Below are 144179 nucleotides of genomic sequence, written 5' to 3' on the forward strand. Positions count from 1 at the left end.
TATCACGTACTTTTAACATTTTCTCCCGCTGTCTTCTCCCACTTTCAAGGAGGTGCGAGGCCCTGTGCGAATTTGACAGGTGCAAGGCACTTTTCACTTACGTGCATGAAATCATGGGATAGCCTACACTACTGTCGGTGCATTTTAATAGTAGGCTAATAGGCTACACCAGCTTGTCTTTAAGAGGGGAAAATTGTAGGATAGCCTATAACATTAACTGAGTCACATATTTGGCCATAAGCCGCTTAGCTACATCACAAAACCAAACTAGTGTAGGCTAACAAAGGCGAACACTTTAACAGGGGTAATAGCAAAGATTCTAGAGTTTCAGCTAGGCTTGTCTTAAAAGGTCATCAAGGCCTGGAGGAGCTGGGATGCATGAAAGGGAATGTATCTGGTGCACAGTTAAAAGGTATCTAGTGGTAAGATCCCAGTTTTCATCTTAGTTCAATTTGTTATTAAGGGTATTGTATAAATGAAAGACATGGATAATCATAACCTCATTGGTTGGCTGAAATGTCCTGGAGATATGTGCTAACAGATTACCCTGTATGGTACTTTCTCTTTCTGCTGTGAAACATCATTTCTGTGATGAGTGTTTTGTACAGTAGTAGTAGAGGTGGTACAGTATGTACAGTCAGAGAATTAACTGGAATATTTTTGGTCCTGAAATAATGATCAGATTATTCTGGCAAATCTAGCCAGCACTTGAGAGGGATAGAATGTGGCCCCGTTTATTTCCAAAGGCATCTGCCAACAGGATTTATGAGTGGCTTGGTTTTAATAAGATGCACAGTGAAAGTGCCTTCATCATACACCATGTTGTGGTGCTCAGAGAGGGATTTTATCCTGAGTAACTGTGACGGGTTAAAATGATAAGGCTCATTACCAGGCATCAGATACAGATACAGTGTATACTCTGTGGTACAGTAGAATGGGACTTTTTTTTTTTTACTTTTCCATTAATAAATTGTCATTTTGTGGCAAGTTCAAGGTTACCTTGTCTGAGGACGATTTCATGAAGTGTGGTATTTTTCTATCACGAATACACATTCACATCAGTGTTTTGTTTTAATTGAATTGCTTCAGATACATCATATCCCTGTGACTATAACTAAGAATGTATGGCGTGAAAAATAAGTGGACTTTGGTGTGTCATATAAAATGAAATGTTTTGTGATGGACAAAGAGTAGTTAGTGAGCCAAGGCTATTGTGTGCTGAGGGAGTACATACAAATCTATGCTCAGCTACGTTCTATTTGACTAGAGTTTAATCTCTCCCTGCTTTCATTTTTATGTGATATTAGAAACCCAGATACCATGGAGATTCTGTTGAACTCGTGAACACTTTTATTTCGTGTTAATGGTTCACAATGGTAATTATCTAGTAGGTTAGAGCTTGCAAGCAACTGATGCAGAAATCCCATGTCAGCATAAAATTAAACGAAATGCTCAAAAGTATTTGTTATAAAATGGCATTGCACATTACTCAAGTGGTAGCACTTTGTTGTTTTGGGATAGGAAGTAATTTATCAGTACAGGCGGATGCATCGTAACCTTTGCTTTGTTCAATTTTGATAGAGGATGAGAAAACATTTCTTTCTACATTTCAAGCCATTCATTTTGAACTGCAGTGCTGACAAACTCTGTACTAACAGGTAATTGCCTATTAAAAATGGTCGATACAGAAAAAGACTACCACAGTTTTTGATTACGGTTGAATAGGAAGTGGGAAATATAAAAAGTCTATTTGGGGATTACATGGAGTATCACACCTAAGGTCCTCTATCATCAGAATTTCAAAAATGCTTTTTTAATGGCTGCAGATATTCTCCCTCACTCTTTCTGTCTCTCTTGCTCCCGGTGCAAGTGTGCACACACAACACACACACACACACACACACACACACAAAATATTAGCCCTTGTTGAATTTTTGTTCAGTTTGAACAAACTCATTTTAAAATGGGAGTGCCCTGTACTTGTAGAATTAATTTTTAAGTTAAATAAAGGCCAGGTGTCATTGTTTGCTATGCCATTTTTTGGTAGAATGTTCTTTCATATAGTCATCCCTAGTTCATGTAAAATACCAAATGCCAAATATAGATCCAGTCTGGCCTTCATTTAAATGCTGGAAAATGCAAAGTGCATTTTGCTGGAAGTTGTATGAAGTCAGACTGATGCAAGTACAGTCAAAGTGTTACATTTAGGAAGGGGCAGTAATTACAGAAATCATATTGCCACATACATGAAATATGCACAGTTTTTGTGTTATCCCCCTCCAAACAAATAATAATCCACCGTGGATTTGAGGTCACAGAGTTCAAATGTTACAAGTGTAGAGTGGTTTGGAAGCCTTGCCATATCTTATAACAGCACAGCATCCCAATGGTGGATGCCTATAGCCTCCTAATAGAGGCAGCTGCTGCGAGCAGTTGTTTACAAACTGACTGACCTTTTGTCTGTAAATGGACTCTTTGAGGGGAGTAAAGGCAGAAGCGAGAGATCCTGCCCGGCAGCCCTTACTTAACTCAGCAGAAAGATGCACATTCCTAGAGAAGGGAATTCAGTTCAAGATGTGCTTTCTGATGTCTTGTCTTCAAAGTGAAAGAAATGTATGAGATGTAATATAGGGAATAGAAATGCAATTGTGTTTGTGTCTGTGTGCACACATCACAGTCTTTATATAAAGCAGACTAGAACATCCATGGAGCAGTTTAACAAAAGAAGCTTTCATTTAGGTTATTCTTTCGACTAAATTGACACGTTACATATTCCATCTGCCCATTTATGTGTTCCTAATAACAATACAACCTTTCAGTCACACATATAACCAAAATGAACTCATTCAAACTCATTCATTCAGTCATTTAAACTCATTCACTCGAGGTCTTAACAGCACTTCAGCTCAGCTCAGGCCAATGAAAGAAACTAAACAGCAAAGTCATAGAGCACTTGAAAAAGTAATGTTATACTGCAAGAGTGCACCTTATCCATTTTACCTCAAATCAGATGAGAAGAAATATGCTGGAATGCTGCCAAAACTACAGCTGTGTGCCACAGAGAGAATAACAAACAGTATAATATTTGGCTCTTTCCAATACGTCAAAGCATTCAGGGACAGATGTACGTACATTTGCGAATGTAGCCTTATTGTATTATGAAATAATACAATACATAATAAGATGTCGTCAACAAGCAGAGACATAATGCAGAGCAGTATTCTACTCCACTTAAGAAAATACTCAAACTACTTGTACATGTAGGCTTTAATAGCCAAATCTAGCAGGTAGGAAAGTTTAAGTTAATGACGTGAAAGTGAAAGTTAGACATTAAAAAGACCGGTGAAAGTTAAGGTTGCTTCTGACATACAGTAGAAGCAGAAAAAAGCAAAAGAAGCAAAGTGCTCTGAATAACGATTCTGTTGTCTTTGAACACTTCGCAATTTGGATTAACACCTGCTTTTACAAGGCGGAAATACGTCCGTGAAAACAGACGTGCACTCTCATGGGTAGGGGAATACCTCAGACGCATTTTACACTTCTCCTCCCATCTTTTTACTCAAAACTCCCACTTTCCCCTGACCTTCCTATGAATGCATATGCATGACTCGGAAAAAGCGCAAATTGCCATTCTCAGCTCCTGCGACTGGCAGTCTGCGCTTTTACCTAAGTGCGGCCTAGTACTGTACATAGCTCGGCGTACACATCTGGCCCTCAGTCTCTACAGTGTGCTCCACCAACCACAGCTATGCCCAAGTGGAACTCCTGCCTTCCTATGTGTTCATTTCTTGCCCAGTTTAGATTTTAAAGGAACATGCCAACATTTTGGGAAATTAGCTTATTCACCATCTCCCCCAGAATTAGACAAGATAATACATACCCTTCTTGTCTCTGTGCATGCAGTAACTTAACCTGAAGCACCCACCATTAGCATAGCTTAGCATAGTTGATTGAGGTGGGCAGTTCCAACTAGCCTATAGCACCCAAAAGTGACAAAAGAACACCAACATGTTCTTACAGGTTGTGACTTGTATAGTTACAACTTATAGGGTACAAATAGGCACTTTTCTAAGCATATACAAACTTGGAACTATGTTCTCACTCAGGAAAAGCACTGCAGCTTCTTGGGCTGTTATTTGCACAGTAGCTGTAGCAGCAGTAGCAGTGCTTTACCAGAATAAGAATGTAGTTCCAAGCATGAATATGTTTACAAAATCGCTTTGTTGCATTTTACATTGAAAGATATACACATTGTAAATATACTGTCACAAAATGTAAACAGAGCAATGTTTGAGTTCTTTTGTTACTTTTGGGAGAAAGGCTAGTTGGAACTGCCCACCTCAATGAGCTATGCTAAGCTATGCTAACGGTGGGTGCTTCAGACTGAGACAAGAAGGGTATGTATCATCTTATCTAACTCTGGGGGAGATGGTGAATAAGCTAATTTCCCAAAATGTTGGAATGTTCCTTTAAATGGAGGCGTAGGCCTATGGATATTTCTAAAACTGATAGTTCCGGTCCTTGATTGTGATTGGCTGAATCGTGTTCGATGCCGTTGTAAAATCCAGCACAAACATACACCTTGACCGCATTCGTTCTATATTACTGTGCTACCATAACTTGATACAAAAGTAGCTGCATCTCGATGTTGCTTGGCAACCATTCAGATAGAGGAAATATATTTCTTGGCGGAATAATGATTATCTATGAATAAATCGTTACATTTCTCGTTGCTTTGCCTTTACTTTATGAAACTTTGCCAGGTATTTATAGCAACAGTTTTAGAAAAGCAATAAGCCACTCGAGTCCATAGGTTACGCTGATTCTAAAACAGCTAAGGGGGGTTTTAGACACTCCGCTAGCGCGTCATGCCTAACAACACCCCTTAGCTGTTGTAGAATCAGCGAACCTATGGCCTCTCGGGGCTTATTGCTTAATTAACATTTCAAATTAATCTCTGACTGGTTGTTGTATCCAAAAAATATTAACTGGAAAATGAATGTTTCATTTAATGAATGATATCAGGAGACATAAATGTTGCCCATTTACAAAATGGACAAATGTTCATAATAAAAGACATGGGTGACTTCATTTCTCAGCCTCCCTAGAGCTATTCTATTAAGATTATAGGACACAAACAGCTGTAGTCTTCTAGAGGGGGGGGGGGGCATTAACATAACTTAACATTACAGTCAACATAGACTCTTTTCCAGCATGTCTACATTAATGACTGGAATAATGATGCCCCCCCACCTCTAGAGGAATGCTTTTAATAATGGCAAATTCTCAACATTAAACCTTTAAAAAGCTGGTTTGTTATTCGGTGTTTATCTCTAAAGGCTTCAGTATGTCTGTCTTTTCTGAGAATTCATGCATGAAATGTAGAGCATATATGTCTCATATGTGAGATTGCTGTTTATAGACTTCAGTTCTGCATTCAACACCATAATACCACAACTCATCTGCAAACTTGACAAACTGGGACTCAGTACCTACCTCTGCAACTGGCTACTGGACTTATATCAGAGGCCTCAAGTAGTACGTGTTGGCAACAATATCTCAAGCAGCATCACACTGAGCACGGGGGCCCCCCAAGGCTGCGTGCTCAGTCCGCTGCTCTTCACCCTGCTGACGCATTCCTGGGGGTGCACATCAGTGAAGACCTCTCCTGGACCACCAACACTGCATCACTGGCGAAGAAAGCTCAGCGCCGCCTCTACTTCCTGCGGAAACTCAGGCGAGCAACTGCTCCACCAGCCATCATGACCACATTCTACCGAAGCACCATTGAGAGCATCCTCTCCAGCTGTATCGCTGTGTGGGGCGGAAGCTGCACTGAAACAGGAAAGCCCTGCAGTGCATAGTGAACACAGCTGGAAGGATTATTGGTGCTTCACTCCCCTCCCTGAAAGACATTTACACCACCCACCTCACCCACACACACTACACACACACACACAGTCACTGCTCCACTCCCCTCCCGTCCACACACACATCTTCACTGTCATCACTCACATACATCACACACACCAAGACCCCTGGCAGTTGGGTTAGCCCCTTGAGCCGTGGATCTGCCCAAGGTTTCTTCCTTGGTATAGGAGCTTTCCTTGCCTCTGTTGCTCTTGGGTGCTCCTTGTTGGTGCCCCCCCCCCCCCCCAATCCCAATCCTCCCCCACCTTTCTTATGCAGCCCTTGCAACTTAATCTACTAAACCCCTCTTCTACTGCGCTTTTTACCCCCCCCCATTAATGCACAAATAGGCTGACACCAGGCATAATTTCACTGCATTTCTTACTTCCAGTAACTATATGCATGTGACAATAAACTTCCTTGTATCCTTGTATCCTTGTACCCGCAAGGCGACCACAATTGTGAGTATTGCAAGTCACCCCGCTCACAATTTGTTTGATCTACTGCCCTCTGGGAAGAGGTACAGAAGCCTGCGCTCACGCACCACCAGATTTACCAACAGCTTCATACACCAGGCTGTTAGGATGCTGATCTCTCACCCCCCTCTCCCCCCTCCACCCTCAGCTACATAACATCCTGGACCTTGGACCCACAATGGCTGCCTTGCACTACTCCACTTGCACTACTCCACTTGCACACTTGCAACTTGTTGTTGTTGTCCTGTTGTCCTGAAAACACAACACACTTCTGCTGCTCTTACATAACTTGCACCACTATGCCACTTGCTTACTTAGGTCAAACAGAACTACCTCAGCCATTTATTGGCCTGACTTTGCACTATTATATTGACTGTCTACTGTATGCACAATTGCACAATTTCAACCCAATTTTGCTGCTCTTATTTCTTCATTGTATGTGCCTTCTTATTTACTTTTTATTGTTTACTTGAATGTTATGTTTGTCTGTGGACTTAATTGGTAAAATATGTCTTGTCTCCACCGAGGGATAGTGAGAAACGTAATTTCGATCTCTTTGTATGTCTTGGCATGTGAAGAAATTGACAATAAAGCAGACTTTGACTTTGATATATTGTTTGTCCACCGACTTTTTTAACCAAACCACCAACAAGAAGAAGCAAACATTTGGCTAACCATCAGAATAACAGTTTAACTGGATTCATGGTATTCCAGTCATGGTCACCCTTGTCATTTTTATGCAATCAATTAAAACATCATCTATTTTTAACCTTAACACAGCATGACAAAATGGCAAAATGACTACACAGGTTGTAAATGTATTAATTCACAAATAAAATTGCTTGATGTTCTTGCTTGAATATGATGGGTAGTTCACATTAATATTTACATTCAAATTACTATTCAAGCATTTTAAAAGAAATCTTCCCTGAACATATTTGCCCAAATAACACACTTAGTCAATATTTGAAGAAGAGTTATCCCAAATGTTCCCTTGTGATGAGGAGTATTTTTGTAAAGCTCAGGGCCTGTTCGATGCACCATTTATATCATCCTTATTCAAACACTGGAGTAAATGAAACAGTGCTCATAGGATCGTGTCCAAGACACCTTTTGAATAACTGGAATGCTCTGATGCTCAGAGCTTTGCATTCAAAAGCAGACTTTTCAAGCAGCAATGAATACAAACAATGCTCCATAAAAGCTGCAATACTCTCCCTGCTGCATCTGCTCCTTTATGCAGCTGTATCGTGTCTCGTGTGCAGTCTGACGGCCAACTGTGTGCACCTGTCAACTCACCCACACTCGCAAGCCCGCACCTTCAGCCATGTTGTCCATTCTAACGTGAAGAATCTATTGAAGCTTTGGCCGCCAGACACAGCGAGGATGTGTTGCCCACAGCCAGTGGCGCTGACCTAAGCCTTAAGCCCGGCAAGACTCCTGATGGGGCTTTGGCGGCGCCTCCTCACTCTGCACGCCGCTGGTCAGGCTCTGAGACAGTGAGGGGAAAATGGACTGGGCTGAAGTAGCCGCTGAGCTGGTCTGTTGGAACCTTAGCTGGACCAACGTCACTCCAGTGATTCTTTCTTCTTTTTTTATTCATGATCTGCTACAGTGTCCTTGCAGTTGTCTGGAGCCCCAGAGCCTTGTGGGAGCTTTTGAAAAGTCTGAATCTGCAAGGTCAGCCCCCGCTAATGTCCATTTGTCACCTAATTAACCAACTGATTCTCATCATTTCAGTGCTTAGATGACACTCTGTTTCGCTCTGCCTTAAGTAAACATAGACTAGTAGACTGATGTGAGTTGGACTGAAAGAAATGACAGAAAAAAAAAATGGTCCAGCAATGCAGTTGAATAACCAGTATTTAGATAAACTATTTACTTGGTAGAACTGCAGCCTTGGATTTGCTTGAGGATGAAAGTGAAGGCAGTGAATGCTATTTTGCTAATTAATATATGAACTGAAGCATGATTGTATCTGAGAGTGGATATGTTTCAGAGGATGGTGCTTAATGGTGTCCTTAAGCTCTTGTCTCTTTTATGTGCACTTTAAATGCGCAAATTATCTCCACAACAAGGCATTTGTGGCCATCTTGTCATTACTGATGCCAATTAATTTCATAGATAGACAAGCTGCAGGGAATTCATCTCTATGTTTAAAGACTTCTAGTAGCCTAAGCTGAGACTGATTTATTTTGAAAAAATACAAAAATAAAACTCCATAAATGCCATTTTATCAAATGTTGTAATGCTTCATAGGTTGAAGGTGATCAATGGCAATATATCTAGATTTATTTTCATGTATTGTAATACATTCATCATTTAATTGAGTTTATCATTGTAATGACCACAGCTGTATTGATAATGTTCTGTCATGTGTTATCAGTTTTGTGGCACATGAAACAAAGTGCAAATGACTGGAGCTCATCCTGTTGTTCTAACCGAGGAGCCCCTTACTGGGACACGCTAACTTCATTATGAGCTCGGAATAGCTAATGTAGCCCCACTGCTGAGAGTGGGCAAGAACCTCTTCAAATGATAATCATCAATTACCAACTCGAGCACATCCACCTGGCGGCTGCACTCCCACCGCATGATGAAAACCTCTCTGAACCGACTCACCGGGCGCTCTGCCTTCCTCAGGCTTGGAGGACTGAGAGAGAAGTGCAAAGTCTGGAGGCGGGTATGTGAGGTCATTCAATATACTAAGGTCTATGGTGTGTGTGTGTGGATGTATTTTTGTTGCCATTTCCCTGTCTCTCCTTGAGCGTGTGAGAGGGTTTTTGTATTTTTGGAGTAACATCATCAACACATTATGTTAAAGAAGACAATTATTTCACTGGACGAGCTAGGATTAGCTGCCACAGTTCTCAGTGCATATCCTTGGCAACCCATTTGGATTTTTTTTGTCATCTTAAGTAGCTTTAGGGAAGAAGCGGGGGACCTGGTCACTGGCGGTCATTAAAGCCTCAAATGAATGCAGGCAAATGGAGTCGCTGAAGCGAGCACCAGTGGAGAGGGCATATCAAACTCTACTCTGGCACTTCTCTGGTTACCCAGCAGGGCTGTGTTATCAGCATTCACCGTATGACCTGCTTCAGGTGTAATGAATCACTGATGTGGCCCATCACATCCCTGAGCTGTCTCCTCTCCACACCTGATATCCGTTCCTTGACCCATATTTAAGGGCCCATCTAAAATGGAGAAGTGGGTTAAAACCCTGGCAAGAATTTTGCGTAGGAGGCAATGAGCAGTCAAGAGGAACAGCGGAGAATGGCACTCTTGCATAACATAATCTCATTTTAATTTAGAGCCTCTGGGACAATAATGCATCAAAACTCGTTTGGCTCCTGTTTAACTCTGTACAGGCTTTGCGTCATTTGCAGAGGCGTATCAAGCTTTTTAAAAGTGGGGGGGTTCTGGGATAGGGAAGTGAAACCATGGATCCAGCCAAAATCCAGCCATATTATAAATAACTCCCTGCAGGAACGTTGGAAGTATTTTCTTAGAGGGGGTGCACACGATATTAGAGGGTGCCCGGGGGTTTCTCCACCTGGGAAATTTTGAAATAATGGCTGCTAAACACACCATTTTAATGCAGTTGTTAGGGACAGAACAGAGCAAGCAGCGTCCCTCTTTTGTGTGACATGTAGGCCTACAGTATCTACCTGCTATCACTTCACTGCTTGACACTACCCTACATGGAGATGTTTTCAATTTAGACAATATTTCAGAAATTATGTTTTGTGCAAATGGGTTAGCACAACCATAGTTCTAGGTTAACAGGGATGCTGATCATCTCACTAATTCATTTATTTGTACAAACCCATGTTCACTTCAGTGAGACAAGTTAAAAGTTGTTACCTCTGTTAAAATAAGATGCGACTTTAGCCTAACAGATTACAGCCTAATTTTAAGGTGTTTCGAGGTATCACCAGGTTATTAATGCATAAGCCTAAGCTATAGCCTAATAAAGCTATAATATTTCTAAAGTAAATGTAAGGGGGTTGCTGAAGTCCAGAAAAAAAAATAAGTAAATGGAAAAGACACAGAATAATGACAGAATTGTAGGATCAAATTCAAAAATGTTTGATGTCTACCCAAAGCATGTTTGCAAAGGTATGCAAAGGGCATATAAATAAATTCTGTTGCATTTACCATCTTAATTAATGTCAATGACCAGTGTTTGGTAACAACGTTATTTTTTCAGTAACGAGGTAATCTAACTAATTACTTTTCCCGTCGTTACAACGCTGTTAATGTTACTGGACGTTAAATGCGGTGCGTTACTATGATTGAATAAACTGTGTAATCCGAACGCACCCCTGGCTCACAGCTAGTGAAGAGGTGACGTAAGCGATTATGATTGGCTAAGGCAGTCATGTTTCATGATAGCCAATCAGAGCCAGTGTTTTTACACATTTGCCAGCACACGCACCACACACACGCAACAGCTAAAAATAGAGATTCGACAAAACAGCAGAGGTCAGGTAGCCTGACGAGCCAGACCCACATTAAAATGTAGGGTCTGGACACTCACCGTTCGCAGAGCTCAGTCCGAGGGGCGGGATAATCAGTTGTCTTTCAAATTCCCTCTGCACGCAATAGGACAGCGGCAGCGCTATGAGTCCCATGCGTTTCCCACCAGCGGAGCTAGTTGGCTAGTTCAAACGTTTGCCTACTTAATAAAAGCTTAACTCGTGTCACACTGTTCGCCAGCAGCAACATTCATCTTATTTGTTTTCAAGTAGCAGGGAATTCAAGCCAAACCGTTGCAACTCTGCCATCAATCATTATGTTAAGCCCACCTAACGACTCTATACACGATTTCATTGGCCTGATTAAGTTTCGATTTCTGGAGCTCACAAGCCAACGGAGAGTTGCTAGACTAGCCCTGGCAGCAAATGTAATTTGCGGCCGCTAGGGGCGCGTCTAGATTTCTAGGCTAGAGGTCAGGAGCAATCCGATAAAAAGTTGGCATTTTCAAGGTGGAGCTATAAGCACTACTTCAAATTCATTGTGGTCAAAGGCAAGAACGTGCATGTAATGTCAAGTCAAGTCAAGTCAGATTTATTTGTATAGCGCATTTAACATGCACAGAGTGCAACCCAAAGCTCCACATATAAGACATTGTCATTGACACAGACTAACAAAGACAATGCCGGTGTTCCAGTTTAGATGGTGAGCAGTTTAACTGGTGATATTTGCATAAAATCAGTGAATATTCAACAAGACCCTGCCTACTTCTTAATCTGCTCTGCCTCCGATAGTGCAGGTTTATATTAGGCTACATTTTCACGAAGTGTTTGCAAGTGAGACAATATAACGGATATCGCTGAAAACATCACCAGTGTATGTCTAATACATGTCCGTTTAAGCATTATCCACAAATATGACACATACTGAATGAATGGAAAAAAATAAAACTAGCGATCTAGCTGGGATTCGAACCACGCATGGACAAGAAAGTTGATTGGATTAGCTTCTACATCGTCTATTCCACTACACTATGAGCCGCTGAAATCAATGCCAGATTTCTATGTATATATTGAACTGTTAGTCAAAGTTAACACAGGTTAACATAAGTGAGAAAATATACGCCCATGTTAACTGGTGCCATCACAATTTAACATGAGCATATGCAAGCCTCAAAACAACAAAATAGGTTCATCTTTGCCTCACATACCAAAACCTAACTGATGTACAACAAACTGGCATGTCCCACTAACACTTTATTCCGTTTTGGGGGTTAATAATATGAAATACGTCAGTCATGTGCAAAAATTATCATAACTTAGTGTCATGTCTAGGTGAAGTTATGCAGTGAGCTGTCTAATGATTTGAAGTGAACACATGAAACTTATTTTCTCCGAGTTAAATATTATTTAATTTGTTGGTCCTAATTTGACGACACAAAATGGTTATCATGGTAGCATATATTACAAAACTTTGATGAGAGAGTTTGATGACAGATGTTGCTGTTTCAGATTCCCACGTAGCCTAAATTAGAAAATAGTTTAGCCTACTTACTGCTCGTTCAGCAGCCTGTTGCAAAACATTCACTTAGCCTAGATGTTTGCTATAATGAATATCTTGATCGATTAACAAATAAGCTGTCACAAGACAACATAGACCTACATTCATTTAATAGGAACACCATGCTATTGCATAGATATAAAATAACCAGTGGTGCAATTGGTTAGCAGGGTGGACTATTGCTGCTAGCTTGCTATTTAAGTGAGCAGTTCGAGGCCTAAGTGATCTTCATAATTTTTGCTTTCTGCACAAAAAACGAGCAACGTCTGATGGGGTAATTTGTTACTGTTTGTGATGCAAAATTACTGAGGCAAAATTAATCTGCATTATTCAAGACATGCATTCGCTGTGTTTGCTCATGTTATAGGCTATCACCAGTTAACATGGACATCAGGATAGCTAGTAAGCTAGTAGACTAGTCTAATACACTAATAACAAGCCTTGCTCTCTGTGGCATAGTGGTGATAGTGCTTATGCCTAGAACATTTTGCCTCAGTGAGACTCATGTTCGAAACCCAACAAAACCTTCGCTGATTTACTTTGACACATTTCCTGTTTGCACAACATTTTGTGTGGATGCTTAAGCAGACATGCATTATACATAGCGATTCCCGCATGTTTTCGGCAAGATCTTGCTTCATATTCTGTCACGCACTGTAGACTTGTGAAAATGTGAATCTCCAGCACTGGAAGGGCGGAGGCAGAGCAAAGCGTTGTTAACAAGTAGGCAGGGTCTTGTTGAATATTCACGGATTTTATGCAAATATCACAAGTTAACCTGCTCACCATCTAAACTGGAACACCGGACGGAGCGGCGTAGTCGCCAGCTACCCGTGACACCAAGACATACATTTAAGAAATAACAAACACAAAAGATGCCGGACGGAGCGGCGTAGTCGCCAGCGTACACGTGACACCAAGACATACAACAAACAAATTAATAAATAAAATAAATAAAAAATAAAAATAAAATTAGTCCAATTTCCAACCGGCTGAAAATGTCCAAGGGCAAAGATGACCCGCGTGAAAACAGCGCACAGCTGTGTCTTCACGATGCAACACCAACAAAGTTCTTTATAACTGACCAACCCGGAGAATTCACTGGCAGTCTGGAGAACACTGGAAGGACTACTAGACAGTCCGAATTTGTGATGGGCGACCCTGCTGATTATCAGCTCGGTGGTCCTAGACAGTGACCGTTTGTTGTTTCATGGTTGACGCCGTCATCAGAGTTTCTTAGCACTCAATCCAGACTCCAGGCACCGGTAGATGCTAGCATGGAAGCTCGCATGTCAGCTGCACATGTGTACATTATGTCCAGGAGCGAAGACTTCCGTTGTAAGCAACTCTAATTTAATGAAGCATCTCAGACACGCATCTAAAGCTAGTGGCCAAAAACAGCGATTCCTCCACCACAGATGATAGCTCGCCATCCACTAGCAAAGAAGGACTCGGAGCAAAGTCCTCCAAACAGCAAAAGCTAAATCTTTCTGCCTCACAACAAAAACCTATGACACAGGCTAAAGTCAACCGTAGGTCTGTTGATGTGCAATATCTTGAATTTCCCCTTGGAGATCAATAAAGTATCTATCTATCTATCTATCTATCTATCTATCTATATATCTAATAAATATCAAAAGTTATGTAGCCTACAAACACCTGTCTGTTCTACCCATTTCAACTGGCTGCTCAAAATATCCAAATTCTTTGACATATAGCAAACAGTAACGCAAATAGTTACTTTCCCTGGTAACGAGTTACTCTTATCATAGAGTAATTCAGTTACTAACTCAGTTACTTTTTGGAACAAGTAGTGAGTAACTATAACTAATTAAAGTAACGTTCCCAACACTGTCAATGACTAGGATTAGGCTTGCAGTCTCTATGCTGTTTCCATGGATAGTTACAGGAATCCAAATCGTTTGTTGTTTTAAATATTGTTGCTTCCAGCCCACGTTATTTTCAGTGTTCATTTACGCAGGGACGCACACACATTGCATGTGCGCTCATATCAATTGTAGCCTATAAGCCTCTATAGTTGATGGCACCAAATTCAGATATATTTTCTGATTGGGGATATTTTTAGTTTCTTTTCTTCTTTCAGTTCGTGGTTCCATAATAACATTCAATCTTGCTGCAAATGATCAGAAGTGCAGAAGCATAGAACAGAACAGAAGCACCGGCATAACTTAACTTTGCTGCTCCGCGGACCAGTAATCCTCTTGTCGAGGAGGCCCATAGTTTTAGAAACGCTGGAGATCATAGAAAGAGAAGGCATATGCTCTGAGAACAGAACGCAGTTGCGTGTCCAGTGTAGCCAATGGCCTGTCTACACAGAAACAAGTGCATGCACCCCCACTTTCAACGTCTATGACTCCCTGCATTTCTACATTCTCGTGTTTCAGCAAAAGTGGGGGTGATATAACACCCATAACCCCCCCCCCCCCCTCGCTAGCAACGCCCCTGGTCACTTGGTGATTTCAGTCCACTTTGTTTGAGAGAGTACTCTGCTCTTTGAGCTGTTCAAGATTAATCGACATCTGCCATGAGGAATTGCGCTTGACAGACCCTAAGAGGAAGGTAAGGGCTGATTAGATCTGAACTCTTGTGACATTTAGCCATGCCAAGTCCATCTTGTCAATTCAGTAAAAGCTCCCTCTCACACACACCCACAGGTCTTTGCGCTTGCATGGGTAATTGCTAGTGTAATGGACTATACTAATTCATGGAAGAATACACTGAAGTTGTCTGAGGGGCTAGAAAAGGAATGGGAGCAGATGATAGAGAGGGTCTCAGAGGCCTTTTCCCGTTTATTCATGAAGTCAAACGATGGCCCATATAGACTGGCCTCATGTACAGTGTGTGCATTACTGCTGTGTCCTCAGCCATGTCTACACTAGTCCTGATTCGTCTGAATCTAAAAATTATTTTGTTGCATTTGCGCCTCTCATCTACAATACTCTGGCGTTTTCGATCTCCTGAAAGAGGAACAATATATAATAGGGCTGTCAAAATAACTGATTAATTTTGATTAATTAATTTGACCAACAATAACTGACTATTAGGTCATATCATAGATTATTAAACCTATATGACCGCCGCGCAGCAAAGCGGCGGTCATATAGGTTTAGTCAGATTTTTTTTTTTTTTTTCTTTTTCGCATGCCCAAATTTCCGTCAATAAGTCCCGGGACACTGAAAGACCGGGGTACACGAAACTTGGTGGGCATGTAACCCCACATGGATAGCATGGAACCATCGTTTTTCGTTTTGATCTGTAACCCCCCCGCTTGACTGGACCCCCCGAAAGGAGGGTAGGGCAGACACAGTTTTCTGTGAATATCTCGAAAACCGTGGGGTTTAGGAGGACCATTTTTTTTTGTATGTTGATCTCAAGGGGCCATGTTAACCCATTTCATGTGCACACATGTGCACAAACAGATACACACACACACACACATACATTCACAGTAATCATACGTATGACACATACTCACACAGTAGACATACAGTATGTACGCTTGCATGCACAGGCACATACGCAGGCACAAACACAAGCACGCACGCACACCCACACACACACACACACACACTCACACACACACATAACATAAACATAACACAAACAATCAAGAATTTCTCAGAATTATAAACAGGCAAGATGGAGGTGGGATTGTATAAAATTAATTTTACATGTGAAATCTATGAACTAATCATGTTTTGGTACTTGTTGTCTAGCAGATACCAGTGAGAATTGAGTGTGGATAATGCAATTTAGTGAGACAGTTAGAATCATATAGGCCTTTCAGCGTGATTTCTTTTTGTGGAAAAAATGTGCTGGACTGGGCGGCGGTCATATATTGTACCGCTCTGCGGTACATCTAGTTATGGCAATTATTTGAACAGTGAAAATAATAATAAAAGAGTTTTTGAACTTTAATGTCACTAATGCTGATTAATCAATGATTCATTTGAATTTAAATATTTAAAATACTTTCACAGCAAAAATTATATATGCGATTAATTTAGATTAATTAATCACAGAGTATGTAATTAATTAGATTAATTTTTTTAATCGATTGACAGCCCTAATATATAAGCGTTGTCGTTGGCCCTGTTTTCATTTGAAAACTTGTGCTTTGTGTTTTATTGTGGACAAGGAAATCCATAAACATCTGAAAACGATGACAGAAACCCATGATGTGCCCATCCTTATTGGAGAGTCCTAATATTCCTATTTATGTACCAGCATGCAAAATTTGAGCCTCCTACATGGTTTAGTTCTTGCGCTGTGGGCTTGTGAACTTTGACAAAAAAAGAGGCCGAACAAAATCGACACCCCCCTCCCCCTGTAAAACTGTCTGTATCTTGGAAAGTATTGATCTTACATAAGAGTAATTTTACAGTGTGTCTCCTGTGTAACATAGGTACAACTGGTAATTTTTTCAGAATTTTTTGAGACCTAAGTGCGTGGGCCTTGGTTGAACTGACAAGGAATGATCCTGGAACATTTGGATGTTTCACTTGTGCTCCTACCACGTGATAATGGTCATGTGCCCCGATTCCGAAAGAATGAAATAAGAAATCGTCTTCAACTCTCCATGACTCTCTTCTAGCCTGTCAGTAGTGATTGCTACATGGAGGATGAAGTACAAGCTTTACTGCCCCTGCTATCTTTGATAGCATCAACATAGCATTAAATTAAATTCAAGAATGGTCATGTGATTCACGTTCCAGGGATCCAGTGTGGACAAAACACTTTTTGCTTCCAGAATTGGAAATCTGCACACAAAGGAAAACGAACGGAAGTGTCTGGACTATGCCCTAGAGCCACCACCCTGTGTCCTCATAAGCATATGGCTCTGGTCATTACACCTCGTCACAAGTTCACACTCATCCCTCCAGGAATGTGTGAGCATCTGTTCTGCTCCCTGATTCACTTAAGCGTTTACTACAATGGGGGCCGGGTACACTCTTTTGTATGGAAGCCCATAAAAAACGCCTGAGGACATTCAGGTCTAGGCTGAGGTAAGTTTACGGCCACACTGTACACAATTTAAAACGGGATGCACCCAAAGGAGTTCATACGATTTCACGGCACATTTTTAGAGGGTGCCCTTGGGAGTACTCTTAGCATCACTTATCTCGACACAAGAGTCTATCAACGGGGAGTGCGGCTCGTTTCATGTGCAATGTTGTCAACATAAACTAGTTTCTTCTCAAGGAGAGGGTTCAGATCAAGCCATCTTGACCTGATTTGGAGTCTGTGAGTCTATAATAATGTCTTCAATGTCAGTCCATTAGTACAAAGGAGAAAGATAGGATTTTCTCAGCTGAGAGTGGGCAAGCGTGATTGACACAGTGTACTGAAAATCATTTGAATTGAATTGCTTATTTGGTTTAGTGTTGGAGTGGAGGGTGCCAGACTACTTGTCAAGAGCAGGCTTGCTGTGCCAAACAGGTTCTCCCAGAGGGTAGCAGTGGAAAGCTCCGATCAGCTCATCCTCCTGAACTGCTGCTGAACCACCTTTACCTTATTTTTCAAAGGGAAACATAGAATATGGCATAGCAGGCTCCTAGTGTACACATCAGAGAGACAGATGAACATGGACAAAAAAAAAGATTCTCCATACAGATGAATTTCCTGAGTGAGTGAGTGTTTTTAAAACTCACTTTTGTTAGTTATGAAAATAGTTTGGGAAATTAATGGTATGACAAACTTTATTTCATAATGTCCCTGGTCAGTGAAAAAGAGGGCAAAAGCCACCTGCAACAATCCAATATGACATGTTCATTAAGCTTCTAACCAATTATTCTTGAAAGTGGCCCAACATAAAAGAATAATTACTCCTACGACAAATGAATGCCATTTCCAGAGAGTGAAAATTATGGGTTTGGGCAGAATTATGGGTTGTACTAAAAAAATTGACGGGCAAACACTATTTCCCTGAGTGGCATTTAATGTAGAAACAATTAATCTGCTATCATTTATCCAAACAGAAAGGTGCCATGCTCTTAGATTAGACACTATTGCATCTGCATGTGGGATTTGGCAGGAGGCCAGCATTTTAATTAAGATTGCACAAAACAGAATCATAACACTATTACCTTCTAAGGTCATCAAAGGTTAAAAATGACAATCATTTGGTTCTCATCAGATAACCCTTCATGGTGTCCTACTTGAGAAATGTTGGATTATTGGCAGGCCCATCTAAACAATGCTAAAATGGATGATTATTGTATTAAAATACCTTGTTCTGTGTTGCATTTGCTCTTTACCATGTTGTTACTTCCATGAGACGGCAACCAAACATAAGGAAGATTTGTTAAATTTCAACTGACAGCCTTCTCTGGGCTAACCTGTTTCCATTTTATACACTTTTTATTAAATAGTTACATATTTTATTTGGATCACTCATTGTAATGTATAAAGTTATACTACTTTCTACTGCCACTAGAACTAATTGCTGAATTTTACATGTAACAACTTGCAGGTGCAATGTCAATAGAACTATCAACTGGAAGGCTGGAATAAGTAATAGTGGCTCTACTTAGCAACCACGCTTCATGCTTTTAGCATTTGACTCCGTATTCCCAATTATGTTGAGGTGAAAAGGGGTGTTTTCAGCTTCCACATCAGCCAATCGGGGGAGCCTATCTAGCAGGAAAACATTCTTTAATTACAATTCCAGATCCATTTTAAAGGCCACCGCCATAGCAGAGCCTGGGGAATAATGTTGAATAGTCAGGGAGACCAAATCCAGAAATATTAAATATCTGACTTCAGGGGATAATTCAACTCCCATGCAATTTCATTTTCACACGCCACAAATGTGTTATCTCTGTGAAGTGATTTGGTAGACGAACATCAGAACTATTCATAAACCTCACAAGTGTTAGGTATAAAGAGCTCTGTAAAATATAAAAAAAATGAATCAATGTGCAGGCACCTGCAGTTATTTGGAAGTAAAAGAAAATAAACTGGTTTAGTTACATGATGTTATTAAAAATTGGATATGCTCAAAATAATTAATATAAAATAAGCTCTTCTACTGTAGACAAATTTATAGTTAGTGACAAGCTTACTGGAAATATTGGGTGCTTCAGTCAGACTAATGCAGACACTTAGCTGAAAAACATGGTGTTGTGTAGGCTACAGGGTCTGACCGTGTTTTGTTTTCAAAAGAACAATAAGTTATTTAATGGTTAGCTTTACTTTAGTAAAACTTTGTTGTGTTAAACAAATGCATCTTATAAGAAGAAGAAAAAAAAGATCAGTTGGGCAAACTTGTGTTGCTAAAAGAAGCATATCCACTCAACAAGTATACACATATACATATGAACCTTGATGTATAGATAAACATATACTGTACATATGAACCTTGATGCCCAATAACTGTGGATAGTTATTATTCACCTGTGCTCAGGCTGGGATAAATATAATCCCACATCATTTACAGACTTGTCTACCTCTGAAGGTTTTTCAGAAAAGGTTTAGTGTGGGAAAATAGTAATTATTTTGTGGTGAACAACACTGATATCTCAGGCATACTGTAGCCTTCACTGTCGAAGTAAGAAGTTCGCCCCTTCCCCCTAGTGGCAAATATTGAAAATATTGTTTAACCAAATAACATGCACGTTTTACTTTTAAGGACAATGCATGGAATCCATTCACACAAATATTTCATTCAAGTTTGACAGTCAAAACTATGACCTAAATGTATTGCTGTATTTCATCTAGGATGTATTCAAAGGCAAGTAATACTGTCACGTAATTTTCTGAAGTTTACACTAAAGGCATTTCACTCTTAGGTAGGCTAAAGCAAAAATGTTCCTGCTCTCTCAGTTCACAGTGAGTAGGGCCCCTGACGCACCAGTGCACTGGTTAGTTACGCACGCGTGGCGTAACAGTTATGCACTAACGCCGAGCTCAAGCCATCCAGACCAGCAGCAGTGGCACGGGCACGTGAGATTGCGCTCCTGTGCAGGTAGGGGCACTTGCATACCTCCTTTAACATCATTCAAAATTACCAAGACAGTGAAGAAGTTTTTTTGTTGTTCTTTCGGTACGAAGAACTGTTAATGAGGTGACAGGCAGAATCTACCGCATTTGTCACTAACGTTTGCTTTACTGGGTGGTGTTATACATCTGGGAGGAGGCTGTAACATAGCGCAAGATAATCTGTGACAGTCAACATATTTGCATGATTTCCACTGAGATCCACTCACAAACGGCAGACTTGGGAGGAAACGACAGCTGCGTTGACGTTTTTCATCGGAGACGTGTGTCCATGGACGGTGCGCTTTTTCTCAGCATACCAGTTCAGAACAATTTCAGAACATTTGTATCGCATCATTGTTGAAATCACTCTTGGATATTGCTACGAACTGTAGCCATCACTATTCTCATTTGAAATCAGGAATACACTTACCCACAATGGATAACTAAAGATCGGTGACATAAGGTGCTCATCAATAATATTTGGGTAAGTTTTACTGAGACAGCTTTTTAATTACATCCAGAATTAGGTTGTTTTCCTCGTGGAGCACATGCTTTTGCGGGTTGCAGTATCTTAAATGTGTTTTCAACTTAAAAAATGGACAAAGAGAGCTTGCCTGTTATCAGCGTGTTTTGACAGCAAGCATATGCTGCAGAGCAGAGGAGAATGAGCCGGGTTTATTTATTAATTTGATATTGATGCCAAATATTTTGGAGCAGATATCCTATTCGTACATTTCCCTGAACATTCTGTTCAAATTAAGCACTTATACAAAAATGAAATTTAAAAATAAAATGAGATTTTTAGTACACAAAATGAAAGTAGTTTAGTTCAGCATTTTAATATTAAAGACTATATTGCAGAATAGCCTGTCTAGCGCGATTTTATACGATATGCAGACATTTAAGAATATGCCGTTCAGATTTTGACATAAGATTGCCTCTTTTGCACAAAATGAATCTCTATATATGCTAGCAGAGTTGATTTACTTATGTCCGTTTTCCCTCTGCTGTTTTCAACACGTGGAATACCATGAAGATATGTGTGGGCATATCTCCCACGTAGTCCGATCTGCTTTTTGATGTATCTCCCATTCTCCCTCAACTCCCATTAAGGACACGGACACAGAGGACTCCGTCGGGTGTAGGATGTAGGGATGATCCCTGTTCCGCGCTTAAAGGGTCAGTCGCAGCTGTGGCAGATGAATGCAGAGCCGCCTCCTTGGGTATGGATGATCCCCAGCGGCTCGGGACTGTGCCGGGTGGGTGCCGCTGTTCCCGCGCCCCTCTTGCTCTCCGCTCGCCCACCTCCGCTGCTGCAGGGGCTCTCTAGCTGGCAGCTGTCCTGTGATCCGCTCATTCCTTTGATACGAATACCCCCAACGACAGAGCCAGCCATCCATCAGTTCCCACTTCAAAATGTCCAGGTATTGCTACTGCCTTATGAAAATGTTACCTATAGCCGACAAAGTTTGTCATCATCTTTAAAGTTATCTACAACATGTGTATCATATCAAATCACGATAAACATTCTCATCCGTAGGCTACATAAGATTACAGACAAGTCTGCTGCCGAAGTGTTTAGTAGTAGCCTACTTTATTCAATAAGGATGCTACAAATTTCATAGCAATGTTATTAACCGAATGATGCTGAAATGACGCTCAGAATAACGCAATTATAGTGCATATTTAATTCGGTGGATGTGGAGATTGGAATGTGTTAACAGATTGCCTGCCGTGCCCCCTGTCCTAATCTTGACTTTGTGTCTTGCACTGAGGGCACATTGATGCGGAGAACAGAGGACTAGGGCCCGGTTTGAGGATAGATTTGTATGCACTGTGTGCCTTGCAGTGTCTTCCGAGGTCCACAAGAGGTGCTTTTTTTTTAGCTCCAAGAGCTGAGAAGCACAATTTCCATGCGAGCACCAGGGCATGCAAAAGGGGCTTGATCAGGACTTCTCAGGCATATTGATAATGATGTAGACCTTGACTTTTCATTGCACTAAGCAACATTTACAGGCCCAGGATTTACGCGACTGTGAGGGTGGGAGGATCGCTTAAGCAGTAGGGAAAATGAAGGGCGATGATGCAGCACTTGTGTTTAAAGAGATTTTTTTTTTTTTGCATCTCAAAAGTTTTCCCCCCGAGTTTTCTGATAGATTTTTAATGTGGCAGCGGCATGACTCAGTAAGCATAGCCAGTATCTCTTGAGTGAGTGTTTTTATTCCAAGCTTTTGGAAATAGACCAGATAGTTGCCATCATCACAATTTCGCAGCCTACTGGTAAATGCTACTAGTGAAACGGATAAAACTGATTCAGAACAGTCTCAACCCAATGAGATCTTTTTACTTCAAATGTTTCTTCCCTAGTCATTGTCTTGCACAGATACAGCTTGTGGTATTTTATTACTTTGGTGTGAGATGTTTCTCCTTTGACATGTGGCATGTGTTCTTACGTTTTAATTTACTGACACAATTTCAGTCTAAGAAGGATGATGCAATGAATAAGCTCCCATGTGGAAAATAAACACACAAACAAATGCAATTGTCTGGAAACGTCCTAAAAGTGCCTGATTTGTCAAAGTAGCCTGAAGCACAATTGACATTATCAACATATGAACAAGTAACCCATGTGTATCATTCCATCATATCCCTTTTGTTATTTGTGTGACATTACAGTTCGATCTACCGTCAAGGCCCCATGTTCTTGGATTCCAGCCATCCGCAAGTGTGGAGCTGGTGCCCGTATTCCCCCGCGTGTACCGAACGGTGCTCCCCCCACATTTTAGGAAGGGCTGGGTTGAGAAGAGGCTCCCGGAGTATAAGGTGAGCAAGCCATCTCAGCACGGCAGCAGATCTTATCAGAAGTGAGCAGTATTGCTTGTGTCTTGTGTGGCGTTTTCTGAGGCATGAGCGACCTGTACATGTCGTCTTGCTGTTGCAGGTGTACCTGAACAACACCCTCGCTCTGGAGACCACCTGGCTTGGTCCCGAAGAAATAGGAATTTTCCAGAGGCAAGAGAAACCACTGCTGGTGACAAATCAAATGGCAATGAGCATATCTAGGCCAGCTTCTGCCTCCAGGAATTTCCACACTCTGCTGGTGTCACCACGCCGCATATCAGGTTTGTGTGGAAATGTATTACCTGCACTCTCTTTACTGGCCTGACCACCGTGATGACAACATTTATAAGGTGTTTTTCAGCATGGTTGATTTCAGTTCCAGCTGATTTGATTATTTATTTGTGTGTTTTATGTTGCTGCTGAGTTTAATCTTTCTTTTCACTCAGTGTCGGTGGTGAAGAGATAATGTCAGTAGACCGTTTACAGTCTCATGTAAACCATAAGAATTGCTGAACCATCTGTATGTGTGTTGTGTGGGAGTTTAGTTAGGGAAAGTTCGGCTGGACTGAATTAAATGTTGATGGAACAGGGCCGAGGACTGAGCTGTTGAAGTGCTGTTTATTGCAATGTGTCTGGAGCAAGGGTCAGAAGCATTTGCATACTTACAGAGTAGGTCATTATTTTTTTTTATATATTATAACACAGGATGGAAATACACCATTTGCTGATTGTAGGACGTCTGTTGTCAAGGAGGACTTTTTGCTTTTCACTCTTTGCATTGTCCTAGCTGTGGCAATGTGTGAATATGTGTGTGTTATTGTCCAATATATTGCTATATATATATATATATTTTTTTTTTTTTTTTTTTTTTTGAGGTTTGTACACAACTCACACCAAGAGGTGAAATAGGAATTCTTTCTTAGCCATAGGTCAAGGGCAGACTGACTGAAAGACTTTGATTGGTTTGCTCTCATTGGCTTGCACCAACAGCCAACAGTTGGTCCATACAATGGTGTACCTTTAGTTGAAATGACTATGGATAATACTTTCCTTAGTGTGTTATGGCTGGCTTTTGTACAGAGCCTGAGAAAAATGTTGTATCATTCAGACTTTGTAGCCATTATATTTAGTTGATGTTTTGGCCAGCAGATAATTTCACCCAGGTGAAGAGTAGCTCATTCCTTGAGTCAAAAACCTTGCTAACTTGACGAGAAACATTATGCCTTACAGTGTGCTGGCAAACCACATGGATTGTGCTAAAGTGATGCCCAGGGCCAAAAACACATTCTCATGCAGCCATGTCAGGGCACATTAGCCTCTCCCTGAAACACTGAAACACTTCCCCTGTTAAGACCTCGGCGCTGAAAGCCTGGGGGCAGGTCCGTGCAGCGGAAGGGAGGCTGATAGCCAGACAGAAGGGGTGGGCATGTATTGCAGTCATGGTCGTAATTAAGCAATCAATCACTTGTCGGCGTGATTGAGCGCTTGTCTGAGTGCGGTGTGGCCCACTTCACATGCCGCAGGGGAGGATCTGTCTGCGTAATGGCCGCATGTGTCTGGCGGGCCGTCCACTGACCGCTCTCAGGCTCCCGCTCCTGTCCTGGTCACTTCAGCATCCACTGAGTCCCTGTCGAAAGGGCTGGTCAGCAAGGACATGGCTCCTGATTGTATCTACTACATGGACAACCATGGCTGCATCCTCAGCTGTATGTCCTTGGGATCATTATAGGCCCAGCTGAACAGTAATCAGTCTCCCTTGCCAGAGCTCATTCATCTACTTTGAAGCTCGACACAGTTGTCTCTGCCCTTCTGTTAGTAGAACTTCAGTGGCTTTACAGATGGATGTGATGTTGTGAGGTAATTGTTGTGTAAGCTTCTGATGTGTTTGTGATTGATGTAGCCCCCCCGCCCCCACCCCTCAGGCTTGTTTACTGTTAGAAGTAAGCCTAGGTAAATAGTGTGCATGCTGTGCACAGGAAAATAAGTGCACATTCAAATTAAGTCATTACAGTGAGGGTCCTAATAATGGCGGCAGCCTGGTCTCATTGAAGTGTGCACTCAATGGAGTATCATGTATTTTTAAACGAGAGACGTATTACTCCCTCTGACAGTCATCTATATAAACGACCAGCAGAGCTTAGGAAGCATTCACACCCTGGCAGGATGGCTAGCCGAGATGGGGGTTCTGATGATTACGAGTGCATTACGCATGGGAAGAGAGTACAAAAGTTATGGCAAGTAAGGCATAATGTAAAGCGTGTAAAAGTAGCAATGAATGTTTCATGCACATCATTCCAAGTCCATATTCTTGTCCATGTGTCTGGGCATAAGCCATCTGGAGCAGAGGAGCAGGAGCAGAGGCGTGTGGGCTCAAACGCAGTGGAAGCTCAAGGTAGTTATGCATTCATGCCAATGAGGATTTACTGAGATGAGCGGAGTGGCCAGACTTTGCATGCCTGCTTTAATATTTCATCAAATGGAAATGTATGTTTTGCTCACTGGTTCACAACATGCAGACACACCAAAACACACAGAGCAGTTTGTTGCCTGTCTATCATGGAAATAGAAAACCACGCAAGCATTTTGAAGACATGCTCTGTCGGAGCATTTCCTATTTCAAACCTGTTTTTTCCGTTCCGGGGCATACAAACATGTCATATTCCAGAGTTTCAGCTACTGCATGACACAGGAAATGCAACTAACTGTAACTTTCCTCTCTGGGAATGGTGTTTGCATTAGAGTCACGCAGAAAAAGGTAATCCTGACTGATTCAAGCTTGAATGATCAGAATATTGTTATTTTAGAGGAGCATGTAGGTCTAAGTCTTTCCTGTCGTTAATGGTATGAATCCTATTACAGATGTGTTTTTCCTTGCAAATATGTTCTGTGCAAGATGCAGCAGAGAATTTGGAAATTATAGTTCATGCCTTTCTACAGGCTGTCTTCTGTTTAGATGTTAAGATATCTCAGTACTCAGTTGAATGTAAAATGTCCACTGCCGTAACGCAGAAACAATGTGGCTATCATCATTGCTGTTGTCATTGCATGTGTATTTTTATATGCCAAACACCCCAGAACAGAACTACAAGAAAATGGTATCTTCAAATAATATCTTTAATATGCTGATAATATTACTGAAAAGAAAATCTATCAAAACCAATACCAGTTCTCTTACTTGATATTCTTCTCATAATTATTCAAATGATGTATTTAGCTCATCACTCTCATTTGGAAGTCTTTGAACTGCAATTGCTAAGGTGACCTCTTATAGTCTTTAGGGGAACACATATTGATCCTGCTTTTGCACCAATGACTCCATCAGTTGAATGCAGAGGACATAACCATAAAATCCTGCGATATATCACACTGAATGAAACAGGTTCAGTCACTGCCTTTTCTGGTGGTGCCATCAATCTGCCATTTAATTAACAATTCTGTAAACAAATGTCTGAGTCTGGGCAGATTGAGTGGTCATTTCCAGCTCTGATAGGCCATTTTGTTTCAAGGCTACTTTCTCTCAAGGGCTGCTCATCTGAGTTTGGCTGTTTTTTAAAGTGTATGATCTCATCAGACACTTATACATGCAGTAGTGGCTTATACAAGCCAAAACATCCCAAACATGTGTTATGCTCACAACATGCCCTTGCTAGTGTGAGATGTTCTATGTTTATCTGGAGTACTTTGAGGTTATATTCAGATCCATTGCCAGCTGATATGCATGATTGTCCCAACTATTCTATGCATGAGGAGCATGCCTTTCTAACACAATATGCAAACAACAACAATCAAACCCTATTGTATAATTTAAATAGAGCATCCTGCCTAAAAGCAAATTCTATGAATAGCAGTATAATGGAATAAATTATTTATGGCACTGTGAATTTGCTGGGTTTTTTTTGCCTCTCCCTCCAACAAAATCAAGAAGACTTTCAGTGGCACTAGGTCCAGTCCAAGGTTGTTGCCATACACTATTGAAACATTTTGACCTCAGGTTACTATGCTGGAAAACCTCATACAAAGGTCTAGGCATTTAATTAAAAAGACAAAGGTCTAGGCATGTTGGTCTTGAATCGTTAGATGTTTCCAAGAAAGGCTATCTTTCTCAGTTTTCTCTTCCTATTAATGCCTTAAAAACAATCAAAGTGTTAAAGTTGTACCCCAACCTTGTGCCGTTAAAAACTCAAAAAATACTGCCCTCTAAAAGGCCAATTACCATAGATGACTGCCCTCTAGAACTGCCCCTAAACTCATATTTCTCATCTCACTGCGTTTGCAACCTCTGGTTATTGACGGAGCCTAATGAAATGTGAAAAGTCACTCTGAACCCTTTGTCATGAAATTGCAGGTGCTGGAAAATTGAGATGAAAGTTGATTGGTCGATTTGGGATGAGGCAGTGAAGCGTTGTGCAGGAATGCCGCAGCATTGCTCTTCAAGAAGGCTTAGGAGACTCCAAGGGACCATCAGCAGGAGTGAGCTCCTGAACGCTCTCTCATGGAGGCTGTTCATGCTCCATTTTTCTCACCGAGAAAACTCAATATCCAAAATGAGAACAAAATATGAGAAAAGATTGACTTTATTGTGGCTAAAAGAATTCAGTAAATTCATCCAGTCTTGAGGAGACATGGGGGAGGTAGACACACAGACGGTTGGCGAGATAGACACACATTTTGACTCCAGGAACATACTGTACGTGAAAAGTGACACCTTAAAAAGTGGGGTATCTGTGTGTTGCACAACACAATGCAACATCATCAATGCAGCCTTTTATTCTGTCTTCACAACAGCACAGTCATAAATATTTCTGTTTACTTTGGCTGATCTGAGAGCGTTCAGCAGAGCGTGTCACCCCTGAAGTGATTTGCCACATCTCATCCAGACTATTGCCTCACATATGGTTAAACATCAGTTCAAACAGAATTTGTTTCCGAATCAGCAGAAAGAAACAGTTAATTAGATGGCAGCTGACTTTGAAGCCCATTGTGTGTGCTAATTGATCGGAACCGGGGTGCTTGCCCTTCAGAGGAAAAGTCATATTTCCTTCAGCCGGAGCAGTGGGCTAAGCGGTGCAGTATGGCCTCCATCTGATGAGCCGCGAGCAGGCAGTGCAATCTGCTCCTTCAGTGAGGTGGTGCATCTTCTCCCCCGCCACCCTGGCCCCCACCCTTCCTTGTCAGGCCAGGCTCTTAGCTCTCTCATAGATTAGTGTGGGAAAGCGCATCCAGGAATAGGTTGAGCTGATCCATTTTTCAGAGCAAACAAAGGCCCTCGGCATTATTATCAGGGCTTTGTTTAGCAAAACATATTTCTTTACTAGTCAAGATGGGGGGGGGGGGGTTGCAGGAGTACATTAGAATATAAAGGCTCTTTGAGAATAAAGATGAAATAAACACAAAGATTTTTTTTCCCACAGGCCATAAGAAAGCATAGGTTCAGTTGCCAGTTCATTATAGAGGCTATGCAAGGGGGATCTGAGCACTGGAACAGCACTGGGGTAGTCTCAGGACCACGCTGATGGATGGAGTATGTGGAGGGAGAGAGGGAGAGAGAGAGAGAGATCCAGTGTGTGCTCTAGCCTGCTGTTTCAGGACCACAGACATAATGGACAGCTCCCTGGCGTCTCAGGCTTCTTCCAGCACTGCTTATTGTCAGCATTAGAGAGGGCAGAACATCATCAGCAGAAATACCACAAAGAGAAGAGAGCACCAGGAATAACATGGAGTGTCCTCACATCTTCTGTGTGCAAACTTTATGGTTATCTGTATGTGAGGGCAGCTTCTATTGAAATATCAGACAGAATCTCAGTTTAAGAAGCTAATGAAGACTTATTTTCCTGGGTTTGCCTGAGACAGGACTGGACATTTAAGTGCTGGGGAGCGGTAATTGCCACCCCAGAGAGAGACAGAGAGAGAGAGAGAGAGAGAGGTGAGAGAGGGACAGAGTAGGTGTCTAGTTTCTCTGCCAGAGTAATTTAGAAGGCACAGACACTGATGCTGTTTGCTTTTTTCTTTCTTCTGTTCTTCTGTGCTTCACTCAGGCAGCACAGATCACCAGACAGAAGAAAGTAGCCCTGAAAGTAAACAAGAAAATGAAAAAGAAATAGGAGTAAATAACGGAGTAAATAAGTACACTCAAAAGACAGTATTCCCAGTGATGTTTTACGATTTGCTTTGTTCACCTTGAGATCTGCCTGGCTGTCTTGTTCATGTTTTCTTTTGGGGTGAGCCACTATCAGATACATAAGTCACAATTCTCATCTCAGGAGCTGCCCACTGAGGGCTTTGTCCAAATAATGGGGTGTCAGGCTGCTTGTCACGCATCTTCAGCACCCACCCGTGGCATGTCCCGTGGTTAGGTGTTAAACTGAAGTTGTTCTGCTTTAAATTTTCATCACTCAGGAGGTGGTGAGCGGTTGCAGTCGCGTTTTTTTTTCTTTCTTTTTTTCATCCCGAGTCCCTAGTCCCAGTTGTGCCTTCATGTGATGACAGGAGGACTTCTCCCCCATCTCTTACTTGTCTTTTTAAAAACATCTGTCTTTGCAGTCACTCTGCAGTGGCTTTGGAGCGGCGCTGTATGAGTTATCCCTAGTGGCCTCATTTTAGTGGCACACTCTTGCATGCTAACCACACTCCCTCAGATCTTCCCACTCGCCCCCATTAGATAAAGTGCTGCTGGTTCTGGGGGGGTTGTGTGCGGGGTTAGTGTGGGGAGGCTGCATTGTGATTCTAATTGTTTTAGGATGTCACCACCACTCTCTCTCTCTCTCTTTCTCTCTCTCTCTTTTATCTATCTCTCTCTCGCTCTCCCTTTTTCTTTCTATCCTTTTGCTTTCTTTCTTTCTCACTTTCTCTCTGACTACGTCGTTTTCAGACTGTTGCCTTTTCCTCTGGCTATGTCAGGCATGCGGGGGAATGGTTGTGATGTGGGGCACATTCTGAGATCTGCCCATTTTGCAGAGGGTTTATGTTGCCAATCGGCATTATCAAAAGTGTATCCTTAGGATTGGATCATTTTATAGGGATATGATAGAATCCACACATACAGACGCAGCACTTCTGCTACAAGCTATGTGAAAATATGCTTGTCAAACAAACCTTTGTTCCAGGCTGGAAATGTTCAAAGTCTTGTTTTATTCCAGTGAGAATGTAGCAAAAACAGCACTTCTGTTGTGAGTTCTACACCAGCTATTTTCCTTTCCTAACTCCACCTATGTCTAATGTCTCAGTGTACTGCTGTAACCTGCAATAAGGGATGATCACAGCAGACATGTCTCCTGCTGCATCCATACACTCTCCAGTGTAATCCACATAGGAAATGGTTTGTACAGCTTCATTCATATGCTCTTGTGAGGGGCCTTTGTTTGGCACATTTGCTTACAGGGATCCCCATTTGTTGAGTCTTGATTATAGTCCCATCCCTGGCTCCTGCAGTAAAGCTCTGTGATAGATGACTTCAGTCTAATAGACCCATCATTGAACTGAGGCAGGGAGATGAACAGGGAGGATAAATTCTATGAAAGCATTGTTGACAGCTATTTAATTGGGAAACAAAAGGGAGGGAACACAGCACTGAGCAGAGAAAAAAGCAAAACAAAATGAAAATGAAAAAAACAAAATATTAGCAGGCATTTGGATGATAAAAGAGCAGTTCTGTTTTACGCGACTCTCATGTTGACTTTAGCCACTTTCATTTTGGGCTGTCGTCATTGGCGGGCCATGGAAGCTAAAAAGGCTCTTTTCACATCAGATGCAGGAGTGGTTTCCTCGTCTGTTTGATATGCAGGTGCTTGCCGGGCTGCTAACTCACCAACTACTGACTCATTATGCCTTTCTCTTTTTTTGTGTGCGGTGCCGTCCGCACCCGTTGCCAAGTTCTGCCTCTCCTCCTTATCAGAAGCTTTGGCTCCTGTTGGTAAAAGCCTCCTCATTACCGTCCCCTATTACAGGCGTCCACTCCATCAGAGGGACAAGCCGGGGGGGGGGGGGGGTTGGGGATAGAGGGGTGGTGGCTGTGTCTGTGTGTGTGTTGGGGTGGGTGCTGTCAGGCTTAATTGGTACTCAAGAGTTTGGGTTTTAAAAGCATTTGCTGCAGCTGTGGACTGATGTCATTACACACTCTTCCCCTTAGAGGCTGGCGCCTGCTCAGTCAATCATCTATGCACCCCAGTCGCAATCCTGAAAGTCATCACCAGTTAGTGTTGAAACAACCCACTGTACAGCTGCATGTAGCCAGAGTGCAGCCGTGATTACATTTAAATGGCGATGTTTATTGATTCCGGTGTCAAAGCAGTTGGGTATGCCTGGAGAGAAATTAAACCGTGATAATGTCCACGGCCATAGAACTCTCCTTTAGAACGCTCCTCTTGTTTGAACACATTATCTCTGTTAATGACTGCACCATTCAAATAGTCTATCCCATGAGCCTTTGCAAAACCATGCAGTCGAGCCCTCGAGCAGTAGTGAGATGGAAGAAGTTTTGTTCTGAGTTGCTGAGCATCACAGCCTGCAGGTAAGCTTTTGGAGCGGTGACTCTGGCCTCTGTGTCATAAGAAGTCAAGAATATGTAAAAGTAATTTCTATCTGTAAAACAAAAGTACTTATTCTCTGACCACAAAAAGTTCTTTACAGTCTCGCGTTTAAGAAACCTGGCGAGCCTCTGGTGAATTGCGTCTGTGTTTCTATCTCCAGGCTGTCCGGTGGCTATCAAGCGAGTGCGCAGCAACAAGAGGATCGCGTTGGCGGCCGCCGCCATGATGGCCATGGAATCGGAGGTGGCCCAGGGGCCGTCGGCCTCCTCTGCGCACCCCCTCCACCTCCTCTCGCTGTCCCCCATAAAGATCCCCTTCCTCTCTCCTCACCGCCCAGGTAAGCGCCTCCTTCGTCTCCTTCCTCTCCTATCCTTCTCCTGCTCCTCTGGCGGTACATCCTGACCTGATTGGGGAGATTGCTGAGACTATAATTAGCATGGGGTTGTTTTTTTCCCCCCTCAAACAAAAAAGGTTCTGATATTCTAATTGGTCGATTGTACTTGCAAATGCTTTTGGTTATGCAGATGATGCATTGAGCAGCTAGTGTTTGTTTTCATTTTTGTTGACGATACCGCTGCATTTTTTACCCTTCCTTGGTTTCAGGTTGAGCTCAGACACCGCGATATGCCAGTTGGTTTAATGAAAACCGATATCTGTAGGCGACTGGTAGATGGTCACCTGTGCACGCACTCTTGTGGCCGACCTTAAGACAGTGATCTACTGTATCTCATGGCTCGTTGACTTGCCTTTTCGCTTCACAAAGCTGAAGGGCCATCTTGTGCTAAGTGAGTGTTCCGGAGCCCGGGACCTTTGACCCTGGTGCTTCTGTCCAGCTGAAAGATAAGAGGTGGGCAATTGTCACATTTAAATCAAGGGGACTGGCGCGTAATGACTGCATGAAGAGAATGGAGGAGTTTGCCGTGGCTGTGCCTCTGTCATTGGCCCCCTTTGTGTCCTTCCCCTCTCCCCTCATCCAGATGGATAGGGGGCTTTCTGTTTTGTAGTCTCACCTCAGCTTTTGTGTGTTCCCAATTTACTGTACAGATAGATGGGCACTGAACCAGGACTGCAGACTGTGCTGAAACAGAAGAAAGGGGAAAAGGGGGGATAGAGAAAGATAGATAGAGCAGGAAAGAGGAAGGGAAGAATGAAAGATTAAGAGGGCTAGAGAGGTAATTACATTTCAGCCTATTCCCTGTCATGCATCTCAGCTCAGAGACATTGATTGCCTTAATGTTACCTTGAGTATGGACAGAAGGCTGACGGAGCGGTCTGCACTTACATTATTTTGACTCGACCTTTAAGATTTTTTCCTCAAGAGACAGCATGCAGAATGTTACACCAACCCTCACAAGCTCCTCTGCAGTTTGTCTGCAGAGCCCCATTCAGGAGAAATGCCTTCTCCATCATTTAGGCCCGTGTTTCGTGCTGTAATTTATTCTAATTGTTGGAGGAGAAGTGACATTACTTTTCGGTTTTCATTCCATCCATTACCTTAAACAGGTCAGGCAGGTCTACACTGAGCTGCATTGCAATGCTGTCTGGTTGCCCTCGCCCCTGACTCAGTTCCAAACTCCCATAGAAGCTCAGCCAGCTTAATGGCTGACGGACACAGACATTCACCCGGAGTCATATTGATTAATTAATGGACTTGATTAATTGATGTTATTGCATCAGAAAAAGTCTGTATTTTAAGACAGTACATGAGAGATAAAGGCTTCGAAATATTTAGACATACTGTATATATATGTATCAACACACTCCATATTCTCTCTTTCTCTCTCTCTATATCTGTTTCTTTTGATGTGATGTTGAGTGTGTGTAGACACGGCATACCCTTTGTGTGCTGTGTTTCATATGCCTGGCATATTGGTTAGTTTGCTTTTCAGTGCTGAGAACAAAGTTGTGAATATTCCAGTGTGAAACACACTCAGGGCCAGATGTACTAACGCTTTTGCGCCCACTTCAGGCGTATTTGTTTCGCAATGTGCGTGTAAAATCATTGCGAGGTATGTACAAACAGCCCGCAATGATGTAAAAGCGCAAACTACCTGTCGCGGGAGCTGAAAGTGGCAGATTGCGATTGTCATGTCATGCATATGCATTCATGGGAGGATCCAGGGGAAAGTGGGAGTTTAGCGTAAAAAGATGGGAGGTGAAGAGTAAAGAGCGCCTAGTTATGTATTTCGCGGTATGTACAAAGACTGCTCCTGAAAGCGCACTTCTATTCTGCGCCTAAATACTTCCGCCTTGTAAAAGCAGGTGTTAATCCAAACTGCAGTTCAATGCGTCAATAAGAGAACCTTTCAAAGACAACAGAATCACTATTTACAGCACCAGTTTTTGTGGTGAAAGTATTTGTACTACCAAAAGCAACCTTAACTTTCGTTGGCCTTTCGAATGTCTTACTTTCACTTTCACGTCATTCACTTAAACTTTCCTACTTGCTAGATTTGACCAATCTTCCATAGCCTACGTGCACAAGTAGTTTGAGTAGAACTACTGATCTTCATTATCTCCCTGCTTGTTTACATCCTATCATGTATGGTATTATTTCATGATCGGTAAACGTTTGATTCTTTTTAATGTTGTCATCCATTAATTTCATTCAACTGCGCTTGTATGTAGGCGCTGCCATTCAGTTGTGGACGTTCGTAAGTTGCGTTTATGGGCGGAGAAAGGCAGAGAAAGGCGCAGTTTACACTAAGGATTGAACGATTGATAAATACGACGGAAACTTGGGTCTGACCGTGTTCGCAATCTGCGCTGTGTCCATGGCGCTGATAACGCTACATTCGCAAATGTACGTCAATCTGGCCCTCAGTGTGAAATCCTAAAGCATGGTGATTTTAGAAGTTTTGATCCAGGACTTGTGTAACGTCCTGGCTTGAGGACGAGACAAAAACAAGGGCACACGCCACACCGCAGAGAAGATTTAACAATAATTTATTGAGAGCGTTTAACATAACCAACCCAAAATAATTAGAAACCCTGAATATGTCAGTAAAGTCAGTGGTATGGATGCACGGAGTAATGTAGTGGTGCTAAATAAATTAAAGAAAAGAAATACCAAAACCTAACAAAACCCAGACTCAGGTCTGCTGCTGCCACCAACAACCCTACGCCCGCTTTCTAACCCGCAATGCATCAGGGTGCCTTTTAAAGATACCCTGGACACCAGGTGTCCTAACAATTAATCAATTAAAGGTGCAGATGAGCAGGCCAAGCTGATGAGGACGCCATGTACACTCCATATTCTCTCTCTCTCTCTCTTTCTCTCTCTCTATATCTGTTTCTTTTGATGTGATGTTGAGTGTGTGTAGACATGGCATACCCTTTGTGTGCTGTGTTTCATATGCCGGGCATATTGGTTAGTTTGCTTTTCAGTCCCTGCTGAAAACAAAGTTGTGAATATTCCAGTATGAAACACACTCAGTGTGAAATCCTAAAGCATGGTGATTTTAGAAGTTTTGATCCAGGACTTGTAAAAGGATGTTTACACGTTTCTGCTGTCATTGTGCAGTTCATCACGCAGACTTCTTCATGTTTGATTCCTTTTCAAGTCCGCCACACACACCACTGTGGGATTGTCTCTTAATGGTTATTTTCAACTGCTTTGTATTTCCATGGATTTCTTGAGAAGCACAAACCTTTGAAAAGAATATAACTTATTTGAAACACGAACGCTGTCAATGGGATGCAAGACAAATTTTGCAGAGAACCACTCGGGCTGTAAAATTGGATAGTGGCAAAGTGTGGCATTTGGCAGACACATCCATCTTTTTGCCTAATGATCCAATGTAATCACACACATGCCAAAGGACAGACTTGTTATTAAGTCGGAAGAAAATCTGATCATGCTCCTTATGAAGGGGGTCTCTGTTTGGGGTGCGGTGAGATTTACGGGGATTATCTGGGACGTGCGTAGCGACTGGGGACGTTGTAAGCGTCTGCCTCTGACTGCGCCGTTTTGTCTCCGCACGGAGAGTCCCTTCTGAAGTCTGATGAGGCCTGTGTAGGACAGACTCGGAGGATGCCTTTGTAGTCTCTCCGAGGTGGAGAGATTCATTAAGGCCAGCTGGTAATAAGGTTGCGGCCCACTCCAACGCCTGAAGAGTGCGAGCGGCACACACACACACACACACACACACACACACACACACACACACACACACACACACACACACACACACACACACACGGGCCGAGGACATAAAGATTGATGAAGCGCCTGGCACTCATCAATTTGTCATCATATCGCTGTGATCACTATGATGAGTATATTTTCATATTGGATCAGGAGATAGAGTTTGACTTCCATTAGTACTCGCTCTGCATGGCCAAACACTAAGACATTATGCAGCGCCGCTACCTTTAGAGGAGGCAGCACTGGAAAGACGCACAGGCTGCCGCTAGTGCGGGAGCTACTGATACCCTTGACATTTCCGAGCCTTGAAAAAGACAGCCAATACAGGGACTGTTAGATAAGCAGCACGGCATTTTTTCCCAAAAGATTACATACATGATTAAAGAGTTGAAAGATTAATGTGATGCAGGGTGCATTTCAAATGCAAATTAATTATGCATTGACTTTGGCCTTTTGCTGTCTGAGCTCAAACATTTAATTGTGTCTATTCAAGGCTCTGTGCATACACTGGTAGGTGCTAAAGCAAATTGGGTTCTCAGTTCTCCTCAATATGTAGTTAAGATATGTAAATCATCCTGGAACACTGGACAGATAACCTCCAAATGGAACAAACAAATTAAAGTTGAAGCTAAAAAAAAAAACAGTGCCATAGGCAGAGTTCCTTTTGGTTTTATAAGAGGTAGTGTTGTTTTGGGGGACACTGCGACTGAAGCTCTGCAGTGTTCCTTTTGGTTCTATAAGAGGTAGTGTTGTTTTGGGGGACACTGCGACTGAAGCTCTGCCCATGTGCTGATAAAACCCAGAGCCTGATTAAAACCTTTAAAGGTTTTTGAACATTCTAACATAAGATTCCGTTCCACAGCAATTGAAGGTTCTAAAATTCTATGTTGAATTCAGAGCCTTGTAGATAGAAGATACCTTTATATGGCTCTGGTTGAATTCAATGAACCCAGATATTCTTTAGAACGTTCATTTCCCAACATTCCCGTCGTACTCCTTTAAGGGTTAAAAAAATTAGCGAATAATGGAGTAATCCGGCTGAAGTGACGGCATCCGAGTGACAGGGCGAAAGACACATGCTGGCGAGTTAACGCTCTCTAACTCAATTTCCCCCGATAGGACCACTTATCGCTGTTCGGGGACCGGGTCAGCAGAGGTGAGCGCTCCCCATTTGGTGTCCTGCATATCATCCGATTATCATTAATCCTCCATTTCCACACTTCATTGTCTCCGTGGAGACGGGAGGCCCGGGCCTCTAATCAGCTTTGGGACCCCCTCGCCACACAGTGGAGCCGCTGCAGTGGCAAACACTTCCTCTGTGCACAGGACCAATTTCAGAGCGAACCCACTCAAGCACTAACTTTCTGAAAGGTCAGTGGGATTCTTCTGGAAAGATCTGAAGTACAGAACAAGGAGACTATGACGAGAGAAGGCATGGGGTGTGTGTGAGGGGGAAGTGTTTGGACCTGAAATATGTCTCTTACTCTGCTGTTCCATTAATCAGGCGGAATTGAGTCTGGCCTTGACCCATCTAAAAGATCTGTGTGATCTGTCAGTTTCAGTGGTGAGATCCAGACTGTGCTGTTTTTCTGAAGGGGCATACGAGATGAGTTCGGCCTGCATTGATGCAAAGTTCTGAGCTGCTCTGCAGAGCAAGTATTGATCTTCATTAAAATGGTTTGACAGATGTTGATGCAGTGGCCTAAAACTGTTTTGCAGGATGCTTCCGCCTATGACTGGACATCATGACTCACACTTCAATTACACATACACGCACAGAAACACCAACACTTTTATCCAAACACACACACACACGCACACACTAAGACTAAGGCTTGAATCTGAAGGTTGCCTACTGTATATCATCAGCATAGCCTACTTTTCTGCTACCTTGGTGCCCTGCAAGTAAGTCAGATAATATAGATATTGCAAGTCTAATTCACTGAGCCATCTTTTGAGCACCCTTTTGACATACAGCACATTACTTTGATTAAGCTTGTAGCATAATTTCACACTTATGGCTTTTAGTGACAAATGACTGATCTGCAGAGAGAGAAAAAGTGTCTGCATCTATGTGTGAGTATCTCTCTTTGTGTGTGTGTGGTGTGTGTGTGTGTGTGTGCTCGCAAGAGAGAAAGAGAGAGAGAGTGCGGAACAGAGAGAGAGAGAGAGAGAGAGAGAGAGAGAAACGGTTGATCTGTCTGAGGCACAGAGGAGAATAGAGTGAGGAAAGCACTTTAAAATTGCTATATGCAATCCAGGGTCAGGGTGTATTTTCAGCTAGAAACAGCCTGACTGCCATTACTATGGCACTGAAAGCCATTAAAGATTTCTGGCAAACAATAGCGTCTGATTGTGTCACAGGTTTTGAAAGTTCTTTTCTTTTAGCCTGACAAGCTCCTCTCTCCTCTCCTCTCCTCTCTCTCCTCTCTTTTCCTGGCAGTCTTTCCCTTCATGTCACACTGTTATCTTTACTCACCTGACAGAGTATTTATATCAACTCAGCACGCAGGGAAGCCATAGTATGACCTCTCTATGGCAGCCCATCTTAGAGAGATGGCTAACAGACTGAATAAAGAGTACGGTGCCAAAAAGACGCCCAAAATAGACCGACTGGCCTCATTATTGTAATTACAGACACTATGAGATTTATAGGACATTAATTATGATGGGAAGAGTGGTGGTGGCTCTAAGTCGTGTTTGGAAGTTGTTTTATGAGAAGTGAGAATGTAGCGCAGGATGGGGGCTTTTCTCGCTGAATTTCATCACTGTATCTTTTGATAAGTTTACAACAGGCTCATTAGTTGAGCATATTTAGACGCATGCGGTGGGTGTTTGTGTGGGGATGAAGTAAGCTGCCTTGAGCCACTGGGGCTACATGTTATCAGTGGATGTTTGCAGTGAATTTTAAAGTCTCTGGAATGGTAGTTTGGAGTTAAATGAATGGGAAAGAATTCTACTTTTTAGAGTAGTAGAACCGAGCAATGAATGATCAATCCGTGGTTGGTAAATAATTATTTTCCCCATCCAATGTTTTCATGCATTCTGCGTAGAAGAGTGTAGCTTCAATGTAAAGCTGATATAAGCTAATAGAGTTGTTGCTTACCTCTGTCAGACCTAGCCTTTAAAACAATCTATCCTCCCCTCAATATGTAATGTGAAACAATTGGCATGCAGGTTTGCCTTGCTTTGAGCTTTTCTGTTACTGCCAGATATTTTAACCAAGCAGAAAATTGTGTTGTTGATCACATCCCTTGAGAGTACTACAGACAAAGTGTTTGTTTGCTTAAATCACATTCTTTGTTTTTTCGTTATGTTTGAGATGAACGATTCCAAAATAGTATTGCCCAGGCCATCTTCAGTGGGTGGGTGTTGCAGTAATGCAGTAGTGGTGTTGGGTTCAGCATGGTGGCATTTGAGCTTACGTCCAGCCGGCCTCTCAGCACTGTGTTCCTCTGTAAAGCTGACCAGACAATGCCCCGCTGTCACAATGGGAACACATCATGATGCAGGCCATCTGCACAGACAGGACCTGTCGCAGGGCTGTTTTCTTTTTTTTCACAGCCCTTTCTCAGGCATCTGAGAGAGCGTGGTGATGAGTGTCCTTAAGGTTACCTGGCCTCTGTTTGCCCCGTCTTTGATTCTTTCTCTTTTTGTCTGCAACCTCATATTAATATTCTCTTTCAAATTTTAATGACGAAAAAAATCTTCCTGTGCCCCGATTCACTGTCACAACAGATAAAGCCATGGTTCTTGTTGGTAAAATATAGTCATCTTTGTTCTGAAATGCTAGCTTTCCATACAAGGTCTCCCTCTCCCCTTTCCTCTGTCTCTCACTCAGTTTCTCTCTAAGCCTCCAGTCCCCCCTCTCTCTCTTTCTCTCTCTCTCTCTTTTGTCTCTCTCTCTAAGCCTCCAGTCCCCCCTCTCTCTTTCTCTCTCTCTCTCTCTTGTCTCTCTCTCTATATCTTGTCTTATCCACACACACACACACACACACACACACCTACATGTTTCAACTTTTTGTACCAAGCTTAGCTGAAAGACATAGTGAAATATTTAGGTGAAATATTGCCTGGCTTATTTAAATGTAAATTATTCGTTTGAAAAATGCCTACTTTCATTTTCCATGTTATGGCAATATTGCTTAGTTGAATTATGGCTGTATTTCATGTCATGTTATGCATGTCAGAAGCCACAGGAAGCAAGGATTGATGTGGTGGTTTGGAGTTATTGCTAATGAAATATGGAAGTGTCCCATTGCTGCATAATCTTTACATTCCCATCGTAACACATCTTTTAAATGGAATAGAAAGGACAGTTTTGATGTGTGTGTGTGTGTGGGGTGGGGGGGGGCAGTTGTATGTGTGCTGCTAATATGTAACTACATGGATAATGCACATACATCATATGTGTGTCATGTTTCAGTGCCTCACAGAAGTATATAATATATGTGTTTATTTGTCCTCATTATTGTAGATGGTTGGAAAAATAGAACAGTAATTATCATCCATCAATATTTTTTTGAATTGATAATCCTAGGGTCTCTCTCTCTCTCTCTCTCTCTCTCTCTCTCTCAGTCTGTCTGTGTAGGTGTGTGGGTATAGTGTGCATGAATCTGTCTGAGTTAATGAATGTCCTTTCTTACCATTTCTTGGCTGCAGACCTTGATCTGTGATCTAGTCTGAGAAACAGTCACCAACACCCCCTTAAAGCATATGACTGTACTAGAACCAGAGATTATATATCCCATCAGACATGGGGTTATCTGCCCACACTGCTGGCTTGAAGCAGAGGCATTCTGATGGCATGAGGCTCTGGTCTCACACGCCAGCATGCCCCTCTGGTCAGTCCTCTTCAAATAGCCACCGCTGATCTAGCACTGCCATTCCGCCTGATACATAATTTAAAGGTGAGTTAAACTGCAGCCCTCAATGCCACTTAGAACCAAGAACTGTATATCTGCTAAGACCTTATTGTGTGTCTAATGCACGCTGTCTCAAATTTACACTTCCAATAAATGGACAGACTGTACAAAGCACTATTTTAGGAGGGCATTGTGGGTACAGAGCAGGTCTTTCAAAGCGGTCTATTGGATTAGGATTTTAGATTAATTGCATTTCCTATGCCAGGATCAACATTTATTGCCTTGGCTTAGTACACAGACACTCAAAACGATGTATAAGCTCCATTGCACAACACAGCATCCATATTGAAAGACATACAGCGTGTCATTTTTTTTACTGCACTTCTTATGTGTTGTTGATGTCTCCACATTGCTTGATTTGTATTGCGACTCGCATACTAGTGTCACTGAATATTTTGAGGAGAACAGCTTGGCAGGTCTGCTTTCGGGCGCCGCAATCTTAACGGCTCAGTGGGCCTTTTTGTTTTTATCCTCGCAGACAGGGAACTGTGAGTCCAGCGAGCGAACCCAGAGAGCCGGTGAGGTATTTCAAGCCAGACACACAAGTAAATCTCCTGACTTTAAGAGAAAAGGGGGTTCAAGTGTGTTTTGCTTTTTTTTTTTCAAAATAAGAGGATATAGGATCACAGACCCACAGAAGAAAAAGTGGTAGATATTAACGGTTGCACACTCGCAAGCACACACTCACACACACTCTCTCTCTCTCTCTCTCTCTCTCACACACACACACACATACAGTACGCACACAAATGTGCGCGCACACACACACGCAACTCTTTTCGTGCCATTTCCTTTCACACTCAGAAAGCTTTCTGATCCTTTTTTTCCACACCTCTCTATCCACCCTGGAGGTCTAAGCCACTTGACGAAAATGAAATCAAGCTGGGCCCTCCTTTCTCCACCATAAGCAAATGTACTGTAGCGCAGGGAGCTGGGGCCAGCGGCCTGGTTTTGATGCTCTCCGCGTGAGTGTCCGTGGGCGTTCATAAGCTGTGTCAACGCTCCGTGCCAGCAGTCCATGTGGTTGGGCTCCAAGGTATGTTCCAGAGATCAGCTTGCAGCTCTGCATCACCACATCAGCATGCCTGTGTCTGAGTGCCTCTATCCTCACTACACATCGCCATTAAGCCCATTGAGTCTTCTTGCTTCACACGGTTCTAATGTGTTGTGTTTTTCTTTACTCTGAATGATCTATCCATTTAGGAACTGGTGTTGTTTTATTCTACACCCTTGTATTTTATGAGATACAAATAACGTCTGAGCTTAATTACTAAGGCAGGTGTAAAGTGTTTCTTTACACCTAATGGTTTGGTTATGCAAAATAGCTGTGAAAGAAAAAGTAAATTTATTTTGTTTCTTTATTAAGCATATGATTGTTATTAGTATTATGGCTGCTTTCAAAAGGCATTATGAAAATGTATGCAAAATGATTTGCTCTTTTAGAACAATATTAGAGATTTGCCTCAGGCAGACTAATCAGGTAAATCAAGAAGACTCCTCATACATCACTTCCCACCCTCAAACTCAAACAATAAAGATACACACACACACACAGACACACACACACACACACAGACATACACACACACACACAGACAATCACACACACACACACACACACACACACACACACACACACACACCTACCTAACTAGCCTCCTTCCATCTCCCCCTGACATATTTTGACATATTTGACACTAAGGGCTGGCAGAAACAAAGTGCCCGGGCATGATGTGGTTTCTCTGGAAAACCTCCCCAATATCTGTCCAGCTGTCATTGATGTAGAGGTAATCGTCTGTGAATTACTTAAAGGTTGGTTTAAGGCCAGACTGAAATGTATCGTCGGGGAAAAGGCTATTTTGCTTACTTTGCATTGTTTTAGGTCTTAAGAAATTAGTCATCTTTCTGATCCATGGCCGTGCTGAGCAGATTAAATTTGTGTGCTCATAATTTAAGCAAAACACACAGGAGAGGGAGATGCAGTTAACGTGTGCTATTGCCTTATGAAATCTTTCAACAGAAAGCTGCCCAGCCAACCTGTCCTAATGTCAGGGGAGCTACAGTAGTTGAAAGACAGCTGATAAAGGTCATTGGATAGTATGACAAATAGATTTAACTTGGATAACATCAGTCCTCATATCCAGCATAAGGGCTTTCTCTGTTCAACACTAGATCCTTCATGCCAACTCTGCTCTGCTATGAATTATTAACGGCTGCAAAGATTGTTTTTTGGAACATATTCCTGGGTGTTTTTGTAATATCATTTTAATGTGGCGTTGAGTCTAAATTGCATTTTGGTTCCCTGTCACCGAGATGTGCAGTAGCAATAACCACAAGCCTCCATTTATATGCCATATTCTTTTTATTCTCCAACAATGCTGGTTGCTCTGCTATCTACTCCACAACATTACATCCTCATACTATTCAAAGCTCAAAAGCAATTTGGGTATGTTTCTGTGCTTCAACAAAGTGGAAATTATGTTTTTGTTCACGGTTATATAAGTTATGATGATAATAGTGTATATATTGTGTCCATAATCATATAATGTCTTTGCCATATATAATCTCAGGCTATCAGTGGGCTGTCAACACCACCATCAGGCAAGTTACCGGAGTACAGTAAGTAATTAGTTACTGTACCTGCAGTTACTAGTTACTTCTTTCAAAAGCTATGAATTACTTTACCAATTACTGTGCAAACATTAGTAACTAGAGAAAGTAACGTTTCAGTTCCTTTTTAAATGCAGCTTGTTACATGTCTGCTCTATGATTTTAGTGTTGTTGTGACAGTGTATCAGGTTATCAGACTCTGTGCCCAAAATAACTATGATGATAAATAGTGGAACAGTAAAACACAATAGATACTGTTTGGCAAAGGACTATACCATAGGACTATTTGCCTTAGGTATATTTATAGGTAGCTGGAAAATCTCTTTCTGCATGTTTGCCCACAGGCTCTTGTTGTCATTGGTATTTTGGTTAGTCTGAACGGATTCAGCTGTTGACAGAGTTGCTTTCGACAGCATAGCTTACAAACAGGAATCAGTCTGTTTAGTCCAACGTACATTATTGTGCAGATGTCTTGTGTTCCAAATCAAGCCTCGGCTGTTTGAAAGGAGTGACTCCTCCATCAGCTTCGCTTACACTGGGGTGTTTTCACATCTGCACATAGATGACTTAACTCATGACTTCAGCCTATTTCTATCTATCGTCTCAAGGAGCAACAATGTCCATATTTTCCTGACCAAAAGCTCACATTTCCCAACTGTCAGCCATCGTGTGTGTTAATGCTGATTGATTGATTCACTTCACCAGCGTAAGGTCGGACAATGTTAAATCATTAACAGCAAGGGAATAAGCTGCAGTAGTCTGTTTGTCTTGTCCATATTTCACACAAGGGAAAGGTTACAAGTAACAAACCTTTTTAAATTTTAGTAATTGAAATTGCGTTGCTGAATTTAAAAAGATAATTAGTTATGCGTTTGTTACCGGCAAAAGTAGTTTGTAGCAAGCATGTTACTCTCAACACTGGTGAATACTGATAATGAGTGGATTACATTGTACACTTTTGTACAAGGATAATGTCAAAAGGGATTTGTAGTACAAAGGCTCACCAAATAGTGATTTGCAAGTTGCAGGGTTTCATTTGTACGTGCTATAACTCAACAAAAATGAAATCTATTTGGAATGATATGCACTGATGCAGGTCTAGAAGAAATGTAATTTGTCTGTCTACTCTGTGTGTCGGGTCACAGTCATTTGGGTGCTTTCCAGGAGAGATCGATCCACAGTTCACAAGCTCGGTGTGTACCTACCGAATGAGATGTTTGCAGAGTGTAAAGCAAGGGAGACCTTTTGAAATGTATCAGTGAGAGCTGACTGAGAGGGAAGCTTATACAGGACATAGCAGACCAGAATGAGATGCCAGATGTGCCAGTTATCTCTTGTGTGTTAGATGATGATTTTGAGATGTCTGGTGAATGTATCTGCCATGTAAGAAGGTAGAGCAAAATTTGACATCAGCACGAGTACAATAGCACAAGGACAATCTGTTCACTCTAAAACCTACAACCTGACTACAATATTTCAATAATCTGTTTCACTTTCATGAGACTATAGACTGGCTTAGAAGTTTAAAAGAAAAAAAAAACAGTTAACCATCTAATTGTTCAGTCACATTTTAAACCAAATGCATATGGAACAGACTACAGCCTGGTTTACTTTTGTGAGACCTATCTAAGACAAGCCTTCATGGCCTTTCCCACACCACTGCTCAGGACCCTCTGTCATGCAAGGCTTTGCAAGCTGGCATTTTGTGCAGCATAAAGTGTTCTTCAGTGTTTGTTGTGGCCCCCCAGAGGCACACTACTGAATTATTAAAGGTCATGTAAGAATGTTTTCAGATGCAGTATAACAACAGTTGGAGTTTTAATGCTCTGTAGAACTGGGGGATGCACCTATTGCTCAGCATAACAATCTACTGGTGTTTGATTTCAGATAAATGTTTAATCATACACAGAGCATGGCTCGTTATCCCCCAGTGATGTGGAGGCTCAGAGGCATGTGGACTGAGTCTTTTTTTTGGATGCTGATAAGGAGTTAATCAGTCACTGTTGTGTCTGGATCCTAGAGTGGGTTGGGTATTAAATAGGGATGCGCCACTTGTGCACACACAGAGAGACTGAATTATCTGGGAGTGCTGTGAATAGGGACGGGTCAGTAAAAGACCTCATTTTTCACCAAGCGCTGATGCCCTAATAGATTGTCGTGACTGAGTAATCTGGCGACATTTATGTTTAGCTGGGGGAAAGCCAATAAGCCCATTCTCACTATTGGTATTTTCATTCTCCCCAAATCTTTAACCATGAGGCTTTCATTGAACAGTCTGTAAGACAAAAGGACAGGGTGGGAAAGATATAGCCTTATTTGTTTTGTATCTGTCTGCTTAAGGACATCTTCCTTTTCCTCTCGCCGCCTATTAAAACTGACAGGAGCTCTGTGCAGAACGCCTACTAAAATTCTAGTCTCATACTAAAGAAATAGTCTTTGTCAAAACACTGACTGATTTGCTTTGAACTCGAAAGCATACATGACTTCACACCTGTGGATGGCAACATCAGAAGGCCAGTGTAGATACTAGCTATGCTGTGCTAATAGCATAGCTGATACTAGCTATGCTCTGCTAAGTTCAGCTCATAGGCTTGGGCCATAAAGCAACCAAATATTGAGACTGCATGATTCTGCAAAATGTCATCTTCACTCTCCCTAAGAAAATGGCGTAAGTTGACAGGTGATTTGAGTTGCAGAAGTTGCACGTCTGTATCTGACTTCTCCACTCACCTCCCATTACCCAGGCCAGATAAAGAGATGACTTCAAATGACAAGCCCTCCCACTCCCCCGGCCTTCTCAAAGGAGAGATTGAGATGTGCATTCGTTTAGTCAGATTTGCGATCAGCTATCTCTGTGACGGATGAAGTCTCTGTGTGGCAGAATGTGAATAGGTTTCGAGAGACTGGCACATTCTTTGAACGGATCTTTCTCCCGGCTCAGGATTGCTGCCAAGAACACAGCAGAAATCCTTCAGGGAGTTAAAGGAATAGAGAAGTGGCTATGAAGAGATGGATTTAAATGATTTTCTACTGAATTCAGAGTCGGAGAGCGACTATAATCGGCACTTGACTCAAGGTATCACAGCATTGTATTATTGAGACCAAAGCATTTTCTTTACTGCTGGGAATTTCAACTGGATTTGACCCAGTTACACCCTACTGTTATGGACCAAATCAGATTTCTTTTTTACTTAAGTGTAATTTGGATGACTAGTTGGAGAGTTTAACCATTTCCATTTACTTACTAAAGAAAATAGCAGGTGACTATAGTCAGTGGAAACACAATGAGAAGCTTAAATGCTACCTTTTCCCCCTGTATATATTATGACACACTATTTATATCCCCCGAGAGCTCTTTTCAGATGCTAATTTAAATAGATCCTCATGTCATCTCTTCCTCTCTTCCTCCCTGAGAGTGACAAAGCAACGCACTGACAGCGAAGGAATTATGCCGTACTCGGAGTGAGACCAAAGATTTAGTTTGACACCTTTGCTGGAAAGGGCGAATGGGTGTGACTGATGCCGTGTTTGCCCCTCTGGAGGCAGGGGAGTGCAGTGACTAACTGAGTGCAACTGTCCAACTGAGCACTGGTAATCACCATGTGGAGAGAGAGAGACACTGTTGGCCAGCTCTTGTTTCCTCTCCTGTCCTCATGCCAATGTGATTCCACCATTATAAAGCCTCCCCCCACCCCCCACCACCACCTCACACACACACACACACTGCCTTGCTTCTTCAGTCCCCCCGGAGATGTGTATCTGAGAGCTGTAAACCATTAATATGCAGTTCGGTGCTTGTCCTGCTCACAGGCTTGGCTACGTGGTGCTTCCTTCTCCACAGAAGATGCTTGGACATGCAGTCCACCTCCTTTAATAAGACTTCCACTTATTAAGGCAACGTCAGGGTACAGCTGTCAGCTTCAACTCTAAGAAGCATTTTGACAAATAAACAGTGCCAGCACAGAGGCTTAGTGTGTTAGAAGTTTGTGTGTGTGTGTGTGTGTGTGTGTGTGTGTGTGTTTGTGTGTGTGTGTGTGTGTGTGTGTCTTCTCTGCACTCAGGCTCTCTTGCCTTCAGTCTGATGCACTGATGGAGTTAGTAGGAGATAGCTGGTTACCTCTGTCAAAGCCAAGGATGGAATCTATCAGCGTACCACAGGGCATTTAGCATGGCTTTTTGCACTGATTAATTCAATGTAAAGTAATGTGTTTATGGGAGCAGTTTAGTTATATGCAAGCTGTAATGCATACTAACCTTGAAAAAATACCACACACATTAGACTTTGCACTGAAATTATGTTTCCTTGAATATCTTGCCATTTTGTGGTGATTGATGCTGCATATTTCAATTTGTGGTTACTCTGTGGTTTTAAAGCTTAATTTGGATTCATATTTTTCACTGCTTTCAATTCATACCACGCAAAACATTAGTACATTTCGTAATTTTGAATACATTTGTGTTAATGCACCTGTAGATGAAGTGCCCTTGTCAGCTTTATGCAGGTGCCATTGGATTCAGAAAGAATTGTACTCTTTTTTTCAAGTGACAGTAATTATTTAGAGGCACCATATTTTGTGACATTTTGGGAGCACCAGCTCCAGAACAAAGGGGTTCACCAGAAAGCTGACCTTAATTAAGCCATGTGTCCTGGTGAGGTAATGGGTTTAATTGCATGTGTATTCCAGACAGTGGGCATTGACGGGCATGTGGTGTTTGTTCACCAGGGAACTAGAGCCCTCCCGCCGGTTTTGGTGCTTGAGATGAATAGATTTGATGTGAGCCCATGTTTCCATATATTTCTTTTCATGCTGTTGTTGACTCATGATAGAGTGGGTTACCTAGTGTTCCCTAGAAAGACAGAATAGCACATTCTTCTTGTCGTTTCCTTTTGAGAGAGCATTGTAAGTGGAACTGTGGTATATCATTATGGCTGACATTTTCTCCCATCCACCTCTGCCTCCTCCTCAGTGCAGTGTGTAAGGGTATGCTTGTGCTTGTGTGTATGTGTGTATGTCTGTGTCCGTGTGTGTGTGTTTCTCCCAGGACTCTGCAACAGACTGGCTGAATGTGGAGTGTGATTTACTGTAATTAGGTTTTGGCGGGAGGAATTTACCGTGTAACGTGTGGCATTGACCAGGTCAGCGATGTTAATAACCTTTGAGTAAATTGGTTGTTAAATTTTACTGTGGATGGGAGTGAGTTGATGGTCTGGGGGCGCCCATTAAAACATGGCACCAGCAGGCCATGCCGACAGGTGACCTGCTGTCCTTACATGTCACAGACTCTATTTTCTGTTCACCCTTTAAAAATGAGCCACTGACGCTTCTGGTCAGCAAAGGGTTACTCTTTATGGCACATTAAGTGAGACGTGTGACTTCTTAAAACTGCTTTCAGTCTTGTAATGGGTGTCTGTTTCTTTAGCTCGGGAAATTACTTGTCAAGGTTATTGCTTTGCCCTGCACTGTTGCAAAAAGGCTCTGCTGTGAGGTACCATTGGGTTGTCATTGTTTTTATGTGTCTGGTTACTTGTGGATATATGAAGCAGTTTTACAATAGGGCTCAGCTCACTAAAATAAATGTTACAAATATTCCACTTGCACAATGTTAGTTAGTTAGTTTATTAGTTGTCCCCTTAGGGAAATTCTTTTTCACATTTTCCATACCGCTTTTCATCCTACTTGGTCACAGGCACAGGATGGCACATACAAGGTCACAGACATAGGAATGACACATGCAGACATACATATTTCATACACCACAATACAAGGATACAAGGATACAAGGAAGTTGTTACTGGAAGTAAGAAATGCAGTGAAATTATGTCTGGTGTCTTATGTATTTGTGCATTTATGGGGGGGGGGGGTAAAAAGTGCAGTAGAAGAGGGGTTTAGTAGATTAAGTGGCAAGGGCTGCATAAGAAAGGTGGGGGAGGATTGGGATTGGGGGGGGGGGCACCAACAAGGAGCACCCAAGAGCAACAGGGGCAAGGAAAAACTCCCTTACCAAGGAAGAAACCTTGGGCAGATCCACGGCTCAAGGGGCTAACCCAACTGCCAGGGGTCTTGGTGTGTGTGTTGGGCAGAAAGGCTTGGCAATCAAGGACATGGGTAGATAGGTGGAGGAGAAAGCAAAAATAATAAATAAAAAGTTCTATGGAGATGTGCAAAAGTTGGAGAAAGTCAGATATGTGTGTGTGTGTGTGTGTGTGTTTTGACGTGTGATGAAATAAGAAAATAAATAAAAGGTCTGTAGCATAGGGAGAGGGATGTAAAAGTGCTAAAAATCATGTAGGTGTGTGTGTGTGTGTGTGTGTGGGGGGGGGGGGTCATGAGTGCTGAGGAGTGAATGAGTGCAAAGTCAGTATAGTGTGAGTTCAGAGTTAGGAAATGTTTGAGAGTGCTGAGGAGTGAATGTGTGCAAAGTCAGTATAGTGTGAGTTCAGAGTTCGGATGGCCTGGGGATAAAAACTTCTCCTGAGTCTCTCAGTTCTGGCTTTGTGACTACATAGGCGTCTTTTTGATTTCAGCGGTAGGAATAATCCATTGTTAGGAGGAGAAGAGTCCTTCAGAATCTTTTGGGCTCTTAGGAGTACTCTTCTGGAATATATATCTTGTAGAGCAGGTAGTTGAGTTCTTATAGTACGTTCAGCTGAGCGCACTACTCTCTGCACAGTACTACAATCTCTAACTGTGGAGTTCCCATACCAGGTGATGATGCTACCAGTTAGAACACTCTCAACCGCTGAAGTGTAGAAGGCCTTCATGATGGATGTAGAAACTTTGAATTTCCTTAGCTGACGAAGGAAGTAGAGTCGTTGTCTGGACTTCTTCAGAACATATAGAGTGTTAACAGTCCATGTTAAGTCTTCAGTAATGTGGACAACAAGGTATTTAAAACTTGTGACTCTCTTTACAGGTTGCCCGCTGATCATTAGTGGGGTGTAACTGTAGTTCTGCTGCTGCCTTCTGTAATCCACTACCATTTCCTTGGTTTTATTGATATTCGGTGTCAAGCTGTTAGATTGACACCACTGTGCCACCTCATCAACCTGATCCAAGTAGAGCTGTTCATTGTTGTTACTAATCAGGCCCAAGATCACTGTGTCATCTGCAAACTTGATTATGGAGGTATGACTACTGTTGGCTTTGCAGTCATGTGTGTAGATGTTGTACAGCAGTGGACTCAAAACACAGCCTGTGGGAGCACCAGTGCTGATGGTTAATGAGTCAGATGTCAGACCCCCCACTCTAACCACTTGTGAACGGTTGGTGAGAAAGTCAAATATCCAGTGACACAGGGTGGTGTTCAGTCCTAAGGCCTTCATCTTTGTGACCAAGGTGAGAGGTACTATTGTGTTGAATGCTGAACTAAAGTCAATGAACAGCATCCTCACATAATTCCCATTCCCCTCCTCCAGGTAAGTTAAGGTGGTGTGCATGAGGTTTGAGATGGCATCCTCTGTAGACCTGTTGGCTCTGTAAGCAAATTGGAGGGGGTCGAAGGAGGCAGGGAGGGATGAGCAGATAATGTTTTTCACAAGCTTCTCAAAACACTTCATCACTGTAGACGTCAGGGCTACTGGGCGGTAGTCATTCAGACATGATGGACTTTTGTTTTTCGGTACTGGAACAACAACAGACTGCTTGAGGCAAGTAGGAACTGTCTCTTGAGCCAATGATGTGTTAAAGATATAAGTGAACACAGGAGCTAACTGAGCAGCGCAGGATTTCAAAACCCTGTTAGAAATTCCATCCGGTCCAGCAGCTTTTCTACAATTAACCCTCCTAAAGGCATTGCTCACATCGACCTCAGAGACACAGAAAGGTGCATCCTCATTTGCTTCACATGCTGCAGCTAGTGCAAGATAGTCTGTGTTTTTCAAGTCAAAGCGAGCATAAAAAGCATTAAGTTCATCAGGGAGGGCTTTACTCACATTCATCATAGGAGGGGACTTTCTTTCAAAGCCAGTGATGGTTCGGAGTCCTTTCCACACTCGTGCTGGATCACCCTCCAAGAAATCAGCTTCAACTTTGTCTCTATAGCGCCGCTTAGCATCTTTAATAGCTCTACGTAAACTATAAGATTCTGCTTTGTAATCCGTCATATCCCCTGAAATAAGCCCAGCATTATAAGGCATGGTGCGTGTCTTTAATGCCGTTCTCACTTCTCTATCCACCCATGGCTTCTGGTTAGGGAAGCTTCGGATCTTTACAGTTGGGATGATGGAATCAGTTAGCATATTGATGTAACTCAATGATACTTCCGTAAACTCATTGATGTCAGCAGAGTTCGTCTTGAACATCTCCCAGTCAACGTTGCTAAGGGCGTCCTGTAGCCGGGCTTCCGATTGGTCAGTACAGCGCTTGACCTCCTTCGTCACTGGGGGGTCCGTCTGACTTCTCTGTCTGTACATAGGCAGTAGGAAAACTGCGGCATGATCTGATTTTCCGAAAGCTGGTAGAGACTTAGCTTTGTAACTGTTCTTGAACTGTGTTTAGCAGTGATCCAGTGTGTTGTCACCACGTGTAGGGAAGTGAATGTGTTGAATAAATTCAGGCATGGACCGGTTCAGATGTACTTGATTGAAATCACCGGCCACAATAAGCGCAGCTTCAGGGTGCGTGTGTTGTTGTCTATTTAACACTTCTTGCAATTCTGAAACCGCAGCATCTGTGTTGGCTTGTGGAGGAATGTAGACAGCGTTGAATATTACCGAAGTAAACTCACTGGGCAGGTAGAAGGGTCGCAGGGGCGTAGCCAGGATTATTTTATAGGGGGGGCCAGCTGGGTCCAGACTTTTTATTGGGGTGGCACTTGGGAATCAAAACTACAATATGAAAACTAATCAAAAAGTGTTGAAGATTAGGATACCCTGTTTTAATAATGGCAATAAATTGTGTAAAGCCAACACTGATACACAGGTCCATTCACAGACAACCTGAACAGTTTGTTGTCCACTCCAACACATTTTCCATAAATAGGCCAATGCTATAAAAAGTACATTATGATAATGCACCTTACTTAATCAGTCATATTCAAATGATGTTAACTCAAAGAACAATAATAAATATAGCTGCAAGCAGCAATGAGGGGGCCAAGCAGAATAGGCTGGAGTAGCCATGGCGATAAGATAGAACTCAGCAGACATCCGCGATCAACACTTTCAACTAGTGTCACATCAAAACATAACTGATTTTGTAGGGCTGAAACAGGGCTGAGTATTGCCACCGCCTCCGCCAGTCAGCCCCCCACCTAATCACCCCTGCCCGTCCCACCCCGTCCTGCCCCTCCCCGCTCTTGCACGCACGCATTAGAATGAACTGGATGGAACATGTAGTCATCAGTTTCACATCAAAAAATAAAGGATCGATGAAACACATCAGCAACTACAGATCAAAATGCAATATTGCAAATTGCAGCAACCTCTACAGGTCAAAGGTCACCAAATGTTTTGTGCGTCCTCCTAATGGGGTCATGAATGTATGTAGTAAGTTTGGTTATGATACATGGCAGGGTTGGTGAGATATGAGCTCACTTCCTGTTTGGCGGCTTTGCCGCAAATTTCGATTGGCTGTTACAGCCGAATGCTTCTGTCAATTGTTCCAGAAAGCAACGCACTGATAAGGCATGGTCTGAAGATGGTCTCTGCCAATTTTGGTGAGGATCCGCTGAAATTTGTGACCTCCGAAAACTTGTACGTGTTTTTGATTAAATCTAATATGGCGGCCAAATCAATTATGATGACATCACAAGTTGGCTTGGGTCGGCCTAAGGACCTTCAACAGTAGTACCAGACACCACTAGTGCATTTTAATTCTAAGCACAACAGCAGCTACAGGCCAAAAGGCATGTTTCTTAATTACAGCGCGCCCTAGAGGTCAAAGGTCACCAGATTTATTGAGCGTCCCCCTGATTGGGTCCTGAGTCCATGGACTAAGTTTGGTTATGATAGGTGAATGGGTTGCTGAGATATGAGCTCACTTCCTGTTTGGCGGCTTCGCCGCAAATTTCAATTGGCTATTACGCGCGAACGGTTTTAGTTCCGGAGACCAAAAGCAATGCATTAATGAGGCATGGTCTGTAGATGATATCTGTGAAGTTTGGTGTCGATACAAAATATGTGACCCCTGATACATTTTAAGTGATTTTGATGAAATCCAAAATGGCGGAAAATCCATCATGGCGGAAAATGACGTCATAGGGTGCGTTGAACTCGGCTTGGTCCAAGGATTCCAACGATACCTCATTTGTGACAATCGGGCATACGGGTCAAAAGTTACGTGCGTGAACGCAAGTCCAACTTTGGCCTGTTGGTGGCGCTAGAGTGGTCAAGGTGCCAACATGAAACTTGGTGAAATTAATCATGGGACTGTCCCCAATGAGTGTGCCAAATTTCACAACTTTTTACCAGACGGTTCTATGGGCTGCCATAGACTCCAATGGCAGAGGAAAGATGTTGAATAATAATAATAAGAAATCCTAGAAACACAATGGGTGCCTTCGCAGCTTCGCTGCTTGGCCCCCAAATACTACAAATATGGTATGCAGATATTTAATCTTATACTGATGGCAAAACTATATTTATTTCTGTTATCCACTCCACAAGTACTTGACTGTAAGTAACATGGCTCTGAATTAAGACATTAACCCTTAGAACCCTAGACTGTTTTCAGGGCTTTTTCACTACCTTTAGTTAGAAGCATTTATCCTGGTCATTGTAAGTGCCATACACAAACAAGAACAATGAGCCATGAACAAAGTGAAGGGAAAAAGGTGTTTCTTTGTCGAATAAATTGGGATGCAATGTGAGTCTTGAATTGGATGCCATGTAGGAATTTGCTAGGATCTCAAAACCGGATTATGAACATGCTATGCCATAGAGAAACACATTATAGCTTTGGATTATGAACATGCTTTGCCACCACAACAACACACAAAAACGGTAAGTAAGTCAAGCTATATGAAGTTATTATTTTGATGTCACTTCGTCTGTTTTATAACCCAGAAGGATGTACTTGGTATCAAATGATAGCTCTGTGTCTCCTCTTTCATCTGACATGCGTGGCATATCTATCCGATCACGGGTTCGTGAGTAGGGCCTAATTCAAACGAGAGTAATGGCTGTGCAGCATTGGTTTTTGTACATGATGTTATTTTGCAGTCACGTTGTCTGTTTTTATAGCTCAGGATTGATATACTTGGTACCAATGGATAGCCCTGTGCCTCCTCTTTCTTCTGATATGCCACATCTATGCAATCACGGGTTCGCGAGTAGCCTAATTCAAACGAGAGTGTGGGTGCGCAGGTGAACTAAATATGATGCAATTTGATTTAATTTCATGATTTTTTTTGTATTTTCATACTTGATCGCACAGACAAGTGTTTAGTCTCGTTGGAAAGCCCCACTTCTGCTCTGTCACGCAGTTAAGGTTTCATCTCGTTGCAATTACCGGAGCAATGTAACAAAGAACTCAGGCAACGCAGCAGCCTGCCTCTGCCTGACCAGCTATGGCAAGAACCACACGCAGTCAGCAAATTATGTTTTTATAAAGTAGCCTAGGCTAGACACTGTTAGCCTACTTTTATTGGAGCCATCCGGAGATATGTGCCTAATATGCTTGCATTTCACCCGAATATTATCAAAATATTTTTGTAACAGCGTTACCGCGGGCATTCGCTTATTTTTGATCAGCCTCACACATCAATGTCAGAGCCTACCTAACAAGAACAGCCCAACGCAGCTCACTTTGCTATGATTTGTGTCACATTTTAACATTTTATTAACATTAATGTTCCAAGTCATCATCAACTCACCAGTTGTCACTGAGGTTAAGTAAGTAGTAGTCTACTGTCACGTGTTTTTAACAGATGACTTGAATTGTCCCCTGCTGCTGCTGCACTAGGCCTACTCACGATTTGATTAGAACCGTAGGCTACACTTCCTTTCAAAGTAGCCTACCGTTGAAAACGGCAGCAATCTTTTTTTTTTACTTTTCACTGAACGGAGCTGGGGGGGCCAGCAGGGTGGCCAAGCTTTGACCAGTGGTGGCCGTGGCCCCCCCTGGCCACCACGTAGCTCCGCCCCTGAAGGGTCGACAGACGATCGCTAGATGTTCTAGATGAGGCGAGCAGGACTTTGAGAGAACGGTGACATTTCTAGGATCACACCACTTGCTGTTCGTCATGATGCAAACACCGCCACCTTTCGATTTTCCAGATTCCTCAGTCCTGTCAGAGCGAGCACCTCAATAGGCTGCAGCACAGCAGGTCTTAGTACTATATTGAGTCACAGAGCCAATCCTCTGGGGCATAGTGTAGCTAGAGCATAATTAGTCAAATAATTAAATGGTGACTGGATTTAAATGAACCGCTGCCTTCCAGCACGCTCACTCAAAGGCTGTGCTTTAATACCAGGTTAAAACAAAGGTATTTGGCTTATAAACATTGCATTCTTCGCAGCAGCACTATGGTGGTTCCCATAACCCTTGAAGCATCAGAGGCCTGACAGGTCCCTGATGGAACATCAAAAGGAAAAAAGTACAAGAGACAGGAGGATGACAGTGGGGATGAACTGAGATAAGACTCAACCATAATTCATCATTTCCAGTCTTCACCATAAGTGTGAATATATAATATATACATTTTCCACTCTTCAAATCAGTTAGTACAAGTTTTAATGCCCAAAGGTTATTGTAAATACTTCATTTACTAGACGTTATCTGAATTCATGGGGCAAAATAGGGATGGCTCAATATTGTTTGATGCCTTTTTCTGAAACAGAATAAATAAATGATGCTGTTGCAATGGAGGAAGCTACACTTTAGAATATGAAAAAGTCTAAAATTGGGGGTTTGGAGTTAAAAGCGGAGCTAGAATACACTCAAGCAGTTTTTTTACCGTTTCACAATCAAAACCTTTTGTGGTTTGCTTACACCAGGAAAATAAGATGTAAAGACACTGTAAACATGCGGGCAATTCCGTGATGTTGTGTTCTGTGAGCTGTAGAGATGGACCGAATGGATCTCTCAGCCCTCAGCCATAAATAACTCTCAGCAGAGATTTGGGAGAGAGTTATCTGTTCCAAGGCAGCCGCAAGGTTGTTGCTTGAACCATGTCCATTAAGTCTTCTTCTCATGCACATTAGTGGTATCGATCAAGCTCCATTGTTCAAATGCAAATACACGTGACCCAGTTCAGCATGCATGGGAAAGGACCATGGATAAACGACTTTAATTAAAACCAGTGGGCAGTCTGGGCACTCCTTTGTTGTCTGTCAAGTGTGGGGCATCGATGCCCAAAAGCCAGAAATTAACTGTTGAGTAATTAGACAATGCACAGGCAACTATAGCACACTGCCATTAAACACATCACAGAAGCTTTTCCTAGGAAAGACTGCGATCATGTAATCACCCTGAAAATACAATATGACAGTACCTATCAACCTCAAAAGAAAGTGATATCACTGATGAAAGAATTAGGTTTGAGTCAACAGATTGCACTGTAACAAAGGAAAGAGAGGTTATCCTGTCATCATAGGGCTTGCAGGGCCTTACATCATCAGCAGTAGTCTGCTTCCCATAATGTTTTCCTTTGTTTTTGAATTCTTCATAAGGGCTACCTACCAGCAGCCGCCCAAACTCACACCCATTTTGTCTTAAATGGTTTCTGTGTGTGATTGTCAGTGAAGGTTTTCATTATGAGCATCCTCTTGATACCCACTGGGACTATGCCATACCAGTGGGAAAAGTATGCAAATGTATGCTGCCACAGAAATATGAACAGAAGCAGAAAGAAATAGAAACACAATGTAACAATGTTCCCTTTGCAAAAATAGCTTTGCTCTGAATGTCAAAAAAAAAGAACTTTCATGAAAATAGATTTAAAAATTTTTGAAATTCCTGACACAACAGAGACGCCCTACGTGAGTCTTGGGGTTCAGATTGAGCTTAATCACATAATTACAGTAGATCAGCCTATTTTCATCAGACATTCCTTGTGGGATTGTGGCTCTTATCTTAAATCTGTGCTGCCCTTTTAAAGAAAGGTGTTCTTCACAGATAGGAAAAGCATTGACATTTAGTGTAATTGACTTTCAGGACCCCTGTCATCTCGTCATTGTGTTTGCATATGATATTAGATGACAGTGCAAAACATATGTTTTCATAATTTGCCATGCTGTGCTCAATTAACGTCACATTTGCTGAGAAATGTTTCGTTTGATGAGCCAAAATACAACACATACCTAGTGGTTGCAGTAAGTGTCAGTATTTTCCTGACATCTAAAATATATTACCTTGAAACGTTGCTCTTTTATGGAACCCAACTATAAATCATTCATGAGAGTTGGTTGGCAGCGAAGCTGTCATTGAGAGGCCTAAGTGCATGAGCTCCCCTCTATCTGAGGCCACCCCTCACAACTCTCATACAAACTTAGCAACAGACACTTCATCTGAGGAGTTCCTGCTGCTCGTGTGCTTCCACTGTTTTCATAGAGCACACACAGGGCACAGGCCAATGGAAGCTAGAGAGTGATAAACAGAAATCAATCTGACAGTTTTCTTTGAATGAAGAGGGTTACATGCGGTCAAATGTTTTCTTGTAGTCACAAAAGGATAGTGTAGGCCTGGAAGGCATCACGCAAACAGCTTAATTAAAAAGCATAAACAGCACATTGCCACACCTAGATTTCCTGTTTACTATTTGCACAAAATCAACACAACAGGAAACATGAGTACTGTAGCTTTTTCGCATCTAAGGTAAATTTCAGTAATTATAACACATTGGGCGAGGGGAGGGGGGGGGGCATCCAGCTAAATGAAAAAAAAAAAAAAAATACATTTCCTGCTAGTCCTGTCTGTGTTTTTCAAATAAGATAATCGCCAGACTGGTCTGTTCAGCTAATTGCTTTTGGATTGAAACAGGTGTGAGCCAAGTCAGTGGAGTCCTCTCTCCCTCTCTGTTGTGGACCATTTACTCTGTCTTCCCACATCACCTCTCCGCCTGTTGCCTGGGCTGCACTGAGGCTGCACTGAGGCTGCACTGAGGCTGCATTGGGGCTGCACTGAGGCACTGAGGCTGCACTGAGGCTGCACTGAGGCACTGAGGCTGCACTGAGGCACTGAGGCTGCACTGATGCACTGGGGCTGCACAGGCACTGATGCTGCACTGATGCACTGGGGCTGCACTGAGGCACTGAGGCTGCACTGATGCACTGGGGCAGCACTGAGGCTGCACTGAGGCACTGAGGCACTGAGGCTGCACTGATGCACTGGGGCTGCACTGAGGCACTGAGGCTGCACTGATGCACTGGGGCAGCACTGAGGCTGCACTGGGGCAGCACTGAGGCACTGAGGCTGCACTGATGCACTGGGGCAGCACTGAGGCTGCACTGGGGCTGCACTGAGTCTGCACTGATGCACTGGGGCAGCACTAAGGCTGCACTGGGGCTGCACTGGGGCAGCACTGATGCACTGGGGCTGCACTGAGGCCCTTTTCTGCTTTATGGCCTTCCAGCTTTCTATGATGTCCGCTCTTTTCTGCTTCCCTCCAGAGAGTACATTTCGGTTGTCTTTGTTTGTTGGTTGTTTGTAGTGCCCACTCTTTTTAGCTTTCAGTATATTTAACTGTGGGAATACAGGCTTAGAATAATTGTCTTTACCCTTAATTGGGTTGTGGTCTAACACTGAGGATAAAACATCTTATTTAACTAATATTATAATTCTGACAGTAACATTATAAACTAACACAATAATTCTAACTTATCTTCAGTTTTAGTTATTTCCTGCAACTTTAAACTTAATTTGAAGATACCACTGTCAAGGCAATGTCAAAAAATAGTTTTGTACACTATTCCTGTAACACTTGACATTCTTTTAATCTTATTTGGAGGCTTAATAAACTGGATTTATGGGTTTTTGGGGTTAATGTTATTACCGAATAGATAGCTTGTAATAATTTGATTATTGCACATACTTAACCAAAGCCAAATTTCAGCGTGCTGCGCACTTAACATAATTGCTATCACATCATTGTCAATTGCTATGTGACTGGACTAAGCGTCCAATAAGTCATCAGTGTAATCACTGCTAATCAACGCCCTGCAGGGGATTGGCTAGGGCTTGGGCCAACTTTAAGCATGGCATCTGTTGGACAAAATACTAAACTGCACTTTTTCAACTTTGTTTCACATTCAAAATATGATTAGACCATCCCACCCACTGGCAGTGTTAAGTGCAGTATATGTACACTAAACTCTCACTGTGTTTTTTAACTTTGCATCTTACCCTAAACATGTTTGAAAATGATTTGACTAACAGCATGATCATGATGTAGTTCAAAATTGTTCATTACTAGTTGCATCTTGCCCTATATATTCAACCAACAGCACAAAAAAGCATCCCTTGGTTTTATTTAATGTTATAGACATCTCTGCTTAGCATTAATTAATGCAAAATGTCAGAGGCAATTAGTGCAAAGAGGTTAATCCATTATTATATGTATGGTGCTAAAGAGAAAGGAGGTGTGATGGATTAAAGGGGCCAAGATGTCAGAGCTGAGGCAGAAGGTTTGCTGGGCCTCCCATTATGTTGTGCTTATGCGTGACATCCCCCAGGAAGCGATGCGTAGCCTCCCAATCTGGATTCAGGAGACACTTGCAGCTGGGCTATCAGCAATTTGTGTGTGTGTGTGTGTGTGTGTGTGTGTGTGTGTGTGTGTAAACAAGACAAGAAAGGTATTTTCACTTAAACTCAATATGTGCATATGCATGTTTTTTTGTATAATTATACTTATGTTCATAAATGAGTATCGATCACTGTGCACCTAGCAGACGGAATGCTGATGTTCAGCACACTGTTAATTGTCCTGTCATCTCTGGACGAGGGCGCCAGTTCAGCCTCAGGCGCTTTATGACTGACACTAAAGGGAAAGCTTTTGAGCTGAGTGTTTCAGGAACACAACCCAGTGATTTTCTTGTGCCACTTAAACACTTTCTTCAGAACACAATGCAATGCCTTTTCATATAAAAATGCATAAGGGATCTCCGTATTGAACTGCATTTTTTTCTCTTGAAAATGACACTACTTTGTTGTCAGCTATATTTTTCTTTGCTCAGTTTATTTCTATATTATGCAACTTCTGAGTAAGAGCCACATTAATGGTGTTTAACTTGAAATGGTTCTCTTTCAAGTAAAGGTAATTTATAATGTTTATTATTATTATTATTATTATTATTATTATACATACCATATCTAATAACTGTGGCATAAGTTCACTTAACTTTTCTGGCTCAGTATACACACACTTGATTTATGCAGTCTATTCGTTGCATCAGTTATGTACTGTATATAACATACCACCCATCGTTGGCCATTAACATGACCAGCATAGTACGGTTCTATAGGTTTTGTCATTTCCTATCTGCATCACTGCCACATTCTTTAGATGCCACATTTCTTGGAATTACTTCCATTGGGGGCACTGCAACTGACATTTTCACTATCTCAAGACACACATGTGCCAATATCTTGTGATGTAAAGGTTCAAACTGCACTGCAACTAACACATTTCAATAACTGCTTAGAAACCTATGATAAGCGATTGTGGATGTGTGCATGTGAATCTGTGCAGTAATTCAGTTTGGGAACGGCATCTGAAGTGCACACACACACACACACACACACACACACACGCACAGGCTCACTTTTTGAGCACACACATTTTTACACATATACACACAGACACACACACAAATGTATGTGTATACTAAGCAAGAATTAGAGTTTCAACAACCATTGAGCAACCAAGGTGAGAGCATGTAAGACTTCTGGTTCACAAGCAGTTACAGGAGTAGGATGATGGAGAGAAGTTATAGAAGCATGCATTATTTTCTTTGGATAGTACATGGCATTACCATGCAGTGGTGAAATGATGTACTGCTATTTGATACATCTAGTTCATGTTAGCTTAGCTAAGAATGCCTAAATGTTGAACTGTTGGAAATGACTGGGAAAATGTTATGCAATCTAAGGGTATTTGCAGACTTTCTGCAGCTCAGAGCTGGTTTTAAAGTTGAGAAATGTTCAATTTCTAGCGAAAAAACACCCTACGTCACGCTGTTTTTTGACAGCTGACCAATCACAAGTAGATACTTTGCATATCTGATAAAGATGTTTCCAGCTGCTTTTTGGAACAGAAATCATGCCAGATTTTTTTTAAACGTAAAGTCGGAATGTACCCTAAGTCATGTAGTTGTTGCATTGTGTAACTGTCAAGTTGCATGGAAATGCAATTAGCAGTCAGCAACTATTATTGTGAAAGTTTTGTCATGCAATTCAAAACCCAAAATTTAAGATGCTCATAGTATACGGTGAGCATATATCTGGTGAATAAGAGGTTTAAAAAGGCAACTCCAACTCACCTCCACAAACTCTGAAATACTGGAAGGGCCTCATGTGAAAGCGGTCCATTTGGTTAGAAACCTTCTACCATACAAAATGGTCAATTTACAGACCTATCCTGATATGTACTGGAATTTTCTGATAAATAATTAGCTTGTGAACTACAGTATGACAAAAAGATCTGGGAGCATTCAAGACATGAAACAATTAAGAAAAAAACTGTACTGATCAAAATACGATGTTTGATCATTTGTCTGGTCTTACTATTCAGTTGACGAGATGAATGACATATTTTGCAACACCTGCATCTGCCATGTGTTTTGACACATGAATGACGAATGTCGAAGGTTAGCCACACTTAGGGTAGGGAGGAGAGAAATAGAAACAGTGCACAGTAACAAGAGCAATGATGGTGTCCAGAGGCTAAACACTTTCTGAGTTAATATAGTCCCTGGAGCTAAGGGACCAGGAGGACCAGTGGGGAATGATTCATGTATGATTCACTTCCAGTGAGTTTAGCATTCCAAATGACAGAGCCAGATATCTAAGCAGATGTCTGTAAACCAGATGGGACCTTTTTTTAAGATCTAAATGCACCCCATGCTAATTTAGCTGGGAGTTATCGGCTTCACATCGCCCTCTGTGCTTCCCTTTTCAAAGAAAAGTATCCTGCCCTAAGGCCACACTCAAATGTTTCTGGTTTGGGAGTCGATGTAGCCTCTCCAAAGACATGAGGGGAAGGGAGGTTTGGGTAAGGCGCTAGGACTTGCGCTCCTCCACAGATTCACAGCACGTCTACCCTCATTGATTCTGATGCGCCGCTCATCTTTTGATGCATCCTGGGACTTAAGTAGGTCACATTTTTATTCCTTTGTTTCTTTGATACCCAACGCTCTGGCAGAAGTTTAAAAAGGAACCGTGTGTGTGTGTGTGTGTGTGTGTGTGTGGACAGGAATGGGCCTGGGTGGGCTGGGGTTGGCCAGTGTTAGGATGCTGTTTTGTCCCTTTGACCAAGCAAGTTGGAAGAGAAAAGCTTAAAGTAAAGTTTGCTGAGGTGGCACACAGTGTTCAGGTCTACCATCTTATTTCCTCTCTGTCCTGAGACCGTGTTAAACATCAATGTTTTCCTATCATGGAGACAGTTGTTATCATGGTTATCACATCATCTCTTAAAGCTATACATTGCAGCTTATTTTTGTCTTGATGTTGTCTTATTAAGTATGTCTTATTAAGTAATTTTCTTTCTTTGTGTGTAGACTGGAGTTTTATGTTGGTATGAATTGTGGTCAGTATAATATGGGGCACGTATAGTATATATACTCTTTCCCATAAGGGAAATTTGGTCTCTGCATTTATCCCAATCCGTGAATTAGTGAAACACACACAGCACACAGTGAACACACAGTGAGGTGAAGCACACACTAATCCTGGTGCAGTGAGCTGCCTGCATTAACAGCGGCACTCGGGAAGCAGTGAGGGGTTAGGTGCCTTGCTCAAGGGCACTTCAGCCATGCCTACTGGTCGGGGTTCGAACCGGCAACCCTCCGATTACAGGTCCGAAGTGCTAACCAGTAGGCCACGGCTGCCTATAACATGTAGTGAGTGACAAGTAAAACTGGTGGTGTAGATATTCATTTATTGCGTTTAGACATGTTTTTGGATTTCATTCAATTACTGGATATCATTTATCATGTGTTCACATAAACATGTTTGTTTTTTGTCAAATATGACAAACCACATGCTGTAATAGCTTAATGCACTTAATGCATTTTAACTGCTATGGAGGTGTTCAATTCACCATGTTCTTTCCCTGGCCTAACTTTATGTTTGTCTCCAAACTGAGTTGAAGTGAGATTGATTGTGTGCTACATCAACACAGTGTCATCATGGGGTGTGCACAGGGTGGATAATGAGAATGTTTACGGCATCTCCTTTCCCCACTTAATTGATGTAGATGGAATTCACAGCAGATAACTCGCTGCTTGATGGTGGGCTGTTGAATCACTGACTTTGCCACCGGCTGTTGCTTCATTGTTTCCTCTTTAAAAAGACAGTTCCTGACAGGAGTTTTGAGGTTTCCTGTGAAAAAAGCATCTCCCTCAAAAACAACTGTATGGGGACACTCGTGAAATTGAATGATGGATCACTCTAACTATTGAATGCGAATTCTTGGGGAAAAAACTGCCAAAAATCTCCATCTTGAGTACTTCTGTGTAATATCAAGTATAGCTTGTGTGTCAAGCTCAGTAGTACAGTAGTAATTATTTTACTTTGTGGCAAGTCTTCATTTGGTGGCATAATGCTGTCAGTTTTAAAGAGATATATTTTATGTAAAGGGGCGCAGGTGATGGTTTCAGTTTGTTGTCCACTGTTTGTTCATAGATCTTCAGAGGATTACCTGTTTGGGAAACGCAAAATTATTTTGGTCTGAACAAGAATCTTACAAAATATAAAGCACACATCTGGGGGCTACTGCAAGCAAAGAAGTCCGCTGAACTTATCAAGATATGGAACTTAAGTTACAGTATGAATTGATTGCTCCATTTTAATTATTCATTGACAGACACTTTTATTCAGATGAGTTTGTGTCAGGGAACATTTGGAATAAGCACATTTGTTTTGTATAGGCTAGTCGTTTCCAGGGAATGAAGCAGAAAGCTTTGGTTTTGTTAGAAATTCAGTTAATGGTTAGTGATCTGCATTCCTCCCATTTGGAAACGGGCTGTTGCTCTCTAACCTGTTCTCCTGGAAATTTCTTTCAGACAGAGATTCATACAATTTTGTTGTGACTGAGAGTTCTGTTCAGAAATATCGAAAGAAACACACACAAAGAGTCTCATCTAAAATTAGTATCCCCAAGAAATCTTCTGAAATGTGGGGTTTCATTTTTGACACTGGAGTCATTGTAGTAACTTCCAATCCATTACTCCCAGTCTGAAGGTGTTGCTCTTACACCATAATATTTCAGTCCTCCTGAATGATCATTTAAGAATATTCTTGTCATGTTTTCTATAGCTGCAGAGCTTTCAGACCATAGGCTTTTGTCACTTTTGTTCAAATCTTTCTCTTTAACATTAAAATACCTTTTAACTCTCCATCAGTCACATCTGTGTGTTCATCCACCCCATGTAACTTGTGTTGTTTTTGTGTTCAAAAGCTGTTCTCCCCCTAGAAACCATTAGGCCCCTAAATTGGATATCTGTCCTTTTAGCTCCCCCTGTGCATGCCACAGTGGCAGGGAAAATGTCAGCGTTTTAGAGATGGTCAGCCACAGGTGACCTTTTCGGTCTAACAGGTGTAATTTCTCAGAGCCTGTAGTCAGGCACAGGACGAGCTCGTGTAGAAACATGGCGCACTGGTAATGTTCTCATTTGATGTCATTTGAACAAATGCTCATCACTTTGTGACAGTCCTCTCCATGGATTACCTGTCAAAAGCACAGATCAACTACACGCTGCTTCAATCAAAGACCATCAGTCAACAACAGGAAAGCCCCTGCCAGTGTGAACAGGGAAATCATCTGCAACCACACCACTCGCAAGAGGTCAAGTTCAGACCAGTCACAAACACACAAATGAGCCATGGACCATACAGTAGTCTACGCATGAAGTAAAGCAACGGTGGGATGAGGAGTGCTGTCAGAATAAGCAGCAACACTCGTTTGTTCTGAGCTGGTGGTGCATCAGCAGGGCATGTCAATGGATCTGATGTGCTTTCCGCGCAGAAACAGGTCCGGTCAATTATTAAGTGATGCTTGGAAGGACAGAGAACTCTGAGTTTGTTGTGGACACGCCGCTGTTAACGGCACTTTGTTGTGATGGTCCATCGCCGGCATTACACAGCCTTCCAGCGCGCAGGGGTGACACGAGTCAGGAGGAGGTGTGGACATCCCGCCGAGTCAGCGGCTCATTTGCACCAGTTAGCCTTGATGAGCTGCTCGTTCACACAAAGAGAATAAGATAGGTAGAGGATGAGGGAGGTAGAGAGAGAGCGAGGGAGAGAGAGAATGTCTGATGTACACATGTGTGTCCAGACCCTTTATCTTTGTTCAACAACAACTCTTTTTTCCCCCCATCTGGCTCTTTCTTCGCACTGTGGGATCTGACACCACTCCAATTAGTTTTGCAGGAACAGATTCACACCAGCCGCTGGAAGAGCAGACGCCGCGTGCATGTGGAAGTGAGCAAAGCTGTAATGAGGCGTGTTTGGTGAAGCGTGTCAGCAAAGTATCAAGTGCCCCCTTACACACACACACACACACACACACACACACACACACACACACACACATTTACACAGTCACACACTCACTGTGTAGCTGTATAGGGTCTACAACAGTAACAGTAAGTCTGTGTTTGTCTGAGTGTGTATTCGTCTGAGTGTGTGTGTAGGACTGGTTGGGATGTTGACGGGGTAGACCAGATGTGAACCACTAGACGCAGAGCCAGAGCGGAAATAGAAAGAAAAGTGAGAGGGGAGGCAGAGGAGAGAGTGAAAGATTGGGGAGTCAGGAAGTGTTCGGGGGAAGCACAGAGATTATTAAAGGGGAGATTGGACAGGCTTTTGGGTGAGGGGAAAACAAACTCCATTTTTTTCCTGGAGTGAGAGTCTGCAGACTGCTTGTTAACGACGCTTCATTTACTGGTGCAATTGTCACGCGTCTTTAACCATGGCCATGGTCTAATGTAACAAAGAACACCCGCTCAGTCACTCAGAGGGATTTGGGAAATGGGAAGACTTCAGAGCACTTTCTAACAACGAGCTGAAGTAGTGAGGAATGGCTTCCAGCACCCCCTTGTCACTCTGCAACACACACACACACACACACACACACACACTCACACACACACACACACACACACACACACACACACACACTCACACTCACACTCACACTCACACACACACACACACACACACACACACTCACACGCACTCAGACAAATACAGTCAGACAAACACAGACTTACTGACATACACACACAGTTTCACCTGTCTATGAGGGTGTTGAGTGTGGAAGTGCGATTGCAAGGTGAGCGCCTGCTCCATCAGTCATGCCTAGTATTTTTTGTCACTCTCTTTCTTTTGTTTTTCTTCCCAAGCTGGGCAGGGGAAAAACTGCAGAGACCCACACAGATCATTTATTTTCCTAGCCAGAGACAAAAAAGGACACATTTGGCCACAATTCTACTTCAATTCTTTTTTTTGTCCATGAGAGGAAGCTATGGTTAAAGTTTCATTAACGTTACCCAATCTGCACATTTGCGATAATGCTGTGAATCTGAGTCTCCTTCCCGGTAGGCATGGGGTATGAATTGTCATGCAGCCACAAGCCTCTGATTAAATGATTGCATCATCTCAGAGCAGTCTGTGGAATGCAAAGAGGGACTCGACTCCGCTAGCGGCTGATCCAGGGTCAGCTCTGGCCCAGCTCTGGTGCAGCCCCAGTGTCTGTTGCTTCCTGAGTCCAACACGCATAATTTAAATGGATGTTCTTGTCCATATGTGATCGGAAAGTCATCGTGAAGCTCAAATCTAGACAGCCGTATGTTCACGTATGATGAGACGCAGTATTAACGTATCTTGCAGTGCTTAATCATTTTTCATTTAAAGTTTGAGTTCCTCCAATAAACCTCCCAAAACAGTGATTTGCATCACAGGACTTTTGCTCTGCACATCTTTGTGCTCCTAGTTCTGTTCTCACTAAGTGCTAAGTGCCATTAACAAGACATCATTTGGTCCATTAATGTTTTCATTCCTGCAAATCATACAGTGCTGGAACCATTTACATGAATTATTGGAAAATATACTGAAGCATTAGCCTAGTCTACAGCAATTTTCCCAGCAGAGGCGAACAATATGCGTCAAGCTAATTGCTATGCGCTTCAAGTCATTGTTTTGGTTACACCACCTTATGATATCCACTGCATAATTGTCATCTAATGACAAGTTCCTTGTTTTGTCATTTTCTTTGGGTAAGCATCCGTTAAAATAAATACATTCTTAAAAAACTTTTAGCAATCAGGTGTACAGATTTCACAAAGCCAAAAATAAGGACGTTTTTGTACTGCAATAACAGTGATATCTCTGAGCAGAGAAGCTGTATCAGGTACATTAAACACACGCCATCATTTCAGCAAAAGAGTGCTTGAGAGAGTGAAGATGATTGTCATGTTCAGGTCCCAGGGGTCTAGCTGACTACACAGCAGACACTTGCAACCCCCACACTCCTTGCTCCTGAGCCTCCTGCCAGAGAATTACTTCCAGCATATGTGCTCAGAGACGCCTGTTATAGGCTTCATCACAAGACTAACACCGCTTGTCGAGGACGACAGAGTTGTTTTCTCTCCTCCGCCCTGTCGTGCCTCTTCTCTCTTCTCTTCTCTCCACTTCACTTATACAGCGCTCCCTTCCTCTCTTTATCTACCCTGCCCCCCCCCCCCGCCCACTCTCTCCTCTCCACTCACCAGTTTATACTTTAATCACTTCACTTTTTATCTCACTTTGGAAGGAGTAAGGGGGTGGGGGGGGGGGTTGGGGGATGAGTGGGATAAGTCAGATTTTGGGGGGAGGAGGGGGGTGGGTGTGTTACTCAAGTCTGCGACATGGCTTGAATTGAAATTTATATTCACCAGATGTGAGAGCAAGACTGGAGGAGAATCAGGTTAATCAGATACCGATCCATTTGGAGCATACTTTCCACTGTTTCAAGAAGGAAGCCACCTTTGGACACCTCGCAAAAAAAGAGTTATTACAGAAAAAAGCCTACTCATGAGGATTTTAGGATGTGAGAGATTTCAGTATGCTGGTTTAAATTTCAGTTCTGATAAACAAGCAGTTCCAAACTGACAGGCTGTGACTAACATAAGCACATGTATTTTCTCTATTTTGGTGGGAGAATTGTTTTGCTTATCCCCATTCTATTTCCTTATGTCTGTAATTTCTATAGTGGTAAAGATCTCATTAAAATGTGTCAGCTGACACCTGCTCAAAAATAATGTACTGTACATCTGATTTAAGTGTGTTGTTAAATATGACATTTTGATGATATTCATAAATGGTAAGAACAGAACCATGAATAAATTATTGCTATCTAACAAACACAGCCCAGGGACTGGTACTGAATTACAAATCCAATCCTAATACTTCAACATCAATGAGTTTTTTAAAAATATGTATTTATATGAGAAGGTACCACATTATCTGAAGTTAAATGATGCTTGGTTCAGAGTTGAACATATTTTGTGACTTACTGCCATATCTACCTTTTAAGCATACATCAAATGTCTACTGAATGGGTTTTTTTTCTGACTGTGCAAACAAGTGAGATTCAAATTCCTTCTGTCAAGCAGCAGAATCCAGAGGTCGGCTTAGAGGTGCCCCCAGCTAATTTCAAATGCAATTAAACTTTCCAAATAAAGCCCACTTATCTGAGGGAATTCAGACAGCCAAAATGAAAATAAAGGTTGAAACATTTTTGCATCCTGGCAAATGAGCTTCAAGCATTGTCAACAATTCCAATGCTGTATCTCATGTGGGCTGTTTGGGTGGGGGGGACGACACTCTCCAATCGATTGTCTGGTTACCATGCCAGTGTGACTGCAGCCTTATTGAGATGCTCTTGATTTGTTCCATTACCTGCCGCTTGCCCAACCAATAGGAGACATGCTGAGAATTTGTGCAATATTTCACACAGGATGTCTGCATGGTTGGGAAGGGGTTTTATAAATGAGACATCTTTGTTGCGTGAAGTTGTACATTTTCAATGCACCGATTCTGTTATGTCAAAAAAAAATTGATATCTTTTTATTGATATTTTTGGACAGATTCAAGGAGGAATTGGCCCAGAATGTGCTGTTACAGATAAACATTTTATGCCACTTCTTATTATTTTGAACTTAAAGGAACATGCTCACATAACAGGAGAGCTTTTTAAAATTTTAGCGTGTGTGAACTACCAACTTTATCATTATTAAGCCTGCACTCTGCTTTTTGTTTTAAGCTCATTATTGTACCAACCATCCTGTTGAATTGCAAATGATTATGCCTATGATTATTCTTTCTGCAATATTTGGAGTTTCTGAAATGTGTTCTTTGTGACTCACTGAATTGGGCTGCAGAGTTATCTTAGTTCTGTGTGGAGAATCAGATGAGCAGAATGTGCATTAGCAAATCAATAACTCAGTTTTAACATTGTGGACAGATATGATAAATCACATTACTCGCCAAATGCTGTGATGTCTGATAGATTTCTTTAGAGGCAATGCATTACCACTCCAATAATTATATTTTGATTTACAGAAAATTGCTGTCACACTGCGGTGTTGGGCAAAATGAAGCACTTTTCCCTTACAAGCAGAATCTCACGTTTACATTTACATTTAGTCATTTACCTGGTGCTTATATTTGAGCTACAGTACAGTGTTACAGAAGACCTTAGAGTAATTAATCAATCAATCAAATTTCCTTTTTTAAAACAACAAAGTTGCATGTTGTCATCACAGACTAAACTTCAGAGTTCAGTGTTTGTTGAGTTAGAGTTTGTTCGTGCCCTTCCCAGCACCTGCGTACAGTACGTATGGTATTTCCATGCCTGGACTCCAGAGTTGTGAACGTGTGAGATTATTACCCAGTGCATTAAGTGTAGGCCTGTGGCCAGCCAGACTCCCGTGGAGAGCGTGTCGGCCCGAGTGATGGCCACTCAGCAGGGGGCTCCCCTGGGTGCGGGTGGAGAGGGCTCCACGTTTGATGTGTCACCGAAGCTTTCATGTCCACAAAGGCCCTTATCCTGCCTCTCTCTCTCTCTCTCTCTCTCTCCCTCTCTCTTCCTTCCACTCAGGGGTGCGCGCCACCTGGGAGGGCCTGCTGGGACCCGTGCTGCCGGCGCAGATCGGCAGGGTGGCCTCGCTGACGGCACCTGGCGTGGCCCTGGTGGCCGGCGACTGGAAGGAGCAGGGCCCGACAGGTGAGCTCTTTGATTTCCCCTCACCAGTCAGGATGTTGAAGGACAGTTTTGGTCTGATCCATTTTTGAAGTGAGCATCATTGTGGGATTGGGTTAGGTGAGGGCTGTGTGCTGAGCCCCCCTGTTATGTTCTCTCTATACCCACGACTGCAAGGCTATCTCAGACCCCAACATCATAGTCAAGTTTGCCGATGACACAGCTGTGGTAAGCCTAATCTCAAACAATGACGATGCAGCCTACCACTCTGAGATCATCCACCTGGAGAACTGGTGTAGAGAGAATAACCTAGAGCTGAACACTTCAAAGACCAAGGAGCTCATAGTGGATTTCTCCAGGAAGCAGCAGAGGAGCTTTCTCCCCCTCAGCATACTGTAAATGGGGCCCAGATAGAGAGGGTAGAAAACTTCAAATACCTCAGCGTCCGCATCTCCCAGGACTTGTGATTGTCCCACCATATCAACACCCTGGTAAAGAAGGCCAACCAGCGTCTTTACCATCTCAGCCATATCAACACCCTGGTAAAGAAGGCCAATCAGCGTCTTTAACATCTCAGACATATTAACACCCTGGTAAAGAAGGCCAACCAGCGTCTTTACCATCTCAGACGGCTGAGTGGGAGCATCATGGCTTGGATGGGGAACACCACCAAGCGGGACCAACTGGCTCTGAGGAGGGTGGTCCGTTCAGCTGAGTGGACTATGAAGACCACCCTTCCCAATCTGCAGGACATCTACATCAAGCACTGCAGAGTAAGAGCCAGAAGGACTGTCCAGGACCCCAGCCACCTTAACAACAGACTGTTTTCCCTGCTTCCCCTAGGGATACTCTGCCATCTGCTCAGGGCCAACACAGAAAGACTGAGGAGGAGTTTCTTTCCTCAGCCCAGGAGACTGCTGAATAAGGTGCCAACACTATGTGGAACACGCTGCCGCCACAGGTGTTCCACATGCACTTTCCTTTTGCTATGTGTGGTATTATTTATTTGGGTTTATGTGAGTATTTTCTCTGTGGGTTATTGTAATAGTCTCTAACTGTGCTTAACTGGACAGGTACCTAAGCATTTCACTACTGGTTATATCTGTATAATTGAGTGAATTGAGTGACAAATACAGTGTATTTGTGGTGGTAGATGAAGGGGGGGGGGGTGAGCAAACATTCTGTGTCAGAGTCAATTAAATGAATAGCCTATAGTTATACTTGCCTTGCACGAGAAGTAGATGTAAGTAGCTGTAATGTTACAGTGTGATAACCTTGACAACCCAACAGTAATCTAAAGTTAGCGTAGGGATACTGCTTCTTATATGCTTGCACATAACTTAATTAGAGAGAGAGAGAGAGAGAGAGATGAAAAGGATTTCATCCCATATAAATTAGTACAACATAGAAAATCATTGTGTGGGGGTACAGTACATGTTGATATTGTGGTGGGCCGCCACAAATAAGTCAATGTATGGGAAGCACTGAAATAAACTTGAAACTTAGTGAGGTTTTCATGGCAGAGATTGGTTTGAGTTAGCTGTAGATGTTTTAAAGTATTCTATGGTGCTCACTCAAATTAATTCACACCAGGTTGTCACAGTGATACTGAAATTAGCGATGGCATTTAAAGTCTGGAAATATTTTGAGCCACTTTGTCACCACATGAATAGGTGTATAAGAATAATTTGCATTCCATCCAAAAATCTGCACCTTCCTTATCAGACACATCTCAGCAGTTGTTTTCACACTCTTTATTTCTGGTCATTTTTATATGCAGTGAGTGTTATGGGAAGATAAGGCCGCGGCGTGTGGTCTTCCATGTCTTTGTGCCGTAGTTAGCTGTCTGCGGCAGGGAGGGAGAATCATTCAGCATTCTCTTTGGCTGTTCGGTGCAGCCCCATGGCTGCAAGCTGTGGTAGTGTTTATTAAGCCCAGAATGGGCTCCCTTGTCCTGTGGTGCTGTGGGCCATATGCTTTTAGGAAATAGATAGGCAAACACGCTTTTCTGATACATTCAGGAACAACCTATTGATCCTATTTGCACAATGATATACAGCATTATTCAATGCTATAAAGCACAGATGAATGGCCTCTGTAGCTGTTCCACTGTTTGTTTTTCACAAAAGACAATGTAGGCACTAGCCTGGCATAGCAAGACACAAATTCTTTTTGAAATTGAGTCTGGTAACACAGCATTTGGGTTTGGTTATTAGGCGCGCATGTTTCAACCTAGCCTAAAAAAGCCAACCCGAATTTACCCAACCCACAAAATTTGAGGATATCAAATGCCTTAATCACTGTTTTTTTGTTTGTCTATTTTGTTGTGAACAGAATCAACTCAAGCACGCTCAGGTGGCGTAGATGACTGCTACACTGTTGCTCATCTGTCCATCATCATATGAAGCCCGCCCAAATGATTTGATTGGCCCGAACACATCTTAGTTGGGCATAGAGACTTCTCAATGGAGCGAATCCAGACTGAAATAGATAGATAGATAGATAGATAGATAGATACAAAGATAGATAGATAGATAGATAGATATACTTTATTGATCCCTAGGGTAAATTCAAGTATAATTCAAATATCTGCCCTTTGATTTTGTGGGTGGGATAAATTCAGGCTGGCTTCCAGGCTATGTTTACACTATGTTTTAATGACCTTAGTAGAGTAACACATAGGGCTCTATTTTAATGATCTGAAACTGAAGTGTCTTTGCGCAAAACGCAAGTGACTTTGTGGGCGGATCTTGGGCGCTGATGCTATTTTATCATCAGATGGTTCCGTCATCTTAACATAAGCTCCGCCTAGCTTCACTCACATCCATCTGGGACCTCTTCCATTGAGAGTGATTTCAGCATGAGATTGTATGGTAGAGCCAATCAGGACGCAGGGCGGGAGTTTCATAGATGTGACATAGAGTAGAAGCGACTGTGAGACTGTTATCAGCGTCACGGGTTGGCTTCGATGTGAGTGGTTGAAGTAGCACGTCAATAGATGACGGACAAGTGGCTTACTCAATCATATGCAAGCATTTTTTGATTAGGCCCAGCCTTCTGAAGTAACACTCCAATGGATTGGTCCCAGATGGATGAGTGGAACTAGGCGGAACGAAATTCATCTGCATGAGTCAGGTTAAACCTGCTACAGAGCAGGTTAGTTCTGTGGCATAAATTCCCATAGTTACCAAGCTGGGATTCACGTTAACCTCATTAATGAAACGGAATTCTCACTAAAATTAGCGAGACTTATCGAAATAAGTCAGGTTTGGCCTTTAGCGAGGTTGATGGAATACCCCCCAGGTTTGGTTGACAGCATAAGATACCATGGTGATATAGCGACACTAAAACAGATCCACTTTCGTGTCACAGTATACCCTGGCTTTGAGCGCAACATACCTTGCTAACCCACTAATCGAGATTCGTAGTATACCCAACAGGGAGTTCCTGGTCTGTGGCGGAATTGTTTTCTGAAACTGCAAAATATCAACAGTGAACGTTTGCGCTGGAACACGCCCCGTCTTTTCGCTGAACTGCCCCTGTGGGCGCAATCGAATTCCCTAATTTACAGGCATGTACCTGTGGAGGGAAAATTCCAATATGCGCTGACTGCAAAATAGGAAAGACAAAAGCGCGAGTATACAAAGTCAATTGCGCTGGGACGCAAGATAGAGCCCATGATGTTAAAAATGAAACTTTACTCAGCCCTTCATAGCGACCTTTTTACATGAGCATTTAAGTGAACCTAGTGAGACTTCACAAGGTGTGGATAACTAGTTTACACTAGATTAGAGTGGAGTGCTCTAGCTATTTTTCTGGCACTCACAAGGAGAGTGCTGTTGCATAATCTCCATAGCTGGCCTCACCCTTATCCTACACTAATGGCAAAATTCACGGGGAAAACCACATCCTTCAAAAAAAGGCTCCCTCATTTTCTTTGGGCACACACGGTGTAGACCTGTTATTTGGATACCATTAGCCGCATGCTTTACCATCTAATCCCTCCTCTTGTCATCTCCTCTATTCTGTAGTCAAGCTTCTCAGAAAAGCCTTTTGAAATCAATGGCACACTCGGGGGATTTCATGGCTGCGCAGAATGGAGTGCTTTTCTCAGACCTCTTAGTTTGTTTCCCAGGCAGCGGAATTTAGATTAGCGTTGCTATTTATTGTACCTTGTTTGATTGGACACAACGAATCAGGGATTTCAGCATTCAAGTGCCATCTTTGCCGTTTGTGCAGCTTTCCTCCTGAAAACATTGTTTATATCATGTAATGTGTCAGATACACTACGGGAAAGAAGTGTTTGTGAAACGATTAATGTATAACGTTGAGACGCAGCTGCCTCATAGGTGTCTGAGTGTGTTTGCTCTCCATTCTGATGTAATGCATGGACACAGGGACATTTACTTCATTAAGAGCCCCTAGGGATGTGGCAACTAACAAGATTTGATATGGGGGGTGGTATTGATTTTCACACTGTTTCCTTTGTCAATATCTCCCTCACAATCATGCAGAAACAAATATTGCTGATTTGTTAGTCCCCGGGCTTCAAATGCAATACGTCTGTTTGTCATTTTACTTTTTCTCCTCTTTCATTTTCGGTCATTTGAGAGTGAAGAGAGGATGCTAACTGAATGCTTATGCATATGCATATGCCCATTCTCAAAGCCATAAAGCGTTGCTTCATCCATTTACGGGGTTTACAGATCATTCACAATTGCACTGATGTGCTTCTGTTTCATAGATGTTGCTTTTGAGAAATAATAAAAACTCATTTGTGTGATGTTGCATTTTTATTTTGTACCCATGCTTAATGTCAACACCTGTCTCTCACAGACTGGGCAGACAACACTTCCATAATGACAGCCAGATGGCAGGATCCATAGTGGTGGAACTTGCTCATGTTTTCATGCATTGCGGTAGTCACACTATCCAACCACAGCCGTAACAAAATATCTGTCTCCTCAGTTCTATACCATGAGATGACCGTCAGCATGCTTACTGGCGACAGATGCCCAGACAAGGGTCCCCTTTGCAACTGTGCCAACATAGACATGATTAAATTAATATTTTTATAGTTGTTCGTCTGCAATCAGGGTATCAGTATCTGACCCCCCCCCCCCCAGCATTTTAGTGGCAATCAAGGAAAGGAAATCGAGAAATGAACAGCATCAATCATTCAAAATCAAAACATGGCATCACAATCATACCATCCATCAGTTTATGATTTAAGAGAAAGTGTTAAGGTTGTACAAACACATTCTATACAATATTATTATTTCACAATGACAATGATTATGTCATCATTTCCAGCAGTGAGTAAGACATGGCAAATTAAAAAAGGGTGTCACTCATAATTTAGACACAATTTCATTGAAAAACAATCTCTTATTAGCAACCATGATTTCTAATTGATTATGCTCACTTAATTACTTTATTAGCATTCAGGGATAGGAAACTGTAATGATGTAGCAAATGTTAAATGTTAATAAAAATTAAGATTGCTTGAATATGTGACTGGTGTGATACGATATGAATTTTGTATGTCATGGGAATCAAGATTAGCAACACTACGATGGCAGTCCTGAAGTACAGCAATAGTACTGTATTTCATACTCAATAATTGGACGGCTGACTGTTTTTATAAATGAGCATCACTGAGCCTGTTGTTCAGGCGCAGTATTTATGGGAAACAAGCCCTGGAGGTGCTCTTTGAGGTGTGCTGAGTTTTCATTTGAGGTTTGCACCTACTTAACACATAATGAGCTGCTGATTGGTGGGGCAATTGAATGCTGAGAGCTTTAATTAGGTATGAATGATCCTTCTTGACACCTCACTAAATGGCTGTGTCATTTCTGATGAATCTTCATTAAAAAAAAAAAACACCTCAGCTTGTCTGTTGATTTACCATAGGGGCGCAGATAGGGGCCAACTCCCATCGCCCTTATTAGCAAGACGGATTAGGCTCCACTCTGTCACATTAACAACATACATGTATGCTAATAGACTTCCTCCATGTGTTCTTATCTTGCAGATAAGAAGCTGGATATGGTGAAGCCGCCGCGTGCAGGGGCGCTGGTGCTACATACTGATCAGAAGGCGGAGGACAAACGTGTGGTGTGTAGTCCTCTCCCAGTCTTACCATGCCGTGTCCACTGACCATGTGGTGGGAAGTTAGTGTGATCATCCCAATGCTGATGAGATGTTTAGATTTCTAATAGACTCACATGGACAATGGTGCGATGCACTAGGATATGTTTATTGCCTTGTATGAAATGGAGATCAAACGGGCTCTCACAAAAGCTGACCTGAAAAGCTGAGTACGGTGTGAGGTCTAGTTATGACTTTCCCATCAATATTCCAGTGAGATGGTAACTGGATTTGTTTGGAGAATTTCATAGACTTGCCAATTAGAACATATTTCAAGACATGTGGTATAATTCATTATGTGATAAATGCCAGGCTAGGCCTGTAGCGTAGCACTCCTACTCCCACACACCCACCCACCCACGCATGCACGCACACACGCACACCCTACAGGCTTGCATAGAGAATCACTGATCTAGATGGGATGGTCATGCATCTCTGTGTGTGCGTGCCTGTTTGTTTGTGTGTGTGGGTCTAAACAATTTATCACAAAGTAATCTCCGCTGTTGATTTTTTCTATTAGCCTTGCACGCCATTTGAAAGTAAAAGCTAATTGAAGGCCCAGTCAGCAAACGTGCCTCCTCAAGAAGCACACACAGGAATATGACTCATACCAGCAGAAGTCTCTGTGCATGTTAAAATGTCTAATGAATACTCATACGATTGTTTTTCTTTCCATTTTATGGATTTATGTTTAATTGGAAGCAAAGTATGGAGTCAGATTTTTATATTAGCCAGATACTGTGTTTAGATGCAGAATGTTTGTCTAGTATCAACACCTTTCTAGGGGCCTGTCATACCTTGTTGGAGTCATAATTTCAGACTTGTAGCTTGTAAACCTGTTATTATCTCCGACCCATTTGTTGTCTCCTGAAATCAATAACGGCATGTACAGGAGTGTATAGCTCAATAAATTCAAGCAATATTGGGAACGATCCCAGCAGCACAGAGGCATTTTTTAATCATCCAGGCAATATAACTCCTATTGAGTTTTATTTCACCTCAACACCATGGACATTCAGTTGTATTTAAAACGTGAAAACTTGGTGAAGGTCAGATGACCGAGATGTTTCATGACAAAGACAGCTTGCACTGGCCTGCAAACAGGCATCACTAAGGCAAAGCAAAACAATTTTTAGAATCAGATTCCCAGTACAGCTCAGTCTCACTTGTGTGTTTAACTCCTGTCTAAAGGACAAGCCCTTCAAGATCAGCTTGGCGGAGGAGAGTGCCCCTAAAGACCAGCGGCCTGTGGCCTCCACACCTGTTCCTGGATCTCCCTGGTAAGAGCCTGTTTGGGACTCAGTGTCTCAACTTAATTAACTTATCCTGTTGGTTTCTGTGTGTGTGTGTGTGTGTGTGTGTGTGTGTGTGTGTGTGTGTGTGTGTGTGTGTGTGTGTGTGTGTGTGTGTGTGTGTGCGTGCGTGTGTGTGTGTGTGTGTGTGTGTGCGTGTGTCTGCGTGTGTGCATGCATGTCTAATTCAGCAAAAGACTGCTGTCACAATATTTGGACCTTCTTCCAGATAACAGCTAGGGGGAATGTTTCAGTTAAAGACATACTCAGGATATTGTGGAAACCATAAGGGACTGTTGTAATTCAATTAATGCCATATCACCCCCTCATTACAATAATTTATTGCATTTTTAATTCATGTTGAACTATACAAACATCCCACAGAGCATTTAACTTTGTGCAAAGAGGAACAAAATATGGGGTAATGGCCATTTACTTATTCATGATGTTGTCTTTGGCGCCCAGCAAAATTGTTTTCTTGCACCCGCATTTTTCAGGTGACAAATAATTAATATTTGTATTTTGTAACCACATTTAGTCAAGCTGGTTTTCCCATGCTGAATCATAATGAAACTGTCACAACTCTGAAAGAGACACACATGCACAAAAAGCACCGATGTGGCAACATTAATCTAACTGCGGAGGAGTGGTGTGGGAAAAGTGTAAATGAAATGTCACCGTTTGTTTGTCATGGCAGGTGTAGAGATATTCTAAAACAGTTCTTTGATGTGCCGAGGTTGTGAACGCTCCGAGGACGGTGTGCTGTGTTCACGCCAAGAATAAATGTGGAACGGTGGTGGGATAAGCACTCTCAGTCAGAAGACTGTAAATCTTCTCTGCAATGTCCTGAGTAATCTGAAAATTAGGAGATCCTGTTGTCTGGTGCCAGCGTGCTAAACTGTAACAGTTTTTTTGTTGATGCCATTTATATCTGAATAAATAATCCAATCAAGCCCATGCACACTTTTTTTTAGATCTGCGCTTAGAAGACCTGGATTTACAGTAACCCTGCTATAAGCACCAAGCAGCCGTGTATTAAGTCTGAAGGAATAGATTCCTCCATCCGTGCAGAGGTCCTTGTGTGGACAGTCCTGTTCCGGCCTTAAATCTTTATGGGGTGTGTGTGCCAGGACGGAGGCGGCTGCCCTCTTCATGGGCCTCACTCCAAGGGGCTGGGGGGGTGGGGGGTGAGGTTAATACCACACAACCTTGTACCCTGCTGCTGTTTGTTACACTCATCCCTGCAATCCTCACGCGCAGCATAGGCCAGCAGCACCAGGGTGACGGGGGTTGTGGACAGAGTCCCTCCCTGGACTCGAACAGGGAGGAATTGATGTGGTAAGAACAGCAGTGTCTAGGGTGGCAACTTCATCAACTGCAGTTCAATTCAAAATCCATTGCAACCGAGATGGCTTGTGATGTTGAATTGACACTGCGCTGTTTTGGTCCTTTCATGTCTTTGAGGTGAAATATCTCTGCCCCTGCAGGTGCGTGGTGTGGACAGGTGATGACAGGGTGTTCTTCTTCAATCCCACAATGCAACTGTCAGTCTGGGACAGGCCTGTAGATTTAAAAGACCGTGGAGATCTTAAGAGGATTATGGAAGATCCCCCCCATAAGCGCAAGAAAGACTCATCATCAAGTACGTCCCTTGCAGTGAAATGTACTTTATCATCACCATGTCAGCCCAGAGTGTAGTATTTGCTGCAGTGGCAACTTCTTGTATATGTATATGCCATTATATTGACCATGTTGGAATATTTATGAATGCCCAATATTCAATGCAAGCATTTGTCTTTGTGCAAGACAGCAATGCAAATTCATAAAGCTTTCCAACAGTTGACTAAGTATTCTTACAGATTAGCTAATCAGAATTTATCATGTGTGACTGGCTTTGTAAATATTGAATTACTGGAGATCTTGTCGGGAAGTTATTATCCGCCTGACTTGATTTCCCTGAAGGTTGTTCATCTTTATTGATTTAGCCTTTTTGAAGTTACGGGCAGATTACACATTGATGACCTTAAGCAGTAAGACCGCATAGTTCAAACAATCCATTTTGGCTAAATTAGCTTTATGTTAGCTTTACGTTTCTTTCAGAGAGAAATATACCAAATGTCAAGTGCTGCTTTGAGGGCCTGGTCACAGTAATTATCTACAGAATACAAGATGTAACATATGTTTAAACAGTAGTTCATGTTGAGGTGACTTGTCAGTTTTATAAACAGAAAAGTGTGCCAGTTACTGTTAATTTGCTGTACCCTATTACTTTAATTCAATCTATTACATCAATTCCTGAAGCATGTCTAGGTATGTGCAACATGAAAAATTATTTAGTAAAGAATATTTTTTCTGGACTCTTATTTTGGTCCCTACTAACAGTCCAATATATGAATGAGAAAAATCAGGCATTCTTACAAAATCTTGGCAAGTGTTGTGTTAAAGCTGAGCTAAATCTGATCATTACTAATGTGTGAGGTCCTTGTGTTTTTTTGTACCTGTCCAGCTATATACACCTGCCTTCATTATCCTTACGTTAGTTAATATTTTATCATTCTTTCACAGTTACAAAACCCACTTGAATTGGAACATGAATTATGTTTAGAAGAATAGATTTTGTACTCAGGGTCTGTGCTCAGAACAAGGAGAAAAAACAATAGTTCTAACCAATTGGGACCTCCTATTTGATTAAATATCAGAAAAGAATGGTGGGGAAGATTGGTTATAAGGATGGTGTATTTGCTTACTTGCCTAGATATGCCGTAACTATAATCATATGTGTATTGATTAATGATCACATGTAACAGTATATAGCAATGCCATTCCTTACCATAATCTTCTTTTTTATCAGAGGATGGCTCAAGTTCTTTATCAGCGGATGATGATGATGATGAAGATGAGCACAACTCAAAGACCAAAAGGAACAAGTAAGCTAGTGTGTTTGTGTTCATGTTTAATATGCTGTGTGGGTACTGTCTTTTTCCTCAAAGGGAACTTGTGGTTGTGAAATTCATATTATTAGCTAGTCAAATGTCTAAACAGGGCAATTCGACATGCCGTGCAAGTCATAGACATGCAGATTGATATTATAATTATCTTGGTTCAGACTGTTTAGCCTTTATTGTGTTCAAAACTGAGAGTCTGCTGTGTTATTGCATGTCTAATGGTTTGATCATCTGATAGACAAAGAATGACGTAGTCTAATAATATAAATGTATTATATATTATTATTTGTTATTTTGTTATTATTCATATTTAATGAATAATCACACGTGTTCATGTTTCCCTCCCTGACATCTCACTCTCTGCGCTCTCAGCTTGGTGTACGATGCACACCTTTTTTTCCACAATGTATGGAGTTTTTTTGTGAAGCTCTGATGCTCTGATGTATGTTTTAAAAGCCAGATCTTTGAAGTGTGTTGCTTATCTATTTGAAATCAGACTAAATATAGTCCTTGACAAGGGAAAGAATCTGTGATGTGGAATATGATTATGAACTACATAGCCGCCATGTCCCTTGGAGTTTGGAGAGGTTTAAACTTAGAGCTAGTTTGGTTGCAAAGCATTAATTTTAAAACACTTTATTTATATAACTGACATCATGAAATCTCTCATGTAACATTTGTAATGTTTGAAACCAAGATCCTGACTTGGAAAATATAGATTAGAGTACTGAGGGTGCTGCAGAAGAATCTAATTCAATGCATAATTCATTCATTGCATCATACGAGAAGGGGCAGTCATATTCAGTATTGTGATTTGCACCCCCTTATGTCTGTTGCTCTCAAAGGGTAGAAGAACCTGAGGACAGTGGGCTGGATGCCATAGACAAGGAACCAGCGACACTCAGTGGAACATCACCCGCTCACATGGTTCTGCCCTTGGAGCTCCGCATAGCACACTTCAGGGACATGCTGCTGGAAAGAGGGGTATGGACCTAGATCTCTACCAGGAAAGGAGAAGAAATACCAGTGCTGTCTGTGAAAGATGGAGAATGTCTGTGGCAAAGACTGATGTATATTTCACAGTGGAATCTAAGAGGGAGGCATGAGTGTGATGTATTTGTTATGACTCATGTCTGTCCTCTTGTGTAGGTGTCAGCGTTCTCCACCTGGGAGAAGGAGCTGCACAAAATAGTTTTTGATCCAAGATACCTCCTTCTGAGCTCAGAGGAACGCAAACAGGTACTGTGACCAGAGCTGTTGCTATTTCAAAGCTGCCAAGACAAATGAGCCATTATATCTTACGGAGTTCCACTTCAACTGATCTGATGTTTATTTTGTCTTATTTAAAGAGGGAAATGTGTTGTGCTTGTCTCCCTGTTCCGACTAATAGATCTTCGATCAGTTTGTGAAAGCCCGAATAAAGGAGGAATACAAAGAAAGGAAGAGCAAACTGCAGCAGGCGAAAGAAGAATACCGCAAACTCCTTGAAGAGTCAAAGATTACCTCCAGGTAAAGGCTCCGCCGTCTGACACATTATGAGGAGAGTGACGAGGCTCGCTGTACACTTCTGTGGGTGACCTTGTGGATTAATGAGCTAGTTTCGTTACCCCGGGGTGCCCCAGATATAGGATGCGCTCAGTTCTCTGCCTTCACAAAGAATTATTCAATAACCTATGTGTTTAATGATGAATTTTTCATAGTGTTTAGTGTCAAAGACTGTTGGCTGTGTTATTTTACGAAAGCCTGCTTTTTCCATGTTCACTGTTGCTTTTAAGGATGTGTATACAACAGAATGTGTTTTGTCTCAATTGGGACTAACTTTCTTTCATTGTCTGAACTTTTAGAGTAATAGAACTACACAGTCCATTGATCATAAGCACTCAGTCGTTGCATCACTAAAGTATGATGCTGTGTCTGCTGCAAATGCCACATCATTGCAACAGTTTAACCCAGAATAGGAGGCTTTATTGGGGGAACTGTAGCAGAAGATAAGGCAGCATTAGTGGCAGTATGGCTTTTTCTATTATCCTGTACCTTGTGCAAAGTTCCCGCAGTCCCCAAAAGGAAAATAGCTTTCTCACCCCTACATTTCAGTGGCACTCTCTTCTCTCGGCGTTCACAGACATAAAAGTAATCAGTGTCAGAACACAAGCCTGTCTGCTGCAGTGCAGCTCAAGTGTACAAGTCAGTGTACAACCTTGGTTGACCTTTTTCAGGGTGAAACAGTAAAGGTTCCGATGACTCACTCACATCCCCCACATCTGCATGACTGTTCTTTTATTCCTACTCAGTAAAAAAAACCCACTGTTCACCTCACAGGTCAACCTTCAAAGAGTTCTCGGAGAAGTACGGCAGAGACCAGCGTTTTAAACAGGTGCTGAAGAAGAAGGACCAGGAGCTCTTTTTCAACCAGTTTGTCAATGCACTGAAGAAGCGAGACAAGGAGAACCGCATGAGATTGAGGAAGATGAGATGAGGAAGCACAAGCTCCGCCAGGCATTCAGCTGAGCCATACAGATTACTGTGAGAGACAACCGACCACCTTAGGTAAACAAATTGACAGACAGACAACACATCCATGGCTGACATCACTCCTAATAGACGAGCATGCTGTGAAGGCTAACGTTATGGAGCTCCAGCTCTTTGCTCTGGGACCTGGGAGTATGGCGTGTTTGTCCTGGCACCAAGTGAACAAACTCTCAGTGATCAGATGTGTTTCATATTGAAGCTCTAATGAAAGTCAGTATTTCTATTGTTTGAGTCATTGTGACAGACATGGATATTTGGCTGTTCCTTGGTTCTTTATGCATTTATATAAGGCCCATACATGGATTTGTGTGTGCACCCCTAACTGTGTACTTGACATAAGTGTGTGCAGGCACTGTCACCTCATGGTGGATGTAGCCTGGTGCAGAAACCCAAAGGAAGTGTTAAAGTGTAAGTGTAGGACCTGGCCTTGAACAGGAAGTCCACAAGAGTTCTTTGAAATGTATTGTGCATTGATGAGTTTTCCAAATGTTGTCTGAAAAAAAGTGCATTGTTGCTAAAGTGTCATATTGTAAACAGAAATGTATTTTGGGATTACTAAATAAAGTCATGTAAATGCATATGTGTCTTTCAAATCAATGTATGTTTAAATGAATCAATGGTGTACATTAAAGATGTAAATGTTGTAAAGGAAGGCTGTTTTACTGTTTTAAAATACTGACTTGATGATTTGATGGTAAGATAAGCTGTCTTGTTTCTTTTTCCTTTTCATTTTGAAATTAAATCCAAGCCTTTTGTGTACTGTCGTGTTGATTCATTAAATGAACAGTATCACCTTTGATAAGTCTAACTGCAAGTACAGTTTAAACTGGCCTTATCACAACATACTACGGTAATTATTAATAACACTTTGTTCATGTAATATACACTAAGTACAAAATTGTTTAATAGCCCTTAATATGATTTATTTAATTTAGCCCTTAATTGTTCATACTATCATACTATTGAAATCTTAAATCGTATTACCTGGTAATGACATGCACTCATTGGGCATACCAGTTGTATTCCGGTTATAGAACAGTTATAATTTATTTATACACTATCAAAATGCCAAAGAGTAGCCTGTTTATATTTAGCATAATAACAGGGCAGAAAAGTGTCATTTGTCCACATGTGTAGCAGCTCTCTTCTGCAGAAAGCCTGCACATTGTTAAAAGTTTCAGGATTTTAACGACAGACCATTTTTATGGTGACTGCTCCTGAAGTCAGCTGTCAAATCTTAAACATCACTGGTCAGGGAGCAGACATTTAATCTCTGAAGTTTGGCAATAATCCCTGCTGAACTCCTTTCTGCTGTCTGCTGTCTTTAGGTCATGCCTGTCTCAAAAGAACATAGTACTACTGTAAGAGCACACTACTGTAAGAGCACACTACTACTGTAAGACCACACTACTACTGTAAGTCCACACTACTGTAAGACCACACTACTACTTAAGTCCAGTAGTTCACACTACTACTATAAAATATCTAAATAAATAACGAAATGAATAAAAAAAAAAAACAAATAAACAGCTGTTGTACTGAAATCTTGTAAAAAAAAATATAAAGGCCATATAGACATTCATCACAAATTCGGCAAAATAATGAAGGAAAAAATGATTTTGCAAGCATTTTGCAAAAAGTGTTACAATTGTGATCACAACTGATGAACAAAACATATGTTGCAATCATATGTTGCAGTCATGAGGTTGTGTGTATGCCATCCCTGACATTAGAGGGGCACACAGTACTTTACTCCCAGCACAACCTAACTGTGGTTATTACATCATCATCATCATACAAACACAGAACAGAGACTGAGTCTGGAAATGACATTATGGTTTCAATATAGTGGTCAGTGACTGAGATTTGTCCAACCTCTGGTGCCCTGCCACATGCCCATGACTGTCTGAATATTGTAATTAAGTAACATTAAACTTTTGTTACTCCTTACTGGTAGGCTACACTGGGCACGTAACTGAAGCATTCTGTTCGCTGAGTGTCTGCTGTAACAATCCAAGCCCAGGTGTTAAGGTTAATGTCTCTCCAAATTTTATATCAGTGCTTCTTAAACTGCCTATGTGCAACTCCAAAGCAAAGTTGTGAGTGTGTATGTGAGATGTGTAGGCTATGTACTGTAAATCCAAACAGTATTATTTCATTATCTGTTAGTATTTTATGTTGAAAATGTGTGAGCAATGAAAGAGAATGTGGGATACAACTATTACTAACATAGATTGCATCAAACTAGTAAGGAGAAAATCAAATGAAACCTCTAACACAACAAGCAAGCTTCAAAGACTTGATGAAATGAAAGTGGTTCGGTGGGTATTGTGTAATACTGTTGAAGTAGGCCTATTATGTTTTTATTTTGAGATATTCAGGGAGTTGGTCCTTTCTCTGACAAAGTTTGAGGAACAAATATTGGAATTTACAGTGCTCTTTCACTTGTTTGTCTGAGTCAAGTATCATTTTATTCTTCAGTGTTCTGTTGCGTACCAAACCCCAGGTGCTATGTAATTCAACGCCTGATATTTCTCTAAGGCTGATCCTGTAATATAATTCTGACACTAATGTGATGTTTCACTGGTGAACATTCATCACAATGTTTTTTCCAAGTTAAATTCTGCTTTGAAGTGTTTGATGGAAATGTCATCTTTACTGTAATTGTTGCACATATTCTTACCTTCCTTCAGGCTGTGTTAGGTGTGCATGGACACCAATTGGGAAAAAGGTGAGACAGGACTTAAGAATTAATAAGAGCTAAAGGTGTTATTTTCTCAATCTCTTTACACCAGGAGTATCTGCTGAAATTCTTCTTCTTTAAGGTATCTTTAAATACTCTTCTCTACAGTACAGGCCTCTGTTGGTGTGGCAAGAGCAGTATGGAGGGAGCTATGAGCCAATCACAGTAGCCTGACTACGCCACCCGCCAGTTCTGCAGCAAAAGACCAGAAAAGACTCACAGGGGTTAGAAAAAAAAATATTTCAATTTAGAGGGTGTGCAATGGTGCAACTGGCTACAGCACCCATACCAACTTCGGGTCCAAATATCCAAAATGTGGTTTTTGAGTCTGACCTGGATCATTTCCCGATCCTACCCCATCTCTCTCTCCAACTCACTTCCTGTCTCTCTCTTCACTGTCCTGTCACAATTAAGGCAAAAAGCCCCCCCCCCCCACCCCCAAATACTTTAAAAAATATTAATTTGTATATATTTCTATTTAGAAGTTATAGAAATAGCATTTGACACTGGAGCTGCATATAAAGTGGGGCCAAAACTCTACAGGGAAGATAAAAAAGAGAAATAGGCAGTGAGACTAACTGGAGGCAGGCTAACTGGAGGTGTGTTCTCAGGTCCACAACATCGTACGTGCATACACACAGCAAGATTGACTCACCAGTGAAACAGCAGCCCACAGCAAGTAAAACGCCAAATATGCAGCTACAGGGTTCCACCACCAGGAAACTTCCCTTCCTCAAGGAGAAACCTCACGTACGCCTGCTAAACAAACAAATACAATTACAGCACCACATGAGATTATAGACCAAGCCAGATGCAACAGTACTTGTGTAGGCGATAACCAAAAGGGGAAAAGGAAATCAACAATCACACATGTTGCATATTAACAATGTTACAACTCCAATGCTACTTCCTACCTGGGTTATTTTTACTGTCCAATCGAGAGGGAAGAAGAATGGAGTGGCAGCGTTCACTGCCGACATGGCAAGACACTTCATTTACACAGGCTGACTCTGAATTGTTTCGCACATCCAGGCTGAACTTTGTTACCCAACAAATGGCAATCAACGTTTTCACTCTTGTTCTTATAAAAATGACCATCGTCTGAAGATGTCTCAGGTCAAGCATGTTGACAGTTCCTCTTTAGTTAATTGGACATTTGACAGTGTTCAACGTCTGAGATCAGAACACTCCAAACACGTCTGATGTGAAGATCTGAAGATCATGATCATTCATGGACATTTAACAAAGGAGATGAAAAGCTTATGCTCATTTAACAGGTTAGGGGGTTGGTGAATATCCAGCCTCAAAACCATAATATTACAGAGGTGGTATTTATTTTTCTGGTCTTTACAACATCCATGTGAAAAGCACTTTTGTACTCAGGTACACAGTACAGATGGATGTTTATGTATGCAACTCTGAAATGAGAGTAAACCTCGAAGTAAACCTGCGAAGTATAATCAATTTATGTTACTGCTTTGTGTTGCTAATGTCTTGTGAGTGCACTCATCCAGCCTTGATTTGGATTAAGAATGTTTTGATTTTAGTAATGGAAGGAAAAGCAAAGATGCTGCTCAAATATAAAAAGCATTTCCAACATTGTGTATGCAAAAACATAACAAGGCAGGGGAGAGTTTAGGATGTTACACACACACACACATGACATAAAATGTTGGTGTCCCCACTTAATACATATTAAAAAATATATATATTTATATGAGTGGACATATCTTCAATCTATACACATTGTACATGTTTACTGAAACTTAAAGTGCTTTTTTCAGAAAATGCATAATTATTTAAAAAATAACCCCTGAAACCCCCAAAATGTCATTCAGCGCAACTGTCCTCCTACCTCTTCAAGGATTAAAACATTAAGAAAAAACTAATTAATCTACAGTAAAACTTAATTTTTTCTGCTTTGCCATATTTGTACAAAAGTCATGTGTAATATATTAATTTTTATTCCATCAGATGTGTTCTTTAATATTAATAATATTTAAGACACTTTCAGTCCCCATTTCCGCAATCTTCATTTGTCATTCAGTGCAACTTTGATAAAGACCCTTATTTTGAAATCAAATCAAGTTGCTGCAGTCATGTTACCAATTATGACATCACAAGAAGACCCCTGTGGACACTTCATCACACATGCAAGGTCAGTATATTTCAAAATTATTTTATAAAAATCTCCTTTTACTGTCATGGCACATCAAAGTACAAAACTGAGTGTCATACAGTACAACACAGAGAATGTAATATTGCAGTTATTTCTGTAAACAAACAAGGATATTAACATTTAAATATGAATAACTGTAGAAATGTCATTAAGCTAAGGTCAGTGTTAGCTTTGACTAATCACTGGGCTAACTGTAAAATGTGCTGAAGTAAAATGTCTGTCATTCAGTACCACAACAGTCATTCAGTGCAACAGAATTTCACTGTTGCCCTAAATTGACAATGACTCACTTTTTTACATTTTAAAATAAGTTAAATATGAATACCACATTATTCCATTCTAGGCTTTCTTAATAAGAGCAATTTGAACAGTAAATATTAATATTTTTATGTTTTTCTTTATCTGTTAAAGAGAGATCAGCTAGGTACAGACAGAAATTGAAGGAAAATCCTGTTCTCAGGGAGGAAAAACTAGCAAAGAGAAAAGAAAGGTGACTGTAATGTCCTGAAAGTGTGTTAAGTACATTTTATTGTAGGACAGCTAAAGGAAGAGTCTCTAAACAGGAGTAAATGAAGAGAACAGGTCTAAGACAAACGTGATGCTTTTTTGCAAATGTCAAATGTATTTTAACGGTTTTATGTGTATAATGTGATTGAAAGGATTGATGATTTATTTGATCACTTGGCTTGGCACTTGGCTTCTTCCACTCCAGAAAGACTACCAATGCGCTTTAAAAAACTCAAAAAGGAGAAAAGAGATCTGAATAAACAACTTACTGCTCTTCAAAAACAACTGGCACAAACCAAACAAAGGTGCAACACATTAAATAAGCTTTTGAAAAGGTCAAAAAAGACTATAGTATAGTATATATTATATATTATAGTATATATATTATATAGTATATATTATAGTGAAGTATATGTTTTCTATAGAAAAGCAAAAGAAAAAGTAGCAAGGAGTGAAAGGAAAGAGAGCTTAATCTCATTCCTCTAGATGTAACCTACGTTGTGTTGAACCTACGCAATTCAGCCCTGCACACGCCCGGACTCGAACCCGCGAACAGCAGCCCCTTTGGATCGGGAGTCAAGCGTGCTAACAATTGAGCCAATAACCCAGGCTACTGGCTTGCATGCCAGCAGCACTCTTGAGGCGTCGGGGAGTGAGGTTTACCAACGTTCCACAAGCACAGCTAAGCTAGCTGGCATCCGTTACACTCACCCCCCTAAACCTCACTCTGTTCCACCTTAACTTCCATTTGGTGAAGATGTCGTCTTTCAAGGAGATCAACCAACTTACTGACTGCAAAGCAACCACTTTCACCTTCAGTCCTGAAGACTCTCAGAACATTTTGTTTCCAAGACACGAAACTAACTCTCTACAAACAGAGGACATTGAAATGTCTATGAAACGTTACAAACACCTCATGGAAAAGGAGATTCGCTACAACCTCCACGGTTCTACCCTGAGTGAGTACTGGAGAGCTAGCCGTATACCCAGAGGGCTCCGTATCCAGAAGGCCCCAACTATTGGCCGTGATGATCAAGACTTTTGCAAAAAATGGACGGAGATCATGAACAAGGCATCTCTAGACCTTACTCTTTTGGTCATAGAGTTCACCCAAAAAGAGCTATCCAAGATCAAAAAAGACATTGATGAGACTAAAGCCTCTATTATTGACTCTTATGATGAGACTATGTTTGAACAACAAAATGATCTGCTCAAGCTGTCTTTGACAAAATTCAAACAAGACCTACAACAAACAAAGATCCGAAAATTTCGCCGGGACACAATGGACTACAGGGACAATCGAGTCTACACATGGATGAATCAGTCTAAATCCACTAGGCCACCTCGCAGGGTCCACTTTGAAGATGGTGCCACGCTGACTTCAGCTTCCAGTGTCGAGAGTGATTTTTTAGGAGGTCAATCCAGCGACACCGACAGACTCCAAAGTGTCGCACGTCACCGCCTAAGAAGACGCGCCGGGGTCGACGAGGCGGCAAGACAAAACAGGCCCAAACCAACGGCGAGAAAGCAGAGCCGGACAATGAAAGCTTGATCTTCAATCTTACAGGCACCCCCCTACATCCTGATGAAGTAAGACTCCTCAATAAGGGTTTAAGTTTTGTTCCTTGTAAACCTGCTGATTTCTTCACTATAGAACTGTTTACATTTTTTCGCAATCTGAGACTGAAAAGTTACTACAAGGACACAACTACCTCTTTTCAGGCATCCAACAAACAAGAGCGAGGTAAATTTAAACCTACAAGCACTTTTTGCCCCCCTGTCTTTAACTCCTCATTAGATACTTTCTGTCAACTTGTAGAACGTGATGTTGAGCAGCTTTTCAGCAATCCTCTTCCCACAAACAGTACGAATAACATGACACTATCTGAAAGACAGGCCCTGGACAAGCTTTGTAAAGACAAACATATTGTTGTGAAGCCAGCAGACAAGGGTGGTGGTCTAGTGATTATGCCTAAAACCCTCTATGACCAAGAGGCTCTAAGACAGGGGTGGGCAACTAATTTCCCCAAGGGGCCACATGACAAACTGGGACTGTTGAGGAGGGCCGGACCCAAAATACCGAACTCAATTCTGTTCAATTCTATTTTGTTCTTGTATAACATTAAGTAAATCATATGGTTTTGTTTACTAGTCGTAAGAACAGATGAAAATGTGAGGGAGACAAAGGAAAAACAGCAATATTTAATCTATGTCCAGTATTTAATCCTCATTCTCCAAAATGATTTTTTGACATTGACATTTTTTCAGTTTTCAAAGACTGATATAAAAAAGTACTACAATATCTATATAATTAGGCTAGGTCATGAAAATGTGAAGGAGTCAGTACAACTGATAGGCCTGTGCCACCATTTCATCAACACTCAGCAATATTTCATCATTAAATCATTAGGCCTACCATCATTAAATTAACTCTATGCAATTAGACTACGAAAATGTGGAGCAGACAATAGTAGGCTGTCATTAGTTAATCAACATGCACAAAAAAAAAAACTTTTTTAAAAATGTAGGCTATTTTTTTGCTTTAACTTTATGCACATAACTGTGATTGGTCAACTCGCTCTGTGTGTTGAGACGGCTGCTTCAAGCAACCTGTGGGTAGTAGCATCATACTAGTTCGCTAACATAAGCTTTGCAAATAAACTCAGACATATTTTGGTTACAATTACGGGGTTATCCGATTGTAAACTGTCTATCTGCCAGTAACGTTTTGAAATGAACACTTCGTATCGCCAACGAGCAGCAGTAGGAGTTCCAGTCGTTCTAACAACCTTTGCGGTGGTGAGTGACGCAGACATAAGAGACACAAAACTTTGAAAGGTTTACGCCGACGTAAAGGCAACTGCATTGTGTCAACGCAGAAGCATAAATTCTGTTCACCAGCACATCAGTGAGGGTGTTTACGTCGTATGCATCCACGCACAAATGTATGGGCGTACAAATAGCAGTCGCTTTCAAAATAAAAACAACGATATTGATTTGCATGCGTTATCTCTATGCTAGGCTCTTGACTATTGTTCTTTCACGGACCTTACGCGGGCCGGTCAGGGAAAGCCCACGGGCCGGATGTGGCCCGCGGGCCGTATGTTGCCCATGTATGCTCTAAGACAATTACAAGATCAGACCTACAGAACTTTACCCTCTGACCCTACTAGTAAATTTAAAAAGTAGATAGAGCTTTTTCTCCAGCAAGCTCACTCTTCCTCCATAATCTCTGAACGAGAGTTTAAATACCTGTTCAATCGTACCCCTACTAGACCAGCTTTTTACATTTTGCCAAAAGTCCACAAAAGTCTCTCCAATCCACCAGGTCGCCCAATTGTTGCAGGCAACAATAGCCTTACTGAACCACTCTCTAACTTTGTAGACTTCATTCTAAGGCCTTTGGTCCAGGGGCGGAGCTACGTGGTGGCCAGGGGGGGCCACGGCCACCACTGGTCAAAGCTTGGCCACCCTGCTGGCCCCCCCAGCTCCGTTCAGTGAAAAGTAAAAAAAAAAAGATTGCTGCCGTTTTCAACGGTAGGCTACTTTGAAAGGAAGTGTAGCCTACGGTTCTAATCAAATCGTGAGTAGGCCTAGTGCAGCAGCAGCAGGGGACAATTCAAGTCATCTGTTAAAAACACGTGACAGTAGACTACTACTTACTTAACCTCAGTGACAACAGGTGAGTTGATGATGACTTGGAACATTAATGTTAATAAAATGTTAAAATGTGGCACAAATCATAGCAAAGTGAGCTGCGTTGGGCTGTTCTTGTTAGGTAGGCTCTGACATTGATGTGTGAGGCTGATCAAAAATAAGCGAATGCCCGCGGTAACGCTGTTACAAAAATATTTTGATAATATTCGGGTGAAATGCAAGCATATTAGGCACATATCTCCGGATGGCTCCAATAAAAGTAGGCTAACAGTGTCTAGCCTAGGCTACTTTATAAAAACATAATTTGCTGACTGCGTGTGGTTCTTGCCATAGCTGGTCAGGCAGAGGCAGGCTGCTGCGTTGCCTGAGTTCTTTGTTACATTGCTCCGGTAATTGCAACGAGATGAAACCTTAACTGCGTGACAGAGCAGAAGTGGGGCTTTCCAACGAGACTAAACACTTGTCTCTGCGATCAAGTATGAAAATACAAAAAAAATCATGAAATTAAATCAAATTGCATCATATTTAGTTCACCTGCGCACCCACACTCTCGTTTGAATTAGGCTACTCGCGAACCCATGATCGCATAGATGTGGCATATCAGAAGAAAGAGGAGGCACAGGGCTATCCATTGGTACCAAGTATATCAATCCTGGGCTATAAAAACAGACAACGTGACTGCAAAATAACATCATGTACAAAAACCAATGCTGCACAGCCATTACTCTAGTTTGAATTAGGCCCTACTCACGAACCCGTGATCGGATAGATATGCCACGCATGTCAGATGAAAGAGGAGACACAGAGCTATCATTTGATACTAAGTACATCCTTCTGGGTTATAAAACAGACGAAGTGACATCAAAATAATAACTTCATATAGCTCGACTTACTTACCGTTTTTGTGTGTTGTTGTGGTGGCAAAGCATGTTCATAATCCAAAGCTATAATGTGTTTCTCTATGGCATAGCATGTTCATAATCCGGTTTTGAGATCCTAGCAAATTCCTACATGGCATCCAATTCAAGACTCACATTGCATCCCAATTTATTCGACAAAGAAACACCTTTTTCCCTTCACTTTGTTCATGGCTCATTGTTCTTGTTTGTGTATGGCACTTACAATGACCAGGATAAATGCTTCTAACTAAAGGTAGTGAAAAAGCCCTGAAAACAGTCTAGGGTTCTAAGGGTTAATGTCTTAATTCAGAGCCATGTTACTTACAGCCAAGTACTTGTGGAGTGGATAACAGAAAGAAATATAGTTTTGCCATCAGTAGAAGATTAAATATCTGCATACCATATTTGTAGTATTTATTATTGTTCTTTGAGTTAACATCATTTGAATATGACTGATTAAGTAAGGTGCATTATCATAATGTACTTTTTATAGCATTGGCCTATTTATGGAAAATGTGTTGGAGTGGACAACAAACTGTTCAGGTTGTCTGTGAATGGACCTGTGTATCAGTGTTGGCTTTACACAATTTATTGCCATTATTAAAACAGGGTATCCTAATCTTCAACACTTTTTGAGTAGTTTTCATATTGTAGTTTTGATTCCCAAGTGCCACCCCAATAAAAAGTCTGGACCCAGCTGGCCCCCCCTATAAAATAATCCTGGCTACGCCCCTGCTTTGGTCACCACGCTCCCTAGCTACCTCAGGGACACGTCTGACTTCCTAAAATGTTTATCACAGATTGGTCATTTAGGTCAGAATGTTCTGCTTGCTACTATGGATGTAACCTCTAACACTAACATCCCTCGCATTGACGGTTTGACCGCTCTTAAATATTTCCTCGATCTTCGGACTGATTCAAGATTCAAGATTCAAGATTTCTTTTATTACATCTCATTATAGGTTTATAATAGAGTAAAATTCGTTGTGTTTTTTTTTTCTCCTCAAAAAATAAATAAATGAAAGGGTGTGTGTGTGTGTAGGGGAAAAAAAGTGCCTTGTTGTCTTCAGCATGAGTTCAGCAATCTAATTGCTTGGTGGAAGAAACTACTTTGGAGTCTGGTGGTACGAGCTTTCAAGCTTCTATATCTTTTGCCAGATGGTAATAGCTCAAATAGTTCATGGTTGGGATGACTAGGATCATTCAAGATTTTTTTTGCCTTCCTAATGCATCTTCCCTCAAATAACTCCAGTATGGAGGGTAGGTCACAGCCGCATATGGTCTGTGCTGTACGCACAACTCTCTGAAGTGCTTTCCTATTGTATTGAGAGCAGTGGTTATGGTCCCAGTCAAGATGCTCTCAATGGTGCCTCTGTAAAAAGACTAGGATCTTGGGTCGCATACCAAACTTTCTCAATCGTCTGAGGTGGTACAGACGTTGTTGGCCTTTTTTAACAGTGTGCTGAGTGCAAACTGTTGTTCTTTCCGCCTGAAGTTTACTATCAATTCCTTCGTCTTGGACACATTCAGAGACAAGTTGTTTCCTTTACACCAATTCATAATGATGACGATGGACTAACAACTGAATTCATTGTAAAAATGGCTGAACTAGTGCTTACTAAAAATTACTTCCTGTTTGAACATCAATATTACCTTCAGATCAGTGGCACAGCCATGGGTGCCACTATGGCCCCTGACTATGCCAATATATATCTTGGTTTCTTGGAAGAACAGTATGTGTTCAATAACAATCCTTTTTTAGAGAAGATCATGTTGTTCAAAAGATACATTGATGACTGTTTTGTGATTTTCCATGGCTCATTACCTGAATTTGAATTGTTTGTCTTGTACATGAACTGCCTAAGACCATCCATCAAGTTTACTTATTCAGCTAGCACCACCTGTGTGAACTTTTTAGACACTTGTATTTCACTTACTGATGGAAACATTGTCTCCACTTTATACAGGAAAGACACAGAGAAAAATAGTTTACTTCATGCCACAAGTGCCCACCCTACATCTCTGAAACAAGGTCTGCCCTTCAGTCAGTTCACCAGACTGCACAGGATTTGCTCCGACAAAAATGACTGAGGCCCAAGCCAGAATTCTATACAGAAATTTTAGCTCTAGAGGATATCCCAACAGCTGGCTTGATAGAGCACTAGACAAAGTATGTGCATCTGATACACAACCACCCAATTTGACCTCTAAACAAAATGAGAACCGCTCTATTCTAAAGTTGACATATAGTCCTTTGAGCAGTGACATCAGAAACATTGTTAATTCCCATTGGCATATAATTAAAAGCGATGATCAACTGAATTGTCTCTTTCAGAATTTACCTCTCTGTGTCTTTTCTAGAAACCCTAATCTCAGAGATAGGCTGGTCCATGCTGACACTGCCATGCCACCTCCCCCTAGCACTCTCTCTAATGCCAAGGGTAATTTCCCCTGCAAAAGTTGCACTTCATGTTCACACTACCTGAAACTTCAGTCTTTCACACATCCACACACACATATAAAATCAAACAGTTAATCACATGCAAATCCACCCATGTTGTGTATATTTTAATCTGTCCTTGCCCATTGCTGTATGTAGGTAAAACCACCAGGGCCTTACGAACAAGAGTAATTGAACATATGAGTGCCATTAGGAGAGCTGATGAAATGTCATCTGTTGCCCGACATTTTCAGTCTGCAGGACACTCCATTGCTGACCTGAGATTTCTGGGTGTGGAAAGGATCTTGCCTAAAAGGAGAGGCGGGGACTTGGATAAAACACTGCTTCAGAGAGAATGTTTCTGGATTTCTGAACTTGGTAGCCTCTGTCCAAAAGGGATGAACGAGGACTTAAATCTATCATGCTTTTTGTAAAACTTTTATCTCAAACCACATAGCTCTCAATACAAATTTCAAGTTTTTGCCTGAAATTGCACTGTGCCTATTTACAAGGGCATTGTACCCACCTCTTCTGGGGCCTACCATCAAATGTTGGACCTCTATAGAAAGCTGAGAACCTCTAGTTTTTGTAGGAAACAGTCAACATAACTGTGTGATGTACTCACACAGAGTTACAGAGGCTAGAATATAGTTTTTTCTTTCTGCCGGATTACAAGCATCTCTGAACTGACCACATGGTCACTTGATATCCCTTAGAAACACAACTGAGCCCTAGCACCAGGTCTTGTGAGGCTGTGTGCAAAAGTAGATCAATATAGAATGAAAATATGAGTGCTTTAGACCATTATTTGCCAAGGTATGCTCATGCGTTTTGTAAAATGCCTATGGAAACTCCCCATAGGACTTTTTGTTATCCAAAATGCATACTGACACTCAAATGCTTACTGCACATGAACCCCTTTGTGTAGAAGCATAATCCTGGTCTCAAATGAAAGGTAACACTTTGAGGTTTCTTGTGGACTATTTAGATTGTATGTCAGGTGTTCTGATATAGACTGACTACACAAAATATGGAATAATTACAAAAAAGTATCTATTATTGCATTTACTTTGTTGGTTCAATGAGTGTGTATAAGATAAACTATACATCTGTACAACTAATATTGGATAATACAACATGAAGATTCAATTTCTATGGATTCTTGTGAATATTTCAGTACCCAATATGTTGCATCTACTTATGGAGCTGCAGCTACACTGCAGCCAGAAGTCAGGGTAGCACCAAAAGCGGAGGAGGGGGAGGGGGGCATTTTGGATCAAATTTAATTGAGACATAATAAAATGAATCTGAAAATGTAAAGCACTATACACATTGTACATGAAAAAAGTTGTCATTTTTGGATTCCCAAGAGCCAAAGCTTTGAAATGGTGTATAACATTACTATGCTACATAGCAATATGGTACATACAATTGATTTAGAATGTTGGGGGGAGGTGGGGGAAGGGGGTAACCGTCCCGCCGGGGTTAAACTGAGGGTTAAACTGTTAACTCTTTAAAATGAATGTCTACAACAGGCGCGCGGGAACCTATTTTTGACCAGGGGTGCTGAATAACAAAAATAATGGATGTCCGACGATACCCCCCCCCCCCCCCCCGGACATGTTTAGGATTTTGACTGCTAAATATGTAATTTTAGTACGGTGTGCGGGTGATAGCGAGATGTTTTAGAAAAGTCCTGGGCAGCCACAAATTCCAATGTTCCGCGACAGCACTCCGATCCACTGCGCCCACCCTAACCCCACAGAAGCGCACTTGACATCGTTAGCCTATTTCAGTATAGCTAAGGAAAATTACTTTTCTGATCGTCAAAACCACACCAGAGATGTTAGGCTTTAAATATAGGCTAATAATCAGGCTGCAATGATCTCGCAAATAATTTCTGAACCTAAAGTGTGTTGTCTCCACAGCAAGTATGTGTAATAATTTCTATCTTAGCGACTAGTGAATGATTTCACTAGCTATGCATTTATTATTTTTGCAAAACTGTAAAACACAATTAAAGTTTCTTTCAGCTTATCCATGTTTTTTTTAACGTGTAAATCGCATAGAATATGTAGGCCTATATCAACCGTAGGCCTACACACTTGATCGCTATCACATAGATGAAACCACGCTACGGTTCTTACAGTAACTGACTCACGTTCATGTTGATCTCTATAACTGTTAAACCTATCCATAACCCTTTTTTGCTATTTGACTCATCATTTCACATACAAAAATATAAATAATGTCAGACAGCGAATTAGTAATTATTTAAAAATATATATAATATTTTTTTAAAATATATCTCCTGCCAGCAGGGGGTGCTGCAGCACCCCCCTTCCCGCGCCCTTGGTCTACAAGTACAAAAACAAATGCATTTATACTTGTTGTCTGGGTTTGGCCTAAAGCCCCTCCCACTACACCTGTCTCTTGATTGCCCTTAACCCAACTGGGTACTTGTTAATTGCATGTCTGCAGTTGATTCACTGTGAGCATTGAGAATAGCCAGACGGCTGAAACGTCTGCTCTTGCTCCCAAAATTAAATGGACAAACCCTTTCTGTAGACTTTGTTTAAGTCAATTCTTTCAGTGTGCGAACTACTCCTCTCTCACACTTTGGAGGATGTCATTCAGTACAACAGAAAATCGTCATACAGTGCAACAGAAACTTTTGCTAACTATTACAATTCATATTATTATATAATTTTTCATGTGAATGTACTGTTTTATAGAAAATGGAGTTTGATTGATTTTTAAATAGAATAGAAGGAGTAGCAAAAACTTATTTTATACAAACTACCAAAATCACAAGACACATTAGAATGCAAACAAGGTGCAGACAATTTAAAACAGAGTAACAGCACTTTCTTGTGTTTTAAAAAATCTATTGTAAGAGATATACTGAACTCATACATTTTAAATGGCTAAGATTGTTTCTTCTGTATGTATTTTTTCATAAATTAGTCGTTGCACTGAATGACATTTTTGCGCCATTGTTATTTGTCGACAACTAAAAACACAAAATAATCAAAATGCTCAGGAAAAAAATATGTATTTACCTAGGTAACACATTTGTGCACATTATTGAATAAAAACAAATACACAATTTAATAATTTTATTTTTTTGTGCTTGGAACACCCTATTTGTCTTTAACCCATACACAGTGACAATTTGAAACAAGTTTGGTGAATGTTCAACTGCAACAGAATAACTGCTTATTTCTTTCACATGTAGATGACAATGTACAGTATATATGGAATGCTAATACAAATATATTTGTATTTTGCTCCCATTGTTACTGGAATGATGGATTAGTTTCCAAAATCAGGATACAAATGTAAAAATGGCAGCTTCAGAAGTGTTGAAAATGATTCATACATGAAGGTTCATAGGATACTTAGTGGTCAGTAGAAGCTAATAGAGACCCTTTCAAGATCATTACAGATTAATAACTTTCTTATGTAATTGTCCATGATTTATAATAGTCATGATTCAGCCAACGCTACCACAGTGGGACATATGCCGAGCCAGTTATGGTCTCTAGGCTATTGTTATTTCAGTCTCAAAAGGTTGTTGTGGAAAACTTTAGTCTGAAGGGCATGTGGTCATCGCCCACTGGGAGAAAAAATTATTCCAACAGCTAAAAGCATCTGGTAAGATTTTAGGTATAACTGAAAGCCAAAACATTTATTTTATTATTAAATCAGCCAGTCATGTTTTGTCAATTTCAGTGCCTCAACAGTTTCTCACAGCCCCCTTCACACCTTACCTCACCACAGTACACTACTCCTGACATACCACAATCTTGTTATAAAATATCCTCAAATTGCAAATAATGATTTTGTTTTGCAGCTCCACCTCCTGCTGTGTTAGGTTTGAACTACGAGTGATCGTATCCACTATAATTTGCAAACTTTTTACTTTACTTGTTCAGTTCAATAGGCCTTTATCCCCCTATTCTAATTCCATTCTCTTTGTAAAACTTTCACCTCTGCTTTGAAAGGTTGCCTGTTTGACAAATATGCCCAAAGGTCATGTTTAAAGTAAATTTTGAGTTATCAAATATGTGCCAAACAGAATCCTAATTCAAGGAAGAATTTTAGCCACTTACCTCTTGGTTTGCTTTCTCCTTGTAATGAAGAGCTCCGTGAAATGAGGGCTTGAGTGCACAAACTAGTGAGATATTGGGGTTTGGAGTCTGCCTGGCTGCACACCGTCCACCAGATGACTTTTCTGATAGCAAGCCTATTCTATTTCAATCACTCCTAAATAGCAAGTGATACACAATTGGCCCTGTAAATCTAATCCATTTATCTCATTATGTGTTCCTATTACTGCTGTACCGCTGTACTGCTGAGGAGAATTGACATTCATAAACAGTGAAATGCCAAAGCACAATGTATTAGAACAGCGTTTGCTGCCATTTTCTGCATGTATTTGAGTTCGATTTCCCATTGTTTGGCTGAATAGCATGTAGATTTCCATGAGCATAAATGTGCAGTCTATGTTTGAGTGTGAGCACGTTCCTGATGGAGCTCGGTACTTCCTGCAGCCAGGACCGTAGGAAGTGATTGGCTCATTCACCACTGAGGAGAAGTAAACAAGTATTTTCCATAACTGCCACCCCTTGCGACCACAGTCATAAATAAATGTAGGAGCTCCAGTCTCTGCTGCTTTGGCAGATTATGGATGCACCCTCAAATGAGCCTGGAGGTGAGAGGCTCCCTTCACAACAGCTCAAGAACCTCTAGCGCTCACCTTCCAGTCATTCTCCTCAAGATGACTCATGGAGGTACCTTACATACACACACTGGGATGCAGCTACATCAAGGGAGGCCTCTGCTATCCGTATCCAACACATGAGCATGCTGCTGGTGGAGTATGAGAGGGTTGCTCTGATATGTGAGGATTTACATGAGACCCCCCTCAAACAGGCTGCATTTAAACTGTGAGTTATGTTGTGTAAATAAATAGGATGCCAGAAGAAGCATGCGTATATGCTCAGTGGTATTAATGTGTACCAACATGGTACTGAAGTCTAAAGTCAAAGGTTTGAAGTGGTAGGAGTGCACATGGCTGATGCTTATGAGGTGCTTCTCAACACATTTCCAGAATCTTGGTGCATGATACAGATAGTGGGTTGTGTTGCAGTCCACACTTGCACTAAACTCAATGTGGAATTTCATGTAGCAATTGTCAAGTTCAGTTTATGGGCATTTTTCAGGCAGAGGCATACCCTATACTGGTATGTAAAGTTTAGATAGAACAAAGCCCACTAAAAAGAGGCAAGATAAGAAATGAAACTTTGATGGTTTAGTCTGCAGTCATAGATCACTGGCATTTGAATGTCATAGCCAGAGAAACGCAATAGTGAAGAAGTGGAATGCTTTAACACTAAGCATCAAGAGGATCAAAAGGATCAAGCATCAAGAAGCCCAAGGTTACTGTGTACTCTCTGTATTTTGTCCATCCACAATACACCATACAATGATAGAGTTATCCAAAAACTGGATGTGATGAGTCGGAGGTCAGAGGTGGCCACTGCCCAGGCTGGGGGAAAGCCCAGGCCACTGAGGTGTTTGTGCACTGCCCATTACAGTCAGAAGTTACACAGTCAGTTTGAGTGTGTTTGTTTGCTTTGTTGGTCAGTGTAAATGGCATGACAACTTTTAGCTACTTTGTGTTAAAAGGTGTTCCAGTGACTCACAGATACACTGTTGTTCTTCACAACTGGGCGAGGACACACCAGGAAGGACACTTTAAACTGAGGAAGCAGATTTCTCAGTGTTCTCTCTAGTTCACACCTACAGAACATGCATAACAGTAACACTCTGAACAAATGAGTGTATGGGGACCAAACATGTCCCCCAAAAATTGCCTTTCTGTCTCAATTCTAAGTATGGCCCTTCAACCTACAGTACCTGGACATGGGCCATTAGAGCAATAACTAAGGCAGCAAGCTTGTCATCTCCACATGTGGAAAGGACATTTTTGACATCATTTGCTTGCTATTTCTCAAGAAAAGACACAAAGACATTTCTCTCATTTCACAGTCCCCTGCTTCACTCGTCCCCAAAATGTGAATGCAAAGACTTCAGCACAAATTGGAGTGACTGCTCTGCTCTGACATCTCCACGAGCAGAAGGGGCTTTCACAAGAGACCGCTGCTCTTAGCACTATCAGTGGGAGCCCATCCAAAGTCAAAATCCAAACAGCCTTTTTTCGCCTCTCTTCCCTCCTTTAATTTCTTGAATGTTGGTAGAGGATGGGGGCAGGGGGCTCTGACTGTCACCCAGACATCCACAGTAAACCATCCATTAGGTCCTTTTTGCACAGCAGGAACTGCAGAATGTTTTGAAGGGACTTTTCCAGCCCCCCATATTTTGTCTGCAGTCACACAAACCTTTATTTTGTTCGTTTCTCTTCAGTTAGTTCATTTAGTTGGTTCAACTTTGGTGTGAATAAATTCCCACAGCTTGGGACCTTGTGAGACGATCTTGCAATGATTATTTATTAGTGATCTTAAATAGTTTAAATAGCAGGTCAGAGGAATTCAACAAGAACTATTTTGAATTGTTACCAGGCTAGAAAGCCTATAAGTCGAGCAATAAATTGACCAGTGACGTTTAGGCCTTGTATTCTCCTCAACTTGTCAAATGCAGAGAGTTTCTGAATAAATTGACTAAAAATAAAAACTAACATAAAAAAATATTTTTTATTGTTCTCTCTGGCTAATATTAGTGCCTAGTATTCTGGGAGTGAAAGATTTATGAGAGGCCTTTAGAATTCTCTGCCTATAAATTGTGATCAGTAACACGAGATCACTCATGGCCCATTCTGAAATTCTAGCAATGCTTAACTTCGCTGTGAGGCTGTGATTAAGATCTAACTGACTAAGGTGATTGAAAAGCCGATTGACAGTTGTTATGATGAGCAACAGTTTCCGATAGAGGAGAGCTGGGCTGACATTAACAGTCAAAAACACATTATGGCAGATGTCAAACACATAGCCTACCATGACAGCTGAATAGGTTGCCAATGACTTCCTATTATTGTAAGTCGTCATCATGTCTCTCCGAATTCTATATGCAATAACAGTTTAATGTCACATGTAAGCTGTCATATACAGTCATGACAATCCTCATGGAGACACAATACTGTTATATCAGTGGACACTGACTGATATGGCTATGACAGGTCTTCTGAGGCCAGGGTCAAGTCAACTGTTTTCTATGTGCATCTTTTGGATGTACTGGCGTGCTCAGAATACATGATTTATTTTGTCTTCCACAAGGATCTTTTAGGATTGACCATGTCAGTAATCATAGAAGCATAAATTCTTGCAGTGTCTTGGTCGGGAGATTAGCCACATTACAAGATCATGTAGCCTATCATTCGCGTTGCGTATTGTCATAGTGTCTGTGTCAACACGGGTGTCGTAGGAGTTTCCCCCTAAACGTGGTGTTGGAAGGTTCACTTTGGTGTCGTTCCTTTCATATTGGAGCATGATGCTGGAAATGTATTGGCTTCGACAAAATTGTGGCAAAATCGGGCTTATATTATGTAATCTGACCAAACCATAAGGAATAAGAAATTGTATGCTGCAATGCAGAATTGCTTCAGTTGCTTCATCACTTTGTCCTCACAAGTTCTGTATTAAAATAAAACATCATATCATGTTAAGAAATATTCCCAATGATAAACAAACTAATGTAATGCTTTACCCTAACAGTCCACTTCACGATGATTAAAATCAGTGGTCCCCAAACTTTTCTTCCGAGGGGCAGCTCACTATGCCTGGCTCTAAGAGAGGGCCAGAGGCTCGGAGTATATCAGTAACCATAAATAGCTTAGTGCTGTGAACAACAACAGTCTAGTTGAATATTCCATTACATTTACTAATCATAGGCTACTGCAATTTAATACCATTGTTAGCTGTGTTTATATTGCCATCATGCCATGTAAAATGTAGCTCAAATGAAATAATACTAATAAAAAGATTTTAGCATTCCCAAAAGTATTAGCAGGGAGTCCCAAAAGTATATTTTATTTACAATGTGTGAACTCTGTGTCTTTGCATACACAGCTCAAGTTGTGAACAAGCAATATCCTACAAATAATTTAAGTTCTCAAACTATGAGAGTTTTATGAAGTGCTGGCAAAAACATCTGAAATGACCACCATTCTAACTTTCACTCACCTGATGAGAACGTTGTGAATTGTGAATTTGGATGAACATTTGAACAAGTGAATAAAAATGGAAATAATTATCCCAGAAATATGACTTGAATAGAAGTTAGTTATTAACAATTAATTGATAAACTTTTAGAATACTTTGAGCACTGATGCAGTCACCATAGGCCTCTTACATTTTTTGCAGGTAGGCCTACATTTCATTCCGTTTTCGATGGTAAACGCGAAACAGCGCCAAAACAACCACCAGTGGACAAAAAGAGTATTACACGTGTACTGTTAAGACTCGCCGTACTTGACGATGTCGTACTCCTGTGCGGGCCAGATGCTACCACAGACATGTTTTGGGGGGGCACCCAAAATGAGGTGGCGGGCCGTAGTTTGGGGACCACTGATCAAAATGAAAAGCTTTGAACTTTGAATAAAAAGACTTTGACGAAAGAGGTGACGTTGGGCAGCCGTGGCCTACTGGTTAGTAGGCCACGGCTGAAGTGCCCTTGAGCAAGGCACCTAATCCCTCACTGCTCCCCGAGCGCTGCTGTTGCAGGCAGCTCACTGCGCCGGGATTAGTGTGTGCTTCACCTCACTGTGTGTTCACTGTGTGCAGTGTGTTTCACTAATTCACGGATTGGGATAAATGCAGAGACCAAATTTCCCTCACGGGATCAAAAGAGTAAATATACTTATACTTATACTTATACTTATATGTTAGTCTACACTGAGGTTAAAATATGAAGTGGTGGCTTCATTCAGTGAGCGACAACCAATAAAGATTGTAAACAGTACCTCATATAGGCCTAGAGTTGCTGTTGCACCTCAGGGGAGACTTCAACAATCTTCTGTCAATAACGCGTAATAGGCTACTCTGGCAGACGCACAAAGAAACAGGCTTAAATGTACATCAACAAGAGAGCGGACACATGGACATAGAGCCTGTCATATGATGAAATGGATACCTTGCCACATACTTTCCACATATTTGACATGATTTCTGCACTTGGGGTTTGTTGGGGTTGTGTGAGGAGTACTGGTAGGCAATTTCCCAGCAGTTAGGATTTATTTGCGGTAGCAGCAGTGTGATAGTACATGAATCCACTTAGGAGCTTGTATTTCCTTCAAAGTTCAGTTTGTCCTCCAAAGAGATGATGAGCTATGAATGTAAATGTCAAAAGTAAGTAAGGAATCTGAGAATAAGAGGGCTATGCTTGATGTAATACCCTTGAAAAAGTTTAATTGTACATATTAGTCTGTTGTCAAATTCATTATGTGGGTCATGGTGTTTGGGGATAAAGGCTGGAACAATGCTCCGTAGAAAGCATAATTAGTGCTATTAACGCATTATGAATATAAAGCATGATAAAGCTGTGTTTCCAAAGGAATGCCTAGCAATAGCAGTTTGGCTGACCTTTACTGACCTTTAGCATAAGTGTAAGCCTATTTTTATGATCACTATCAAATCAAAATAGGGCTGTCAAAATAAAGTGTATACAGGTATCACCTGTCTATAACTAAACACAGACTGAATGGACAGCACAATCAGGTTGACAGTGGCTCCATACCAAACTGGTTTTCCCTGGTTGTCTGTCATTAAATCACTGTCGGTCACAAACCAGCATTTTACCTTCCATTAGAAAACATTCCTGACAAGTTAAGTGTCAAAATGGTCTTGACCTTAGATGGGCATAACTGGTGATGGTATGCAATCATAAACAATTAAAGACATCACATCAGAGGACAGCAAAAGGTATCGGTTCCTTTGACAGAGTTAGACAGAAGCAGACACCTGAGTGTGTAGGAGGCAAAATGACGCTCACTATGCCCACAGACAGTACAAAAACCTGAATGTCCCGCAAATTGGCCTTCTCTCTGTGACAGTGATTTACCACAGGCGAGATACCACCCATCAACTTCAAAGCTGTTGCTTCGGCAACAGCAAAACATAAAAGAGCTCAGATTGCTTCTCATCAAAGGGAGATTTATCATGATTTGTTGCGCCTCTAGATATGCTATTTGATGGGGAAAACGGGTTCTTTCAGAACCTCCACACCTGATATATAAACCCATTAATGGAGAGCGCCACTATTTGAAAATGTCTCTTGCAGCAGAAATCTAAGAGAGTTTGTTAGCTCCGTGCTGTCTTGAATTGGTCATCTAAAAGGCAATTAAGGTGCCTCCATTCACTCTTAAATGAAGTGGAAACATGTTGAGTGATGATAGTGAAACAGAGAAAAATCTAACGCCTAATTAACACATTAGTATATTTTGCAACCCTTGGTAATTTGTGTCCTGTCTTTGGACATGTTCAGTGGAAAGACTTGTTTTCCCAAAAGGACAACCACAGGCGACACTATTGAGCTTATCGTTATGCCAGATAGAGAGGTCTGGATGAGCCACATGAAATGATTTCACTAATCATCTTGACATGCAGCAGACACATATTAAGATGATAATTTATGCCAATTTCCTTTCACTGCTCAGACAAAAGCAGAGGGTTAAAAGGAATGTAGATACAACATTGTTTTTTTTTTTTGCTTTGGTTTCTCCCACGGTGCGATAATATATGTGTGATTAAAACATTTTTTTTATCTAACAAAGAATAGATAACTAAAGTAGAATTAAAGTAGAATTTCAAACATAAATATTTAATACGTTTCTCAGAAACAATCTGTAGAGTCCTGTTTATATTCCAGCCTGAAAATAAGGCTTGATGCTCATAAAGCAGATTTTTTCCCCCACAAAACCATGACCCATGAAATATTTAACAGTCATCCATGAAGAGTATTCATTAGCGAGTTTCCACAAGTAGTTTCCTAGTATTGCCAGGAGGTATGTTTGGCACTGAAATCAGCACTGCTGATCAAGCCCTATTCCAAGTGAATGGTGTGCAATGTATTATTCACAAACCATCTCCTTTGCACACACCGCTCAACTTAGTCAAGCGGGGAATGCTACTTTCTATATGATAATAGAAAAAGCCTGTTCTGTTCAAACAATTTGAAATGTACACCTAAGAACTGTGCTGGAATAAACCTTCAGCCTGCGTATTGCTATAGCAGTAAGCTAAATGTGAGAGGGGAAACATAGATTCTGATGTCAACAGCTGTAAAAGGCCTTCATGCATGAGAAAGCTCAGTCATGGATAAGAGGAGGAAGAGTTCCTCGGCACCCGCATAATCCCCCTACCCCGGCAGAGGAACTGGAGAAAATTAAATCCAATGCTCTACTCACTGCCATGTAATCCTAGCAATCATCTACTCAGAGGCTATCTAGTTATATACAATGGCCTTGGAGATTTAGCCAAAGTGTTCAGACACTGAGAGGGGCAACTGTATAGGATTATGTTCATAGGAACTGAAGTGTAAACACTTTTCAAAACAAGAAGTTCAGTAAATGTGCGAGTTTATTGTGAGTACTACTCACACATAAAAATCTAATCAGTGTCCCCATTGTGGATGTGGAAAAGGAAGATCTCTCTGTTCTTTGAGTGAGTTGATAAATAACTGGGGGTTCTCTGATAAAAAAAACTACTTTGCAATCAAAATAAATGTTTAATTCATTGACAAAGCTTGTGATTACAATAAGTGAGCACTGACGAGATAGCAGATTTATTCTGGACTGTATTAATGCAGGCCCGTTTTGGTGGTGTTGGGGCAAGGATATTTGCTGTGGCACTTTCAGCAACTGTGTAGCAGAGGTTCGTTGGCTGGTATTGGATTTTTAATGGTTTCCTTTTATCAGTCGTTTACACTTGAGGGACCAGGAAAGGTCACTGATCTGATGTATTTTATCAGCACCGGCATGTTTACACCAATTGCTCTCTTCAGCACTGAGAGGGTAAACAGTGTCCCATACACCTGTTCTCCTCCCTCTCTTCCTGTCAATGCCAGACAGCCTCCTCTCAGTCACCAGAGGATGAGTGGCTGAATGCAGCCCGCCACACAACCATAATGGCTCTGGGTGCTGTGAGATAGTGTAGAGAGATTCAGACCAATTAAAATGCCAAGGCTGTCCATGTGGAAGCAGCAGTAGCAACTAGAGAAGCCAGAGTATCCATGGGGAAAATATCTTTGTTTCAGTGACTGCTGGAGAGGAAGCATGTTGGTGTTATGGTAGGATTTGCATCCCATTTAAAGCTAAATGAACCGACACATTTAAGAAAAATTCCAAAGCTGCAAAAATGTGGATTGTGTTTTGGATGTAGGCCTACCCTGTAAAGCATGTCTTCCCAGAAGAACGGCATAAATGAACAACAACAAAAAAAACTGCTGTGGTGACAAATGATAATTAACTGATTCAAACTCAAAATTGTGACAAAGCAACAGGATACTGCAGAAGGTGTAGCTTTAATCCAACACAGAGCATAGGTTCATGAAGCCAGCTACAAGCATCCTGTCTTTACACAGCTTATATACCCCTTTTCAGTAGCATCACAACTCAGAATAGAACAGAGCTCCTATGTCCTCCTTACCTCTTTTGGTAATACATATGTGCCTAGGTATTTATTCTATTTCTACAAAGGACCTTTGACCCTGGCTAAACAACTGCTAGGGATGTCCAGTCTCTTCTATGCATTCATGTCCTTATAGGTAAACTTCTGGGCCCCAAGCTTGTGTATACATTAGCTATATTTACCCCTGCTGTTTCACCACATGGATTTCAGACAGTATCCCAATGTACAGAACATCTTTTAGTACAACTACAGAATATCTTATCAGGACACTTACAAAAAGTCACCACACTGCTACTGATGCATTGCATTCCTTATTTTTGATTTTGAAAACCTATTCTTCACAGAACCCAATAATTAAGATTGAATTGGAGATTTAACTGACACATTTACTGCTCTCGTGTGAATTGGGCCATGTTCCTGACTGCCAGAATCTGGCACCAGAGGGAAGCTAACCAGTTTCCACAACCAAAGGAAATGCACTAAAGAGGGGACATAGCATGCAGAAACATCTGGTGAGAAAAGGACTATTTCTGTCATTCTATCAGCATTATCACTGTCTCAGCAAAGTGCATTCATGTCTTCATTCATAACCACCAAGAGACAAACTTCAGACCTCAATCACTGAAAGGAGATACTATATACATAATATATAACTGCCAGCATATCTTAATGTGAAGTATTTTCATAGTGATTCATAGCTTAATAATGTGAAATCATTAGTGACTGTCTCTCTTTCAAAGCCCTATTAAAAAGACCCCCCCCAACCCCCCCAATACATAGACACACACCACCATACTGATTGTTGTCATAACTGGGGGTTAACTAGACAGCACATGAAATATATTTGAGTGACAATATTTGTATACGTATGAGTAACAATATTTGTATACTTAAAATGGTAAAATTGTGACATGTGACTATGCCCATGTGCTAAATCATTTTTTGGTCAGAGAGAAATTGATGATATTTTTGGCTGACTATAAATCACCTCACTGCTTTCTGCCATTGGAAAGTCCATACATAACTCAGGGCAAGGTCTCAAACTCCTAGGAAACATAAGTTTCAGCCGTTCCTTTCACTGTGGCCATTTATATTTCATAGCCTTTCATAATATTGTATAATAATAGCTATTATCAGCAGCAGTAAGTCAAAAAAGACTACTTCATCTTTGTCAAATCAAAGTGTTGTGTTAACCTTATCATTAAAGACAAATATGTAATTACAGTTGTTTGAGGGACTCCTCCCTAAGGTTTTGTAATGCTAATACACTGTTTTGATACAGTGCATTTCTAAACTGTGCATTTAACAGGGATCTTAATTTAATGTTCTGTATAGTGCAGATATTCTGTACATCAACTGCTATTGATCGATAGGTCTGGAGACAGTTTAGAGGATTCAACATGATGACAGCTCGATGATATCACATTGATAGTATGTCCAAGCACTATTTTAACTCCAGTCAACCAAGATCATCTTCTAAGCAAAGTAAATGTAAGAGGACTGCCTTCCATAGCTAAACATACCATGAATAAATAAACAAGACTATTTTATTGTTTGTAATTAAACAATACTGTTTTAGTTTGGCTCATTAAAACATTGACATTTCTCCAGCCTTTAAAAAAAATCTCTATAATTCCCAGGCAAACCCTGTAGAATTTCAACATTATTATGGGATTATCATGATGTGGGGACAGTGGAAGTCCCCAATCCATTGTTGCACTTATCGTGTCACCCCCTGCATATAAATCTTACAGCCTCAACATTCAGAGGATACATGCAGGCACATAGCTGTATATAAGCAACATTGTGTGTGCTCCTGTAAGCATGGCTTGCATTTGCTTGGCTGAGCACCAGACTGAGGCAGGCTGACAAGTGAGCTCAAGCTTTGGGCTGCTGGCCCAGTACATCTGTACATTCTGGGAAGCTTGTGCTCCAATAGCCCACTATTCTAGCTTAGAGAAACCAGCTTTGTTCTGCTTAAAAAGGACTGGTTGAGCTAAAAAGAAACACACACACACATATGCACTGTAAAATGTGTAACAGCACATTATATATGCATCTTTTGCAAAGCCCTTTTTTCTGTAAGAAAAAATATGCTTGCGTTTTACTGCATAAAAGCCATATGTTACACTTTGATGCCGTTTATTAATGATAGTAATTACATGTCACTATCCCCATGAGACAGAGTGAAACCCTATTGTGAGTGTTTTCAGACCTAATTAAAACATTAACTGAGCTGTGAATTCCTTCTTTCATTCATCTCCTCCATGCCATCTGTAGACACTCCTCTTTTACTAAGGGATGGCGACTCTTCAGCACAAGCACCATTCTTCCAGAAACGTGTAATTTCCTCCAACTGTTTTGGAAGGAACAAAAGTTCTATTGCCACAAAGATAAATTAAAAGCTCTGAACTTAATGTTCCCTAAAATGAAGATGCTTCATAGAGCTGACTGAGTTTATTATTCTCGCTGACAGTGCTCATGTCATTTGCCAGACTGAGCCAAGCTTTTTGGTGGCTGCTCTTGCATCCTAAAAGGCCTTTTTCAATAAATCTGTGGACTATTCTTCACAAAGTAAGGAAGGAGAGCTTATTGCAATGCAAGCTCACTTATCAGCTTAATAAAGAAATGACATTAAGCCATTTTAATGACATACAAGCAATTAAACAGATACAAAGACAACAGGACATGGATGTTTAAATAAACAACATTTGTTGAAAGGTCGGCTAAATATTGCAAAATTCCCAGGGAACTGACGGAAGATGGTTTCTTTAAGCAATATAGCACAAGTGAAAGTTGGGTTGGTAAAGGGTATTCCCATGGCTCAGCCATAACATGGTTACCTGCTCTCAGTTCTGAATGAATGGAATGTTAACACCAAGCAATTCAAACTTCAAGTATGTCAACTGAGGGATTACTGGCAATGAAGAGTCTGACTCGGGTTGTGCCAAAATAATGCCACTGGACATGGGGATGGAATGCCTCTTATCCAAAATGAATCAATCAACTGGACCTAACTGTTGCATAAACTCAAATATGAAACAATGCTAACACAGGCGCTGACTGAAGTAACTCAATTAGACTATATAGCTATACAGGTAGACTTGTTTGTTCTCTGTGTTTTGATTCTGATTCTATCAGACAGCTTGCTCTCATAATTTCTTGTTTTCATGGAAAGACAGCCTATAGATCTCACAACTCTGATGATAACAAAAAGATAAAAGACACCATTAGATTCCTCCATTCTTGGCCTCCTCCCTGGTGTACTGCCTCCTACAGCTCTGCTAAAACTCCTCATGGGCGTCTCCACAGCTGGTTTCTCTCTTTTATTAGCCATTCAAACTGTGCACTGTACTTTTAGAATGTTGATGGGAAACGTTTAAATTATGGAGCGCATTGACTTGATACCAGTTCATATTATTCATAGCATTTTGTGTTCGTCTAACATTGTTGCTTTATCTGGGCAAGAATGGTAATGGGCTGAAAGTATTAAGAAGTTATTTCTTTGCCTGATGTGCCTATACTATCACGCGCTAAGGCCTTTTGATCTTTGATTGGCTAATGATATTGCAAACCCATTAATGAGCCATGCCCAACCGTGGCATGGGAGTTACATTCATCAACTGTGCTACTCTCTTAAGAACGTATTATGGGAATAGAAGCATTTTAACATCTTTTAGTCACAGAAAAAAATAACCTGCTTTCTTTTTGTGTAGCAAAATGGTCAAAATGCTCCTATAGTTTCAAATGATAATTTAGCTTAACAGCAACTACTGTGTAGGACTTGTTCCTGTATAGAGCCCTGATGAATCCATTAACCTATATAACAGCATGATTCCCACAAGTAGCCCTGCCTGTTTCTGTGGCTGAGAGCAACAGTGCCTTACAGAAATAAGACATACGAAGCTCACAATGTTGTGGAACATTTGGTGAATAAATCGTTCCATTACACCAAGAGTGGTTATAAAGAACCATGTTTTGCTCGCTGGTAAAACATTACATGAATCTATACAGAGGCTAGGCATGTGAACCCAGGCAGAGAAACATGTTCTCTCCCCAAAGAAGAAAACAAGCCCACAGTTGTATTGATTTGAAGACAATTTGTGCGAATAAAGCCTGAGAGAGTGGTTAGCTTACAAATGCAATGATATTGCTGCGTTGATTGCATAGGGAGGGCAGAGCTACACTGAGATTGATCCTGATGGCGCTGAACCAGGATCCAACATGTCTGGCTGATAACAGCTTTGGTGCCACTCTGGCTGACAATTGCTGGTGATTAAATCAGTGCTAATGGTGTTAGCTTTGCATATTTAAACACACAATAGCCAGCCAGCACTGACATTACACACGCACTATGGCTAACAGTCATAGTATAGAACAAACAGAGCATACTTTTTCATTGAGATATATTTTCTCCCCATTAAGACACAAGGGTACAAGGCCAGCCCCTTAAATGAACAATATGGCAAGGTCAGACTGTTAAAATATTCACAAAAACTATAATTGGCTCTCAAATTCACATTTCCCATTACTCAGTGACTCATTTGGATAGAGATTGCCTCCCCTTCTAAGGGAGTGCCACTTTTAATGACTAATTAATCAAATCTTGGCTCTTTTACTGCTACCAAGGAAAACTAATCTGCAGCCTTTAGGGATCTGATGTAAAGCCTTCATAGCAGCCAAAGGACTAATCAATCATTAACAGGTGATTCATGCAAGGACAAAGCTGACCATGCGTGTGGGTCCTCAGGGATCCATTAGGAACAAAAACAAAGTGCTGTTATAATTTATTCATGATCCTGGAGGTGGAGAGACCGACTCTATACTGTTTCTTCAACATAGAGCAAGTGACAGTAAGAGAGCAGTGTTTCCTGATTCTTTTTTCCCCTTCCGATCTGAAAATGGAATCAGCAGGACACAAGACACAAAACACTCGTTGGCTTGATATGTTTTCTTGGGATTCCCGCAGATGTTTGAGGCCACACACGGAACCACAAAATCGATTGTGCAGGACTTAAAGGGATCAGGAGAAAACATTAAATATTGATGTCTGTACAACATGACTTCAGCTGAGCCACCAGGGAGGAGAGCATCCAGGCACAAACTTTCTTCATCCCTTCAATGCAATTACCATGCCCACATTGCAAACCACCAGGAGGCTTCAACAGGACATGGGAGATGTGGAATGTAACATCTGCTCTGTGGTGCACAGGAAGTCTCTTCTGCCATGCTTGTAAATGGATTTCAGTGTGATTACTGAGTATTAAAAACCATCCATGTAGACCTCACCAAGGAATTTGAACTCATATCATGGCTTTCATTTTTGTGATGGAGCTCAGCACTTTTGCAGAGGTTAAAAAGCTCTAGGGTCCTCGTTTGTACACATGAATAGATCTAGGTTTATGTATGGTAATTTGAAAGTAAACCAGACCTCTCAAGCAGGGGCACCTTAACCCTTTGCAGACGGCCCATTCTAATTTCGGTACCCCAGTACTGATGACGTTCAGTCTAATAACTCTGCCATACCCCAACCAATTTTATCAATGAAAACGTCCTCAAAAACTTCACATCATAGGCTTTCTGGCGATATGATTGGTTAAGGGATTTGTGGCGCGAATTTCTTTTACTACGTGAAGGAAAAATCAAGGGTTGACGTCTCCCTCCACTAGAGGAAAAACAGCAGGAAGCACTATGCATCGTTGATCTTGACGTCGTCTAAAGGAGAAACTATGGGATTGTAAGGGGGACCAAGGCAGTTAGGCAAGGGCGCAGAAATAAAGTTTCAAATAATATTTATTTTTACAAAAATATTGAGCAGCATTTCAAAATCATAGAAAAATGCTCAACACAAAAATAAGTTAACTAAAGAGTTCTTGGCCAAAATGAGGTCAACTAAACAGAACTCAAAATCAAGAAATAAAGAGCAACATAAGCATAACTGAACACAAAGAACTGACCTGACATACTGAGACATGGGGGAACATTTAAGCTGGCTGATCAGACCAACCGAACACAAGAGGGATACAGACAATAAATAATATTCACATTGAAGACACAGACGAAGACAAAGATCAGTTCAACATAAATACTAAGTAAGTAAATGCTATTTCTTAACTCCAAATAATCAAAAATAATCTTCAACAGAAAAGAACTTAATTGTTAAACTAAACATAAGTTCCTCTTCCCCCCCATGACGTTTCATCACAGGTGGTGGCGTCCCAAGGACTTTTAATCTGGCGGCTTCCGCCGCGAAAATCTTTACATCTGGACGTCTGGATGCCGGGTGCGGAAGAGCTCGCTGACTCCCACAGATCAACCCGCGGAACTTAAAGAAACTCAAACAAAGGGCAGTGAGTAATTAACAAACAAAAGATACTATATATATATATTGCAAACTAACGTGTATGTAAACTCATATGTATGAAGTTAAATAAAGCGGTAAGATGCGTAAATTAAACTACGTGTGTTGTGGTTATTGTAGATTTGAGATTTGAATGATGTTATCGTTAAATGAAGCAAACAAACTAAATATGGTATAATGAAATGTTGAGAAGTTAACGGTGTAATAAAAGAAAGTAATGAAATCAAAGTAAGCATGTTAAAATGTGCTTATGTGGTATCAGTATAAATGTTTGTGTTCACCGCGCTGCCACGCAGCTATGCGTAGCTCTCATGTGCGGCGCAGGGCCGACCGTCACATGGATCATCTGAGGTAAAAACAAGTCTTTTTATGTTATTATTACTTGTTATCCATGTTATTACTTCAAAATCGTTTTTAAAAGTTATTTATAAGGTAATTACACCTTGTATGCATGGCCGTAACATAATGCGTGTGTGTGTTCACCTCAGCTGATGACAGCTGGTATTTTAGCAGACCGTAATCTTTAGTAAACTCATCATTTTCAGTCATTTTTGGGGGGTTACTATATGTCAACCAAGATTACAGACCTACTAAGACTGACACTTTAACGATTTGTTCTATTTTGAACGATGTTGCTTGCTTGTCATCTGATAGAAAACTATCTAAGTTAGGTAACGTTAGGCTGCAACATGTCCTTGACGTCCCCTCTCCCTCCACTCGGACAAGATTGTGCTGGACACGTCTACGAGCCGGTGAGCCAAGCGCCTACGAGCCCTCTCCTCCCAGTGGTTGTCAAGCACAGGCGAGGAGGAGCACATGCCGCTGGCCTGCCCTCACCTGCTAGTCCCCGCTGGGGCCGACGCCCGTGGGCCCTGCCCCCCCTGTGGTCATCAGGCACAGGTGAAGCAGGGTTTGGCCAGCAAAATCCCAAGCCTGGTTTATCCTGGTTGCCTCCAGGTCCACCTGGCGCTGCGTGTTCAGCTCCTCCAGGTGTTCCTGGAACACTCCCAGGGACCAGGGCACGGGAATTATAGTCTTTGCCCTCCTCTGAAGTTCCCCACCCAACCCCTGGCGCTGCGTGTTCAGCTCCTCCAGGTTCAGGGCAGTTCACCCCAGGGGCACGACACAGACTTCCACGGACAAAGGGATTACAATCTCCTCGGTAAGGAGCCAGCCTATCACGGTGGAGGACCACACACCACGCTCCATGTCTTTTACGGATGCAATAGGTCACTTCCCTGATTCTCTCTACCACATACGCAGGCCCGAGTCGAGAGTCGAGCCTGGGCGACCGTCCTTTTTGCCGTTTTGGCCCATACACTCAGACCAACTCACCCACAGTAAAGTCGCATCCTGCACTATGATGGTCATATGCTCTCTTCTGCTGAATTCCAGCTTGAATGGCTTAATGGTGCACAAAGTCATGAGCTAGCTGGAGTCGGTCCTGCAGTTGGTGTGCATACTCAAGCCCTGGAGGAGCATCTGGAGCATCAGGGGGTAGGCCCATGAGGAGTGAGGGTGGGGTCCGCAGCTCTCTACCAAGCATCAATAGCGCTGGACTGCAACCTGTGGACCCTTGAACTGCAGTACAACTTGCCATGACTTGTCCCAATCTCTCTGATCCTGCTGCACACACAAGGCTAGCTGTTTGGCAAGGTTACAGTTGTACCAGAGTGCGAATTACCCCACCATAATTGGGGGGTACTGCTCCTTCACTTCTTCTATGACCATCATCCACTACCATATCAATCCCCATCGTGATCGCCAAGTGCAACATGTGTTGTGCAACACACATACAAGGTCTAAACATGCGACAAACTGATAATCAGTAGGCTACAGAATATCTCATTGTTATTATATATCCAAAAGAGAACTGTTTTGATCAACTCTCAAAAGTTAGAAGTTAAGTGCACTGAAATACCATTCTAATTAGTGAAAGTAATACCTTACAAGAAGCCTATTGCCTATTTCATGACATATTGATTTGGTTTATTTTTAGATTTCATAAGACCTGGAGGTAAGATCTAGGTAGTCAGTGTCAAATCAACACAATTGCCTAGAGATATGTGAAACCTGAGCAATCTTTAATGTGACTAAGGAGCATACTAAGAAAAAAACTAGCCTACCACAGAAGAACTACAGAGCGGTAACCTACAGTATAAGAATCCTATAACCAGAATGTAAAAACAATACTAACCAATTAAAAACAAATTCAAATACTAGCCTGTAGGCCTGCTATTTAGCCTAGGCTACTTGGCTCTTTTTATGTTTCCACAGGTTTCACTGATGTTATGTAGGCTTAGCTACATCAGACCCTCTTGTGCATAATATAAAAACGACACAGGATCAGTGCCAAACTAATTTCAAAAGGGCACAATCATTTATTCAAGATAAAATGAGAATGGACACCTAGGCTATGGACTGGAGTTAATCTCCTTGGAAATGACAATCAATTTTACCTCACAACAATGTAAAATAATTATTTAAATAGAGATTCTTGCTAACTAACCTTGGTGACTAACCAAGGTCCACTTTACTAGCCTCAGTGGGTAGGCCTAAGTATCAGGTAAGCAGCCGGTAATTAAATGTATGAAGACGTGACATGAGCTATGAAAGAACAAAACACGTTAATACATGAAGGTTGTAAAATAGCACATTTTCAACAAGCTAGAAGTCTGCTAGCAACTTACATTTACCCATGCATGTCAGCAGCAAACCGAATTTAGGCTAGGCTACTGGAGGAATCTACCTAGCGTTTTGTCATTCAAAGTTGACACTTGCTTGAGAAGTTGAAGTCGTTCTCCATAGTCTCTATCTCCGTTGCTTCTAGCGCCATGGTGGTTATAAATGGTACGGTCCATTATAGGGGTGTCTGAAATCGCTTTACATTATTTTTTTCCTAGTGAAAATAGGAGTTGACTTGTATTGTAGCCAACTGTAATGATATTTTTTCACAATATCAGAAAAATGATCTGACCCCCACAAAACTGATATTTCTGTCTCTTTGGGGGGTACTGGGTCTTCATTGGGGGGTATAGTACCCCCCACTATCCCCTGTAATTCGAACTATGAGTTGTACCTCTCAACAAGGCCATCACTTTGAGGGTGGAGAGCAGTGGTCCGAGTCTTCTATTACACCGCCGACATCTGAGACCATGCCCACACACACACATGCACGCACACACCGGGAAAACAGGAGACACAGGGGAAAGTCCAACAAGGGGCAAATAGCCTTGGAACTGAGACTTGGAAGTAAAACACTCTTTGGTCAGTAGTTTGTGAACAATAGTAGGCTACAGGCGGATTTGCTATTAATCGAGACTTATTCTTCATAGTTGCTTTATATATTCAAATGGAGGACAGTACTGACTGTTTAAAACATGTATTATGTTTCCGCCGTCGAATGAAAGCGACCGGGACCCAGATGGAGACGGAAACCGTTGAGGTTGGTAGCCAGGCTAGATGGAATACTGTTACAGCAGAGGCGGGAACCCAGACCGTTGAAGCTGACACCCAGGCAGATTGGACTGACCGTAAGACTTGTATCTTATGTCTATAGGTATAGTTGATCCATTTGCGTATGAAGGGTGTGTAATAATCTCTCTCAACAAAGGTGTTTTGTAGTTATCTTCCTGAGAACGAGATCCCAGATGGTGAGCACTCATAATTATTTAGGTTGCAGTTAGGCCTAATTTGTTTGATAGAACATTATACCAAATAATAATATGTCCCTTCTTGCTGCAGGGTCTTCTGGATGTTGAGCATGGACACGTGCTGCCATTCAGTGTAGGCCTATTTACTGCATTTTTGTCATCAGCATGAGTGTCTCCTGTGCTATTGGTGACTTTAACTCTCCACTGCTCTTAGCTTTTCCAGTTAAAAGACGTTTTAAAGATCATTTGTTGATATTATGTATATTTGTAAGCTATGTTACGGTATTGCAGACTTTTTCAGTGTACCTCTGCACTTCTGTCCATCAGTTCACCAGTGTGCTTATTTTATGTAGTGGGTGCAGGTGAAACTCTCCTGCATGGAGAGACTGGACGACTCTCTGAAGAAGCAGTGGTGGCACCTGACCAACACCTTCTACGTGGAAACCTCAGAGGGATTCTAATTAGTAAAGACCTGTTGGTTTGTTTGATTGTCAGTTATCTCAATTCCTCAATGGTTAACACGTTGTCACGTCACACTTTCACTTCTAGGGAAGCCGTGAGCAGCAAAGATTCTAGAGCGGAGCTCTGTTCTAGAATCTTTGGTGAGCAGTACGCTTCAGTGAAGCTTATCACCTACATCCAGCTGGAGAGGTGTTTCTATAGTCATGGATCTTTACCCCCCTTTAACACATAAATTATGAGTGAACATGCAGACTGTTATTCAGTTGGTATACAGGCCGTGTTGTTTTTTTTTCTAGCGGTACTGTGGTGGGATCGTCCATGTGTCGTCCCGCATTGAGGCCAGCTTTAATCTGGAGATGGATGGAGTCCAGGTATTTTTTCTTTTTTTTTGGTCTTGATGCTGCGTCTGGTCCTGATGCTGCTACTGATCTTGACACTGCCCGTGGTCCTGGCGTTCCTGGTCCTGGCGCTGTCCGTGGTCTTAACGCTGGCCATGGTCCTGACCGCGCTGGTTCTGGCGCTGTCCATGGTCCTGATGCTGCTGGTCCTGACATTGTCCATGGTCCTGACTCTGCTACTGGTCTTGATGCTGCCTGTGGTCTTGTCGCTTCTGGTTCTGACACTGCCTGTGGTCCTAGCACTCCTGATTCTGGCACTGTCCATGGTTCTGGCGCTGTTCATGGTTCTGGCGCTGTCCATGGTTCTGGCGTTGTCCATGGTTCTGGTGCTGTCCATGGTCCGGATACTGCTGCTGATCTTGCTGCTGTATGTGGTCCTGGCGCTGCTGGTTTTGGCGATGTCTGGTTCTGACTCTGCTGTCCGTGGTCCTGACTTTGCTGTTCCTGGCCCTGTCCATGGTCCTGTCGCTCTTGGTTCTGTCGCTGCTGTGGTTCTGGTGCTGTCTGTGGTCCTGCTGCTGTAACTGGTCTTAACACTGCCCATGGTCCTGGTGGTTCTGGTTCTGTCCGTGGTCCTGGCGTTCCTGGTTCTGGTGCTGTCCGTGGTCCTGCTGCTGTAACTGGTCTTAACACTGCCCATGGTCCTGGTGGTTCTGGTTCTGTCCGTGGTCCTGACGCTTCTGCTGGTCTTGGTGCTGCCCATGGTCCTGACCTCGCTGGTTCTGGCGCTGTCCATGGCCCTGACACCGCTGATCCTGACGCCGCTGGTCCTGATGCCCGCTTGCCCTGGTGGTGCTGCTGACTCCTGTGCAGGCACTCTGAGCTCTGTTCAGGTAATATGAAGCGCTCACGCTAGTGCTACTCCACAACTTGTAATAAAAAAAAGAAATAATTCTGTGGAAATGCATGGATTCCAGTTGCTGCTACTGGAAGAAACTGGAATCCATGCATTTCCACTGAATTATTTTTGGAATCTGATCCCTTATCATACCTGTTCATTCTTACTCGACTTATCGTGACTAAATTTAAGATGGCTGCAAACGCTAAACTTCGTGAAGATACTGTCTGTATAAATCGTCTTGTAAGTAAACTACCAGTGCTTTTTCAAAGTTCTCAATGTCTCGTTTTAAATGTCAGGGCCCTCGGAAGTCTACCAATGAAGTGTGGAGATACATTGAGCCTCGTAAATGGTGTAAAACAGTGATTTATTTGCATGGCTAGCCCGATGCCGAAGCACCACTATTGAAAAAGCTGTTGGTAGCATCGGCTAACTAGCGCCAGATTTTGGAGTGCAGGGGACAAGCCGAGATGGGCTATGAGACATACGTTCACACTCGGTATCATGTTTCAACACACTTTAGGTCAATATCACACCGGAATTCTCCTTTAATGTGGCTATCATGGGTATTTTCTTTGAGTAGAATGTCTGTTGAGGAACACAGAACCAGACCAGGATCAAGATTATTTTTTAAAGATTTGACATCGCTAGCAAGTGGACATTTTTGTATTTATTGACCTGCTAGTCTTTTGTTTAGTTTGTTTGCTTGGATGTAAACTTCTGCTTGTGAAGATGAGCTTGGCTCACCTTTCTCTGCTTACTCTAGTGTCAGGTTTCATTAAATTAAAACAATGTAGGTACCCGTTTAATACTAAGGGAAGGTGATTTCTTTCAATGGAAAAACATCACATTCCTACCCACAACAACAAGGTTGTCATAGTCTATGTAGATGTAGTTTAACATCACACACTCCAGGTGTGCAATGCCTATGTCAGATACTCAATTCTCCTTGCAATTCAGTGTATATCAAAATGAGTTTAAAGCTGTCATGTTAAAGTAAACAAACTACAGTACATCATGCTGCTTTAAGTTCTGAGCTGATTCACTGTGCTGATGTGTACTGGTCCAATTTACAATGACAGTTACTGGATAATCTGGATCATGTCGGACACTTTACTATTTTTACTGACCCACTTTAACCCAGTGAAATCTTATTGTTGCCTTGAATGTAATAAACAAGTAACAAACGTGACACTACACTATGCATAACTTAACTCAGCCAAAGCAACAAGAGGTCTTGACTGGGTTTAAGTGGTGTCAGCAAATAACATTTATAGTGCTGGAATCACAACACTGATAAGCCAAATCTAGCCTGTGACTTCCGGCTATGTTTTTATGACATTACTTCAAAAAATTTAACTGGCCTATGGCCCCAGCTTTTCTAACTCCTCATCGGCAGTCACATCAAGAGAGGCTTCTCAAATGAAAGAGTGTCCTCTTTAGGCATCATCTACACCACTCACCAGGCTCAATGATTGACAGAACACTACAAAACAAGCAATTTCTCTTCAAATGGTCAACAAAACATCAATTTCTCTTCAAATGCTCTCTTAAACATGGCAGAGAAAATTAGCTACAAGGATACATAGGTTGGCCTAGCATTATCAATGTTTTGGCTCAAAAGATTTGCATGCTGGGGGGCTGTTTCAACATTTTAGAAAAAGGTATTACTTCAAAGAGATAAAACTTTGTATGTAGTAAGTTCACTGATAAATCCTCTGCATTTTAAGGCAAATATTCTAATTGACCTCTTTGATGGGTGTTCTTGATGGATGTTGTTGTTGTTCTTTTGGTCAATTTTCTCGAAAAGTGTTCATGTGGTTACTGGTTTGTACAGAAAATCTAACCCCTTTGATGTTTGTAACTCTTTCATCCCCTGTAATTTTATATATAAGCAAATCAAATGTAAATGTTTTCTAATTTCAGTCTGGTAAGTTTGAAAATAGTGGTTTAGACAAACATTTTAAAGGCATGTTGGCAGTGTGGTCACGTCTTTCAAACACACATATTCCTTGAATTTCCCCTTGGGGATCAATAAAGTATCTACCCATCTATCTATCTATCTATCTATCTATCTATTTATTCTTGTTCAATCACTGACGTATGTTAATTTGTGCTGACGTGTGTTTTGCTTTTCTTTAATCCCTCCCGTGCAATTGAAACTCTCCTGAATGCGCATCTCGTCGATTATTGGTTGGAACACTTTATTTTGCTTTTGAGTGGTTGGCAACACTTGTTGTTAGCAATTGTTTTTGTGTGCAGATCTCAGAGCCTAGGCTGCCTACAGACATGTTTTTTGACAGCCTGCTTATGGGGCAGGCAGCTAGCGGATCGTTAGGAAAGATTAGATTAATGTGATCATTTATGTTTGGGCCTGCAATCGCTGATACAACCTTTAAAGGCCTACTCATAAGATCACACATCTCTGTTTGCACCAGACCAATTTGTGAGTACTCCACAGTCCTATAGATGTCCACCAGAAATGTTTCTAATGGTCCTCAAATATGCCCACTTACTTTGGTCCAAAGATATTGTGGAGGGATGGTTACCGCTTAAAATGATAAAAAGAAAAAACAAAATTGATTTCTATGACGACATTCTAGTTGGGATTATGGGAGTTTCCCAATTACTCAACTTGCTGAAAATATGGAACATTTCAGAGATGTGCTGTCTACCAAGATAATGAGAAAGTATGACCTGTCCTGTACAACTAATTCCATAAAAACTAAAAAAGGTTCCTTTGGGATTCTTCTGAGCTAAGCAGATCTTTTCATAGGCAACCATCACTGACACAAAGAAGAGCAACAACAAACTTTTTTTTGCAGATACAAAAATATTTACTTCTCAGTGAATGCTTAAATTTTTTCTTCATATCTACTACTAATATTGCAAACTAGACATTTAGCACACACAACAGATTATGGATGCAAAGCAAAGCAAAGCAAATTTCTTACCCAAAGAAAAGAGTTAACACCACAGTTGGGTGCTGAATGTTGTGCATAATTTTGGGGAAATTTGGGGAAGTGGTTGCATTAGTTCACTCGGCTGAGCCTTGACACTCGAAGATTGATAGTGTGCATGAGCGGACAGATATTTTTCATTATAACGTAGAAACTGCTCTCCTGCCTACATCCAGAGGAAGCAGAACACATTTCAGTTTGTTTATTCATATTGCTATTGAATAATTACAAGGTTATACATGACTTCAGATGCTAGGGAAACATTTGCCATCTGGTTTGCAGTAGAATGGAGCCTGCCGGGTGTACGCTTGAAGCATGAGGTGGAAATGCGTCATGCCTCAACATAACCCATACGCCAAACACAGCTGCAACATGTAAATAAGACTTGGAGCAGACTCTGCCAAATTCCTCAATTCTGTAATGTTCCAGACAAGGAAATGGAATGCTGGTTGAGGCTTGCATGCACTCCTGTGCCATGCTGTGTCAGAATTAGTCCAAAGGAAATGACGGCGGTATATGTACTATCAGTAAATGGAATAGCAATCTGTGTACTGACTGAGAATAATTGTGCAATAAATTGGATGAATGAATTCTGAAAATACTAGTTTGCTACGGTTAATTAGTAAACATTTGTAGAGTTCAATGACACCAAATCTTTTATACATCTCATGAAAACCAGGGGAAGGTGCCATAGTTTAATTAAACAGGTGCTAATGAGATGTCTGTAGTAGAGGGGAACCGGAAAAAACATGGTGAAAAAGGAGTGACATTTCAGGCAGTATTCTCTCTTCCTGGAAGGCTCAGACCAAACTGTACAAAAATAATTAAGTTCTTTTCAGCAAGACTGCCTCTCAGAATGCTTGACGGATTTCAATATAAGGCCCCGCAGGAGGAATATGGAAATGGATCTGGAGAGGAGAGGAGCCATCTTGGAAGGGACGCAGAATTCAAATCAGGAAGAGCTGTGTATCAGCAGAGCTACAGGATTCAGCAGGCAAACATATGCATATATAAAAAGCCCCAAAAAAGAAGTGAGGCTCAAAATAATTAAGCAAATGCTAACTAACTGTGCCTAATAGAGAGTCACTGTGTCTGATAGAAAATGTCTTCCTCTCTGGTCCATCAAAGCAAGATGAAGAGTTTACATTGGGAGGAAGGCTTTGCTGCCCATTGCAGTGAGTGCCAGTCAGTGCCAGGGGGATGGATATGGCATCTGACACATTTGTTCATTTCATAGTCCACTGAGACTGTTCCCGTTAGATGCAGAGCAGACAGACAAAGGAGCCAACACTAAACACCAAGTAAACAATATGATACAGACACCCATGTCTGCACTCTTAGTGCAGCTGAGAGATGCACTATGAAGTGAGATTTGAGTTGGTAACAGTCTTGACATGGCCAAAAAAAACGCATTGACAGTGACATGCAGGGGAAACATAAGCGCCACAAACCTTTGATTTCCGCCTGGATGAAAGCAGTGATGTCAACAGAGTGTAATTACAATACTGCATGTGTGTTGTGCTTCTAGGAGCATTCCCCAAAGTGTTTTAGTCGCATTGCTTCAGCTGAGAATATCCTGTCAGTTGTTAAAAACAATAAGCTTTTTGGAGAGTGAAAAAGCATGTAATAAAATAAAACTTGTATAATAGTAATTACCAGTAAATTAGCATTGATATTACCAGCAGTCCCTCACTTATGAGCTCTCTAACATTATGCTTGACAACTTGACAGTTTCCCACAAAACTGCTTATCATTATTGAAAGTTTCTCATAATTAACTGAATCTGTTTTATACTCATTTTTGTACAGTTCACAGTCAGAGGGAAAGTTTCCGTTCCTCTAAAATCAAAACTTTTTGACATCCCTACTTATCTCTGAAATCCCTGCTGAAGGAAGCTCTACTCTATCAGAGTTATTGGCCCATAAAATTAAACACTTCTGCCTATCTTCCAAACTTTTTTTTTCTCAGACATAAGAAATGACCAGCATGATAAATGTGAGCATATTCCACTTTATAATATGTATATATTTATATAGAGCACTTTAGGACGCTGGCTGGACTTCCTCTGTACTAGCCTGTGGCATTACAGATGATACTTAGAGTTATTTCAGTTGAGTGCTTCCATGCCTTAATGTTGTTGTGCTGTTTTGGATTTTAGTGACCTTTATAGCCAGTAAACAACAAAACAAAAAGACAAAAATAAATTCCCTTCTCGTTTCCATTGTTCTGCTACTCTGATTCTGTGTCAATAAAAAAAAAAAAAACTACATGTTGGGAAGATGATACATGGGGCAACTTTTTGAGCAATGTTGCCGGGCGATCACATGACCAGTTCCTATCGTTCTGATTGGATGCTTGTGACAGCTTTCCCACTGATGATTAAAGATCGGCAGATAAAAGTGTGCTGTTTCCCAATATCATTGGAAAAGTGGCCAAACAACACTATTGCTCAAAAAGTCGCTCTGTGTCATCACCTCTAGACCTAAATGTAACAATTTCATATTGCCACAATAATTCACAATAAGATAGCAAGCAAGACAAAATATGACTGTAAATGCATCGACAGCAAATATGCTGTCATACTTTACTTATTTTTTGGTCTTCTCGAAAAACATATTTTTCTGCATATTACAGTATTTCTTTGCATATGAAAGAAAGTCATCTTTTGTCCCAAGGCTTATTGTATCTCTCATCATGTCAGGTACACTAAGCATAAGAATAGACTCCCAGAGGTTTACCCCTTTATAAGATGATGTTGAACTTTGACCACCTGCTGTATGTTAAACTGGCCTCAATTTCAAGCTCATCATTGAGTTCTCAACCATCCTTTCACCTCATGTTTACATCAGCAAAATAGAATTGTGGCTTATGCTATGGCATCTAGGACAAACTCATATTGCATTTGCTACAAGAGATTGAAATATCTCCCGTGCCCCGAGGAAATACAGCTTTCAATATCCCTTCTCGTGTGTCATTCCCAAGGGCAGGCAGACGAAGTTTAGAAGCCTGCCAAAATCTGCCAACTTTCCAGCCCCTTTTACTCTATAAAAAATGGATGTGGAAAGACAGAATGTATAAGTAATAAGACTAAGCTACGGAGGGAAATTTTAACCTTACTTAGTTCCTTCTGAAAGAAACAAATGTTCCTGTCAAATACAACTGTACTGTGTAAGTGCAGTGCTGGATTTTGTTTGTACCAAAAACAATATAATCTCATACGCAATAATAATGTTTACTGCTATTTTGTTTTGTGGGCCAATTTCAGTGGCGCATAAGACTTCTTCAATAATATTCTAACTGTAAGACGCAAGCCATTCCATTCATTGTAGGAGGTACCACAGTCCCGAACAGCACAGCTGACACCAGCAGATGATGTGTGGCTTGCTACCCAGTCATGTCAGTGGAGAGTTAACTCTTGTCGTGACAACAGACCAAACCCCACCTGTGAGATGTGTGCAGCGGGGGTCTCTCAGGCACAGCTTGATGAATGATGAAGGCACCTGCCTCACCGTTACCACTGTCAACTGCCCACTGCGAAAACAGGAGATATTATCTCTCCATTAGGAACACAACACAAAGCCTTTGTCAAATCATTTCTGGCACGAATGATGTATTAAGAAGCCCGATGGAGTAGATTAAATGGCAGTAAGTGCAGTCCCAAGCTTGCTACGGGCGGAGTGATGATCACAGACACCTGGGGAGTCACATCACGCTCTTATATTCTGCTCTTTATTTACTCAAGTTTCTCCCTGTCACCTCAGGATCAGTCAAACACTAGTCCGTCTCCTGCTCCCTGCTGGAGGCCAGCAGAGGGCTGCTCACAAGTGATTGCACCATATTGCTAAGAGGTCTGTGAAAATTGAGTCTTTGTAGTTGTTTGCACAGTGAGACGGAGCCATATGCAGTTCTCCAGTAAGGATATTATGCAGACATGTTTTTTTTGTCTTAAATCTGCATTCTGGGGGCAATCACACAGATTTAACCATTGAGGCCAGATCTTTTCCAATTATAAAAGAACTCTCTAGAAGATTAAATGAAGGCTTGCACAAAAGAAATGCCCTAAGTCCCAATCAGAGGGCTGCAAATGATTGGATTAACTGAAATCAATTACCATCTTTACATAATATTTTTTTCTTTAATTTTATTCATATCCTTTTTCATATACTGTATTCCTTTGTAAACAAAAAGATTTAACAAGGGAAATTAATGTCTTAAAATTTGTAATAACATTATTTTTTATCTCTAACATCTCAACATGTTTTTGTTGATAACAACAAAATTATCATTTCAATATTGATGTATCACATTGAATATTTTAGATTTATGCTCTACATAAGCTGTCACCCATTCAATATGGTATGTGACACTTGGCTTTGTTATATAAAAATGCTTCAAACAGCTAAATGTGCATTTGTGTCCATCTCCCTGCCAGAGCTGTGGCGCGGTTACTTTGAGGTGTTTCCCCACTGAAGCCTCTGATGTCCAGCCTAGTTCTGCTAGTCTACCCTGTTACAGAGTGAATGCTACATAGTAGACAAGTCAGACGAGCTATATTAAATGACCAGGAAATCACTCAAGGAAAACAACATGTCTTTGTATGGAGGAAACACACTGAGACACAACGGCTTAAAGGGACACGTAGGTTTGCAGAAAAATACGTTTTGTTTGTGTGCCTGTTCATTTGTGATAAGTCTATGTGAGTCCTATAAATGTGATGCCTCGTCTGGTGAAGTATAACATTTAATAATTGCTACTTTCCTCCACTCCTACTGATTTATCCTGTGCACAGTTAGCTTGCTTAATCTCAAAACCAAAGTTTTAAATGTGAAAATGTGAGATCCATAATATCACTCCAGTGTCCTGAGCTACTTGATTTTTTTTTCTTATTTTCTATTTTTCTTCTTAGAAAAAACAATTAAAAGCATGAAATACAAACGCAGTCTTGTGTGGCTGGAGTGAATTAGCCGATCACCTCATGCAAAAATCAATGCTTGAGATTATTGTGCAACTGGAGTCATGGTCGTCCTTGTGGTAAATGGCAAATGGCTCTGGAAAGCAACTGGATTTAAGATGGAAGGAGGGAAGTCAGAAATAGTGGGACTGTATCATAAGAGCTGAGGAACAGCAGCCAGTCCACAACCTCCAACCAACGGTAAACGTTTTTTCCATTTTGAGTCAGTTGGGTCTTATGAAATTCAAATGGCAGCTTGATGTTTCATCACCTGATATCACCAAATCAGCAGAGATTTCAGCGCTATTAATGTGGAAAGTTCTCCTTAAGAGCATCTTAAGAGGAGTGCACTCATGTTCACACTTCAAACCTTACGAACATTCAGAAGATCAGTCTGAGGGAACATGTGCAAGTGCATGGATCCATGGCTAACGAGAATCAACGCCCTGTAATCTTGTGTCGCTGAATGGTCATACACGGATATGTGAACATCACTGGGACCAGTTGTGGATATGATGATTACAGGAGTAAGATCAATCCTCCAGAAGGCAGGGATCAGAAGAAAACTGGAAATCTGACTAAAAGTGCTAAATGTGCTAAAGGATTTAGAGGAAATGCCTGTAGTTATCATTTATTCATTTAAAATGTAATACATTTTTTATCATTTTTTATAGGACCATTAACAAGAGACATGGTCTCAAAGTGCATTACAGAGCCCAATACCTAACCCCAGCAAGCAGTAGCAACTCCCAGGAAGAAACATTTAACAAAAAACACCTCAGACTCCAGTCACTGATAGTGGAACTTAATCGCAGTGGCATGGTTGTACTTCAGCAACACCTGAAATGCACAGAGCATTATGTGTACAGTAGGATGCACATTTAAGTAGGCTATATTAAATATATCTCTCAAGTACACTTTTCCAACAGCCCTACATTTGTGTTTAAAACGGTCTTGGTGGGTTCAAAATCCCTCTAGACCAGCAGCATTGGGTTTTGTTGTTCATTCTACACGTGAAGCTCTGTCAGTCACTCTGAAAGATGTGCTGCTGGGTCTTTGCTTTAATTAGTGTGTAACCGCATGTGCACCTTTGTGCTGACAACAAGTGAATGGTGTGGATGAATAACTGAGTGTGAGTGTTCCTGCCAGTGGAGATGAGCCTGGGGCAGGGACGTGCACAGAGGTGTTGGGGGGCAGGGATATGCACAGAGGTGTTTGGGGGCAGGAGCTCAAGTGAAAAAAGGGCACTTCTCATAATTTTCCAAATAAAAATAGCTTTAAAAAAGTGGGTAATACAGCATAGTAGGCTAGCAAATGTCTGACATCAACCCCCCCCCTTTCACATGTAAAGGAGGACTGTCTATCTATATCATGTAATGATGAAGATCTATCAGTAAAGAACTGAATAGGCCTAGTTGTATGTGCCTTATAAATAAAAAATAAAAAAATTTGACTAGTTATTAGTTAAGGAGCCTACAATCAAGATGATGCAGTTAATGTATAAGACAGGACACTACAGGTACGACATTTTCCCCATAGGCTACTGGTCAATTTTGAGATTTTGGTTTACTGTGGATTCTTTTTATGGAACAAGCTAATACTGGTTAGGCATTTGAATTTCATATTTCAGGGGGAAATGCTGTCGTCACTTTTTTTCCACCTGCAGTGCCAGGCAAAATGTAAGCAAGGTATAGCATTTGAATTAGTTAACGCTTCATCTGCACATCAATATGCAATATGATGGTGGTGATTGCTTTGTTAAGTTACAAATTTGACTATATTCACCTGTTGTATCATCCCTTAAGTACATTAAGTTAGTCTGTATGCCTACCATGGTAAGTAGTGATGTTTGAGAACATTAATTTTCTTTAATGAGACTAAAGGTGAAAGAGAGGGAGACGTTTAGCTATTAGACTGTAACTCATGCGTATAGGCTACTTTAGCAAAAATCAAGTTCACTAGGCTACATTTGTTTTCATCTTGGCAAGTTAGCTGTAACCTAATACCTGCACTGGTAGTTTAGTTACCCGTTCATCACCACTCACTTTCTCACAAGCCAAGAAACACCACCACAATTGGGCTGGGCGCTGAGAGGGGCTGTCTGTCTGTCTGACATGACTGCCTGGGTGTCAATGCATGTGCTCAGCATTGCGCAAGACATGTGGACGGATGGAGGTAGGGCACCAAACAAAGTCTAATCTCCCGACCTCATATTTAGGTTTTTAGTTTAATCAACATTTTTAACAGGGAAGATGTGCTCAAACAGGAATATGTACATAAAGCACTCCAGAAAAAGGGCACTTTCTCTCCTGGAAGATAAAAGGTGGGGGCTCTCTCTACTCTATGTGTGCACGTGCCTGGGCTGGGCCATCTGTAAAAACCATGCTGAGTAATGGAAGTGGCCCACACTGGGAAGATAAGGCTGTGAATCAGCACAGACTCAGACACAACGCCCTTCACTGTGAGCTGTGGGGTCATGCTCTCTGATTTTAGGCTGACAAGTTCCAGGGCAACTTTTGATGAAATGAGTTCCACTGAAACTCTTGCCTTCCCATTTTGTTTGTTTTTCCAACATATTGTAACGATTTGATAGCGAACCACACAGTTGTCCAATCAAAAGGTTTATTCACTGGGAACGAGAGCCGGTGTTCCAGTTTAGATGGTGAGCAGGTTAACTTGTGATATTTGCATAAAATCCGTGAATATTCAACAAGACCCTGCCTACTTGTTAACAACACTTTGCTCTGCCTCCGCCCTTCCCGTGCTGGGGATTCACATTTTCACAAGCCTACAGTGGTGACAGAATATGAAGCAAGATCTTGCCGAAAACATGCGGGAAATCGCTATGTATAATGCATGTCTGCTTAAGCATCCACACAAAATGTTGTGCAAACAGGAAATGTGTCAAATTAAATCAGCGAAGGTTTTGTTGGGTTTCGAACATGAGTTTGACTGAGGCAAAATGTTCCAAGCAGTAAGCACTATCACCACTACACCACAGAGAGCAACACTTGTCATTAGTCTAGTAGACTAGTCTACTAGCTTACTAGCTATCCTGATGTCCATGTTAACTGGTGATAGCCTATAACATGAGCAAACACAGCGAATGCATTCCTTGAATAATGCAGATGAATTTTGCCTCAGTAATTTTGCATCACAAACAGTAACAAATGACCCCATCAGACGTTACTCGTTTTTTGTGCAGAAACACACATTGTGATTATAATGCGCAAAAATTATGAGGATCACTTGTGGGCCTCGAACTGCTCACTAAAATAGCAAGCTAGCATTAATAGACCACCCTGCTAACCAATTGCACCACTGGTTATTTTGTATCTAAGCAATATGGTGTTTGTATTAAATGAATGTATGTTGTCTTGCGACAGCTTATTTGTCAATCGATCAAGATATTCATTAGGCTATAGCACCTCTAGGCTAAGTGAATGTTTTGCAACAGGCTGCTGAACGTAACTGTAACAGGCTAACTGTATTCTAATTTAGGCTACGTGGGAATCTGAAACAGCAACATCTGTCATCAAACTCTCTAGCTACATCAAAGTTTTGTAATATATGCTACCATGATAACCATTTTGTGTCGTCAAATTAGGACCAACAAATTAAATTATATTTAACTCGGTGTTCACTTCAAATCACTTCACTGCATAACTTCACCGAGACATAACACTAATGATCATTTTTGCACATGACTGACGTGTTTCATATTATTAACCCCCAAAACGTAATAAAGTGTTAGTGGGACATGCCAGTTTGTTGTACATCAGTTAGGTTTTGGTATGTGAGGCAAAGATGAACCTACTTTGTTGTTTTGAGGCTTGCATATGCCCATGTTAAATTGTGATAGCACCAGTTAACATGGGCGTATATTTCTCACATATGTTAACCTGTGTTTTTGACTAACAGTTCAATATATACATAGAAATCTGGCATCAATTTCAGCGGCTTGTAGTGTAGTGGTATAGACAATGTAGAAGCTAATCCAATCAACTTTCTTGTCTATGCGTGGTTCAAATCCCAGCTATATCGCTAGTTTTATTTTTGTCCATTCATTCAGTATGCGTCATATTCGTGTGGATAATGCTTAAACAGACATGTATTAGACATACACTGGTGATGTTTTCAGCGATATCTGTTATATTGTTTCATTTGCAAATACTTCGTGAAATTGTGAACCTGCACTAGGCGGAGGCAGAGCAGAACGCTCTTAAGAAGTAGGCAGGGTCTTGTTGAATATTCACTGATTTTATGCAAATATCACCAGTTAATCTGCTCACCATCATCATCATCATCATCTAAACTGGAACACCGGGACACAGATCCAGAACACAATGCAAACAGGGAAGGTCAAGCACGCACACACACTACACATACAGGGGAGGACGCAGCCTCCCACACAAAAAGGATCACACACGAGGGAGAACTAAAAGGGAAACATGTTACAATAAAGACGCTAACATTGCACACAAAACTAAGGAGAATAAAGACATAAACCCCCCAAATGTTCGCTCTCGTATCCCAGGATCCCCTGCGCGGGAGAACGCTAACACTGTCTTTTTCGCCGACATTACAATATCTTTGCAACTGTAATATTTAGTTACTTGAGCAAGAAAAACAAGAACCAAACTGAATGAAAAAAATGACACGTCAGCAACTAAATGCACAACCCATTAGATCACATATAGCATGTCCTAAATCTAAAAAGAACTAAATGACATTGTTGTGTCTATTCACCTTATATGCATTGTGTTTTCTAAATGCATTGACTACTGCGGGGCACTAGCGGGCGCTAGTGACAACTATGTAATGAGATGAGAAAGAGAGAAGTAAAGTTCTGCTGCTCCTCTGCTCCTGACTGCGTGTGTGTTCATGTCTTCTTCTGAATCTGAATATGAACTAACAACACAACAAATTGGCGACGAGAGTAGTAGTGAAGACGTGATGGCTCTTCTCTCCTTGCAACCGCCTGCCGTGTTCCTGGATTGCCCAGGTGAACCTAAACTTCCATTTGCTACGTGGAAGAAGTTGTTCGACAACTACTTGCTTGCCATTGGGGGCGACGGTTTTTCTGCTGCGAGGAAGAGGGCCCTGCTTATTCACTGCCTGGGAACCGAGGGTAACCGAATCTACAGCACCTTACCACTCGGAAGTGATGATTACGACGGATCAGTACAGGCTTTGGAAAAATACTTCAGCCCCAAATTGAACGTTGTCGCCGAAAGATACCGTTTTAGGCAACGAGCACAAGAGTCAACAGATTTGTATGTCGCAGCATTGCGAGAGCTCGTGAAACAATGTAAATTTGGAGGGATGGAGGATGAAATGCTACGGGATCAGATTGTAGAGAAAACAAATAACTCCCGCATACGTGAAAGACTGTTAATGGAGGAAGATTTAACGTTGGACAAAGCATTGCAAATAGCTAGACGCACTGAAGCTGCCATAGCCGATGCAAAGGCCATAGCGGTCAGTGAAACTAAGCCTGTTGCTGCCGTTCAAGTACAAAAGAAGGCGCGCAAGCCAAAACCGCTCAGAAGAATGACGGAGCTATCACGTGCTATCGATGCGGTTCTGCAGATCACAAAGCCAACGATAAATCATGCCCTGCCAAAGACTGTAAATGTAACACCTGTGGAAAAATTGGACATTTTTCAAGAGTGTGCAAATCTGCCCAAAAGCCTGTTAATGAAGTGACTGTGCCTGAAATATCCGTTCTAACTGTTGAAGGTTTCACTGCTGATGCAAAACTGATGTGCCCTGTTACTATCACTGTACCAAATACTGCACACAAATGTAATGTTAAATTGCTAATAGATACAGGGTCTGGTGTTTCTATTCTACCAGAGAGTGTTTATAAAGGAAATTTCAGTCCAGTTAATTTGAAAAATCCTGGAGTGCAGCTTGTGACCTATTCTAGGGAAAAGTTGACTGTATTAGGATGCTTTAGAGCTGATGTTACTTACAATGGCAATAGTACCTCTACAGACTTCTACATAGTGAACACAGGGACGCCTATACTGGGCATGGACCTGGTGACTGCCCTCCAGCTGCACATTAAAGGTGGACAGTTAATATCAGAAGCTCCGAAGGTCTGTGCTACACTTGACCAAGCCAAAGCTCCAATCACTCAATGTGAACAGGAATGTGAATCTCCAGTTGCATTTGGATGTGCTAAGAACTTTGTGCACAAAGTGAAGCTCCGGCCTGAAGTGAAGCCTGTACAGCAGAGACTTCAACGCTTACCCCTCTCAGTTCGTGAAGCTGTTTCCAAGGAACTAAAGAACCTGGAAGAGCATGGTATAATTGAGAAAATTGATGCGTCTGAATGGGTCTCTCCGATTGTAGTCACTAAAAAGAAGACTGGTGGCATACGCATGTGCATTGATTTGAGAGAACCTAATAAGGCTGTGATTATGGATAGCCATCCTTTGCCACTGATTGAGGACATACTGTCAGAATTGCGAGGCGCTGTCATGTTCTCAACTCTAGATTTGAAATCCGCTTACCATCAACTGACACTGCATGAGGAGAGTAGAGGGCTCACGGCTTTCATTACGCAGGAAGGCTTGTACCAGTATTGCAGAGTCCCCTACGGGCTGAGTTCAGCACCTTCAGCTTTTCAAAAGATGATGACTGAAATCCTCAAGGGCCTTGAAGGGGTACAATGCTACCTTGATGATGTCATCACTTATGGGTCTTCAGAAGCTGAACATGAGGCTAATCTGCGTGCAGTGTTACACAGAATTAACAATGCAGGACTGAAACTCAATGTTGATAAATGCCAACTCCGTCAAACCACTCTGAACTTTCTTGGCCAAAAGATTGGACCAGAGGGTCTGCTACCAGATGACTCACATGTTGCTGCCATCTTACAAGCTCCACCTCCTGCCGATCCTGCAACCCTGCGCTCATTCCTTGGCCTGAGTGCATGGTATAGCAAGTTTGTTCCCAACTATGCGACTGTCGTTGAACCAATGAGAGCTCTGTTGCGAAAAGACTGCTCATTTCACTGGAACAAGGCAGCTCAAGCAGCATTTGATCAAGTCAAGCAGTTGATTGTGCATAGCCCTGCACTCGTGCTTTTTGACCACAGCAAGCCTACCATTGTCTCAAGAGATGCTTCAGACTATGGAGTAGGTGCTGTGTTGACTCAGCTGGACAGTAAGGGTGCAGAGCAGACTATTGCTTTCGCTTCTCGCAGTCTGTCTGATGCAGAGAGAAAATACTCAATTGTAGAGAAGGAAGCTTTAGCCTGCGTCTGGGCCGCTGAGAAATGGCAGACTTGGCTGTGGGGAAGAAAATTCCTCTTACGTACTGATCACCAAGCTCTGACAACGCTCCTGACTACCAAGGGAAATAATTGTGCTGGTCTCCGCATATCGAGATGGTCTGCTCGCCTACTGGAGTTTGACTATGATGTTGAATACAGAACTGGATCTCTGAACCATGTTGCTGATTGTTTGTCTAGGCTCCCACTTCCTGAAACAGACAATGCATGTGCAGAAGTAGCTGCTATCCTCACTGACCTGAGTGCTGTGTCTGAGGAGGTCTTTCGCTCAGAGTGCAATGCCTGTCCAGTACTCACCAAGCTACGTGTGCAGATACAGAAAGGCTGGCCCTCACGAAAGACTATATTGGAGCCTGACTTACAGCCATACTTCCCAATTCGCCATGAACTTGCAGTCATGAATGAATGCATCATTAGAGGTACTCATCGTTTGCTGGTTCCACTGTCACTGCAGAAAAGACTCATTGACATAAGCCATGAAACCCACCAAGGTATTGTACGCACCAAACAACGCCTTAGAGAATTGTACTGGTGGCCTAAAATGGACTGTCAGGTAGAGACTTGCATTAAGAACTGTACTACATGCAGACAAAATGATAAATCCACTGTCACCCATGATGCTCCACTTCAGCCTGTTCCCCTACCAGCTGCTGCCTGGGAAAAGGTGTCTGTGGATATCATAGGCCCAATTGAAATAGCACCTCCTGACTGTAGGTTTGCCATATCAATGGTAGACTACTTTAGCAAATGGCCTGAAGTAGCGTTTGCTCCACGGGCTGATACAGCTACTATCATCTTGTTTCTGACTTCAATTTTCTCTCGAGAAGGGAATCCAAAGACATTGATCAGTGATAATGGCCCTCAATTTCTCTCTTCTGAATTCGCTGATTTTCTCAAAAAGAGGGGAATCCAACACCTGAGATCTTCAGTGTATTATCCGAGAGCCAATGGAGAAGTTGAGAGGTTTAATAGGAGTGTTAAAGACTGCTTACAAACTGCATCAATTCAAGGTGAACCCTGGAAGTCATTCCTGAGAGCTTACTTAATGGACTACAGAGCAACACCCCATTCCACGACTGGAGTATCCCCTTCAGAACTGCTCCATGGTCGGCGAATGAGAACCAAGCTACAGGTAATCGACATGCCTGTCCCACCAACAGATAAAACGTCTGTGCAAGAAAGAGTGGAGAATAAACAACTAAAAATGAAAGAATACACTGATTTGCGCAGACATGCCAAAACCTCCAACTTCCAACCCGGTGACCAAGTGCGGATTAGGAAGCCATGGAAAGTAAAGAAAGGAGAACCGAAGTTTTCTGAACCAAAAACTGTTCGGAAGAAAAAAGGACTAGACACTTACCTGCTGGATGATGGAAGGACCTGGAATGCCTCACACCTTTCAGCACTTCCAGAATTGAGCACAGATACTGATTCTGATAGAGCAATGGACTGTGTTAATACAGGGACTGAACAAACGTCTGACTCTGACTGTGATACCCAGCCCAGACCTGTCAGGATTAGAAATGCACCTAGCTGGACAAAAGACTTTGTCATGGGAAAGTAAAATGTGTTATTTACTATGGTGAAATGTGTTGAAATTTGTTGCGGAAATACATACACTGTTAAGAGTGATAATGCCAGGTTAATTTAGCTTAATTTAGTTACTAGAGGCATTCTTTGTTCAAAGGGGAAGATGTTGTGTCTATTCACCTTATATGCATTGTGTTTTCTAAATGCATTGACTACTGCAGGCACTAGCGGGCGCTAGTGACAACTATGTAATGAGATGAGAAAGAGAGAAGTAAAGTTCTGCTGCTCCTCCGCTCCTGACTGCGTGTGTGTTCATGTCTTCTTCTGAATCTGAATATGAACTAACAACACAACAGACATGTCAACAACAAAATGCACAACCCATTAGATCACATATAGCATGTCCTAAATCTAAATAATGTAAATAAATGCCAATACTTTATTTGGGTTGGCAATGAAGATACAGCACAAGATACAAATATTTTTTAAAAGCAGCAGCAGAGGCATCATATGCAAATTTTAAGGTTAAAGGTGACACATATGTTTCAAGAAATAGCCAACTTTATCTCAAGCTAACTTTGTTCTTTGGCCTTTTTAGTCATGCTGCACGATGCAACATTCTATCTCCCGCCTGTTGCTGCATAGTGCAACATTGACTCTCCCGCTGGTTGCTGCGTAGCGCAGCATGCTTTTTATTTCATGTTTCTAGGTGTGCAGAGGCTTAGATAGCAAGGATTTGGTAGACGTTGACAATTCTTAGTATTTTTTCAGAAAACCCTCAGGAAATAAGGTTATTTAGTCTAGAATGCCATAGGATTCTATAGGTGTTTTTAGCAGGCATTTCAGGAGTAAATGGGTTAAATCCTTTTTCAGTCTACAAATAATTACTTTACACTTCTAACACACACACACACACACACACACACACACACACCACACACACACACACACACACACACACATTATATTTTAGTGGGGACATTCCATTGGAACTAACTGTTCTGTAACTAACTAATACTAAACTGTGTCTTTATCAAACCTTATGTGACGCATGTTAGTCACACATCTCTTTTCAATTGTCAAGTATGGTTGTTCCACACACCATCAAATATTTTACACATGACACTGCTGTCTCTCAAAACCATTACACCCTTCTTTACATATTATTAAAAAATGTCCAAGCACATGATGTGTGAGAGAGAATAACTGCAGAGAATATGATGGTGTGTGCATGAGAGTTGCCAGCTTCAACATTCACCAGTGTGTGAAAGATGGCGTGAGACAGTATGGCCGCTGTCACTGGGAAGTTTGTGGCATGGAGATAGTGGGAAGGGGCCACGGGAGTGGGAGTGAGGGGCTGCAACCACACAGCTCAGGTTGCTGGAGGGTGCAGCAAAGAACTTATACAAACAGCCATATCGTGCCCTTTTTAAGCTCACAGTAATCAGCCTGGCCTCAAAACATTGCCGGCCAACTGGGAATTCTCCTAATTCTCCCTATTACCACTCCGCTAATGGGTGTTGCGCCAGAAAACCTACACAGAGATCATATTTAGTCAAGTGAATACCCTTTAAGCAATACGATTGTCCCATCAGAAAACACTCCTGAAAGCTCTCCGGTTGTGAAAGCACCTTTGTCTGATACAACTGCATGGCAGTCCTGGTTTGCCATTACTGGAAATCATGGCTGAGTGGAAAACATACAGACATAGACATGAATCCGCTCAATGTTTCCACATGCCACACGATAGCTTTGGTTCATGCACGAGGCATTTGCTCATTGAGTGACTTTGACATTTACGTTAGAGTGTTATTAATGTGTTTTTTAGCTTTGGGGAAGAATTATTTTTCTCTAGGAATTCTAAAACAGGGAAGAGCACTGTATACCTTATTCACTGCAAAAGCAAGCATGCCAAGCAGCTTTGATCCATTTTGGTCAGTGAGTCAGCTAGCTAATTGGCCAAAGCTGAGGACTGAAGAAACAATCATAAGTTATCTGCATGTTTTAATCACTACTCCTTTTCTTATGTATTATGCCTTACCAATAACTGTTACAAAAACCAACATGAACATAATAACAAGAATTTCGAAGACAGCATTAGTGATGACAAAAATGCAAGATAAATAAGGGTTCTATCCGCAATATCTTCCTTGTCAACTCACAATCTTCTGTTTGTGCGAAATAACACATTTTGGAAAACGGCCCTGTAAAGTGTCAACAAGCTCTACTTCAAATATCAGTTTGTTTCATCCTTCGGTGTTGACAAAGGTTAATATCCCTGTGCAAAAGCAAACCATGATAAAGCTCTCTCATGCAATCCATTAGTTTAGATTTTAATTTTGTCTCTGTTTCTCAAAGACAGACGATTTTTTTTGCCCTGAATTAGCATATCTGCTCTCAAACAGGCCTGCAGCAAATTTTATTTGGTCTAATCTGATTTGCGCAGATGCCCAGATAAATAAGTCAGCAAGTAGTAATAAACTCGCCACACAGTAATGGAGTCCCCATGCACCAATCCTCCTGGTAATAAGGAATTTACAGTGAAAGAGATATTGGCAGGGAGCATGCAGAACACAACCGCAAATGCGTGCGTGTCAGCACTTCAGCGTCGACAGCAGCACATCCAAGTGGCTCTAGTGTGCCTCCCAGAGAAAAACAAACAATGCTAATCATTCTCATTACACAACTGTTGGCTGTGGAGTCCCAACATTGTGATCTAGCATCTGTATACATCAATTTATTACAAGATCTTCATTGTTTTCCAAAGCATAATGTGAAGACCAACGCCGGCTGTCTTCCCTTGTGGTGTTTTCCCCACATCTCTCTCTCTGTCTCTGTCTGTCTCTTTCTCTCTCTCTCTCTCTGTCTCTGTCTCTCTCTCTGTCTCTTCGTCTCTGTCTCTCTCTCTCTCTCTGCCTTTGCCAGCCCGACAGTTGCAAGCCACTCATGTCCGTTGAATGGCTGTGTCATAGAAACGGGGGTCCAAATAACTCACGACAGACCACATCAAGTAATATTCTCAGTCATTTCACACCATGAGTTTGGGAACATCTTTAAAGCAGCTTCAGTTAACTAGACTAGCTAGTTTAACTAACTAGACTGTGCCCAGATCTATGAATACATGTTTACAAAAAATGATTTCCTGTTGGCCCTGTCGAGGTAAAATGTCTCTTCCTTCGTCCTGATGATATGTATATGAACTGGATTATAAGATAAAGTTAAACAGATTCAGACACACATTCTGCTTTGTGACTCACTGAAGAAAAGATTCACCATCAAGAGACTAGATCAGTGGAAGGAAGCATATTGTATTTTGCATTCAAAACATATTGCTCTAATTTGCCTAGGGCCAAGAGCTGCAGTGACTTCAAGGACAGATGGAAAAAAGAATACAGATGTGAGAAATGTGCATCCCTCTAGAACTTCACCCCATTACATAAGGGATACAGCAGGACCTTCATAAGAGATGAAACACCTTCAGATGCTAATATGCCACATGCTTAAGTGGAGGCTAAAGGCCTAATCAGGATTTACATTACACGTCAGAAATTCCAATATATTTTATGCTAATACACAGTATCCTCCATAGAATTCTGCAAGGATTGGGGAATTCGGTATTCATGTTGCGTCCATTCCATGCATTTAAAAGGCAAGTCTGTTTCCTGCATAGCAAGTTATAGATGTTGTGCAAAGACATGTTGTATGTTTTGATTGATATAACGTAATAATTATTTGATTGCAAAATATCATACTTGTAATGACCATTTATTGTTAGTATAATTCCATTTGTTGGTCACAATTGGTGTGGATTGGGGAATCTTTGACTCTTTCTTATTAGGTTGTAAAAAAAGATAAAGTCCAACAAGATTTCCAAAAGAATAGCTCTAATTTATTACAATTGAAAATAGAAAGATCTGTTAGCATTTAGGTAAAATAGCACGGAGCACTAGAGAGAAAAGCATCAGCAAGGCAAACGGAAAACTGTTTGGAAACGTTCGCCTATCTGCAAAAAACATCTGCAGGGGGCACATGCTTACAAGATCAAATAAAATGCAAGAATGATTAAACAAAGTTAAAGGAATGGCTCCAACAATACTTTACATAATATAGCTTTTATGAATAGCCAATAAACATCCAACAAGCCGTTAAACACCTGGATGAGCTAGTTGTATAAAGCATTCAGAGTAAACTAAAATGTCATCATGCCATGTATTAAAAAATATCTTCATCAGAGATCACAGATAGAAAGTTAGCTCTGTTGGCAAGCACATCACCATTGTCATCCTTACAAACTTGTTTTCAAATAGGGTTTATGTTTAGAATGTCATTGTTTGTGATCTGAGTTTTAGCCTTTTGTGCTGGTTCTCAAAACATTTAGGCCTACTAGTGCATGAGGTTCTGAATGACAGCTCAATAATACATATAATCTGAAAACAATTTCTACATCAAAAAACATCATAAGAATTACATCTACTTCAACATCAACATTATCAACAGCATTCAAACTGCTGACTTTTTTTGAACCAAAAACGATTGAATGCATGAATTAGCAACAGCACAACAATGAGTCCCACAACCTATACTATGAAAAGAAAACCTTTGAGGAGATACTGTATTGATATGCCATAGGTGTATGTTTCTGTCACTGATGTCCAACTGGAGAACTGAAGGTGCCTGACAGAGGCATCTCAGTGACCGGAGCAGTCATGCATTCTCTGCACGAACGAGCAAGTGCATGTGGAAATTCTGATTGAGGGGGAAAGATCAAGGAATATGGTATTCGATAGATTATTGACCGTCACCTCCATTTCCAACTGTCTCTCTTTCTGCTCACAGGATTTTAAGTTTTTCCTCATCCAACTCTGTGGGTTTGAAACAGAGATGTTGCCGAGTCCCATGTCTGAGAATCAAGCTTCTGTTATATAGTGATGATATTAATATCATTCTGTAATCTATCAATTTTGGATGGTAAAAGTTCAAGAGTTTCAAGAGCTTCTAAAGTTGTGATAGAAAAAAAGAGGCCAACTTATTGAGCAGGTGTGAATTCTAACAGACACACTCTGTTAGAATTCAATCTGTTATTGAAAATATTTGTACAACTTTTCAACAATGAAAATATCTGAAATATATATTTTGGCATATTAATTATATTCTTAATAATAAAGAATTTGATCATCTCTACATTTATTTCTAAAAGATTGTGTTAGTAATGACAAATTTGTTATTACAATGTTTAACCCCTTACATTTACACAATGCACTCCAGACCTGTACAGCCTCAGCGCCAATTAGTACATGAATACTCTGGGAATAATCACTCTCCTGGATGTCTAGCTTGCATTTCTGCAGCCCAAACTGGGAGGTTGGGGAACCTTTCACTGGACTGCACGAACACAAACACAACTATGTTGTATCTGTATGCTGGACACTCTTTCAGTCCGCCATGGCATCATCCTGTCAGACTGACAGCCTGGACAAGAAAAAGGCCAAGATCATGATGCAATGTCAACACTGAACATCTACAGAGAATACTGAGTGCTGGGTCATCATTCCAAATTGGTGTCTTTTATGTTCCTGCAACCCTATAGCATATTTGCTAGAGTTGCAATGTGCTCTAATGTCACTGGCACAATGTCATTTAGCAATAGGGATGCATCTGTATCTGAGTACGTTATTCAGAAAAGCACAAATAATGCAAGATAAACAGATATTTAATCTTCCCGAATGTACATCTTATTATTCAGAAAAACGTAATTTCAACGACCCACTGTGCATCAGCTACAGTTTCCTCAAATCAATTCATGGATAGTCACAAGACATAAAAGTTTGCAGCATCACACTGCAAAAACTGCTTATCTAACAAAATCTAACCAAGTGTTATTAATCTTATATCAAGATAAAAAAAACTAGTTGGTATTGTTTTCAGTATAAAGAGACTTACCTAGGGCTTTCTTGTGAAATCATTTGACTTAATAAAAAAAAAAATTGACTTATTTTAAGACATCTCATCTTGAAAACAAGCAAATTTGTCTGCCAGTGCGTTAAGCAAATTTGTCCTAAAAACAAGCAAATTTGTCTGCCAGTGCGTTGAGCAAATTTGTCTTGATAAGACTCCTTAAAATAAGTTAGTCTTCTTAAATTAAGTCAAAATGATCTTTTGAGAGGGCGCTAGGTAAGTCTTTTCATACTAAAAACAATACCAAATAAAATTTTTAATCTTAATATAAGATCAATAACACTTGGTTAGAATTCATTTTTTGCAGTGCAGGATTTGATGGCACAAATTAGATTAGCCAAGTAGGCATGGGATCGCCTATAAAAGGGTCATTGGGTCCAGGGGCGGACTGGGACCAAAAATCGGCCCTGGCATATTTGGCCCAAACGGCCCTCAAATTGGTCGGGCTCACCTAATTAAATACAAAATCTTTGCATTACCCTTAAATATGCATATATTTTCAACTGCACTGAAAGTGATGTAGGCCTCATTGGCTATCACTCTGATCAGAGGTAGCCATGGAGCACATGATCTCCATATTCAAGTAGGCTATACAAGCAATTATTAAAGAGTTTCTGCTTGAATTCAAAGTATCATTTCAAATTATTCAATAGGCTACATTTAAACTATACAATGCTCAACTGACAGCAGCACCAAACAGTTACTGAAGCCTATGTGTAAGGAGCTAAATTTCCTAGATTGTCATAGACATTAATCACTGTAGGACAACTGAAATAAACAGGGCTGTTGCTGGAGATATTTTATTCCTGCTGTAGGCTACTACCTACCTACATTGCTGGTACATTTTGTAACAGTATAGCTATATTAACTAATTATCTTTAATGTCTTCCAGTAGCCTATCATATAGGTCACTGTATATATAGCTTAGTTGGCTTGTGCATGAATATGACTTGATGTTTTGTAGCCTACA

The 144179-nt window shown here is 41.4% G+C and overlaps 1 protein-coding gene across 1 annotated transcript; it reads left to right on the top strand.

Annotated features, from left to right (window-relative positions):
• The first annotated feature begins 21577 nt into the window (after positions 1–21577).
• tcerg1l (transcription elongation regulator 1 like) lies at positions 21578–83673 on the top strand. The gene is made up of 16 exons (XM_076298831.1): positions 21578–21847; positions 23100–23246; positions 23365–23545; positions 31950–32126; positions 70709–70834; positions 71070–71205; positions 71439–71583; positions 71859–71883; positions 76845–76927; positions 78152–78240; positions 79740–79894; positions 81104–81179; positions 82043–82181; positions 82347–82436; positions 82588–82706; positions 83517–83673. The coding sequence occupies exons 1-16, from the start codon at positions 21578–21580 to the stop codon at positions 83671–83673; spliced, it is 2115 nt and encodes a 704-aa protein (XP_076154946.1).
• The last annotated feature ends 60506 nt before the right edge of the window (positions 83674–144179 follow it).

This window comes from Alosa pseudoharengus, unplaced genomic scaffold, assembly GCF_046254945.1.
Source record: "Alosa pseudoharengus isolate Yale_2024_CS ecotype anadromous, Long Island Sound unplaced genomic scaffold, YU_APseudo_1.1 YU_APseudo_1.1_scf_21, whole genome shotgun sequence".
In the NCBI taxonomy this organism is placed as follows: Eukaryota; Metazoa; Chordata; class Actinopteri; order Clupeiformes; family Clupeidae; genus Alosa; species Alosa pseudoharengus.

Excerpts from the sequence above, each read along its gene's own strand:
- tcerg1l (XM_076298831.1), top strand. The coding sequence starts at position 21,578 with ATGATCCCTGTTCCGCGCTTAAAGGGTCAGTCGCAGCTGTGGCAGATG. Across the intron at positions 21,848-23,099 it reads TCCCACTTCAAAATGTCCAG|TTCGATCTACCGTCAAGGCC; the intron begins GTATTGCTACTG and ends GTGACATTACAG. Across the intron at positions 71,884-76,844 it reads AACTGTGCTTAACTGGACAG|ATAAGAAGCTGGATATGGTG; the intron begins GTACCTAAGCAT and ends CTTATCTTGCAG.